At 27.1% G+C, this 144,179-nt stretch overlaps 4 protein-coding genes and 1 long non-coding RNA gene across 7 annotated transcripts; 3 read left to right on the top strand and 2 right to left on the bottom strand.

The window, feature by feature from the left end:
- Positions 1–5,876: 5,876 nt before the first annotated feature.
- On the top strand, positions 5,877–7,163 carry LOC145843141 (kelch-like protein 10). Its single transcript, XM_082950602.1, has one exon. It carries the CDS (start codon positions 5,877–5,879, stop codon positions 7,161–7,163), a length of 1,287 nt encoding a protein of 428 aa, XP_082806728.1.
- A 49,720-nt stretch (positions 7,164–56,883) lies between these two features.
- On the bottom strand, positions 56,884–61,539 carry LOC145842689 (uncharacterized). Its single transcript, XM_082950166.1, has 6 exons — positions 61,461–61,539; positions 58,581–58,716; positions 58,238–58,319; positions 57,943–58,044; positions 57,623–57,713; positions 56,884–57,408 (listed from the first exon to the last, which is right to left on the bottom strand). The coding sequence occupies exons 1-6, from the start codon at positions 61,528–61,530 to the stop codon at positions 57,323–57,325; spliced, it is 567 nt and encodes a 188-aa protein (XP_082806292.1). The 5' UTR covers positions 61,531–61,539; the 3' UTR covers positions 56,884–57,322.
- A 23,286-nt stretch (positions 61,540–84,825) lies between these two features.
- Positions 84,826–123,596, top strand: LOC145843140 (agrin-like). The gene is made up of 29 exons (XM_082950601.1): positions 84,826–85,161; positions 86,803–86,937; positions 87,825–87,945; positions 100,470–100,505; positions 100,920–101,129; positions 101,323–101,406; positions 102,687–102,836; positions 104,150–104,330; positions 105,659–105,723; positions 106,299–106,429; positions 108,616–108,704; positions 109,436–109,608; positions 110,015–110,251; positions 111,813–111,942; positions 112,166–112,239; positions 112,612–112,697; positions 113,284–113,422; positions 113,846–113,966; positions 114,676–114,803; positions 117,382–117,546; positions 117,840–117,998; positions 118,509–118,642; positions 118,880–119,006; positions 119,520–119,573; positions 119,880–119,953; positions 120,278–120,302; positions 120,553–120,680; positions 121,346–121,565; positions 123,556–123,596. Exons 1-29 carry the CDS (start codon positions 84,943–84,945, stop codon positions 123,594–123,596), a joined length of 3,636 nt encoding a protein of 1,211 aa, XP_082806727.1. The 5' UTR covers positions 84,826–84,942.
- Positions 123,033–128,085, bottom strand: LOC145843366 (uncharacterized). Of its 3 annotated transcripts, none has more exons than XR_014370233.1 (3): positions 127,332–128,085; positions 126,855–127,012; positions 123,033–124,552 (listed from the first exon to the last, which is right to left on the bottom strand). It is a non-coding gene; the product is annotated as an uncharacterized LOC145843366 (long non-coding RNA). The 3 variants fall into 3 exon arrangements; XR_014370234.1 differs by having other exon boundaries at positions 127,376–128,085; XR_014370232.1 differs by having other exon boundaries at positions 127,397–128,085.
- On the top strand, positions 126,178–134,523 carry LOC145843138 (uncharacterized). The gene is made up of 12 exons (XM_082950600.1): positions 126,178–126,248; positions 126,897–127,002; positions 127,417–127,523; positions 129,161–129,283; positions 131,417–131,580; positions 131,872–132,024; positions 132,320–132,415; positions 132,652–132,739; positions 133,317–133,425; positions 133,727–133,828; positions 134,184–134,244; positions 134,432–134,523. Exons 1-12 carry the CDS (start codon positions 126,178–126,180, stop codon positions 134,467–134,469), a joined length of 1,218 nt encoding a protein of 405 aa, XP_082806726.1. The 3' UTR covers positions 134,470–134,523.
- The last annotated feature ends 9,656 nt before the right edge of the window (positions 134,524–144,179 follow it).

Below are 144,179 nucleotides of genomic sequence, written 5' to 3'. Positions count from 1 at the left end.
TATTAGAACTAAATTTTAAAATACAAAATAATCTTAACTTACTAAACTAAAAAAAAATTATAAGTAAAATTTTAGTAGTACTTTAATTTAAATATCTAAAAGTTTACAAGTTGATACTAGTTAATTTAATCTGGTTAAGTAAAAATACTCAAATAAATAAAACATAATAGTCCTAAAATGTAAAATAGTTAAACTTACCTATGTGTTCTTATTTTAAAAACATATGGTTACTTTGCTTTATATTTTAAAATTAAATATTTCTTTACAAACTTAATGAAGTTGACCAGTTGAAAATAATATGGTTAACAGTTGAAAAAAACCTTTAAAACTGTAGTTCATTGTATAATCTAAATGGAAAGTACACCAAGTAATTTTTAACACAAAATCTCATTAAATATAAGTTAACAAAAATTTAAATGGTAAAACCAAGTTGTTTAGTTACTTTAAATTTTAAATGTACTGACTATCAGAGTTTGTTAAAGTTTGTGAAATTTAGATATTAAAAACTAGAAATATAGTTCAAACAGAAAAGCAGCATATTGGTGTTACCTTATGAGTTAGAATACTCTATCTGCATTTTATTTATTCTAAACATTAATAAACTACTTTACTGATACTGAGTTCCAAAAATAAAGTTACAAAAGTACCTGGAAGAAACTGTTACATGTTATTTCCATAGTCTTAATCTAGATTATTTTTTATGAAGATAGTTTTATTAGTTGTTTACAATAAGCTAATTTTTTTACTAAATACTTTTTTATTCAAATACTACTTAGTTTAGATTAGTTGCTAATCTAAACCAAGTAGTATTTGAATAAAAAAGATTACACATAAGTAAAAACTTAGTTCAAAATAAAGTGTTTATAAAAGTAAAAAAAACTAAAATGATCACTAATTTTGTAACTTTTAAGTTTTTGTTGAAAAATACTAAACACAAAAAAAAACAGCAAAAGTAACTAATAAACTATTTGAAAACTGTTTTCAATAGCCATATTGTGTTTTGAACCTGTTTGGAAACTTAAACTTTCAGCTAAACCCAACCTTGAACACATCTGATTTAAAAAACAGCTGACATAAATGAAATTTTTAATTCACCTTTGTTGTTGAACACAAGATATAAAAAATGCTTCACATTTTAACAAGTTTGTAAACTAATCAGTTAATAAGTCTTAGCTTTTGAGTAGCATTAGCCTCTTAACTAAGTTTTAACACATTTTACATTTCTCAATAACATTGCTCACTGCTTGGTAACTAAAACTTTTCTACTAAAGTTACTAATTATCAAATTACTTTGGCATCATATAAAACTACTTAGTTAATTTTGCGACTATTTTTCAAGTTTTAGTTGACAAAAAATAAATAATAGCACTAAAGGTTAAACAAAAAAGATGTGATGTCTTAGCATTTACTTAAAAAGATTTAAAAAGAACTAAAACTTCTTGCCAAATGTATTAACAAGAATAAACAACTATAAAAATCAATTAATGTTAATTAGATAATAACACAAACATTTATATAAGTGTTTAATTCAAACAACAATTACCTGCTGAGCATACGGTATTAAAATGTTATACGCTAGAATTAATTATTGTTAACAATAAACAAAACTTACTTAAGTGATGTTAATACATTTAATTTTGTTGTGCTTGCAATCAGAATCTGTTACAATAACTTTGATAAAGTTAACACTCCTGAAATAGTTTTATTTTTATCATACTATCACCTTTTTAATGGGACAATACTGATGATTTAAATATTATTCATGTTTTAATAGTCAGAAACTGTATTTAAGGTTTTTTTTATTAACTATTAAAAATGATCCTATCTAACTATTGATTTTTTTTGAAAATACTTGTAAAAAAGTTTATATGTTTGTTTTAGATCAAAAAAACTGAAAATTTATACCACATAAAGAGTTTCAAAAACTATTTAAAATTAGCTATTTACTATGAAATTTATAACTGTTTTATTATTTGTAAAAAAGAATACAAGCATGAAGGTATCAAACTGTTTATTTTAAACTGTAAATATCTTCAGTGAATTACCTTTTTAGTCAGTGTCTTTGTATTTCTATCTAAACTTGATATTTTGTGATTAATAGGCCATGCTTATTTTTTCAGTTTAATTCTTTAATTAGGGTCTTCTTTTTTCATCTTTTTTTTTTCAATATAATCGAAACTCACTAACTAATAAAGGTACTTTTCTTTAAACATTAAAAAAAAATGCTTATATTGTTGTTTATATTTAAATATTTTGCGCGAACTAAGAATCATTTATAAACCTTTTTTTGGTTTCTTAGTTCTCAAACCATATTTTTTGAAAATATTAAGATAAACGATTTTACTATACTTTCAAATGTTTAAAAAAACTTGTTTTTTAGTCCGTGAATTTAAATTTTCTCAACTTTATTTTCAACTTAGTAAAAAGACCCTAATTAAAGACCAAAACAAAAAAAGTAGAAACTATTTAAATCTCTAAAAAGTTAAGTTTAAACAAAAAAATTGAATGACTATTGAAAGTTAATTCACTGTAGAATATTAAAAAACGTAGTAAAATGAAATTCAGCTTTTGATATATGCTGCGAGGACTCAAAAAAGCCAAAATGTCCAGTTTTTTCCATGGGCTCTAGCACAGACCCAATAAACCTAACTAAAAAACACATAATTTTAATATGTGAAAAAATTCTTAAAGAACAAAGAAATTGTTGTGTTTTTAAAAAATTTTTGAAAATGACTCAAATTTCCCCTTTTTTAGGACGAGTGTCGTGATTTTGGCACTTATTTGGTCGAAACTAGGCTTATGAAAATCTGAGTACATAAGAACCCACTGCATTAAAAATAAGCTAAGTTTAAAAGATCTTAGTTTGTGGTAATTTGCAACAAATTATTTCAACCCTGGTGAAAAGTATTTACAAAGACGCTTTGATAGTTTAAAAAAATATCTGGTTAAAACCAATATTAAACCATTGTAAAAAAAGTTACAACTTAAGAAAGTTTGTTTTATGAGTTTATAATTTTAACCAACTGTTTATTTTTTGCTCAGACTTAAATAGTTTTGATTAGAAGTTTTGTTGAGTTTTTTTAAATTCCAAAAATTTAAAAACAGTTTTTATATTATGGATTTTGGCTTAAAGTAGTATTCTACTACTATAAGTTTGTATTATGGTAATTTTAAGTTATACCAAAGATTTTGAATAATTACAAACTTTTTTTTCATTAAATAAACACGTTTTCAGGTATAGTACTTTATATTTTACATGTAGTTTTAATTTTTTTGAAGCTAAAAAAATAAAAAGTTTATTGGTTAAATTACTATACTTAACTATTGTCTAACCATCTTTTACAGCATAAAAATAAGCATACTTTTAGAAAAAAAAATTTACACACTTACTTAATTAAAAAAAAACTGATTATATGATTTCTAATTTAAAATATAAAAAGAACACAAGTAGTAAGAAGTATAAAAAATAAACTTAAACTCTGTGTGTATAATTAAATTAAAAAACTTACTTTTGTATATATACTTTTATATAACACTTTTCACTAAACTATAGTGTACTACATAGCTAGTTTTAAAAAATGCACAAACCCTGTCTTTTTTTGTTTGTTTTTGTTTCAGCTAGTTTCTAGTTCAGTTTAAAAGAACCTATTCAAAACTAATTTGCTGTGATTCGAACTTTTTGTGAGAAGCAAAAAAATAATTATTTTAAAGTTGTATACTCAGCCTTATATCTAAGAACTGGATATTGACATCTCTTATTTAATTTTTATATTTTAGTACAAACTATTTTTTTCATTGAGAATTCACTGTACTCAGCTTTTAAATAACAAAAAAGTCTGTTTTAGCAATTTTTTTTATTTAATCATACTTCTTTGTTATAATTTTGGTAAACTACAAAATACACATTTTTCTTTAACTACTTGTTATCTGAATAGTATTAATAGACCAATAAGTTGTATATTGAAGTTAAATGTCATAAATAAAACATTCTTAATTTTCTTATTGACTTAAAAATAAAGTATAGAGTAACCTTATTAAAAAAAAGCGTCAAAAAATCTTTTTGATATACTGCATGACAAACATGCTCCACAATTGAAAACTAAAAAAAATCTCAATATTTTCAATGATTAAGAAAACTATAGTCTTGTTTAGATTTAGTAACTATGCTTCCATTTGCTCTTAGGTGTGGCACACTAGATTTTGAAGTATCTGAGTTTTTTAATGTACAAAGTTTTGTGAACTCAGAATTTTTTTAGATTTGAGCTATTTTTGATATATAAAGGAAAGGCAACTTGATAACAGTAAGAGAATATATTTTTTTTAAATTTTAATTGTTCCTGCAGCAGTTTACATTGTTTGCATAAAAGTTTACTAAAAATACTTAAAAGGTAATTCAAGCATACAGTATTGGTATTTTTATTAAGAACTACTAATTTTGCAGTTATAGCTGTGTAATTTTTATGATTAGTTTTCAAATTAAACATTTTATTTTGCTCCGACCCAAAATTGGTTTAGTTATATATGTTTGAAATTTTAACATGTCGGTAAGAACAAATACCCGAATCAGATAATTACAAAAACGTTTTCTTTTTTAATGCTTATTTAGATTTAATTTAGAATAGCATAATTAAAAAGAAAGGCATGTTTCAGGAACCCAGACTAAAATCAATTTTGAGTTTAACTTAGTAATAAAATAAACCAATTAAAATTAAAATATAACTGATAAAGGTTTTTAAAATATTTTTTATTTCAGCTGAAGATGTTAAACTTTTTTTAAACTTGTTGTTAAAATTAAAGAAACAGTTTTTTAGATAGTTTTTGATTAGTTTTTCAACGAAAAAATAGTTTTTCTGCATCACTTTGTATTTTCATTTTGTCAAACAATACGAAGTATAATAAAAAAGTTTGTTTCATGCAAGATAATATGGTTCAAAATTTTAAAAGGTATATATTTAAAATACTTTTGGCGCAATGAAAAATATGCAAAAAGAAAATGAAGTCTCGATATATAAAAATGCTTGCAAATACTTAAAAGAACAAAATTTTGTTGGGTTATGTAGGGACATCACTTGTAAAAGATTTAATGAAAAAAATTTGAAAACTAGTTGTCAATCAGGTATTGTTGTACATTTGCTATTAAAATATATACACTAAATTCATAAAAATAGCTGCGAAGTTTCTTTAAAAAAAATGTATAGATTTCTCATTTTACTTAAAAAAACATTGATAAATTCCTTTTAATTTTACTGTAATGTTTTGCATACACACATTTTTGTAAAAAAGTATTTTTGTACAGCTTTATTTAAACTTTTTTTCTATAGCTTTAGAAAAATAAACTTAAAAATTACGACACAATGTTCAAACTATTAAAACTAACTTACGGTTAATATTTTGTTCAATATTATGTTTAGAATATACTTAGTATATTGTTAACAGTAACATAAAATATTATAAAAATTAAGATTGTTAATCTAGGTAAAGTCTTGTTTAAGAATTATACTTTACTTGTTTTAAGTATTGTAGTTAAATGATAATGAATTACATAAACAAAAAGAAAAGTTACTCTTTTAAACTAATTTAGAGTGTATGAACACAATTAACGTTAAAAATATTTATTTTTAAACTATATCAACAATGAACATTTATACACTGTTTTGTAATTATTTTACAAATTTAAAGCACTGTATACTATCTTGATAGATTCAAAAATTTAGTTTTTTTAATAGTTTTTAATTGATAAGTTAAGTATTTATTGTTTTAAATCAGATGATAGGAGTGTCATTTGGAGGATAAAGAGAGGCAACATTTTACTGGATGAAAACGAGGTTATGGAGATCTGCAACATTTTAAAAGGGAAATTATTTTACTTTGCGACGATGTATTGTGAATTAGCTTCCTATTTCAATTTGCAAAGTATTCATCGAGTCTCTTTTTGCTACATTAAACGATTTTTTCCTTTAGTTGCTGAAACTGAAAACTTTCTGCAGCTAAGTTTTACTCTTCTCACGAAAATACTTTCTAGCTCTTCACTGCACATTACTTCTGAACTTGAAGTTTTCAATGCAGTTGACGACTGGCTGAGTCACAATTACAAAGAAAGAAGAGTTTTTGCAGATAGTCTTCTACTAAAAGTGCGTCTCAGTTTGTTATCGAAAAATAGTTTGAAGTGCCTGTTACGCGAAAGTTCTGCTTTAACAAGAGGCTATAAGTGTGTTAAAATAATAAAAAGCTTTTTAAACGGTAAAAGCACTAACCACCAAAGGAATCCTACCACTCGTTACAGGTACTGTGATCATAATAAGTTTAACATACTTGTTTGTGGAGGCCGCAGTGGAGGGTCTCATTTAAAAAGTGTGCACGAAGTTGACGGGAGAAACTTGAAACATGTGGAAACCGACCGCATGACCAAAAGTCGATCGAACTCGAAAGCGGTTTACTTGAGAGGGGAAGTTTTTGTTTTCTATGGTTATTGCGACTCAAGAACCGCCGTGAGATCAATTGACAAATACTCAATATTTATCAAGACTTGGCATCGCGTAGCGGACGAGGTTCTCTTTCGTGAAAATTTTTGCGCTTGCGGTCTGATCGACAAAATATACGTTTGCGGAGGCTTGACTCGCTGCAAAGGTAGCTTCCTCGGACGCACTGAGTTTGTGTTCGATGCAAAAAACTACACTTGGAAAATTTTTTCTCACATGAAACGTAGAAGACATTTTGCGGCTTGTTCCGCCTATCAAGGAAGAGTGGTCGTTTCTGGCGGAATTGACAGCGGTAGATATTTAAGTTTTGTCGAAGCATACGACCACACAATAGATGAATGGGTGGAAATGCCAAGAATGATAAACGCTAGATATGATCACAACCAGTTGGCTGTAAAAAACAAATTGTTTGTGATTGGAAAAGGAAGAGAGAGCTGTGAAATTTTTGATTCCCATTGTCAAAAGTTTGTAGTATTCAAAAAACCAATAGCAAGTAATGCAATGTCCAGAGTAAGAGACTTTGAAGCTACTTCCATTGGTAAAACGATTGTTTTGTTTAATTATTTTGTACAAAAGTGTTCGTGCTACGATATAGAAAAAGATGAATGGTCTGAAGAAGATTTTGAGTTGACAAAAGATATTGGTTTCTTCTCCTGTGTAAAAATACCGCAGTTAGATATATAAAACAGTTTGAAATTACGGAACTTGCTAATAATGTTACTCGACAACTTTTTAAAATACTTTTAAGGTTAATGAAATATAGTTTAATTAAATTATTAAACTATACCTATTTTTTTAGATTAAAAATATATTTGTACAACATAAGATTTTTTATCAATCTTCTTAAAACATTTATTAGATATTTACCGTTACCGTATATACTATAAACTGCAATAATAAAACATAGTTAATCCGAAAAATACAGTCTTACTCTATTAAGAGCTACAATTATGAGTGAATGTTTTTTTGTACACTAGGTCATAGACTAAATTTTTGAGCGTATTTTTGTCGTTCAAAAAAAAACTTATTTTTCTAAATTTTTTCAATGAACTTTAGTGAATTAACCATAGTGGTAAAAGTATATGTTTTTTATATAAATTATTTTTTTTGAGATAGAGGCTATTTTTGAACTTTGCAGTTTTGGTCTTTAATTATGGTTTTCTTGCTTAGTCAAAAAAATTAAGAAAATTTAATTTGCCGATTAATAAATATGTTTTTTTAAACATTAAAAAAAGCTTAATCTTTAAATTTTATTTAAAAAATATGGTGCGACAACTAAGAAAAAGCAAAAATAAGTAATTTTTAAATTTTGTTAACAAGTAGATTTTATTTTGCTGTTTTACCAATCTCGGTTTGATTTTCAATACTTCACCCTGAGGTAAGGCATAAACTAAGGTTGGGTTTCGAAAAGCGGGCGATATCAGCGGACAATAACTAAGGAGGAGGCGGAAAATCAAAAGGGTAGCTAACTAGTGAAGGGGAGCGATATCTCCTCAAAGATGTGATTTTTGATTGTAAGTTTTTTAAGCTTTAACTTCATTTAACCAAGGTTAAAAAGATTGAAATATAAATAATAGATTGTGGTAAATTACCATAACCAAGTTAAAAAATTAAAAGAGTAATTAAATAAATAAAGTTTTATACTAATTAGCTCTCGGGATTTTGCTTAATAATAACCAAGCTTTCTAATACTAATATTTCAAATTATACAAAATTATGTTTAATCATTTATCAGCAATGTTCTCTTCAGAGTGAACATATTAAGTACAGTTTTCCAGCGTAAAACTGATTGGTTATAGTTTAGCAGTCGCAACTTCAGAGTAGACATACTAAATATATAATTGTTTAATAAGCGACAAAATAAAAAGGCTCAAAATGTTCATACCTAGGATCTGATGCACGAAAAAACCTTTCAATTATCGAGTCATACACCACGGATACCTTTTAACGTCTTGTCCAGGACAAGATTAACTATGACACTCTACCTGGTTGTTATTCATAGTGGGTTTAACAATATACAGGATTTCTACTAAAATTAAAAAAAAAATGATGATGGCATTGTAAATATAAACTCAAGTGTCAAATTTTTGATATAAATTTAATAACTAGAATATCCATTTTTATAGTTCATAGGTTTTATTTAAACCTAGTTTTTCTTGAAGACTTCACTCTCTTTTTTATAAACATAATAAAGTTAACATTAAAAAGTAAAAAAAAAAAAAAAAAAATTTTATAAATACATTTGTTTTTATTAAATGTTTTACTGAGATGCACAAGTTTATAGAGTTAGAAAACAACTGAATTAAGCTAATACAATTTTTTGTTTTATTTAGTTTTAAATCTTGATAGAAGTTTAATATTGGCTATTATCTTGTTTTCTTTATCTTGGTTCTTAAGAAAAAAAAAGAAAGTTTGTTTAATAAAGTTATGTGAAAGTTTGAAACAGCTTATAGTATGTATGTAAAATTTTGTATCTAAAAAGTATAAAACCAAGTAAAGAAATAGTTATCTATTAAACCAATACTATATAATAAAATTTCATGAGCTTTTTCAATGCTGTTCAAAGGTTAAGTATTAGTATTAGTAACTTAAATTAAAAAGAAATATCATAAACACATAAAAGTATAATTAAATATTTGTACGGTACTAGGTAACAAAATAAAAATCATTACAGTTCAGTGTATTGTGTGATGTTTTGATTTTTATCTTAAAAAATTTAGTGTTTTTTTATTTGTTATTTTGCAATTACCATGTCTCAGTATATACTCAGCATAACTTAAGATATTTTGAAGTTGAAAAAATCTAAGGACAGCTCAGGGTAATTCATGATATTTTGAATTTTATTTTAAACACGACTGACTCAGGATAGATTTGTTATTTATGAAAAAACTTAGAATAGTTTTAGGCCTTTTTATTAGTCTTAGGACATATATTTATACAAATTGTGAATGAGTTTTAAATAAATTAATTTCAGTAACCAAACTTGTAAAAACTTTAATTTTATTAATTTTGAAAAATTAATAAACCTTAGATTTGAAAAAATTTAGGATGACTCATAGGTCACTCAAGACAGTTTTTTTTGACTCAGAGAGTGACTACCCTGTGAACTCATTTAATATACAATAACCAAAAGAGTATCAAACTATCATTTAACTTAATTATGTTTAAGTTTTAGTTTGATTTTTATGCTATAGATACTAGTTTTCATCAAGATTCCTATTTTCTAGTATATAGTTGGAGTTGTATATATTAGTGTAAAAAAAGTAGATATTTTAATTTTTATAATATAGAACCTTAAATTAATACTACTCTAAAATTCCCAACTCTATTTTGTTCTTTTTTCTATATAAACAACAATATCCTTTTTTCGGCGTTTTATTCTGTTCATATTTTCTACAAAACTAAACTATATTATAACTAAAGCCCAGATAGTAAATTGTAAAGTGATGATAGGGTATATGATTTTTAAAGCCAAAAGTAGTTATAAAAAGTAAAGAAATAGAAAACAAAAAATATGTTTAAGTCAAACTCGTTTATTGGAATCTAAACTACTTTATTTTTTAACTGATTCTTAGAACTACTTGAAGGATTAAGTTCACACTTAAGACAGCTTGATACACGTTTTAGATATTTTGATACATTCTGAAGTATACTTCATCGCAAAATGACTGTTCCAAATTATCATTTTCACTAATAAGGTAAATTTGTAAACTAAGACTGTTTTTTGTTATATCTATAATGCCTGTAGTTTTTCTGTTCCAAAGTTTTGTTGTTTAAGTTTTACAACGAAATACATAAAGAATTTAAACAGTATGTAAATAGTGTTTAGAAAACTAGATTTTTTTTAGTCTTAAAATAAGTTGTAAAAATTTTGCAACTGTATTTTGGTTTTATATATCTAAACTATTTGTTTTTTTTAACACGGGCCGAATTTGTTCGACGTAAAATTTTGTAGGCCACTTTACTTTTTTAAAACCAAATAACTTTATAACGTTGTTTGTTTAAAGAATAAGTTATACTGCTGTATGTTAAAAAAACCAGGTCACAGAAAAATGTTTAACTACTAGAATTTTCAGCTTGATTGCAATAAACCAAATATTAAAAGTTTTAATAAGGCACGTTCGGACGTTAAATATGGTTGTCTAAGTTAAAATGGTTAGTAAAAATAATGTTTTTCTTCGTAAAAAATAAAAGTTTGAAATTTAGAAAACGTATGTAAATTACAGCTCGATACGTTTTCTTAAAGAAATCCATTTTTTTAGATTTATCAGTAAACTTAGGTTACTACAATACATTAAATTTATTAAAACACTTGTTTAAGACTAAAGCTTTATTTTTTGTTTTAATTGTATAAAATAGACATGACGAATCCATTTGAAATCTGCTATTTTATAACCAGGATAAACAAAGCTGTAAATTTACAAAAGATGTATATAATTCTTTCTTAATTTTAAACAAGTTTTGTACAAATCATTCAATTCAAAACTAGTCAACACTAAGTATAATATACCACTTAATTGTTTGTATGAATAAAGAAAAAAGGAAACAACGCCTACAGCATTTCAGGAATTAATTAACTTTAGATAATAAAAACATTTAAATTTAACCGCCATAAGGTTACGCCAAGTAAAATTAAACATAGATAAGTTTAATGATCGAGAATTATATGTATTTAAGATTAAAGGTTTAGAAAAGCATAATATTTAAACTGAGAAGATATCGCCACTTGGAAAAAGTTTAAAATACGAACTCGTTTTATATAAAATAAAAAAAAAGTATTTGAACTGTTAAAAAACTTAAGTCTTTAATATCACCAAAAAGGTTTTTATCTAAATAACTCCGGCGATTTTATTGAACTATTCGTATAAAAGTATTTAGCTTTATGCATATAAAAGGCTTCCAATTCTTAGTTTTAATTTTATATTTTCAATGCACAGGTAAAGATACTGATAATTTTTATATAGATTTCATAAGATTTTAGTTTTCTTTTTTTTCAAGTTAAAACAGTAAATTTAAACCAGTGAAAAACAAATATCAGCATGAAAATAAAAAGTTTTGCTAATACATGTTACTTAACTAAATGAATAATATTCTTAAGTCCTAATAAGTAATATATTTTTTAAATAATTTTAAAATAAAAAAGTAAAGTTTTAGATAAGTTCATAGTTATTAGATCTTGTGATTTTTCTAGTTGTTTAGTTTTTTTACTACTACTTACACAATTTTAATAGAATTTATGTTTCACCTTTTTATATATAAGAAAAATACAAACTCAGTTAAAAACTTTAATGACAATGTTCCAACTTTTATTGAATGATAAGTCGACTTTTCTTACAGTCCGCTTTTTTGGAATATAATTTTTCAAACTGGAAATTAATGCCGCAAGTTAAAAATAACAAACATATCATTAACAATTAGATTTTTTATTAGTACATCTTAATTAGTTTCGTATAACTAAGGTAAACTTTAGTTACAATGGGTAAAAACTAATTTCTTTTCGTTTAACTGATTGTTTTATTAGTAAAGATTTAAGTATTTAAATGATAAAAAAACTATTAGCTCCTAAGAAATTTTATTAGCATGTGGTGTACGACTTGATAACCGAAAGGTTCTTTTGTATACAAGGTCTTTAGACCAAACTTTTTGAGCGCTTTTTTAATTGTTCAATAAGCAAAACATATATATTAATAATTTGTATTATATGAATTGGTTCGAATATCTTATATACTTAAACAATTTAATGACCTATCATATCTAAACTTTATTTGTAAATGCTTTAAGGTTTTCATTCTTTCAAAAAAAAAAACATTTCAAAAGAAAGAGCAAACAACTTTCAAACGAAAATAAATTAAACATGCATACCATGCAGTTGCGAAGTTCAGAAATAAATTTAACTGAATTTTCAGAATATTTAAGTTAAATGTATTTACTAAAACTTATAGAAAACTATGAAGAAATCGGCTCTTAAAAAAAAAAAGAAAATTTTATAGAAAGACTTTCCGGTAACCAATATAAGAAATGTTAATAAAATATTCATTTAGAAAGTTATCAACTTCTACATTTTAAATTATATTTAAAAAAATCATTGCTAACCAACTATAAATAATTAATTTTTACAAAACAATTACATTCAAGAAAACCAAGTTTGGGTGAAAAAATTGTTGTTAGTTGGTTTAAGCATTACATAAAATACTTTTTAGACTTGTACAATTACAATTTAATTTTTTTTTTAATTTCTACAAAATGCTTAGTTGAGGAACTTTACAACAAGAGAAATGAGTAAGATCTTTGGTCAGCTCAAAATCTTCTTCAGACCATCTATCTTTATCCACTTCGTAACACAAAAACTTTTGCACACCGCCATCGTACACAGCAATCTTTTTACACATGGAAACAGCTACAAAGCGGTGGCAAAATGAATAGTTTCCGGTTGGATTGTTGATCAACACAAAGTGCTGGCAACCAGAATCGAAAACTTCACAGCTCACGGATCGTTTTCCAATTATAAACAATTTATTTTCAATAGCTACTTGACTGTGAAAATTTCTTGCGTGTATCATGCTCGGCATCTCCGCCCACTCATCTGCCGTGTGGTCGTAAGCTTCGACCGCATTTGAATTTCTGCCATTAACACCATATCCACCTGAAACAACAACTTTTCCTTGATAGGCGGAGCAAGCTGAATTGCGTTTTCTATTTTTCATTCTAGCAATTTGTTTCCAACAGTTGTCACTCGTATCAAACGCTCTTTCAATGTTAGGCAGCAAAACGTTTTTAGACACTTCCAATCTTCTAGTGACTCCGCAAATATAAATTTTGTCTATCAAACCGCAAGCATTAACATTTTGATGTTGTACGCCCTCATCTGACACGCATCGCCAAGACTTGCTGATCGTTGAATATTTATCAACAGACGTAGAAGGTCTGCCGTAGCTATGGTAGCCGTAGAAAATATAAACTTCTCCTTTCAAATACACTGACTGAAAACCATATCGTTGCTGTTTCATGTGAAAACGTTTAGTTTTAATGTGCTTTAAACTTCTACCATCAATTTCTTGTACACTTCTGAGGTAACAGCCTCCTGCTGATTGTCCACCGCAAACAAGTATGTTGAACGTGTCTTGATTGCAGTATCTGTAACGAGTTGCAAGATTACTCTGACGATGTTTAGCACCCCCTTCTGACATGTTTTGAATTACTTTCACACATTCACTATCTTTACTTACAGCCGAACTTTCACGTAACAAGCACTTCAGACTATTTTTTGATAGCAAACATAGACGCACTTTTAGTAAAAGATTGCTCGCAAAGACTCTTCTTTCCTCAAATTTGTGGCTCAACCAATCATTAGCTGCATTGAAAACTTCAAGTTCAGATGTTAGATGCAGTGAAGAACTTGAAAGTATTTTTGCAATGACGGCAAAATTAAGGTGCAAAAAGTTTTCAGTATCAATAACTACAGTGAAGAACCGCTCTATGTAGCATAATAAAATACTTGAAAGATTATGCAAATTAAAATAAGAAATTATCTCATAAAATGTTGTAACATTTTTAAATGTAGTTTTTTCTTTGAAAACTTTGCTAATTTTATTGGTACCACTTTGAGTGAGAAAAATTTTGTTTGACTTTAGAGTTGAAACGAGCTCCATATTTTCTGTTGAAAAAAGTTGAATTTTATTTAAATATAAAATTTTCATTAGAATACTTTGTAATCACACAGAGATTAAGGGTTACTTAATTTATTGGTACTACTTATAATTAAATACTAACTTAGTTAGTTACTCGATAATAAATACTTACTTATTTAAATACTATATAATCAGTAATAAGTGCTATTTTAGTCAATTCTATTTAAATCTGACAGTACAGTTTTAAGAATGTATCTACTATATGAAAACAACCCTAAACACTTTTATATAAAATACCAAAATTTTTACCTACTCTTACAAATCAAATGAAAATAAATACTACACAATAATGATTCAAGTTTAAATGAAAAATGCTTAAAAACTATTTGAAATACAAGATATCTAAAGAATTCTTGAAGAAATAATTTTGTATTTACGCCATAAACAAAAAAATAACACCAATAAAATTCTACAAAATAGGTCTGTTTATGTCTACAAGCAAGATATCAGTATTATCTATGTATCATAGTAGTACTAGTTTTATCTCCTGTTATGTTTTTATTGATCTTACATTCTGTTTGGCTCATTTTTTGACAATCAATATACAATAATTAAACAACTAACATTCATAACTGATTAATATTTAAAGCTAACGTCAAGTTATTTTAAATTTTTAATAGACACTAAGTTAGATTAAAATTACGTGTATAAAACTGATTAAAGGTATATTTTTGCATCAATACGATTTTACTTAATTTTAATTCTTAAAACTTATAAAAATAGTCTTAAATATTAATGAACGATTGTACTTTAAGCAAGGTCTTATACGGATTCTGGGATGTAGGGCAGCGGTCGGCAGCCTTATATAAGTAGCGTGCCAACTCTTTTACAAAAATTTTCTCGCGGGCCGATTTTACAGAAAAAAGTTTTCGCGGGCCGCACTTTTTAGAAAATTATTGTAACAATCGATACAAAAATACTAGTTTAAACCAAAAAATTAGACTAAAAAAGCTATAAAAAAGCACCTGTAATGCGTAATTACTTAAATTTTTACCACAAAAACTTTTTTCTATACTTTTTAATGTATAATAATGAGCTGAAATGTACCTCGCGGGCCACATATTTTGTCTTCACCGTATTTGGCTCACCGGCCGCAGGTTTGCCAACCCCTGATGCAGGGCCAAGTATTTAAATGTAAAAATTGTTTTAAATGAGTATTTATAGTTCTAAAGATACAACTTTAAAATTTAAAAGCATCCATGTTTCACCAAATATGTAATTTTAAAAACAGCTTAACAACCCATTGTGATTTAAATGAATTATACATAATTCCCATCTGGTAGCAAATATTTAAAATATATTAACATACCTTTTTTAACAAACAAACAAGTTAATTTTTTTTTTATCATCGTATTTTTAAAAAATGTGTAAAATTTAAGAAACTCTTAGAATAAGTATTTAAACTAAGATGTTGCAAAATAAAACTCGTTTTTTTACATAATTAAATTAATAAAATATTTTTACTTAGTTTGAAAATACCGTTGTTTTAAAGGCATGTTAAAAAAACTAACTTTGCATTACTCAAATTTGTCTGAGAAAACTATTTACAATATTCTTTTATGTATATAAAGTATAACTGTACCTGTTTGGTTAGTAGGATTTAAAGACTTCTTATCATCTTTTATTTTAGAGATTTTGCATAATTCAACAAATTCCTGTCTTTTCAATTGCTTACTCTGTTTCACTTGTTCTAATAGCTTCATTTCCTTGCCATATTGAAATAACTCTTTATTATGGGTAGTTTCATTTGTTGAAACTTCATTGCATTTTGATATAATAATCATCATGAAAAAAATTAAAAAACACTCTGTAAAGAATAGTTTTTATATTTCCGAAAATAAATGAATTTATAATAGCATTAATGTTTAAAAAAAAAAAAACTTTTTTTTGTTTTACATTGAGAAAACTACAAAGTTAGTTAAGTGAATAACAATCTAAAACCTAATAAAACAGACAATTTAACACTAATTTACTCATATTTTACAACTTTTCGTATGTAGTATTGCTATAATCACCAGAAAAATCGTTTTGTACTGCACCAACTAAAATAATAGTGTTTGCTTAATGATCTAAATAACCAAAAAACACAGAAAGTTTAATAAAACAACATAATAACTATTAACACAAAACGTATTTTAAATAAATAACGTTATAGTATAATCAATTTTCTTTTAAAACTTTCGATTGTTTAAAAAGAATAAAATAGGTTAGAGTCTAATTAACTTATAGCTGCTTAAAGAATGTCTCAACACATGTAACTAATGAATTTCGAAACAACTACCACAACTAGGGTTGATCAAAAAGTGTTCTGCTTTATCTGATCTTTTTATGGTATTTCTGAAAATTAAGCACTTTTTTTATCATAGATTTTAGATTAAATATGTATTTTTGTTTAGTGATATGTGTTTTATGAATGACACATTTGAAACTTCAGAGTTTATTATTCAAGACAGTGTTTCATGCGTTCATTCGATGATCACAAACTAACAAACTTAATGATATTTATGTTTTTAGAAGGTTTCAGATTTCCAAACGAAGCAGTAAAACTGAAATTTCTAAACTAAAAAAAATGTTACTAGTAGAGTCATTGGATTATTATAGTGTCCAATACTACTTAAATTACAATGCAGTTAAATCAAAACGTGTAGAAAGAAATATAAAACACATAACAAGTAAAACATAGTTTGAAGTAAATCGTAATGTTTTGTTTAAATTTAAATAAGCATTATATTCAGAGTGAAAAGGTCCAATTTAGTTTTTTGAAAAACATTAAGCAATTTACAAATTTCTGTGCTTCTGTAAAAGTAGATATTTTGGGCAAAAAATCTGTTTTGTTTGTTATAATCAAAAATGTGGATCTTTTTTTTATAAAGAAAACAACTTGATTTTTATTTTTACAAAGAAAATTCATATTTGCTACTTATGTAGTTAAAACTTAAATACCAGTAAAAATAACAATAAAAATAGTATTTATCAAGATGTGCCACTAAATATATATTTTTTTAATGTTTTTATTTGTTGAGTGCTAAATTAAACCAGGGTTGCAAATTTTTTAAGCTAAAATGCTAGACTAAACGACCTATAGATAGCTTTAGTATTAGTTTGTCCAATTTGTTTTGAAAAATTATAAGAGTCTAAAACAGATAAAAATATTAATAATCTAGTTTAATATCTAAAATCACCAAAATAAAAATTAAATGACTTAATAAAAATATTTTTTTTTCAAGAAAACAATACAAATCCTGATATTAGCCTGATAATTTAGCATTATATTTAAACTTTCATACGTTTTGCAGAAACAAATCAGCCTAGCCTGAGTCAGTCTGAACTTACTGAAGCTAATCTGTTTTATCCATAAAGTGTGGCAACTTTGTTACATATTTACACAATTTTCAACTAATGATTTGGTTAAGTTATAATATAAAACTTTAGATTTATTAAACTAAAACGTTGTCTTACAAAAAGTGGTGTGCTAATAAATTTATTATACAGTACTTTGAATAGTTCCAAGCAAATAGAAAGTGTAAAACGTATATAAAAAGTTTTCCAGCAGTGTTTATTTTTAATTAGTGTTTGTATCTTGAAAAAAAATGCTTTGTATTTGTTTCTAAAATGAAGTCATAAAAAGAAGTTATTTCTCATAAAACTTTTAGATTTTTAAAATAAATAGTTTTCTTAAGCTCATAATATCATTAGATTAAATAGCATCAAGATTTTCTTAATTCTCAGCATAGTTACAATATATATGATAGTTATTTGTTTCTAAATTACTCTTTAAAACAGATTTTTAAGAACTATAGCTGACTTTACCAAAAAAGAAAAAAAAAATAAATGTATATGTGTTATTCTTTAAGAATTGAGAAACTATTTCATGAAAAACAAATATTTAAAACTTAACTGTGTTTTATTTTAAGCATATGTTATTTTTTTATATCACCTTATTACTTAGTTGCAAAATTAAAGCTAATTACAACTATTAAATAAAACTTTAGTGCTGAATTGTTTTAGATAAACAGTTTATTATACTTAAAAGTTATCAAATTTTTCAGTAAGTTATCTGATGTGTAGTAAGTTAAATTATCTGTGAACAAAATTACATTTCCAAAATAACACTATAAACATAAAATAACACTATAGACTTTTTTTTGTATTTTTTTTTGCTTAAATGAAAACAATAATTTAATTGAAAAATATATTAAATAAAATTATAATAGTCTTACTGTAGAAGTAGATAAACTAAATTTAACACACAAATTAAACAAGAGCACAATCAAAAAACTTATGAAATAAAATCTAGCAACCCTGCTTCAGAAGATTTCTCTTTAATACTTTTAAAACGTTCAGCATTCCATTAAATAATTTTATTTGTTATGAATGTTAGTTTTACTAAAATTTAAATAGGAGTCATTATAGGTTTTGTTTTATTCAACTTGCGTAAGATTCTCTGTGTTAGTTAAGCACTTTCAAACTTCTACCGAGTTATGAAACATTTAGTAATTCATATAATATAAAATAGTTACTAGGTGTTAGTCTATTGCCTTCCTAAGTACAAAACATAATTAAGACATACTAAATTAAAACTTATGATAATCATAATACTTATTACAAGATCTTGTAATTTTATAAATCTTGATGCTATTTACCAAGCATAGGTTTTATGTTTTAACAAGAAAGCTGATTCACTTAAACTTGAGCAAGATATTTTAAGCTAGAGTAAACAATTGTATGTTCGATATTCAGAACTATTTGGTTCTGAACTTTTAGAAACTATGCTACTGAGCACAGACAGACATAATTTTACGATCTGTTTTCTAAAACCCTTTAAAATTGTTTTTAGTTTAACAGAGGGTTAAAATTTTTTAATATGCAAGTTTAAGTGATGAAAAACATGTTTATTTGTTTATTTGATGTTGCCAAAAGAAAAATCAATTAAAACAGAAACAAAGGATTTAGACTATATGCTACAGAAAATTGAAAAGTTTGTTTCAATAAAATAATTAAAATATAAACTTGTTGAAATAAAAATATTAACTTTATATTTTTTATCTTAGATAGAAAGAAAATACAATCTAATTTACAACTTTTATCATAATCTCGAAAAAAACAATCATCAAAGATCTACAGTCTACACCAGGGTTTCCCAAAGTGGGCGATTTTAGTAAGTCGGGGGGCGATGACTAGTAAAGGAGCGAAAAGGAGGAAATTTCAAAGTTTTGTACTATCATAAAACTTTTACTTCCTTTCTTGCTATTTTATTAATTTTAGCCTGCTGTTAAATATTTGACTATGAGGTAAAACTTAAACAAAAAAAAGTCTATTTTGTTTACGTAAAAAAATAGAAAAAAATTAGGTGCTTATGACTCCTATTTTAAAGTAAATTGCATATTTTTACTCATACTTTTCTCATTTAACAACTACATAGGTCATAGACGATCGGAATCCATCTCACCATTTTATAACCTGACATATATGTTAATTGGCATAATAGATGGTTTTTAAAAATCTATATTATCTATGATTAACTTAAAACTCAAGATATTTCCAATTGTTTTTTGAAAATTCACTTGTTAGACTAAAAAATAAAACTATGCAGGGTTGCCACTTTACCTGGAAAAACCTGGAGTTTGATAATTTAGGCAAAAAAAAAACCTGTAAAACCTAGAATTAAAATTTTTTTAACATATTAATTAGTGAAATTTCGATTAGACACAAAAAATCTATCATATAGATGAAAATTTTTTGTCATCATCAAAAATTTTTTATATTAAAAAACACATTTAAAGTAGTTTTACAGTTTCTTTTCAATGTTTTAATACTAATTAACACAGTTTCTTACCTTAAACTAAACTTTAAAATAAAAACAGACCCAAAAATGTTTACTTTTAGAAATCTGGAGAAAATTTTGAAAACTGGAAAAATTTTCGAAAAAATGAGTCGCAACCCTGACTACATTAAAGTCAGTACAATAAAAAAGTTTTTGTCATTAATTAAGATATATTTTGTAAGTTTTGTTTTAAAATCAGTACTTTTGAGCTTGCACTACTAAATTAAAAAAAGTATCGTTTAAATATCATGTACTCACATATTTAATGCTTATATATTCTAGTTAAATCCTAATATTTAATTATTAGTTGTCTGTTAAAGAAACAGGGTTAAAATTTAACACACTCATGATACTCAGGATAACTTAGCTAATTTAAAAAAAAAGTTTAATCAGGCCAACCCAGGCTAGATTGAATTTAATACTCGATCACTCAGACTAGTTTTTATGCCAAAAAGAATGGCAACCCTATCAAACTGTAACATAATAGTTAAATCTTTACTATTTTTTTTCCATTTTCGGCGTTGGATCTAATTAATTATTCAACTAAAAATTAAAGAAGAGCAGTTATGACTCTTATTTGTGTTTTCATAGTTAAGCTAACAATATACAACGTCTTTTTCTACAACTAGAAACTTAGTTAGTTGTAAAAATTATTCCTGATTGATAATAGTAATGCTTGTATTATCAAATTCAAAATTGTTTAAATTAGTGTATTAGAAAGTAATAAAAAAGATATGCACTAATTTATTTTTGTATCAATATAAAAAACAGTCCTGTTTTGTTTTATTAACTTTTTGTATGTATGTTTACATAAAAAATAAGGTTATTATTTAAACTTGTCAACTTTCCACAGAGCCCACTAAAAGGGCTTTTAAATAATTTATTAGATATAAAGTTAACTGTAATTAGTAGAAAATAATTTCTATCTAGTAGGTAGATAGTTGTGCAAGTATAAATAACTTTAATGAAGTTTTATTTTTTTAATAGTTTAATTTTAAAATATATAAGTGTTTTTAATAACAGTATTTTCAGATTTATTTGGTTTATAAATTTATTTCAGTTACATTACTTAAAAAAGATCTTTTTATAGATAATTATAAAAATTTTAAATTTGAAAAGTATTTGAGAAAAAAAGAACTTGAGCTTCCCCTGATTAAAGTACTACGCTACGCCACTGCTTGGTAGCAAACTCGTAAATGGTAACTAACTCATACTTGGTTCCTAAATCCTACTTTGTGGCTAACTCAAACTTGGTAGCTAAATCATACTTATTAGTAAACTCATACTCTGAGCTAACTACTATTAGGTTGCTAATCCATTATCGGAGACTAATTCATACTTGGGAGCTAACTCCTATATGGTGGCTAGCACTTACTTGGTAGCTAGCACTTACTTGGTAGCTAACTCCTACTTGGTAGCTAATTCATACTTGGTCGCTAACTCCTACATGGTAGCTAACTCATACTTAATAGCTAATTCATACTTAATATTTAACTCATACTTAATAGTTTACTCATAGTTAGTAGCTAATCATACTAAGTAGGTGTTAGCTATCAAGTATGATTAGCTACTAACTATGAGTTAACTATTAAGTATGAGTTAACTATTAAGTATGAGTTAGCTATTAAGTATGAGTATTGTAGCTAAAACGACTTGGTAGCTAACTCCTACTCAATAGCTTAATTCAACTTGGTTGCTAACTAATACTTGGTAGCTAGCTTCTACTTAGTAACTAACTTCTAATTGGTAACTAACCCCTACTTAGTAGCTACCTCATACTTGGTAGCTGACTCCTACTTGGTTGCTAAATCCTACTTAGTAGAAAACTCGTACTTTTTAGTTCACTCCTACTTTGTAACTAACCTGAACTTGGTAGCTAACCTGAACTTGATAACTGACGCAAACTTGGTAGCTAAGTCCAACTAGGTATTTAACTTCTAATTAGTAGCTAACTCATACTTTGTAGATAACTCATACTTGGTAGCTAACTCATTGTTGGTAGCTAACTCATACTTGGTAGCTGTTTTATACTTAGCAGCTAACTCCTACTTGGTAGCTAACTCATACTGGAAAAATTATTTCCTACTAGGTAGCTAACACATATTTGGTAGCTAACCTCTACTTGGTAGTTATTTTATGTTTGATAATTAGCTTCTACTTAATAGGTAATTCATACTTGGTAATTAACTCATACTAAGTAACTAATTTCTGTTAACCTATACTTCGTAGCTAACTAATGCTTCTTAACTAACTCCTACTTGGTAACTAACACATACTTGGTAGCTCACTCATACTTGGTTGGTTACTTCTTCTTCGTAGCTAAATCCAACTTGGTAGCTAACTCATACTTGGTAGCTCATTCGTACTTGGTAGCTAACTCATACTTAGTAGCTATTTTAAACTTTGTAATTAGCTTTTACTTGATAGCTAACTCAAACCTGGTAATTATCTTGTACTTGGTAGCTAATTCATACTTTGTTGCTAACCCCTGCTAGCCCATACTTGGAAGCTAACTCCTACTGGATTACTAGCTTATACTTAGTAGTTAACTTTTATTTGTAGCTAACACATACTTAATAGCTAGCTCCTACTTGGTAGCTAATTCATACTTAATAATTAATTCCTAATTCGTAGCTAACCTAAACTTGGTAGCTAACTACTACTTTGTAGCTAATTCCTACTTAGTAACTAACTCAAATTTTGTAGCTGACTCATACTCGGTAACTAACTCTTATATGGTAGCTAATTCGAATTTGGTAGCTAACTTATACTTAGTAGCTAACTTCTATAGGTAGGTTACTCATACTTGGTAGCTAACATACTAAAAAGCTAACCCTATGTGGTAGCTAAAAATTGACAGTTTTTTAAATTTGTGCAAAGTTTAATAAAAGGCAAAATATTTTTCTTAGTACATGGCTTAACTCTTTGAGTACTATTTAGCTCACAAATGTTGGCTAATTAATAAAATTATTAATACAAGTTAAACTACAGTACAAATAAAACAAGTTTTAAAAAAGAGAAAACTTAGCTGAATAAAAAAACTCTATGAAAAATAAAGTTATGAAAATATTTGAAAAGTTGTATATTTGTTATATTTTCATTAGTAGTCACCAATCGATGGTCATAATTTTATATGTTACAATATACATATCATTGACTATTTATGTTCTAAATTATAATTTTCAGCAGCAATAAAACTATCACATCACAGTAGATTGCAATATTACAACTATCAACTCACAGTAGATGCCAACAGTAAAACTATCACATCACAGTAGATCGCAATGTTACAACTATCACATCACAGTAGATCGCAACAATACAACTATCACATCACAGTAGATCCCAACAATACAACTATCACATCACAGTAGAATCAAACAGTACAACTATCACATCACAGTAGATTCCAACAATACAACTATCACATCACAGTAGAATCAAACAATACAACTATCACATCACAGTAAATCCCAACAATACAACTATCACATCACAGTAGAATCAAACAATACAACTATCACATCACAGTAGATCCCAACAATACAACTATCACATCACAGTAGAATCAAACAATACAACTATCACACCAGAGTATACGGCAACGATAAAACTATCACGTCACATTAGATTGGAACAATAAAACAATTCCATCACAGTTTATTGCAATCATACTCAAAGTTTTATAAAGTTGATTAGGCTTTTATAGAGTTGCGTTAAAAATTATAATCTTAAACCTAATCAAATGAGAACAATTAGTTTTGTTGTTTTGTTAAAAGTTTACGTTATTTTACGTAAATAGTCCTTTTAATAATTGACAGTAGCCTGGATTTGACCTTGAGTGCGGCACCTTAAGAATAATCAAGACATTTATCTTCACATGCTGCTCAGAGTCTTAGCTTACCGAAAATACCTTAAAACAGTGCTTCTGAAATGGGGTTCCACGAAGCCTTTGGAAATTTTAAAAAGAACATTTATTTAATTAAACATTTTATGTAAAATTAAGATTAGGGGTTCCGCGGAAAAGTTAAACTTTGGAAAAGGGTTCCGCCACTAGAAAAAGGTTCAGAAGCACTGCCTTAAAACATTCAAAATCGACCTAATCTAAAAGATATAATCAACATTGCGAAAAAAACTAGAAATGCTGCACCTTGAGAATACTTAAAGAAATCGTATAAAAAATAAGTATACTAGTATAAATGTAAAATTTGAGATGCTGTATAACTGTTATTTCTTGTCACATAAAAATTAAATTTACAGTATATTTTTGCTGAGAGTCTTAGCTTACCGATATCATCTTAAAACATCCAAAATTGACCTAATCTCAGAGATATATGCAATACTGTGAAAAAAACTAAAAATGCTGCACCTTAAAGGTACTTTAGAAAACCTTATAAAAAATAAGAAACTAGTGTAAATGTAGACTTTTAGATGTTATATAATTGTTACTCAAATCTTACAATAATGAATTTTACTGTAACAAGAATAGTTTAACTGCTCAAATCTACTATGATGTTATAGTTGTATTGTTGCGGTATACTGTGTTGTTTTAGTTGTACTGTTACAATCCACTGTGATGTGATAGTTGTACTGTTGCGATCTAGTGTGATGTCATAGTTGTATAAGTTGGGATCTACTGTGATGTTATAGTTGTATTGTTGCGATATACTGTGATGTGATAGTTGTACTGTTACAATCTACTGTAATGATATGTATATGGTAACATATAAAATTATAAGCATCAATTGGTAACTATTAATAAAAACATAATAAGTATATAGCTTTTCTATTTATTTCTTAATTATTTCTCTCATTTTTTTAATACTTATTTTGTTTCTACCGTTGGTTAACTTGTATTGATAACTTTATTATTTAGCCAATATTTGTGAGTTTGGTAGTACTCTAAAAATAAGGCAATGTACTAAGCAGAAAAATTGGTTTTTATTAGACTTTGCTGAATATTAAAAATTGTCAAGTTTTAGCTACCAAGTAGGAGCTAGCTACCAAGTTCGAGTTAATTACCAAATAACAGCTAGCTACCAAGTATGTATTAGCTAACAATATGAGTTAGTTATAGAATAGGAGTTAGCTACATAGTAGTATTTAACTACCAAGTAGGAGGTAGCTACAAAGTAGAAACAGATTACAAAGTAGGAATTAATTACTAGTACGAATTAGTTACCAAGTAGGAGTGAGCTATTAAGAATGTGCAAGTTACCAAGTAATTGTTAGTTACTAAGTATGAGTAACTTACAAGTAGGAATTAGCTACTAAGTAAGAGTTAAAACCAAGCATGAGTTAGCTTCCAAGTAAGGGTTAGCAGGAGTTAGCTACAAAGTTTGAACAAGCTACAAAATACGAGATAATTACCAAGTATGAGTTAGCTATCAACTAAAAGCTAATAAAAAAGTTTGAAATAGCTATTAAGTATGAGTTAGCTACCAAGTACGAGCTAACTACCTATTATGATTTAGCTACTAAAAAAGGAATTAGCTTTAATATATAAGTTAGCTACAATTAGCTAGTAGAAGTTAGCTACCAAGTATGAATTAGGTACCAAGTAAGAGTTAGCTACCAAGTGTGAATTAGCTACCGAGTAGGAGTTAGCTACCAAGTTCAAGTTAGCTACCGGGTAGGAGTCAGCTACTAAGTAGGAGTAAGCTACCAAGTAGAAGTTATCATCTAAGTACTAGTTAGCTACCAAGTTGGATTAAGCTAGAGCAGGAGTAAGCTTTCAAGTTGGAGTTAGCTACCAAGTTTTATTTAGCTACCTAGTAGGGGTTTGCTCCAAGAATGAGTTACGTACCAAGTATGCGTTAGCTACTAATTAGGAGTTAGATACCAAGTAGAAGTTAGCTACTAAGCATGAGTTAGCGATCAAGTATGAGTTAACTACCAAGTACGAGTTAGCTACCAAGTACGAGTTAGCTACCAAGTAGGATTTAGGGACCAAATTACTAGTTAGCTACCAAGTGAGATACTTAATCTTTTTTTTAATATTTAAACTTAAGATTTCTATAATTACCTATAAAGTGGTATTTTTTAACTAATGTAATTGAAATAATTTCAAATGCAATAAATTCGAAGTTTCTTTTTAAAAACCATAAATATATTTTAAAATTAAAATTAAAAAAAAAAAATTCAGTAGAATTAATTATACTTACACTAGTATCAACTAACTAGACAGAAATTGTTTTTTTACTAATTGCAGTAACCTTTATATCTACCAAAATTACATTTTTTTTAATTATCTGTTTTACTAACTAAAAAATATCAATTTCCTTAATATGCATTTCAACAGTGATAATTCTATGTAGATTAAATTTTAATATAAAAAAATGTATTCTGTATTATAACAAAATTAAAGTAAGATGAACTTAGCTCACTGCATATTTTTAAATTTGGGTTAAAACTAAATAAAAGTTGTCAAAAAATAAAACCTATTCATTCATAGTTTAATTCATAATATTGATATTATCTCTGAGGTTATGTTGACTTTGGATGTTTTAAGATACCATCGGTAAGCTAAGACTCTCAGCAGCATGTGAAGATAAATGTCTTGATTATTCTTAAGGTGCAGCACTCAAAGTTAAATCCAGGCTTCTGTCAATAACTAAAAGGACTACTTACTTAGAATAATGTAAAACTTTCAAGAAAACAATAAAACTAATTGTTCTCATTTGATTAGGTATAAGAATATAAACTTTGTTGCAACTATATAAAAGACTATCCAACCTTATAAAACATTGAGAATGATTGCAATTAACTGTGATGGAACTGTTTTATTGTTCCAATCTACTGTGACGTGATAGTTGTATCGTTGCCGTTTACTGTGATGTAATAGTTGTAACAATGCGATCTACTGTGATGTGATAGTTGTAACATTGCGAACTACTGTGATGTGATAGTTGCAACAATGCGATCTACTGTGATGTGATAGTTGCATTGTTGGGATCTACTGTGATGTGATAGTTGTACTGTTGGCATCTACTGTGAGGTGATAGTTGTAACATTGCAATCTACTGTGATGTGATAGTTGTATTGTTGTTAAAATTTATAATTTAGAATATATCTAATTAATATTATGTAAACTGTAACATATAAAATTATAAGCATCAATTGTTTACTACTAATAAAAAGATGATAAATATATAACTTATCTGTTATTTTTATAACTTTATTTTTCATAAAGTTTATTTATTCAGCTAACTTCTCTCTTTTTTAATACTTGTTTAATACTTGTACCGTTGGATAACTTTTATTGGTGAATTTAGTATTTAGCCAACATTTCTGAGCCGAGTAGTACTCCAAGAATTTGGCCATGAGTTAGGCGAAATAGTTGGTCTTTTGTTAGACTTTGCAAAATTTAAAATTTTTTCAATTTTTAGCTACCAAGAATGATTTAGCTATCAACTAGGAATTAGTTACTAAGTATGAGTTAGATTCCAAGTAGGAGTTAGCTACCAAGTATAAGTTAGCTACCGAATTAGAGTTAGCTACCATGTATAAATAAGTTACTAAGTATATGTTAGCTACCAGTATAGTTTAGCTACCTTGTTCGAGTTAGCTACCTAGTAGGAGTTAGTTACCAAGTATAAATTAGCTACTAAGTATGAGTTAGCTACTAAGTAGGACTAGTCTTCCAGGTAGGAGTTAGTTACCAAGTAGAAATTAGCTACCAAGCAGGAGTTAGCTTCTAAGTATGAGTTAGCTACCAAGTAGAGTAAGCTAATAAGTAGAAGTAAGCTAATAAGTATGAGTTAGCTTCCACGCGAATTTTAAACAATAATGCTTGTAAAATAATATAAAATCTATAATCATATTTAAAAACATGTTAAAAAGAACTTTATTATTTACAGAGTTCTCTAAAAGCATTTCACTATTTTGCAATTAAGTTATATTTTAGCATAAGACTTACTTATTAATAATTTGTGTAGATAGTAGTTGTCTTAATAAAGTTAATTGGTTTGAAATATGTTTAAAGAAAATAAAAAACTGCTTATAGTTGTGTTGGAAACTATACAATTTTTCAATAAAGTATGACATATTTATTGTCATTTTAGGTAAAACTAAAACAATTTAGATTTCTTAATTATTATATTAGTTTATTAAAATTAAAGGTACAAACACTTTTACCAATTTGAAGAAAAGCAATATATTTTATATGTAAAATTAAAACAAACAAGATTTGCAGTTTATTAAAAGAAAAAAAAAATGTAATGACTTACAATGAGATAGCTGTCGTTTATAATTTGCAAAGTCTTTCAAAAGACATTTTGTGTTACATAGAACATTTCTTCACTGTAGTTGCTAAAACTGAAAAACTTTCGCAATTAAATTTTGTTCTTTTTTATAAAATACTTTCAAGTTCTTCACGAGAAATTACCACTGAACTTGAAATCATAATGAAGTGAATAATTGACTAGATCAGTAGTCGTCAAGCTAATCAAAATCTGTGTACACCAAGCTGCAAAGAATAAAATCGGTGCACCCCAAAATATAATTTTAATAAGAGCCGCTACTGGTGGGACTACGTAAACACTCAGTTTGTAATTTCTATGCAAACAAAATAATAACTGAAGCTGAAATTTTTTATTCGACGCTGTTTTTAATTGACCTCTTTACTTATTTTACTTTACTTTCGCAATGATATTTTAGTTATATGGTGTTGTCTTACATACTAAGTAATTGAATACTTCTCCGCAATTACTACAAAATCCCAAGTTCAGTATTCTTTAAATACTTTATTAAATGATAACTACATACTTAATCTAACTCAATGTATTTTTTGTGTAATCTCAAAATTTCGTGCACCTCTAAATGAGTTTCGTGTACCCAAAAAAATTCGTGCACCCCAAAAACAGTTTCGTGTACACTAGTGTGCACCAGTGTACACCTTGACGACCACTGGGCTAGATTACAATTTCAAAAATAGAAAAGTTTTTTCAAGCAAGCTTTTATTAAAAATACCTCTTTGTTTGATATCAAACAATAGTTTGAAGTTCATTTTACAAGAAAGTTCAGCTATAAGAATAGATGAAAAGTGTGTTACATTATTTAAAAACAGGTGGGAAGGTGACAGCAAACATCATCAAAGGAACATTACTAGTCGTTTTAGATATTGTGACTTGGACAAGTTTAAAATACTTGTTTGTGGAGGTCGCGCTGGCTTTTGTTACACTAGAAATGTACATGAGGTTGATGGTAGAAACTTAAAACAATTTACTTACTTTTAATTGACAGAAATTTGAGTGTTTTTGAAAACTTCTTGTTTAAGAGGGGAAGGTTTCGTTTTCCATGGTAGTGGTAAGTCCAGATTCGTTACACTTGTTGACGAGTGTTCAATAATTGATAAAAACCGGCAATGCGTATCAGATGAAGGTGTGCATCATAAAAATTTCTGTGTTTGTGGTTTAATAAATAAAATTTATTTTAGGAGGTGATGCGTACCACTTAGTTAAAGGTAAATGGCGGCTGACAGTCACAGACAGGTGTTTTGATACAAAAAAGTACACATGGAAACAAATTTCTAACATGAAGTACAGCAAATATGGCGCAGCTTTTTCAGCTTATCAAGGAAAAGTTGTTGTTACTGGTGGAAACTATAACCGTAGAGACCTAAACTTAGTCCAAGCAAAGGACCACACATTAGATGAATGAGTAGAAATGCCAAGAATGATAAACGCTAGAAGTCAACACTGTCAAGTAACCGTTGAAAAACTATTTATTATTGGAAAAGAAAGAGAGAGTTGTGAAGTTTATGACTCTGATTGCAAAAAGTTTATGTTGACCGATAAACCAATAAGAACTTGCAAAAGTCACTTTAGACCCTTTGAAGCTGTTTCCATTGGCAACAACATTATTGTTTATGACTATCGTTTAAAATACTTTTCGTTTCCCGACTGAGAAAAAGATGAATGGTCTGAAGAAGAGTTTGAGTTGACAAAAAATCTTTATTTTTTTCGCTTGTGTAAAAGTGCCTCAATTTTATATGTAGTACCATTATAGAATAATTAAACAATTTTTTTTTTAAATCTCCAATAAAAGTGTGTAGTTTTGTTTTGGTTATTAATACCTTCATAAGATAAAAGTTTATATTAAAATCTTTGTACTACTGTTCATTTTTTATACTAAAGTATATGAACAAACTTTCAGTAAAACGTAGCTTTGAACTTTCTTTTAAAATTTTAAATACTTATATTTTATGAAAATACTAAAAAAACTTTCTATGTAGAAGAATTTACTTAGATATAAAACAGTGTCAATTAAATTTTAGTGACAACATTTTAGCTTTAAAATTTGTTTTCAGTCTTATGCTAAGTAAGTAAGAATATTTAATATATAGTGTTGCGTAATTGCTTAATTTATGCTCGAGAAATTGTCACAATATAAACTTTTTATTTAAACTAAACGAATAAAAATCAGACTTGCCCTATAGGCCGACTATGAAATATTTGGCTGTCATGAATTTTTTAACTTTTACTCTTAGTTTTTAACTTGTTTTGCTTGCTATCCAATACTTTACTCGATGCATAGTTGCCAGGTTTTAATCAGCTGAATGTCACAATTTTTTAATATACATGTAGAATGTATAAATATGTGCGGATTTAGAAATTAAGAAATTTCTGCCCTGACGTAAGTTTATACAAAACAAATATATTCTGGTCATATATTAAAGATAAAAAAAACTTGAGTTCTTAGAACAGGGTTTTCGATACTGGGCGATTTCGCCACTTTTTAGAAAATTTTAACTATCAGTGGGAAATTAAAAATGAACTATCAAATGGTTAAAATGTAAATAAGAAATTAATAAGTATCGATATCTGACAAAAAAGCGATTCTTTTTTTCAATATTTGCCAACGGTTTGATTAAGAATAAAAAAATTGAAAACCTTTCTTTGAATACTTAAGATTCCTGTATTTAGATCGTCAGGAGTCTATTTTAAGTAAAGAGGCTAAGAACCTAACCGTTAGATTTAAGAATCTTTATATATAACTGCATTACTATTATATTAAATTTCATTTTGTTTTAAAGTTGGGATTAAAATTTCAACTATGTAAAGAATTTCTCTTAAAAATTCATTCAGCCAAAGTTTAGCTTAGAAAATATAACGAAGGTTAGTTTAACTCATATTACCTCTAACTGGTTTTCACAAGCACTTTATTGACAAAAATCTGAAAAAAAAGCGCTCCCATTTATTAGTTTCCGCTTTTCTACTAGTTAATTACCGATTTACTTTTTTGCTATCTTACTTATTAACGCCCTTGATAGCCAAAATTGCCTCTAATTAGGAATCATTGCTTTTTTAGAATAACCTAGGTTTGAAACAATCACATTTTTTTTGTGATATTAAGCTTATTCATTATAGATAAGTTTAAAAACATTATTTAATTTAAAAACGCATATTTTTTTATTCTACCTAGTACAGTTCTTTATAATATTACACGTAACAGTATCAGTATTCAGTACTTTGATGTGGTTACTAATTTTTGTAAATCTAACAGTTTTAAATGCTTCTTTGTTGGTACTTGGAGTTGTTGCAAAACAATTACTTTAGTTGGTGAACTGATACGATTGAAATCTTTAAACTACTCACATAATCATCATCTAAAAATTTTAAATCAAAAGTTAATTTTTAGCAAAAACAACTCAATTTGAAACTTTTAGTATTAAAGCTTGTCGACTTACTATTTAGCTTTAGTAGACCAATAATATTTTAAGCTAAATATTTTTTTATTTTATAACAAAAATCAAGATTGTATTGCGTTAGTTTTGTTATCTTCAATTAAAGTAGTTAAAAAAAAACTACAACTCAACAATTACCACTACTTTAATTCTTTTTTGTTTAAATATTTGTTTAAAAAACAGGAAACTATATTTTACTTAATAATTTATTCTTGAGATTTTTTACCTGCTTAGCTAATGCTCTTTAACTTTTTGAAAATCGTATACAAAAAATAATCAGTATGATTAGTATGTTTTTTCATATAACTAATGATGGCCGTTAAAGGCTCGTATTGCAAATTTGGTACACGAAATATTTTTAGACCGAAGTTAAGTTAGATAAATAAAACTAGATTTGAAAACTATAAATACCTTGAAATGTCGTCTTAACATTTTTTCAGTACTTAAAAGTCCACAATAAATCATTTTTCCATCGTAGTTTAGTTTTTAAGTATTCAAAAAGTTTTTTGTTTAAATTACGCAGTCTGCAAAATAATTTCCGATTAACCCCCGGCCCCGACTGCAAATAAAAACCTTTTGGTACTTTAAAACACTTTCAAACTAGTAAACACAGTATCTAACATAGTTTGAAGAACTTTATTATGCATATATGTAGTATTAAAGTTACTTAACTAACTTTATAAACATTTTCATATTTCTATTTACAAATTGGTTAAAACTTAAGCCTAGAGACTTATAAATATATGTATCTTTTCATGTTATTAAAAAAAATTGCAACTCAAAATAAACTTATATAAATTTTTTGATGCAATTGTTAATTTTTTATTTTAATACTTATAGGCATATGATATAGCACAGTCTAACATGGTGTAACTACAATTTTAAGGTTTTGGTTTTAAACATTAATGGTATTTTATAAAATAAGCTTTTAGTTGCATGCTAACTATACTAGCACATTTTAAATAGTTGTTTAAAAATAAAGAAATATTTTTTAATTAAATGTTTATCAACTTTATGCAGATTTATTTATCAGACTTATAAGGCTTTAATTTGCATATATTGTTATTAACAACTGGACACGTTCGCTTACTTCTAACAAATAGTAATTTCTTGTTCATTGTCACATTTTTATAATGGTTCTTTTTGTTTTCTATATTAGCATAAATATAAAACAAAATTCATTGTTTTAGCACGTAGTTGGTTAATACATAGTTTAAGTTTAATGGGATTTAGACTGTGCAATCAAAAAACCTTTACTAAGTTTTTACAGTAACCTCTCGCATTTTTACGCACTCGTGACGTTACGCACTCTCGTTTAGTTACGCATTTTAGAATTCTAAAAAATGCAAAAATTTTATTTTTTTAAATTTTGCACAATTTAGGTTTATTGTATATTTCTAAGTGACACTAGTATTTTTGCATTTTTAGTTTGTGCTTTCCATAAGGAGCCTACTCAAGTCTATTGCTTTGACTTTTATAGCTTAGGTGTCTTAACAATCTTCCTTTTATACCTTTACATAAAAAAAAAAATCAATTCCTTAAATTCTAATGGCATGAAATTTTATTCCTACTCTAAAAATCCAATAATATATCTTTGATACAATGCAAGACAAGTTTATTCTTATGTGGGCAAAGGACAATTTAAAAAAAGTTGTAGTAACATAAACAATTTTTCTTAAACATTTTTCTTATATTTTATAGATATTTGTTCAAACAAAGACATCTATTACAGCATCAAATACATAATTTTGTAAAAGGCTACAGAAACAAATTTTGATATAGACACCACACTACTTCTTAATTGTAAGGAAATGCTTAATTACAAATTGAAATTGCTAAGTAGAATAGAATATAAACGTTAAGTATCAAATAAGTCACATATAAATAAAGATAAAATTTACTTATTATTAGAATTAATAACTTTGATTAGTAAAATTATTTTATATAAATTTTAAATCCTTTTTTTAATATATATATTGTTTCATATTTAGTTTTCATATTTAAAAATAAAGTAAACAAATTGTTAAAAGTTGGAAAGTCCCAAGTCTGCTTTTAACTAGGAGCAATATAAAAAAACAGCCATTATAGTAAGTATATTTGGTACCTCTCGTATCTTTCCGATCTCTCGTATCTTTACGCACTTTTTCTGTGGACACAATGTGCGTAAATAAGCGAGAGGTTACTGTACTTATTATATTGTGAACATTTCTGTAGTAACTTAACTTTTTTTTGTAAAACTTTTTACCTTGTTACTATAAGCATAAAAATTTTATTTGTATGAAAATGTAAAAATACAAATTAAGTTTGCAGTGGTAAAGACAGTTTCCTAGCTTTTTTGTTAAAACAAAAAACTAATTAAGTTTTTCATTTGTTTGATCTTAATACATTAAACTTAATAAATCTAGATTAAATAAAAAAAAAGTTGTATACATGTATTTATTACATAAAGTTAGTTTGTTTAATATAAATAGTAATTTATTCACATTGAGCGTCAAATTATATGTCTGTAAAAATTTTGTAGTTTATTTTTGGGTTAGAGTTTTAAATTAATTTAAATAAACAAATACTTTTTAACTATGTACGTATAACTTTCAAAGTATTAAATAGTTATAACAACACTAAAAACTATGTACTTAAATGTAAAAGTAAACAACTTCAAAACGTAAATAGTAAAATAGTTATATGATAACAATGCATACTTCAAGTACTAAAGTTTAGCAGACTAAACTACTTGATAAACTAACACTTACTTAGCTTTTAAAAGTTTATTGTACACGAAAGAAAAACGACTCTAAAAAGTTTGGTAAAAAGGCCTAATGTGTAGAATATTCTTTCAGTCATCGATGTGAAAACATTAGTAAAATACTACTTAAGAACAGGGTTTCCCTAAGTGAGCTATTTTTGAATTTTAGAAGGCCGTAAGCTGCGAAGGAGCCATGTGGCCATAACTTTTAGTTTTAAACTGACACTAGTTATTCTCGCATTAGTTATAAAGAGAAAAAAAAAATTGTATTTAGGTGTAACTTATACTAGACACAATTGGAAAATTTTAGAATTTAAGGCAGCCATAAGCTGTTTAAAAGAAAAGGGGATGTACAAAAAAGCAATTTGAAACTTATACTAGATATTCTAGAGTTTATAATGCAGCGCAAAAAAAAGGATTTAATTTTGTTTACGAGTAGTTTTCTGAGAAATACTGTCAGAAGGGGCCATAGTTTTAGTTTGAAAAGAGCCTTATGAAAAAAATAGGGAAACTATGGTTTGAAGTATTATTTATTGGTACATTAAATTTTGTACTTTAAAATGCTTTTGTAGAAGCATATAAGAAAAGCCGTTTTATATTTATTAGATAAAAACAACATACAAAAAAAAAGAAAACCTTAGCAAAAATTCTAACAACACTTTCAGTTCATGTAAGCTAGATTTCATATTCATAAAAAACTACTTACTACTTTTCGTGCTTTCAATATAAATCAATTTTTCAATATAATTATTTTAAAGAAGGTTTAACTGAGGCACTTTAACACACGAGAAAGCATGTCTGTCAAAAGCAAAATCTTTTGTCAATTTAAACTCCTGTTCAGACCATGTATCTTTTTCTACGTCGTAATACGCAAACTTGTGTTCTTGATAGTCACACACAAATATTTTTTCACCAACGAAAGTGTAGTAAGCTACATGTTTTCTTCCAGGCTTGTTGATTACAGCAAACTGTTGGCTGTCAGAATCAAATACTTCGCAACACTCTCCCCCAATCACAAACAGCTTGTTTCTAACAGTCAATTGAGTGTGATCATATCTACCGCTTACCATGCTCGGTATTTCAACCCATTCGTCTACTGTGTGGTCGTAAGCTTCGACGATTTTTAAACAGCCATGAAAATCGTTATATCCTCCAGAAACCACCATTTGTCCTCGATAAGCCGAACAAGCTGCAGATTTTTTGTCATGCTTCATCTGGGAAATTTTTCTCCATTTGCAGTTTATTGTGTCAAACACCCTGTCGGTATTTTTCTGCCAAGTTCTAGCAAGACTCTTATATCTGATGCCTCCGCAAATATAAATTTTATCTATCAAACCACAAGCAGTAAATTGTTGATGATATACACCATTGTCCGATACACACTCCCAAGTTCTAGTAAGCGTTGAATATTTATCAACTGATGTTGTGAATCCGATTTTACGTGGTTTGCTAAGACCGTAAAAAAAGTAAATTTCACCTTTCAAGTAAACTGCTTTGAAATACGCCCGTTTTTTTGGCATCTGTAAAGCATTAGTTTTGGAATTACATAAGTTTTTACCATCAACTTGATGCACACTTCTTAGATGAAAACCACCATTGGAGAGACCTCCACAAATAAGTATATTAAACATATCTTGATCACAGTATCTGTAACGATTAGCAAAGTCACTTGGGCGGTAATTGTTTTCCTCATTTAAAACATTTTCAATTATTTCAGCACATTTATTATCTTTTTTTAAAGAAAAACATCTAATTAACACATATTCCAAACTGCTTTTTGGTATCAAACGTAAACGGACTTTTAGCAAAAGATCGTTCGCAAAAACTCTTCTTACTTCATTGTTATGACTCAACCAATAGTTAACTGCATGCAATACTTCTATTTCAGATGTAATATGCAGTGAAGAACTTGAAAGTATTTTCGCAATGACGGCAAAACTTAGCTGTAGAAAATTTTCAGTTTCGGAAACAACAGGAAAGAGGCGCTCTATGTAGCAAAAAAAAGCATCAGAAAGATTTGACAAGTTATAAAAACGAGCTATCTCATAAAATGTAGTCACATTTCGATAGGTTGTTTTGTTATCAAAAACCTTGCTAGCCTTATTTACTTCATTCTCATTCAGAAAAATTTTGCTCAATTTTAGAGTTGAAATGAGTTCCACACCTTCTGTTGAAAAGAATTAAATTTAAAATTGAAATTCTATTTTTGTTTTTTAGTTTTTTAAAATTTTACAAATTTCATTTTAAATATTTTTTTTTTATCTGCACATTTTAAAAGGCTTACTTTTAAACTAAAAAGAAAAATTTTAAGAGCACGGGTAAATTTAGCTGATTTAGGTCACACAAAGGGACAACAGCTAGACCAGAGATGGTAACAAGCGTCGCAAATTAAATATATCACTGTCAAAAAACCCCCCACAGTAGGATTTCAATCTTAAATGTAAATAAACTTTTAAAAATAGTAAATAGGTTAAATCTTTTTAGTTTCATCAATTAAACCTTTGATTTATTTTATAGCCAAAACTTAGTACTATATAGCTATTTCTTTAGAACAATTCAGCCTATAGTTTACAATTCTTATTTGTAGACAAAGCATGCACAAAACAAAACTTTATTTTGTATACGTAAATAAATTTGGTAAATAAGACAAAAAAGTATCTATCTAAAGATGTGGTTTCTAACTTTTATTGATTAATAAAGATATTAAAGCTTTTAAGTCTAAACAACCTTGAAGAACTAATGTATCTAACTTGACAAAAAATAAATACAAAAAAAAAACAATTAATAAATAATATTTATATACCATTTGCAACTTAATATCAATAGGTTCATTTTGTTTTTTATATTTTATTACACAAAGCTTTTCAAATCATACAACATTTCTTTGTCAAGTGATAAATTTTAAATGAAATTTGAAAAAATTTTTGTTGAGTCAATAGCTTAAAAATAACTTTAAATTATGACGTATGAATAAATTAAAATAAATACAAAAAATAGAGATTCAGTAATTAAAACTAAAGGCATGTTTATTAATAGATTGTTAATAATTTTGTTTTACCATTTAATGCTACTTGCGTATTTAAGTTAGGTCGCTCTTCTTCAATCAATATTGATTCCAGGCTTTAAAGTTCGCTTTTCTTACATCGTTTTAAAACTTTAAAATTTTGAACAATGTCAGAGTTTTGACAGGATGTGCAATTAAAAAGATGTTTAAATATTGCGCTGTTTTTATCTGTTCCGCAGTGGTCTGTAATTCGTCGGAATATTTGCCGTGATGTTTCTCCAATGTAAGAGATGCTCTAATCTGCAGAGCAGGTATGTTTATAAATAACATTTGCGTCAAATACTTCCGAGCATTTACTTTTGTTGCTGAAGTAGTCAGAAACCTTTTTGGTGGTGTAGGCCGGTTTAATACTAATGTTGTATTATATTGTATTATATTATTAATATTTATAAATATAATATTTATAAATATACCTGCTCTGCAGATCAGAGCATCTCTTACATTGGAGAAACATCACGGCAAATATTCCGACGAATTATAGACCACTGCGGAACAGATAAAAACAGCGCAATATTTGAACATCTTTTTAATTGCACATCCTGTCAAAACTCTGACATTGTTCAAAATCTTAAAGTTTTAAAACAATGTAAGAAAAGCGAACTTTACAGCCTGGAATCAATATTGATTGAAGAAGAGCGACCTAACTTAAATACGCAAGTAGCATTAAATGGTAAAACAAAATTATTAACAATCTATTAATAAACATGCCTTTAGTTTTAATTACTGAATCTCTATTTTTTGTATTTATTTTAATTTATTCATACGTCATAATTTAAAGTTATTTTTAAGCTATTGACTCAACAAAAATTTTTTCAAATTTCATTTAAAATTTATCACTTGACAAAGAAATCTTGTATGATTTTGAAAAGCTTTGTGTAATAAAATATAAAAAACAAAATGAACCTATTGATATTAAGTTGCAAATGGTATATAAATACGTTCAAAAACCTTCCTATAATAGTACTAATAAATAATAATGTTGAATAAAAGATCAAATTACAAAGAAAGATTATTACATGTTTAAAAGTTTTTCTATTCTTTTTTTAAAACTTTAAGCTAAAAACAATTTATGAAGAACTTCATTTTTTGTTATTGAAAAAAAAAGGTAATATGTAAAAATAATATTATAAACAGTTTTAGTTTTACAATCAAGGTGTTAAAATTGTTTAGTACATTGTAAATTTAAACTTATGAAATTTTATCCAATGTAAAATATGAGAAAAAAAATTAGCTATATTTTCTTACTTTAGCTAAATTATATTCTAGTTAACTACGTTGAAGTAATTTTGTGCACAACGGAAAACAGTTGCATTTTGTTCACAAAAAAGGTATTTATTAAATAACTCACTGAACCCAAGTACTTTTTTAAATACTCTAAATCTTAAGTAATCTATTTCAGAAATCACAAGTTGCTATTGTAAGAAGAAAGCTACTATGAAACTGAAATAAAAAGACTGCTTGAATGCTATCTGTCTTTTTCACATTTTAAGTTAATGCAGTAAAGTCTTTTAATTGTTTTAATAGACAAATGGGACTTAAACCACAATTAATATAATTCAATCAAACCATCAAAAAAAAATTGGCCAAAAATATAATTTTGCTTTGCGGGCAACATTTATATGATCGCGGGCTGAGAATGTTCCTTGGCTGGCTGCAATCTAACAAAACGTGCTCGCGGGCCGCAGATTTACCCTACGCGGGTCGCAGTAGACCCGCGAGCCCAGTTTGCCGACCCCTGATCTATACAATAATTTTTTATGTCAGTTCAAAATTTAACTATTTATAATGTACAAATGTTAAGATTTTTCCAGTTTTTTTTTTGTAATTTTTGTTCAAAATTCCAGTTTTTTTTTAATTTTTCATATTTAAAGTTTTTCTAGGAATTTTTTTGCAACCCGGTGTTTGACAATAGAATAAAGTAGTATGCTTTTACAACTTTCTTAGAAGTATTTTGTTTATACACCGCATCCAAGCATAAACAGTACATGACAAAAATTTTGATACTTAAAATAAACATTATAGATAACTTTTGTGGACAAGGTTCAGCTGTAACTTAAACACATAAAGTTAGTCATAATAGAAACTTTTATGAGTTTTGGCATTGCAGATAGTTTAAAAAGAAATGATCAAAAACACGAAATTAAATTATAGTCACTGAATTTTGAAAAAAAATTGATTGCTTAAATATTAAAATTTGCACAACTAAATTTAGTTTTTATACCTATAACTTAAAAAACGTTAACAGTTAATAATTGTTAAGTTCTATAAAGACCTTTCAGAGATAGTAGCATGTATGACCAAATAAATTTGAAGCTAAAATTATTTTAATTTTAGGTTAAGCACCGTAAAAATATAAATCAATAGCGTTTTGTGACTTTACATGATAATAAACATACAAAATATTCCAACCTAAATATAAATATACAAGTTATATTATTTAAACAGTTTAAATAAAAATAAAAAGTTTATGTTTAGTTTTCCATAAAATACACAAAAAAAGGTAACTTTGTAAAACAAAATTTATCTAGGATATTGTCGTAAAACAATTAATACTATCAAAGAAAAATAACATTTTTTTTTTGGGAGTTGAAATTTTTTCTAGCAAAAACTATAATAATGTAATTTTCAAAAACATAAAAAATTGCTTCTCTTATCTTTTGCAAGTTTTTACAATAAAATTATATATATTAGTGTTTTATTTTACCTGCTAAATTTAAATGAGTTTCCAAATCATTTTCTGTACCAGTTGTAGAAACATTGACTTTGCACATCTGAACAAAATTTTTTGTTTTCATATTGTTGCTACTGTGTTTTTCCTGTTTTAATAGCACATTATCACTTACTTAAAAAAAAATAGTTTGTTTTGAAAAGTATAATTTATCAAAACATATTTGCTTTTTGATGGGCAAATCACCACTATATTCTAATAATAAATCATGAAGGATGTTTTTTATTTGTAACAAAATAAAAAGTTTTTAAAAGATATTTTTTTTACAACTAGTATAGCTGCATTATTTTTCTTTTATCCTAATTCCACTACTTGTTAATTTAAATAAGCTAGTTATTCTTAGATAGTCGATTAAAATAAGAGTATTTTTACAAGTCAGTTATTTCATTAAGTTAAATATTAACTAACAAGTAACAGTTTTTATTAAATAAACTCAAACTTATGTAAATTAAAACTTCACAATTTTGGTTAGTTTTAGTGCAAATTTCAAATAAAGGGGTCATGAGCAACAAAGGGGCTTCAGGGGGCCATGAGGACTTAAATTGAAAATAACCTAGATATGGCGCTGTTAATGAAGAACAAAAAACAGTATTTAGCTTTTTTAGTAGGTTTTTGAGAAATGTTCTTGGCAGGGGCCATATATTTTTCAATTTCATTAAAGGGAGCCTTTTGAAAAAAAAAGTTTGGGGAACCCTGAACTACACTAACAAAAAAAAAAAAACAGTTTTTGGATAAATGTAGATTAGTGCATGTTTATTTTTCAATAAATACTTAATATCTATTTTTGATAAACTTATAATGTAGTGATAGACTGATAGAGTAATTAAGTGGCTACTTTCTAATAAAAATATTGCATAGTACTAGTATTTATTGTTTATAAAGAAATACATACTATACTAGGTAACACAAAAATTGAAATAAAATAAAAATTAAAGGCAACAACTCAAAAAGTTATATATATTTGAAAAAGTACAAAAGTGTATATACTATATAAGTTTAAAATATATCTACAAACACTTTTTTTGTTGAAAAACAAAAAAGTAATAAAATAAAGTAATTTATTACTAATAATTATCTTTTATTTAAAACTAATCGAGCTAAGTTTAGGCTCGTAGAAATCTCTACGTTTAAACTTAGTTTAAAAACATATCTGTAAACCAACTATATTTGTTGAAAACCACACATAGTGTACCAAGTTTGGTAGCGGGTCTGAATTGCACGAGGGGACTAAATTGCACGAAGACACAATTGCATGAAGCCAAATTTGCAAGAAGCCAAATTTGCAAGTAGCCAAATTTGCAGGAGGGCACAAAATTGCACGAGGGAACAAAACTGCACGATTTTCAACCGAGGGTCAATTTTGTAGTAGTTACATTTTTGCACGACAGTAAAATATACAGCAAAAAAATAAAAAAAAAAACAGAAGCAAAAAACTAAAAAATATGTGATAAACAAAAAAAAAAGTTACTCACCGAGGTCAAGGGTTAAAGTAGGGGTGGGCAACGTACGGCCCGCGGGCCGGATCCGGCCCGCAGAGTGATAATGACCGGCCCTGAACCGTTTTTTAAATTTTAATGGGATCCGGCCCGCGAGCGAAGTGATTTGTCTACAAATGGTCAATATTACAAAATAATTACAAAACTTTGTATCATATTTTTACAAAACAAAACTGTAAGAATTTGACTTTAAAAACATGCTAAAAAACTCTTTTATAAGTTAATGTGTACTTATAAATACACCATTGTGTCCAAATGTTTTGTGTTGTTCTAACCTAGTTGGAATATATTTTTGTCAAATTACCCCAGACAAAGTGCGATTTTAAGTGATATTTTACATACGTACCTTTGTTAGTTACAATGTCAATTCTATTTATAGACATTATTTAAGCATCTAATATGTCGTAATATAAATCTTAAGTTGTCAGATATGAGAAAGTTATGTGAATTTGAAAGGTTCTAAAAAGTTATATACTGTATCCATAAAATTAGACTCCGGCCGGATCCTGATCTCGACTTAAAATTAGTATTCATTCGGATTCGGATCTAAAAAGTCATTATTCGGCTGGCTCCGGATACTGGATCTGATAAATCACTAATTCGAAATGCTTCGGCCCGCAAGAGACTAATTTTTTCCGGATTCGGCCTGTTGATTGAAAAACGTTGCCCACCCCTAGGTTAGAGTAACAGTGATAGTAAAAAAAAAACTAATAAAACTTAAAAAAAAAAAAAAAACTTACCGACCGAAGGTAAGGGTTAAGGGTAACAGTTATAGTAAAAAAAAAAACAACTAAATAAATGAAAAAAATCAAACAAATTAAAATCAATACAGAAAAAAAAACCGTCAAAAATGTCTGTGTCTTCGTGTAAAAGTAACCCTTCGTGCAAAATTACTCGTACAATTTTGTCCCATCGTGCAACTTTGAACGCTCGTGCAAATTAGACAGCTACCCACTAAGTTTACAGTAGTAAATCAGAATAAACTCAAAAAATATTTTTCTCATATAAAGCTAACTGAAAAAATTCAAATATTTTGTAAACCATCTTCAAACTTGTTGATATAAAAATAAAATTACAGAGGTAATGAAAAACTTTCGAAAATTAGGGATGAAAACAAAAACTTTGAAAAAATCTTCATATGATAAAACATTATGAATAGAAAACAAATTTATTGGAAACAAATTATATTAATATATAAATTAAACAATTTTTATCAACAGCTCTACCCTCTGGCCAACACCAATGCCAGGAACTTTTAATTAAACTTTCCTTAAATAAAAACAAGCACTTACCAGAGAATAATAATAAGAAACTATAAGACAGTAATTTTTTCGTTTTAAATAAATTTTATTTCTTGTTTTCTGCTTAATAAAAAGTTGTAAAAATTTTCCTGAAAGTTTTCCTTTTCTGCTGGAAATTTTTCATTAACAAGGACTTTTCTATTATAAATACACCTAATGTATTCAACCTCGTATTTCTAATCCTAATTTTACCTGTTTTTTAATATTTTCATTCAAAAAAACTTCTTTTCAGCATTTGTAGTTGACATAGGGGTTGTAATAATAATCTTTCCAAAACTCACTATTTCACCAAAAGTACTATCTAAACCTTATTTTTGAAACATTATATATAAATATATATTATAAACCTTATTTTGAATAATTTTTCCACGCTTTTGTTACACAAGCTATTGCTTTAGAAATTAATTTTAAATTGTCGCCATAGTTTACAAATATTAGTTGAAGGCTAAAATTTCAGAAATATTACTTGAAGTTACCTATTGCAATTTCGAACAACTTATATAGATTTATGCAAATTTTATATTTTATTCGCGACTGGTTTCGGTGGCAAGAGATTGCGACCTTTTCAAGCAAAAATAAAATATGAAACTGCAAGTTAATAATAATTTAAATAAAGTTTAATAAAAATAAAAATAATAATAAAAATATGAAACTCTTTTTTAGTTAAGGCAAATAACTATAGAACAACTTATATAAAAAGATTTCTAGATATCTTTCTTCAAACAAACATCAATTTTACTAATAACCTCACTTGCTGTTTCCTGGACGTCAAAAGGAAAATAGCTAACTTTGATACCTTTTATATACTCTTTAAGTTCCCTGAAGCTATTCTTCACGGAACTTGCTGTAGATCTAAAACTTTATGACCTAAAACAAATAAATTTTACCTGAGAAAAATAGGTTACAAAAAATAATATCTTTAGTAAAATGAATCACAAACTTCTTAGCCTTAAAAACAGTTTTCTTATTTTACTCTCGGTAGATACTTCATGAAAACAAGCCTTGTATTCACTGAAATAGGAAACTAACTCTTTATAAGTTCCACCTAGTACTAGATCCTGTTTGTAAAATTCCGTCCAAAATGAGTTATCTTGAGTTTCAAGAATATTCAAACTAAGTTTAACTATTTTAATTATAAGTTTTGAAAATATTTTAAGTTTTTATTGCACATAGGAACTCAAGTGATAAATGAGCACAGTAAATACTATTTAATCATCCAGGTAATTATAAACTTTAAAAAGTTTTATATAAAACACATTTACTTATAATTTAAATATTCATTTTATAAAGCTATAAATTTGTTCAAAACTTTTTCAGTTCATTTTTCAAGTATTCCTTATTAGCATTCAAATTTTTATAGGACTTTAACATGAGTTTTTTATGATAAAAAGACTTCGTACATTTAAAGAACATAAAAGTTAGTTAAAACAGTAACTTTCAATTTATTTAATTGTATTGTGCAAAATATACACTATATAGATTGTATTTAGTGTGAGTAAAGGAATTGAAGCTTTAAATAATCATAGTCTATAAATGAAAAAAAATTCCTAAATTTTTTATAAAAAATAATAAAATTATTCAAATAGCTCTTTACATTTCAGTAAATTGAGTAATATTATTTAGTTGAGACAAATAACTATATGTAAAATTCGACTAAAACTTGTGCAAACACTGATTATGTTATTTTAAATAATGTTGTATATAAGTTATGTAAATCACAGAACAACTTTGTTAAAAGTTTTTCGACTTTTCAGTTGACTGTTAAAATTAATATCAGGGTTACGACTTGTTCAGACATGAAAAAATCATGAGTAGCCGGAAACTAGCCTGAGTGTATAAGAAAACACTAGCCTAAAATCATAAAAATAAATAATAATAATAAGCATAATTATCTGAAATTACCCAAACAGTAATAAATAAGCTAACATAACTTAATTAAATTTCAATAATTAAATAAAATTAAATTTTAAAGAGTTGTTTTTTAGTCACAAAAAACTAGCCTGAAATTTAGAAATAACCAAAAAGCTTTAGTTTTTTAGAAAAGTCAGCCTAGATTGAGCCAGTTTGTTTTGAAAACTATTTTGAGTTATTTTAAGTCTGTGGAAACCCTGTATAATGTTCAAAATACTACATTTATTAAATCTCATTCAAGTTAAATACAAACATTAGAAGTTTTAAGGTCAACTTTGTATCTACATGATATTGTATGCTAATTAAACAATGATAAGATTAACTGAATTCACAAAATTGAAATAATAATATGGTGATCAGAGCTTATAAAAGTTCAAAGAAAATAGTAAATGTAATACTTTTACAAACCGTTTTTGTTCTTAAGTGTGCTATAAATATTAAGCTAGACTAACCTTTATGCTTTGAAAACAAAATTTTTTTAATATTTTTTAAATTAGTTCAAAACATGTAGTTTGTCTATATAGAATTTTAAACTTGCTGAAATTAATATTTTTTAGCTAAAAGTGTTGCTAGTCTTGACAGAGTTAAGTAGTTTTTTTACAAATGAAGTGTCAATTTATTTGTTAGTTCTTCTTAAACTACTCTATCAATCAGTGTTAAATAAAACATCATTGGTTAAAAATACTTTGGCTAAGAAATTTTAACTATAAAAATTATTAAACATTTTTAAGTTTGTAATGCTGACTTATTTTTTAAATACAAATGGTTTACTTAAAAAACACTTCAATAGTACATCCTACCAGTAACACAAAATAATAACATAATAAAAAATTAATAGTTAAAACTAAAACTTAAGTAAAAATGTTTCATTTAAAACATGATTTTTCTTCTCTTATGAGAATTTAAAAAGTTTCAAAGTTCAAAAATAAATGTTTTAAACTAAAATTAAAGTATTAGCTATAGTTTACCAGGGCAAAATATAAAATTCTTCCTAGTTCTTTTTTAATTAAAAAAATTAAGTTAAAAAAACTTTTCTCGAATTATAATTTGAGAAATAATTTTTGTTTTACGAAAAATTTCTATTTTAATTAATTATAATATTTCTCTTTTAATTAAAAAAAATCATTATCTTCGTAACTTAAAGTCATTTAAAACAAAATGCCACAATATTGAATTAGTAAAAGTCACATATCAAAATACTTTAATTTTCTTTTAGTTTTACTTTTTTGTTTTTATTCTTATCAAAGTAAAACAATAACACATCAGCAGTTTTTTAATTTAATTCTTTTATTCAGATTTTTTCTCATATAGTTTTTTTCTTTAAAATGCAGTAGTTTTAGACTTACAAAACAACTAAACAATTTGTTTCTGTAAATGACACTTGAGGTAAACTTTATAAAAAAAACACATCTATAGTAACATTTAAATCAAAGTCTTACCCATTCAGAAGATCAATTTCTACCTTAATTATGTTCAAGTATTGTTATAATATATATTAGTTACAAAATGAATCAAAAGTTCGTACATAAACTATCACACATATATGAAAAAATATTTTTATTACATGTTTCATTATGCTTACTTACTTAGATATTAATTTCTTTCTTTCATATGTTAAATATTTTATGGTTATTTCAGCACTAAACTCACTTTACCTAGTTTCAGGTAAACTTTTGTAATCTAATTCCTGTAAATTTTAAATTTAGCGTTTATTACAATACCTTAATACTGTTTTATAAGTTAATGTTTTTGTAAGTTTCTTTAGTTATTTTACTTATGGTTTTAGTTAAGTATGTCTCTCTCTACGCTCTCGCTACTTACAGCAATTATCTTAAAATCTTAAAAATAATTCTACAATAAATTTAAACAACACAAGTTCACTTTTATTAAAATATTATCTCATTCTAAATTTGTCAAATGAATATGACTGCCAATCAACATAAATAAGTTATAAATTTATAGTAGTTTTATAAACTAATTTATCCCTGAAATTATTTTTACTTGCTCGTGTCATTATTACAATTGTAATTATTTAAAGTTCGTCTTGAGGTAAAGGTAAATATTAAGACTATTTTTCACAGATTTTTTTACCTAAAATAAAGTCAAACCTACAGAACTTATTTGACTTTAAAATAGTATTGTTACTTCAAACAGTTGCAAACTAACAATAAGTAAAAGTGAAGCAATTATTTGTATTCTAATTATCTATAGGGTTAAAGTTGTAGAATATAAACTTATGTGCAGCAAATATTTCTTTAATATTTTAGCATTTAAAAATTAGCTTATGTTAAAGCAGATTCCAGTAATTTTTTTGCATGATGTTATATTTATAATATATTACTTTCAAAAAGTCAAACGAACTGATCCTGACTACTTAATCTCAATCATTCAACCACAACATTACTTTACTTACAGTTCAAGTTATCTTGAAAAATTTTAGTTGTAGCAAAAATTTAAAACAGATTTTTTTTTTACACGTATTTAGATACGATACGTGTTATAAGCCTTGAAACTATAACATAATGCTTTAGTTTTTTTTTTCATTAAATCAACACTAAAATTGAAAACTATACAACTTATTCATTAAAGTTGTCTAAACTTAAAGGAGGTTTTCTAAAGTTTGATAGTGGTTTACTATAGCAATAACCACAAAATAAAGAACTAGTAGCTTAAGTATGATCAGTTTTAAGTTACTTATAAGAACAAAATGTTGGTTATAATTTGTAAAAAGCTGTCTTATGTATTCAATAAAATTTATAAATATAAATAAAATAACTAGAATAAAATATTTAATCACGCTTCGTAATTTAGATTTATGCTTATATCTTGACAAGCTCATAAAGTTGTAAAACAGTAAGTATAAAGCGTTTTAGTAACTTTTGATAAATTTTGTATAATTTATATAATCACATAAATTACACATAAACAAGTAAAGTCTGTGCTACCCCACCTAAAAAATTTACCTTGTGCCACCCCTGAAGTTTACTATAGCATTTACGGTGGGTCCGCAAGCAACTATTGACCATTTTAGTGACTTTTAATTAAATCAAGAGTACAATAAAACAAAATGAAATATTTGGTTTTATTCTGCTTTAAGTACGTTAAAAGTTGTGTGAACATAAATTTAGAAAATTATTGCAAATTTTAAGTTAAAAACTAAGTCTAAAATAAAAAATTTATATCATAGTTAAGATCTACGACAACCAAGAAGTCTTACATTTTAACATAAACAAATATACATTTAATTCTTTTAATAGGAATAAGCGTGAATATAGTTTTATTCAGGGATTTCTATTTGATAGTAGATTGCAAGTAAATCAAGATGTTAACCTGTTTTTTGATAAGTGAAATAGTATACTGTTAATAATAATTATAGTGCCATCAGTGTATATATGTGACATTATAAATATCTTTTAAAATAGACACGTTTTCACGGTTTTTTTTTTACGTGATACTGACACTAATGTACATAAAAAGTTAAAACAGTAATAGTAATAGTATTTAAATCTAGACTTTATACGGTGATATAGTTTAATTTAATTGTTAAAAAAGCAACTATATAATAAATTATATTGATAACACTTTATCATTCCAAACATTTTGTTTAGCATCAAACATAGTATTTTTAAGTCTGATTTGTAATTACAATGTTTGTATCCAGAAAATTTACTTACTAATAGTTTTTAAGCATGTGATCTAGTCTTTGTAGCTTTATACGTAAGAATATGCACTCATCTTTCGTGGTCATATTTTTTATTTCAGATATTTACGGAAAAAAATGAGGTTTCAAAAGTTGATTAGTTAATTCTGACCAGAACGCACAGCAAACATATTATTGCAGAAATATAGGTGGCTATACGACTCAATAAGTAAAATCTGGCATTGAAGTTAAAGAAATAATGATAAGTGATTAAAAAAAAACTTTTTATGTAAATAAAATATTTATTAAACTCCTAACAAGTTTAAAAACACTCTTTAAAGTTTTTTTTTTGTAACAGCTTAATACGTATTTTTAAACTTACAATCAAGTTAGTCCAAGAGTTATATTTCTCTAAAAGGAATTTTAAAAGTGCAATTGAAGAATACGATACCAGACCTAAACAAAAGTTGTGTAGTATACAAATTTAATGACTTCTTAAAAAGAAGCCATATCGGTCAAGCTTCGAGGCATTTCAAAACCAGGATAAAGGAAAGTTTGTCTGTTTGCGTGTTGAAATTAGTTAAAAAAGAACCTGAAATTAAGACAACAGCAACCAAAAACGCAGCTGAAAGATCTTTAGTTGCAGAAAATTTACTAAATAATAGAGATTGTGATAGGAAACTTGAGATATCTAGATTTAAGATAATTTATCATTTTAATATTGTTTTTATCTCGTTAAGTTTGAGGCTATCTCTGTATTTTCAAAGAAACCAGAATTGTGCAAACAAAAAGAATTTGATTACAAGGTGTCTTTATTTAATTTAATTATTCATTTTGTTTCCATTAATAATACTTTAGTCTAATTAATGATTACTTTATACTGATTATTTATTGCTGTAATTATTTTGTCAGATTTAAACTTTTTGTTTTTAGTGAAAACGCTATGCATAGTTTTATGTTCTGTTCTACTGTAGGTTTATGATAAAAAGTAGAGAAATACGTAGTAAACTGTAACAAATAAAACTTTAGAGATTGTTTTCATACTTGTTATGTATTTAATCAAACGCTAGTAAAATTTTAAGTTAAAAAAATAACTATCGTTTAACTAGAACAGTTATTAAAATTTTTATATTATATATACAAGTGTTATAGTAAATACTACAGAAGTTACCTAAACTATTTGTACAAGAAGACGTGTTCCATGCTTATGATTTGTTTGTACTAATTTGACAGTTTGACATTAAACATGAATTTATCACTTAACTTATGACTTTTATTAGATGTATCGACGAGCAAAACTACGAACAACTAATTGTAATAAAATAACAAGTTAAATACTTGATTTACTTATGTTTGTATAATTAGCACTAAAAGTTTATTGTTGTAAAGTTTACATCATTTCACATCGATATGCAATTATTAATTATACTCTTTTTTAGTTTTTATTCACTGTAAGTATAATTTTTTATAAACTTAAAACTAAAGAAATATGTTATTTCTACTTTTAAACGTATTACTTATGATAATGAAACAAATTTACACATTTAACAAATTTACAAGTTTAATATTACCCAATAGAATTATGTTGTAAAAAAAATGATAAAAACACTGTGAAAATTATAACTGAAAACAATAAATAAATTAAATACAAACTAAAAATTTAAAGTTTTCCATTGTATCACGTTTAACAATTGTTGCTAACTTAAAATACTAAAAGACAAAAAAAAATATTTACAAAGAAAAACTTTGATGCTTTCAATTGTACACTAATTTCATTGATTACGTGCTATTAAATGTTTTATCTGTGTAAATAATTGAATATTAATAAAATGTAGACAAATAACATTAACTTCATCTAAGCTAATAAAATATAAGGTTTTTTAAAACAGCTTAAGTTACAAAGAAAAAATCATAATTAATTTTGAAATATTTAATTTTATGTTAACAAAAATACTAAGTTACCAGACTTAGCATTTTTTATTCAATTACATAATGTAAATATTTTCAAAAAAATCAACATTTTTAAGTATTTATGAACAGCTTTTATTTTTTCTTATAAACAAATTAGTTATTACTAGATTTTATTTCACAAATAAAAAGTACTTGTTGGAACTATTTTTTATAACTACATTTTAAAAAAGAATTTTTAATTACCGAAATAGGTATATTTTTAAAAAGACTAAAAATTTAAGATTTAATATTTGAAAAAAAAAGCCAATTAGAAGATTTTCTATTGACTTTAGAATAATTTACAACTTTAGGTTTGGAAATAGAGCCCACTAATAATCTTGAAATATTTTAATTAGTTTAGTTATGTGGTATGTATGCTGTTTAATCTGTTCTTTAAGTTGATAGCTCGAAAATCTTAAGACTAGTGGTTTGTCTGTAATCCCGTTTTTCTTTGATATAGTGATTATAACAACTAATGAGTATTTTAGATGTTACTTTAAGGCATAACTAACCGCAAATTGAATTGTTAAAAAACATTGTAAAAAGTTTTGTTTCTACACATCTTAACTCGTCTCATTTTTCTTAGTAGCTGTAAATTCGTTATGTTGATTGTTATTCAATAATTTAGAAGTATTTAAAACCATCAAAAAATAGACAAAACTAGGTTTCACTCAATAGCTTAATAAAAATTGAATTCTGCTATTAAATTTAAGATTTTATTTTAAACAAAACTTTGGAAGTGATCAATCAAAGTTTGATGTGTGTTATGAAACAGAATATAGTTGAAATAGAAGATGAAAATGTATACAAACTCGTTTACATGTTTTAAATCGCAAATCCAAGTTTTAGTTTGAAAAAACTACATTTTCTATGCTACTTGATAGTTTTTTTTACGTATTTAAATAAAACTCTATACATAGAAAATACAAGTAGTCCTTTTAAATAAAGATACAACTCTATAATGTTTAGAAAACTTTTTTTTTAAGTAGACAAAATTTTTGTTCGACTTTTAAAAAATATTTGTTTTAACTAAAATACTTTTAAAACTTTTTATCAAAATAGTTCAACCATTTTTGTTTCACTTTAGTTTTGAGAGTATGGTTAGAAATAGATTTTTCGATTAGAAAATTTTTCGTGGTATGAAAATATTTTTACATATATTTATAAATACCTATATTTTCAATTTACTACAACCTACATTAAAATGCAAACTTTATTAGTTTAGCTTATTAAGCTGTGATAAATGTTAAACTTCTCTATTCACATTTTCTTATACACTCTTTTTATTTTGTATACCTTGTAATAAATCTTAACTATTAGGATTAAGGGTTTAAAGGTGGTTTTTACGTCACACGTTTTTACATAGGGTTTGTTTTATTGCGTTTTTTAGATGATAATCAGTTAATTCAAATATTGAAAACTATGCCTAACAAAGGTAAAACATAAAAAAATAAATAAAAAAGTATAAAGAACTAGCTTTTCAGTTGATACTTTTAATCAAAAAAACATAACAGTTTACGAAACACATTACCATATACTTACAAAAAAATAATTAAAAAGTAATTAAATAAAAACTGAAGCTGCTATTAGAAAATTTATTTTGATAATATTTCTGACTAGTTTTTAAACAGGGTTGTGGTTTTGCTTACAAGTTTAAAGTTCATTAATTTGTTTTTAAGTTTTTAACAGTTTTTCTAAACTTGTAAAACTACTTGTTAGCATACTAGGTACAATATTTAAGTGATTAGAAATATATAAGTTATATTTGATCATCAGCTAACTAGTTCTAAATTAATAGATTTTTTAAATATTTGTTGTAAAATTAAGTTAGAAATTAATTGTTTTTGAATTATTTTTTGTCAAACGTTTTACTTTTAAACAATTTAGATCGAGCTTTAGTTTGATATTTTTGTTTTAAAAATTTCAATAGCTTACACAATTTCACTTAAAGATTTTTTTGAAAGAACGAAAAATATAATCTTAACAAATATATTTCAACTCAATCGCTTCTAAGCTATTTCTATCATTTGTTAACAACTATACTGATAGAAAAAAAAAAATTACTACAAAGAAAGACAAGTTTAAAATATAAACTAAATTTTTATTTCTTTTCTACAACAACTTTTAGTTAACAAAATATACTAAGAGTTAAGACAATTCAAAAAAAATACAATGCTATTTATAATTCAGCTTAAATATGACAATTCAAGTTTTTATTTGAACTAAATGTTTCAAACTTATTTATTTCTTAAACGATTGAAAAATTTAATGAAAGTATGTTTTTAGCTTAAACTTAAAAATAAACTTTATTCAAAATAGTGCTCTACTAACCAAGCTTTAAAAAACAAAAAGAGTTGAACATTAACGAAAGAACTTAGTATTAAACTTTGAAGTGTATATATATATATATATTTATAATAGTTAAACTAACTTCTCTATGGTTTTTGAACTAAAAGTCGAAAATATTATTTTTTTTTACTGCAAGTAAAAAACCAAGTTATTAGCAATGTAAAGGTTAACACAAGATTAAGATTTCTTTTAAAATTAAATTTTTAAGGTAGTATACTCAGGCATAAAAAAATTTATAACCGACTATCACTTAATTACAAAAGCCGTCTTGTTGTGCTAATGTTGATTAGTAATTAATTATAATCAACTAAACATAGGCTTCTTAATGAGGTGGTTTACAGCTACTCAAACCTTTGAAGCGTACATTTTGTTTGTATTAGTTGCTGATTAAGCAAGTTTAAAGTGTACAAATAAAAATTTAAACAAAAATAAATCTTTCTTCAAAAAGTTTATTAAGTATGTTAGTAATTATTATTTTTTTAAAGTTTTGTTATACTATAGCTTATTTTTATTAAACGTTTGGTAAAAAATTGTATTTGAAATTTAAGCTTTAATTTATAGTGTATGTTAGATTAAAAAAAAAAAAAAAAAATTTGTTAAGTTAAGTTTGGGTAAAACTAAAAAGTTCCGTTTTAAGTTAGAATTATTATATAACAAGCTTGATAAATCTAATAAATTAATATTAAGAATAACAAAACTTACAAATGAAACCAGTTTTATTAGTAAATGTTTTAAAAACTAAGTTACTATGAAAATGTAAACATTACTTTTTTGATACTAATACTATTTTTTTTATGTAGTCTTTTAAATAGGTAGTTTTAGTTTTTTGTCTTATCAATTTAAAAAAGGTTAGTCTTTATAAAAGCAATAGATAATATAATTTTCTTAAATTATTATACTTAATTAGTTATACTAAAGTTTCTAAAAGTTTTTATGAAAAACCGTTGGTAGTTATGGCTTAAAGGAAAAGAATAACGCATTGTAAAACCTTTTTGTTAACGTAAGTGCTAAACTTGTTTCAAACTTCAATCTTTATAAATATCACAAACAGACCTTTGTAATTTCTACAAAAAACTAGAACTTTTGAAAAATTTACCGGTATTTTTTCTCGTTTTATTTTAAATAAAGCTTCTTTGTAACGCGATAAAATGTAATGATTGGATTTATTGTGTAATCTTTACAAAAGCACATTATTTCAAGTCATTGACAAAAAATTTTACAAAGTGTAACTTATATAAAAATTGACAGCATTATTGGCTTTTTAGTCTTGTTATTATTTTTATTATTGAGAGATGGTAAAAAAAGCTTAAATATCGGAATAAAAGACTGTTTGAACAAAAATAATTCATTTTTCATATTGGTCCGCATACTAATCAACAAAATAAAAACTTTAAGAGGATACGAATTTACATAAAAGATAAAATAACAGAGTAATGGTACTTTTTGATATTTATAAAACCTAGAAATTATTCCTTTACCATAATCGTCAATAAAAATACACTTGTTGGATAAGAAAATAAAAGCTTCAAACATACCTTCGGCATTTTAGGCGCCGACTGAAATTTTAATTAATTTAATTTCGCTGTTTATCAGTATTTAAATCTCAAAAAAAAAAACTAGTTTTTCTAGTTAGATTTTTTAAAAAGCTACGTCATAACTTTAATAATACCTAAAGTATGCGTAAAACCGTAAGTATTTAAACTAACGATAATGTCAATCTACTGGTTTGAAAAGTATTAAAGTTAGTAGTATTCGGTTCTCAATGCTTTATAGGATTTTATACTTTTAACTTGTTACGTAAATTTAATTGGATTTGTTATCAAAAAACAAAGATTCATAAAATATATTTCAGTAGTTTGAGAGAATTGATTAAAGTTGGTCTAAATAAAACAAAATAATTTTTTCATAATTATTATGCCAAAAACTTTTAGTTTGCTTTTACTAGAACCTAAAAAGTAAGATTTGTAGGTTTCTCAAGAATTTTACTTAAATGTGAAAGTAAGAAAATGCAGTAAAACTTCAACTTGTAGCTGTAAATTTTTCAAAACTTGCATAACTAATAATTTTAGACTGCAGTATTGCGGTTACCAGCTTATTAAATAACTTGTGTGTAATTTAATGTAATTCATTAACTTGAACACCTGCGTTTTCGTAATGTTAATGCTATCAAATATTTCAAACATTTAAAAGTCATTTAAAAGCTATTTCAGTTTAAAATTTATACTTAATATTAGAATGTTTTCAGACTTTTTAACAAAAACACTCGACAAAAAATATTTAATTTTTTTATATTACAACCTAATTAAACTCAAGTTATTCAATTTCTTTCAAAAGTAAAGTTTTAGAAATATCTGTTCACAGTATTAATATCTTTTTGTTAATTGAAATATCTGAAGTTTGAACCCTAAACGTTTATTAGAAGCTTAGGCTGTAACTTATGACCAGAAACATTATAAGTATGTGAATAGTATAAGTATGCAGAAATTTTTTGGCCTTTAAATAAACACAAGTTATTTAAACCTACCTCTTGTATAACACCTCTGTGTGACATTTCTCTATAGTGTGAAAACACTGTAAAAAGATAACTTTGTTAAAAAATATTTTGTCTCATTCTCTTATAAGAAAGGAATTTGTTTATTTGCTTGTTTATCAAAACCATATACGATTTTCTTCAATTGCTCAAAATGTTTTAAAGAAATAGTCTATGTTTTTATTTAAACTTCCATTTTTAAACTAAGCAAGAAAAGTACATCTGCCTTATTGTTTTGTAATATTTAATTGTTTTATGTTTCGACTTTTGCAAAAAGTTCGACTTCCTTTTGCTTTTGTTAAAATGAATAGACTTAACAAGTGTGTAAAAACTTTATACCTACTATTTTAAGTCGCATGTAATATTTCTATTCAACGACTTTATTTTCTATTGTCACCTGTTATGAAGTACTTTAACAAACGGATGTTTAATATTCGCAAGCCATGCATGAATTTGTGAACTTTTAGATATTTGAAGGATTTGAAAAAAAGGCATGTTTAACGAAAAGTTTCTACTTAAAAATGTCCTTAAATTAGAACAGTATTAGCAATTGTAAAGATAAACAAGTTTGTTAATCTATAGTCTAGTTGATAAATGAAAAAGTTATAATTTAATTATAAATATTTAATGTCTTCTTAACTAGAAGTTTGAATTAAATATAAAAGACAAAATGTCATTATATTTTGTTCTAAGAAGCTTACGTTCTATTGAGTGTAAAACACCTAACAAAGGCATTAAAGTATTAATACGATTTCCAGTATTTATGAAAAGTACTTAGAATTATACGCTGTCTTAAGTTAACCACAAGCCCAATTAAATACTGAAAGCTTTACTGCTTAAGGGAATTAAACAAAAAAATGAATAATTATTACTTTTCGTTATAACTTGAAATTGTTAAGGTTTCAAAAAATGTCTCACTATAAAAAACAATTAAAAGAGGTATTTTTATACCAAAAATACATTTTGATAAACTTAAAAAAGCATTATAAAATTTCCGTGACAATTTTGAAGTATAGTTAAAAGCATTAAGAAAAGAAAAAAAATGTAATTAATATAAAAATTATTATGTTCTAGTTAATAAAACGAGCTAGATTTCAACAATTAATGAAAATTTCAGAAATAAAACAAATTAATAATAGAAGTAAACTTAGATTGAAAATTTTTAAGTGTTAAAATATCAAATAACTTGACAGTTGTATATTATTTGTGCTTAGTAATCAAACAAATTTTGACGTATGGTGGAAGAAAATACAGATAGTAAAAACCTTTTGCAACTAATATTAAAAAAAAAAAATTAGCCTTGTCTAATAAAAAACAAGTTGTACGATCAATTCAAAAAGTAATTAGGACTTTTGAATCTGTTTCATGAAAGTGTTTAAGAAAAATTTTCTACAATGAATACACGTTTTGCTTCTAGAAGTAACTTTTTTAAAACTTTATTTAAAAAAAAATTACTTTCTAAAAACACTGTAGTTTATTGGTAGTTAATAAAAACTTGAAAAACTACTTTTACTAGTCGTAACTGACTTAAAATTTGTTTTCAAACAACTGTTAGTAAAAATTTAACACAAAACTTCGAAAGCAACATATAACTAAATGTTTACACAAACTAAGTTAAAAGTGTTTTGTTCTCAGCAAATAAAAATGTTAATTTAATAAACTAACACAAGTAAAAACTTTTATAATTTTTTTTTTTAATAATGTTGTTATGAATGTCAAAAGTGTTTTGAAACAAACTCTATCACTAAAACTTTAAAAAGGTGTATGTAGCTTGTTAAAACACCAGATGTTTTGTTACAGCAATATTTGATTTATGTATAAAGATTTTTGTTTCACAATCAATAAAACATACAAACTACTATGCTGGGTAATTTTCCTAAAAACGCCTTTCTTAAATTTTTTTGAATTTTTTCCGAATACTTTAAGATAAACTTTATGAAGGAGAGGTTTGCAAAGATTTGAGGTACTGTTCACACTTGCGTCGAAAATATCTGATAGATATGCATTCCAGATTGCAATCTGTTGGGATAGAAAGTTATAATAAATAATACGTACAAGTCAGTACACTTATTATAATTTTAGCTTAAAGAAAGCTATTTAATCATACTAAGCTTGTTAGGCAAATAAGAGTGTTATAATTTTATATATTTTAGCTTAACAAATTTTTTATAAAGATTCTAGCTTCAAAGTTTAATAAAAACCTAAGTTTTTTGTACTAGTAGTAAATTTTTACCTTTTATTTGTGTACATGAGTATTTGTATATTTCTTTGCCAGTTTCTAAAGTGTGTCTTGCGCAAATATTGATACGTTTGCATCGCAGAGGCTGCAAAATGAAGTTAAGTAAACAATTTTCTTTAAAAAAAGTATTTTACTGTTTGTGCTTTATTTGATGCAAAAACTTCAAAAAAAATTATTAAAAAAAAATTGAAGATCTAGAGTTAACATTTACTAGTAAATACTTTTTTATCGATATCCTATAAGTCATAAAAAATAAAGCAGTGGAAGATTAACAAAAAACTCACAAGTAGTATTTTTAATCACAAAACACTGACCTTATCAACTGATGCTGTGAAATTATGCTTTCTGACATTATCGTCCATCCACGTGACTTCCTTTTCCAATTTCATCACATCTTCATCGGTTTTGTATGGACACTATGACAAAAAGTTTGTATAACTTATAGTAGGATATAAGTGTTCAATTTTACAATAAGCAAAAGTATAACATCTTTGAAAAAAAAAAATTAACACAAATACATATTTGATATGTTTTTTTCTAAAAAAAATCAAAAGTTTTTTAAAGAAAATAAACAATATCTTTTTATTTACTAGTAAATAAAAAAACTACCGTTTTAGGATTTCTGCAAACTCTTCTTAATTTTCTTCTTCCGATGCACATCTTCTTCGACTTTTCCTTCCACCAAGGGTCGCTGTTTAATTGAAATAAATTTAATGACTTTTGTCATCAAAAATAATTTATTTGAAAACTATTGTGTGTGAAAATTTTCGAAAATAGCCTTGTGCTTGTCTTTATCACATAAGGAAAATTTACTTTAAATTTATAATAAAACGCAAAAAATTATAAATATTTTTTAATATTTTTAAAAATGTGCTTGCGATTTACAATTTAATGAATACCATTGACCATTGCTTTGCCAAATTTCAAAAAAAAAAAAAACAAGAAAACTGACATGCAGGTGATTCGTTGCAGGCGCGGGTTGGCCGGCAAGTAGTTTGTGACGTCACAGTGGACCGCGCAGTGGCACCCGTTACACTTCACTGATTTCCGCTTGGTGCTTGAGTAAGGCTGACACCTGAACTTCGAACCTGAGTTCATTCGACAGTTGTTGAAAAAGTTTTCAAGGTTGATACTTGTACAGTAAGTTTTTGTGTTTTTACAGAAACAAAGTTTGTTAGAAAAGCGTTTTTGAAAATAAAATTCAAACTATAATTTTTCAACAAGTAAGACTTTAAAAAAATATAGTTAGTTGTTTTGAACCAGCAAGATTAAGACGAAGTAGTTCCAAACAGTAGCTACTTTTTTCCATTGTTAGTTAAAGGGATTAAATCATAATTTTAGAAAAACTTAACTAATACCTATGTATAAATTTTGTAAATTGTTCTATAAAATAATAAACATACTTCCGAAATACTAATAACTATTTGGTCTTAAACAACAGTTATAGAATCCAGAAAAACATACTCAGTTTAAACGTAAATAAACGAAAGTTAATTTTTCAAGTTAAGCAGTGCATAAAAAAATAAAATCATTTTTTTACGGAACTTTCTAGTTTGTTTAAGATTCATATATTTCTCAATGAACAAATCTAAACTTAAAGTTTTTTTCAAATTAAATACTTGAAACTAAATACTAAAAGATTTGTGCAGGAAAACCCTTAATTTTTGTATACCTTAATATCTGTTCTGAGAAAAAATAGAAATGTAAGCAAAACTAAGTAGAGTTTTAAAATTTTAAAACAAAACTTCAAACCAAACAAAGTTACTACAATTAGTTTTGAAACATTCGTTGAAGCGTTACTGTGTTAGTTTCAACTTCCGACATACTTTAATTGTTTTGATTAAATGATGGTTTTTTAAAGTTTTCAAAACATAACAGATAATCAAAGATTAAATCTTAAGTTACTTTCAATCAATTTTGTCACTTTTTGACACACTTTAGCAAAAGTAAAAAAAAATTAAAGGCATTTATGTTGGTAAGCAAACAAATTTGTATTTGTTTAAAAAGCTTTATCAAAATATATCTTTTTTGATTAGTTTTGATTCGTATTTCACTGACGTATGAAAAATATAGAATAACGTATGAGTCACAAAAAACAAAAACTTAAATTCACAAGTTTAGGCAATTATATTGATTTTATTTTACTTTAATGCTATTTTTTTAGTATTTTTTACTTAACAAAACATCTATCACCTTGAATTAGTCAGAGTTTCAAAATAAACAAAAATTTAAATTTATCTTATTTTAAATGCTTACTTCAGTATTTTTATACTTTTTAAAGTTTTTAATACTGTCTACTTATTAATCAAGTATATGAGTTAAAATAGTTGCAATGTGTACTTAAAGCTTTATGTTACTACTGCTGTTTACTTTTTAAAATAACCTTTTACATAAATTTAAAAAATTACATATTAGATTTGCATATGTTTTTAGATACAAAACTTCATAGAGCAATAAATTAAATTTAGACCTACAATCAAGAGCAACGCAAAACTCACACACTTAGTCACAAGTATTTTTGAAAACTTGTTTTATGAACTTTCTTAGAAAACAGTTATAAAATATTAAATGTTTTAAAACAGTACGTTTTTGAATAAAAAATTAGAAATTTGATAGCAAAAGTTAGAATTAAAATATAATTTAATGAAAAAAGTTCTTTTTTTTCAAATGACATTAAAAACATAAAACAACCTTAAAAAAATATTATTACTTTTTAAACGTTTTTAAAAAAGCTTAAAACGTTTTTTAATGTGGTTAATGATACAATTATGCACAGAAATTTTACAAAAAAAAAATTATTAGATGAAAAGAGCATTGTCAAAAACTAGTTTTGATTAAAAGTAAGTTGCAGACAAAATTATTACAGTATTCATAAAAAGACTACGTTGTCAACCCAGTATAAGTGGTAATTGTAAACAAAGATTACCTAATTGGGTCAGAAGCCTTTGAAGTGTGTCAGCTACTTAGCTGAAAACTGCAAGTTATGTAAATTACTCTAAATATTTAAAATGTGCAGAGTTTAAAACAATGACTAAAATAAGAAAGCAAGTTTACATGCTTCAATTTAAAATTCTCAAGGCTTACTAACAAAGGTGCGCTAGCTTACCATTATTTTTATACGAAACAAGATAACTAAGTTAAATTTTTGGGTAATGTTTATTTTTTATGCAAACACAATATCAACAATGGTCAGTGGACATAAAAGTTTTGCTATCGAACAACGAATGCATGGAACGAGCTGCAAAATGAACTAGCCTCATGGGAAATTGTAAAAAAGGTATATTTTTTAGTCAAATCTAATTCTGTTATAAAACTGTAAAAGAGTAGTTCAATTATACCAAAATATAGTATTACAAATGTAAGTTAGTGTTTATTTCCCAACAGTTAATCTTTATTTTACATGCAACGCCTATCCACTTGAAACAATTGGTCTTTTCAAGATTAATAAGTCTACTTATAGAGTTATTCAAGTACTATTAACATGTATTTGTTCTGATATGTGAATAGGGCTTTAAAGTATAAAAATTTTACAGCCAGCTTTGATTTTTAAACTTATGCAATTGAGTTGTCACAACTTTAAGCATTTGTTGTTGTAAAGCTTAACTGATATTCTTTAGCTTTATTGTTTACTAAACTAGTGTTTATTAATTTTTTACAAATTTTAAGATTTTTAAGTTGCTAAGTAAAACTTTAGGTTTACAAGTTTTTTTTTGTTAATTTATTTTGTTTACAAGGTTAGTATCTAATTCTATAAACACAGACTTAGATTACTAGTAAAAATTTTAATTAAAAAATGGTATGATAACATTAATGTTCAATATTTTAAACTTACTTTTCCTTGGACGAACTTCAGAAATTAATGATGTAATCCAGATAAAACTAATAAAAAGTACAAACTTCATGTTATTTAAAAATCTATAAAATGAATTTTGATAGCTTTGTATTATAAAAAAAATTGAAATTTAACGTTTTAAGATCGTAATAAACCTAACTATTCTAAAATTTCTAAAGCACTTACAGCTTTATTGAAGCAAAATAAAAAGTGACGACATATTTTAAAAAATCTTGATAAGTATAAAACATAATTCAATAATTTAATCATAAACCTTTCATGATTTTGGCTAGAAATCAAAGAAATAGCCTATCCTAGTTAAAAAGTGTAACATATTTTAATTAATAAGCATTTAATCTATTGTAAAAGTCTTAAGCAGCTGCTACTAAGACACTCAGGTAAACCTTTGCAAATGCAATAGTAAAGCATAATTGTGTTTATGGAATCACAAATTTACCAATTAACCTTTAGAAACCATAATTTATAAAGAGATTTTGTTGGTTTAACAGAGCTTTGATATGTAGTTAAATGATAAAATAAACTTATGTAACTTTGGTTTATTTTATCATTAAAGTACTAAAAAGTTGTATTGCTCTACAGTTCAACAAACATTAGAAACATTAGAAAATACTTTTTTTTTGAAGTTTTATCAAATGTTTTGATAAATTTGGTTTTAATTCGAAAAATAGTTGAACAAACATGTTTAAACTTGATTGCGTGTTTAATTTCATAAATGTAATAACAAGATTTATATACACCTGATCAGCTGCAATTAATTATGTAGTAAGCTATATAAGCTGAGAAACAAAATCTGTTTCTTAGAAGTTAAACAACTAATCATTATTATCTAAAAAAGTTTGATTATCAACCAAGTAAACTGAAACGTTATCGTCAAAACTTAACTGTCTTGTATAAACTTACAATTTTTTTAGAAAAAATCATAAGAGCTTGTATCATACTAAAAAATCAAAAAATAACACAAAAGTCCGCACAATTATAAAACTCAATACCCAACCGAGTTGAGAAGAAAATTTATTATTTTGATAAGTTAGCTGCGTTGCTGCTTCGTAGGAATGTTTGTTTGCTAAGAGGCACAACCAAGTCAAACAAACTGTGAGAAAGAGAAAAAAATCCAAGGAAATTTCACTGGCGATACTTGTGTTTCAGTTGTTTTGTAATGAATTTAATTTCGTTTTGTTTTTGTTTTAACTGTATGTTGAATTTATTTGCTACTTTTAAACTAATTTTTTTATGAAAAAATATTTCAACCTATGTTGAAGTACAACGATACTAAAAACTATGTGTCGACTACATCTCAATATAAAAACAAATAAAAGTTAAAAAAGTTTAGTAACACAGCATAACTTTTACTTCTCATGATTTGTAACAACATCAATGCAGATTCTGACAGCTAACTTAAAAAAAAGCGTTTATCAATAACAACCTCAAAGCAAACAAAAACAAAACCAAACTCGTACTTTATTGCTACCTCGTTTCTTTTATTAACCAACCGCTGAACAACTTTCGAGGTAATAAACTCAACGTTACCAACGAAATGCGAGTAAACATTCGACTGAGAAACTGGTGGACGAGCGAAGGCCTTATCACGAGCGCGATGGAAACTTTTTCGCTCGAAAAAGAGCGGCGCTTCACTTTTCGCTGAAATTTTTCGCTGAAGTATTCGAGGCATTAACCAGATTTGCGGTTGAAATTTTAGACGCCGTGCAATTTTAAGTTTTCCGTGTAAATAAGGGTTTAATGCGTTAACGCTTTTGTTAATGCTTCAAAAGTTGTTTGCCTTCCATGAAGGGCTTAAAATTTTATATTTTCTATCTTGCAAATAGTAAAGTATTAATTTTTATTGTAAATGATATTATTAATATTTAAATTGTATCTAGCAAAGAAATAAGTTATAGTTTTGCAAGCAGTACCGCACAACTTCCACTAAAACAACTCCTTCTAAGCTGTAAAACAGTTTAAGTTGTGATACAGCACTTTGTTCTAACGCAGCTTGACTAGAGCGAAACTTGCACAACTTGGTGCAGAATGTTCAAGCTCGAATACTTTTATCAACTTTAGAAATTCCACAGGCTTTGTGACCAAAGCTAGCATGACAGTTTAGCTCCAAACACACGTCAGCTAAACACCATGCCACCTATGACAAAAGAAAGCTTTATCGAACATTTTCAAAATCGATGCTACAATAAAAGTATCAATTGTTGTTCGCAGCACCATCAATTAATAAAGGGTGACGCTATCAGACCTGCTAATAAATAGTTTGTATGTGAGTTTAACAATGCAATTTTACGCAAAGTTGCCATAAATAGAAGTTAAAACGCAAAACTATTCTAAAATGGTTTTGAAAAGGGGTGTTTAAATTAATGTTGTACTTATTCTAAGTGATATAAGTCTTTATAAAGAAAAAACAAACGAAAATTTCTCGTAAAAGCTGACTAAAGTAAAATTTTACAATAAAGTAACAAACTTTTATCAGACTTTTGTTTATCTATATCTATTTAATATTATCGTTATTTTAGCGTTTAAACGTAACTATGTTACACCATAAACGAATAAAGTTTTTTGACTAAAATACTAGCTACGAAGACAACTGTTTACAAGTGAAAATCAGTAAACCCTGAATAAAGATTTGACAGCCTTTTCCGAGTATAGTGTAAACAGTCAGGTGTTAGATAAGAGATGAAAAGTTCGATTAAATCTTTATCTTTTGCCGGCATCCACTATTTGAGTTTGGTTGAACAAAGTTGATGCTTATTGGATGTATGATTTAGGGTTGTTTGTCAGATTTAAATTGATAAACCACTGTTTCTCAATAGTAATTTGTTTTAATATGATAACTACTTCCACAAATATATTATCAGTAAATTTATTTGACAACTTTTGTTACAGTTTTTTGTCATATTTTTAAGAAAAAAGTAGTTGTAAACTAACTTTACAAAACTAAATATTATTCTAATATTAGTAAAAAAACCTAATTAGTTGAACTATTTATTATTTAAAGGTTATTTTTATTTATTCTATAATTACTTTTACCTTAACAAACATTTTAATACTAAATGTTAAAAATAAGTTTATTACGAAGCACAAAAACGTTTATAAAAGTATTTATGATTTATTATTTGTTTTCTTATAAATCATCAAAGTTAACTTTAATGTAGAAAACACATATGCATTTAAAACTTTTTAAAAATATTGTTTTAAATACAGATTCTGAAAACAAATCATATAAAAAATCTTGCTTTCACATACAGTTTTTTTTAATCTTTAAGTAAACTCACTGACACATTACAACTTTGATTTATATCAACGACTTAACGGCTGATTTAGAAATATAGAAAAAAATATTACGCATTAGTTTGCAGTTACTATAAAGTATGAGAGTTTGAGGTTATGATAAATACGAAACCATGAACGTACAATAATTTGTCATTGTTGACAAAAAATTTGCTTAATCAAAATAAATCGCTTCATCTAGTTATACCCAGTGTGAAAATGTTTTAAACAAACTCTTAATTTAAGAAAATAAAAATATTGATTTCAAATATTTGTTTTAGTGTTTTCCTTATTGAATATTACAACTTATTAGTTTACTTAGAATATATTAAAAAAAAAATCTAATACAGGAAAACCAAGAATATTTAAATTTTTTCTATCATTGGGCTGCACCTAAACTTTGCGTTTACTATACGATAAAAAAGAAATTTTGGACAGACTTTATTTTCTAAACAAATGTTTTAATTTTATTCAATAATAAATTATTCAAGCAATTATGCTGGTCATGAAAACTAAATTATTATTTTAGAAGATTTTAAAAATGGCGTTTTTGAAACTATATATTTTTTTTAACCTAAATAAATATTTCTTAAAGATAGTATGTCGTCTATAAAACAAAAACTCAAACAAAATATATATTTAGTATATATAAGAAAAAACAGAAAATGCTTCAGTAAAAATATAAGTGGCAACATTTTTACTAATAGGCGTATTTAATTAAAGTTCTTATTTTAGTACGCACTTACATTTTTATGGTTATTTATGGTACTAAAATGAAAAAGTAAACGTTGTAAACCTAGCTACCACACACATTTCTTTATTTAAACACTAATAAATCTATATATGAATTAAAGATAGATAAATTGCAGAAATTAAGTCGTACAACATACTTTTAAATAATTTAAAATTTTCTTCACTTTTTTTGAGCAATTTAAAATAGTTATCTTATCACTCAGTACACATTAGAATGAAAACAAAGATTAAGATCGATTATGCATGGTTTCAAAGTACATAAAACAGACGTTCTTTGTCTAGTAAACAATGTATAAAATCTTCAAAAAAGCAGCAACAATCTATTACACTAAACTGACAAAGTGTTAACATCCAGTTTCCTCTACAACTATTGTGTAGTTGAAAAAATTATAAAAAAGTTTAGGAGTTAAGATTTTCTTTGTTCTGGGTTCTACGCTAAGACAAAAGTTGCAAAATTTGATTTAGGTTGTTTAAAATATTAAAAAGATTGAGAACTCTTTTGGATTTAACATAAACATCAGAACATATTAATAAACGATTCTTCTTTTACATTATTCCGTAATTTTTTGATTTATAAAACTTTGACCTTTTATTTACGCAAAACTTTACAAAAATTAAACTTTACGATCAACAATAACAAACAAAGATAAAAAACAGGATTAAATTTAAATGTTTTAATGTTTGCTATTTGATGTTTTATTTTATTCAAAACTAGTTTCTTTTCTTAAAGCTGATGCATTAAATAAAAAAAATTTGACTTCGGTAAATCATGAAATTTGTTTTGAAAATATAGTTAAAATGTTTTTGTTTGGTAGTTTAAAAAAGAGTAAATAAATTATTTATTGTACACTAAGTTGTTGTTTAAGAGGAAAAAATAAAGTTTTTAGAAATGTTGACATACTATTAACAAAATATTTTAGTAAAATAGTTTAAGTGTATAAGTTTATTTTTAACGTTTTAACTAAGATAGTTTAAATTAAAAAAACACCAATCGGGAATTTCTAATGTTTAGAAAACCAACCAAGAGTTGATTAAGATGATTTTTTGGCGCCAAAAATAACCAAAGTATTTTATTCCGACACATGAATATCCGTGACAATTATCTTAATTAAAAACTGTGGTTGACCATAAAAATTACAAAATAAATATCTCACGCTACGTTTTTAAAAAACATATTTTCTGAAATATTTTTAGTTTCTTTTAAATGTCAATATTTATAATTAGGTGCTAGACAAATACCGTTGCGTATAAGATCATAATTAAAAGCTTTGTCATTTAAGTTCTTAGTCTTAAAAAATCAAATACCCTCAAAGTTTAAATATAAATTTTAATTAGATAATATTTCTATTATAGTACTAATGGATTAATTTACTAAAAATTCAGTCACATAAAACCACGTACTTCAGAAATAATTACTATAATTACTACAGATTGCATACATTAATCTTATCAAAGTACAATTTAGCCTTTGAATTTTATATTTTAGTAAGAAATAGTTGATTTTTTTATCTTTGTAAATATTTTCAGTTTTAAGTGGAAACATAGCTTTTCACATATCTACTCAACGTTGAAAATTTAGATTACAGTTTAATTATGGTTAAACTTGAGCATAGGTGAAATTTTTTTATTAAATAAATAAAGTTGTTCTAATGGACACTTTTTTTTTGTAAAACGTGCACAAACTTTAAAACAAAAAATAAATAGAAATAACTACCTTTCTACAAATTTTATCTTTGTCTAAATTTTGTTTTGTTTTTCGTATAATTTTGTTTACCCTACAGTCGATTTGCAAGCTTAACTCAGTTAAGTACTTGTTTTCGGTTTTAATGCAAACAGATATTGTCATTAAAAGTGTTGTTTAAATAAACAAAACATAAAGTAATGCTTAAAAATTGTCAACTTAGCTTTTGCTTTCAAAAATCTTTTTACAATTTTTTAGGCAGAGTTTAGAAATTTTACAATAACCAGTACGTGTATAACGTTAATATCTAAACTTAACAATAAAGCTTGAGCTAAAATAAATTTCTAAATTAGATACAACTATAGCTTAGAATAAACATTAATTATAGACAAAATTATTACTTTGACCGAAAAACTGATAAAAAATCGGTAAAACAAAAACTAAAAAAGAACCATTGAACTAGTTAATACTGTTACAAAAAAAGACTATTTTTGTCATGAAAGCTTAGATAAACCTACTGATGATTTTTTTTTGAAAGCTGTAAACAACAATAAAGTTTACAACTAAACGAATATGCTTTTAATACGCCAGTGAATGTTCATCTAAAACAAACAAATTAACTTTAAGCGCTTCGTATCAAAAATACAGAAACCACAGTAAAAACCATAATCCGACTGAATGATAAAAATATTCAATCAAGGGTAGTAAAGCAAGTTGATTATGAATAAGCTGCTTAATACCGTTTGAACTTGCTCGAATGTTTAGTCAAAGTGATGTTTTTCATTGTCAAGTTGTTTTACCAGTTTAGAGGATACAAAATTCAGCACACTTTTTACAAAACTTTTTTTGCTATTAATAACAATACTTACTACATAAGATTATGCTATTTTCCAAGAATATTTTAATAATTTGAAATAAAAGTCAACATTAAACTGTTTACACAACAATTGAGAGATTTTTAGGAAAATATTATGTCTGTATACTTGTTACATAAAAATTATTATCAATTAGCTAATTAAAATCTAAAACAATTTGCGGTATAAGAAATTTATTTCAACTTTTAATACTTAATCAAAACTTCAATCATTCTTATAGACAAAATAAAATTTTTTTGCTAATTAAATCCAACAAATTTATCCGGTTATCTTTGATATTTTAGTCTAATGAGTTTTTAATTTGAAAATTACTGAGTAAAAATAAAGTTAGTTTATCAAAAGATAAATTTTAAATTATTTCAGCAGTTTAATTTACATTCTAAGCTGATTGTCACTTTAAATTTTTGTGTTTTTAGTAATTCAAACAACTTATGGCTCCTGCAAAGTCAATCACAAATAAACCAAGCAAGTAAATACTTGTAAAATAACCACAACGCAAGTATAATAGCTAGTTTTAAAAACCTCATGTGTAAATATTTGAGCTGTAGGGATGTTTTGAAGTAAAATTACCACTAAATAACATTCAATAAACTTTTCAAATTTTAAACATTCTTTTTATTCTTTTGATAAAGGGTTAGCAAGAACCAGTTTTAGTAAATACTGATTTCGTAATATGTACAGCATTTCGGATGTATTATAAATTGATTAATATACTACTAACAGTAAAAAGCTTGCAAAAAATATTTATACTTTGTAATGAATTTGTGTAAAAGCATTTTGTTACTTAATAAAAGAATACAGCGTTGCAGTAAAATTACTACAACAACCGTTAGAAATGTTTGGAATAAACATTTGAACTGGGAAACAGTTTTTAAAAAACTAGTTTTTGTCAACTTTTTGTTTACATAAGTTAAGTTATTAAAAATCTTCTTCGCATTTAGTTGTTCAACGTATCAGGGATGTTCGATATGTAATCAAGATGTAAACATCTGCTAAAAATTTAGTTTCTTAATTAATGATTTAAGCCTTCATCACTACAGGGGATGGGTCAAATATAAACGAAGACACTTTTGCACGAAGGGTCACATTTGTACGGAGGATTAATTTTTCACAAGAGTAAAATAAAATTAAACATTAAAAAAAATAAAGTGAACTAATAAAAAAACACTATCGACCAAGGGTAAGGCTAAGGGATCACAGTGATAGTATAAAATTGGTTACAATAACCGTTAAGTAAATAATATTAAGGAATAAAATTTGCTGACCAAGGTTACGGGTTAAGAGTAACAGTTAAAAAAAAAAGATAAATTATAAAAAGTTTTAACTTGTGCTAAAATTTCAATTTGTGGAAAAATGACCCTTCGTGAAGAAGTGTCTTTGAGCAAAAGTGACCTTTCGTGCATATTTGACACCTAGCCATCAATACAAGTATCTAAAATAGCTAAAAACTTGAAGCATAAAATTGTTCTAGAGCTCGATGGGCGTAAGGTTTTTTGATCAAGTTTGAAAGCTATGAATATTTTGAAAAAAAAAAAAAAAGGTTTTTATACACAAAAAAGTTTAAAAAATAGTAAATTTTGTAATATCATATGTTTTTTTGTTATAGTATGCTGTAAAAACAATGTTAAAATATACTACTAAGTAAACGAAATTACAAAGATTAACTTGTATTAAAATATTTAGTAGTATTATAGTTCACTACTAGCCAAACAGCTCAGCATAGCTTGAACCCTAATTGCAATAAAATGTATGTGGCTTTAGAACATGTTTATAGTATGTAATTTTTTTTTAACCGGTTTCAGAGTAAAAAATAAGTTCAGGAAAGTTAAAGGCAAAGTGAAAATCAAAAAACGATATAAATTCTTTTTATTATTTTTGGTTACAAACTGTAAAATTACAGCTGATGTTTATGAATTAAAAACATCAACCATAAAGATATGGCTTAAAAAGTACATAGTCTAAAAAAATTGTACAATAATTTTTACAAGTTGTTTTGAATATACAAATTTTATAATTACTAATAAACTGAAATTTAAATTTATAACTAAGTTAGTTTGTTGATGATCATTCGTAAAATTATTTTGAAACTTAATTTTAAATGTAAAGTAACAAAGATTAACTATCAAACAGTTGAATTATCTCATTGTAAAAGTGCTCACTTAACTTTATAGCAATGTTCAATTATCTGATTAATTTATTTTACTTTACTAGAATTTTGAGTCTTAAAACTCTATTACCGACTTTCGATAAATTACACAAAGCTTATAATTGTGTTAGCAAAAACCTTTGTTTTTAGAAATATTATATTTAGAAAAGTTTAATATTACTCTTTTATATAATGTTTTCAACTCTAGTAAAGCAATCTATATATTTTTAACTTATATAATAGAAGTTGTATAAAAACAAATAGTTAACTTTTAAAACTATATTTAATGAACACACAAGTATACAATTTTAAGTGTAAATGAGACAAACCTAAAAAATTACAACAGTGTAATAACATTTATTTTCAAAGTTTTTTGTATAAGTTTAAATAGCAACAAATAGTGTAAAAATTAAATATTTTAGCACTAAAAGATTACTTCACTAGTTAAAGTTTATTACGTCATAGAAGTCAGTCAATGTCGCAATATTTACAAAACATTCTTTTTTTGTTTGTTGTTTTCTTTTATTATTAAGTAAGCTTATAAATTTTTCCGGAAATTTATAAAAAGTATGTAGCTGTATAAACTTTATTTAAAGTGAATTTGTTAAGCACAGAATGAACATAACAAAATTAGTAAATATTTATTTATAGGGATGGTAATTACTTTTGTTTTAAAAATGTTTTTCTACACGTAGGTAAATATATATAAAGATTGGTAATTTTATTAATTACGCTATTTATAAACATGCGGTTAAAATTCTAGGACAATAGAACTTAAAATTATTAGATTTCAAGCTTTTTTCTTGCATACTATAAAATATGGGAACATGTACTTAAATATGCTTGTTTCTATAGATATGAAATTTTAAAAAACTTTGTGAGCAAAACTTTAAATAATTTACAAAAGTAAAATTGTTCAGGTATTACTAAACATTTTAAAAGTTTTATAGTTAACTACCAGCCAAACAGTTCAACATAGATGTTTATACACTTTTGATTTGTATTTAAGTTTAAGTTTTGTTTTTAGTTTATTTGTAACTATTTAATTTTTAAAGTTGTAAGTGAATCAGTTATACCCTATAAAAAAGAAACAAAAAACTGTTTTTGAGCTAAAACATATAAAACGTTATCAATAGAAAAAAAACTTAACTTAAAACGTGCTTTTAAACTACAAACATATTTTATTAATTTGAACAAAACTATCAGCAAGTGCTTTTAAAGATGTAAAAACAGTTAGGAGTAAACATTATTTGTTTTATTACTATAAGTTTAAAATTTATATAAACTTAACTTTAGCGCTGCTTAGCGGTTGTAGTTATAACATTTTTAAGCCTTAGATTATAAGAAATCAGAAATGAGAATTTATATATTTAGATAAAACTATGTTGAATATTGTTAAAATGAATTAGAAACACTAAACTTTTTTCTATTCGCTCAGCTGGTCTCCCAGTGTTGGTTAACATTGTTGTAAATAATTAAACCAGAATCAGTAACTTATTCAATCCTCGATTTTTCTATTAATGTTTGGAAAAATAACGATGATGCTATTTGCTTGTGACTCGTAGAAACAGTTAAGAATTTGTAACTATATTGTTTTCAAATTCAATGAAACTACTGTTGATTTAAATTTAGATCAAAGTGTACTCAACAAAAAACTTACATGTGAGTAAAACACGCTCTTAAAAATGACCGCTTAAAAGAAAACTAAAAACAACAAAAAATAGTTTTAATATCTCTCAAACTAAAACTTTAGACTAATTGCGAGAAACATTGTATTTGTTTCATTTACGTAAACTATAAAACAATTCTTGAAACATAATAGTTTATTACTTTAGTTCACAATTTTTTATATTTTAACTTATGCAAAACTAATTTTACGTACCAGTTAAAATATAAAACTGTGGAGATGGTACCTTATTTTTCAATGTAATTAATATTGTTTATATTGTTATTGTTTAGATTCAAATTAAAACACTTAAAACAAAAACTTGTAAAGTATGCAAAAAACAACAAACTGTGAAAAGTGAAACCCTGTTCAGTTAGGAACTTTTTAAATTGTTTGTCATAGCAAGCAAGTTGACCAAGCATTTTCTTTACAACTAAAGCAACAATCTTTTTTGGGCAAACTAGTGTTATCTTCTTAAACATGAATTTGCCACAAAAGTCCGTACATAATGATTTTATGTGATCCAGTTGTACACGTTGTAAAAATAACAATGAGAACACAAAAGTCTAAAATAGATGCATTTCTTGTGTGACAAAGTTAGTTTTTTTTTAAACAACTAAAAACTTACTGTATTAAACACATTAGCCGTTGCTATAAATCAAGTAAAGTGTGTGCAATAATAGTATAAATTATTTTTTAATTTAGTTTGAAGCAGTTTGTTATCAAGTTATTTTTATATTGTACAACAATAAGCATTTTGACAGTCTCACAAGGTTTAATGTTTACTTTAATAAGTTGTCTTTATTAACTTAATTTTAAAAATATGAAAATTTTATTTTTAGAAAGTTTTTCAGAACTTTTATAAACTATCTAAAGACCAAATATAAGAAAAATAAAAGAATTAAAAATAAACTAAAATAGTTAACTTTAATTCATTTAATAACTTAAGCAAAAGAGCTGTACAAAATTAAAGTTATTAGAGTCGTATATACTAGTTCAACAGTGCAATAATAATATAATATATAATAAAAGATGCAAAATACAAAAATATAATCTATATAATGTAGTAAATATGATTCAATACAATATACATATAACAACGTGGTATCTATTAAATTATTTTTGCGCTGTTTTTTTAAAATAAATTATTTTCATAAAATAACAGATGCTTGTGTTCGTTTTAGCTGGAGGCCCAGCTAAGCCTTTTGTTTAAAACCTCTATCTAGTTTGTAACGTCGTTTCGACTTTGTGACAAAAACTCTGAACTTGTTTGAGCACTAAATCAATCAATTTAAAGACTTTCTGATTTTTGTACGCCAGATTATTGTTTCAAGTAACTACGGCATACTTGCTAGTAGCTGATTTTTAAGATGGAATCTAGCATTTATCTTATAACAAAACTTCTAATAAGCAGTTAGTATCAGTCAACGTTTTTATTTGTGCAAGAAAACAATGTATATGTGATATCTGACAAACTAAAAAAACACAAGTTTATAAACACTATGGTTTTTTTTTGATAACCAATTTTCAAAAAAATGAAAAGTTGAGTGTTTAAAACACTGTTTATTGTTGTATTTTCTTGAATCTGAGTGAAAAAGAAACATCTAAAAGAACATCTACAATATTATGTTCAACAAAAAACAATCGTAGAAAAAAATATACAAAATACTTTTAGTATTCATAGTGATTTTAAATTACAAGTTAGTTAATATATACTGTGTAATTTAGTTGATTTTTTAAAGTTTGTATCAAAGTTAAGTTATGGTAGTAAAAAATTAGCTAACAAAAAAGTTGTGTTGAAACCATGAACAATTATTGCATTAGTTTCTCTAGAATTTTTGTTATTTTCTAGAGTCTCATAATTACTGTTTGTTATGCTTTGCTTAATAAAAATACTTTATCGTATATTAGACCTGAAAAAAAAGCTTTAAAGATTATAATTACATTGAAATATGTAAGTGCATGGGAAGTTTCAAATTATGACATAACAATCTATTTTAAATAGAGGGCATAAGTAATAGCTTGCTAATCTTAGTGACATGACAAGTGCTTTAAAATTATATATTTAATTAAGCACATATTGAACAAAGTACAACATGTACTTATTTAAGGAGAAATAACTTTGTGGTAAAAATGTCATTAGAATATATGTTTTAAATTACATGTGGTTTAAAGGCCATTAAAAATGATTTTATTTGTTTATTTACACTTAAATGATACGTAAAAACGGTTTTTCATGACAAAATAAGATAATGATAACATTTAGTCGTGTAAACTTGCATTGGTAAACATGAACAATATAAGTAAATACGATTTTGTATTTACAGTTTTGTTTTTATTTTATTTTATGATGTTTATACACAGTATAGCTGTATACGTGTAAGGTTTATACATAATGTATAAAAAAACACATCTCTTTATTTTCTTTTGAGCCTTGGTGTAACCTACGAAGAAAAGTGCTAAGACATCAACAATAACAAATTTAATCCTCCTTTAATAAAGTCAACATAAACATCGGCGAAATAATTCTGCAGGGCAGAAGCCTGGACTTTCGTATGTCGTGAGACAAGCTCAAGTTAAACTAAAGGGTTGTTCATACTAATTTGATCATCAGACTACAGGCTTTCGGTAGACTGAGACCGGTTTCATCCTGATTAGGACTTATCAGTCAGTCACAACCGAAAAACTTGCAGTCTTCAATCTAAAACGGTTTAGACATGCAAGCATGAAGCAACCGATTGCTGGCATTGTTCAGTGACATCAGCATTGTCTTTTGCCGTGCAACCATCACTACATTGTCCACAAGGCAAGACAGCTGGTACGCTCGTATTTAATACAATCAACATAAACATCACCACAAGTCTGCAGAACAGGTTTATTTATGCTTGCATGTATAAACCGTTTGTAGATTGAAGACTGCAAGTTTTTCGGTTGTGACTGACTGATGAGTCCTTATCAGGACGAAACCGGTCTCAGTCTACCGAAAGCTTGTGGTCCAATGATCGAGTTGGTATTATAAACCCTTTTCTTTAACAACTTCGATAAAACTAAATTGAAACTCGACTGGTTCAGCTGCTTTTTAAACTGCTGTTTTTTTTTCCCAAAATTACATGTTTACCTTGCATTTATGAAGTAACCTAATTGTTTCCTTGACTAGAAAAAAGTTTGCAGTAACTAAATAAAATTTAGTTTCAGTAAAGTCTTTAAATGAGTATTTTGATCTAAAGATAGTGTTCTATTAACATAACAAAAAGTTTGATTTTATTTAAACTTAAAATTAAACATATGATTATAAAAAAACATCTTTGCTTTAATAAGGAGAATTTTTTATTTATTTTAAACAAAACAAAAAACAGCTGAACGTAAAAATTTTGTTAAATGTTTGTTAAAGGAAAAGAAACATTAAGTTTGAAGTTTACTACTTGCAAATTTTAAACTGTCGACTGAATAAAGCAATTTAAAATTGTCTTACAAGGTTTGATGTCTACTTTAGAACAAACATACAAGGTTATAAAAAATAGTCTTGTGTACTTGTGTATAGAATATAATCAACATTTAATTAAAATTAGTTTTAAATAAAATTTATTAAAATACAGTTTTTATAGTACTAAATTGAAATGATAACTTTCAAATAATTTTTACTACATCAAAAATGCTATAAGTTTAAAACATTTAAAGGTAAAGAGTTGTACAAAGTCATTATAATTTACAAACTATATGTTATAAAAAAATTAAACAAAGTCATAGTTAAATTGAATGGTAATTAAAATTTAAAATAAAAATACTGATATTTTACGCTAACTGTTAGTAAAATTACGAATCATTAAAAACAAACTAAAAACCAATTGCTTGACAGGACCTCAATTGCGTACGAAAAACGTTTTTGTTACGTGATAAACAATCGTTTAACCAAAATTACTTATACTAAACAAGGGGCGACAGTATTTTATAAGCAAAAATCCAATTTTTCTATAAAAAGCGCGCAATATAAAAAAAAATTCCTTCGATCGCAGTTGTTGAAAAAAAGTATAAAAGTAGTTTTTAAAAAACACAGTAAACTAAAAATGTAATCAAATTAACAAACATAAGCATTAGTAATTATTTTTTGTCCTAATTTTTATTTTTTATCACAATTATTTTTTTTTCAAGCATGTATTTAGCTGAAAAGTACATCGCGGGCCGCAGTCTGCTGACCCTTCTTTTAAAGCTACTAACCTAAATAATTACAGGACATATTTTAGACATTTTTGCTGGATAAAGATAAAAAATTTATCATTAAAGCTTTTAATTAAACATTATGTTGCTAAATTTTTGAAGTTTAAGCTTTTTATAATAAACTAAACTTTTCATTAGCTTTAACTTAAGTTTGTATAAGCTTGTTAGGTTAAAGCAGTTTTAGAAGTCAAACTTTAGTTTCTTCTACATTTTTTAAGGTTCGCAGTTTAACTTCAAAACTTGTAGGATACTTGGTTATTTAATATATTAAATTTTGGTGCTTCAGCTTTATTTAGCGTTAAAGTATTAAAAAGGAAAATAAACTTTTATATTTTGATTTCTGTATAGGTTTTAGCATAACTTTTTCCACTCTTTTAAATTCAAAACAGAAAATATACTTTCTTGTTTTAACAACTTAGCAATATATATACTTACCACTCCTGCCACTAGAAAATTCAACAATAATAAAAGTTAATTAAAAAATTTTAAGAATTTCAACTCTTAAGTTCTCAATGCTTGCTAGATTATGACCAGTACTATCCATAATTTACAGCTTTTAAACATTTACATTTGTAGCTTTAAATTTTTTTTGCAAAATTTTATTTAGAAATATCACGTTTATGCTCAACTTAGTATGAATTTTGATAATTTTTGTGTTTAAATTTGGTGTTTTCAAAAATCTTGTGAAAGATATTCGTGGTGTGCGACTCGTTAACTGAAAGGTTCTACCTACACCAGGTCGTAGGATCAAATACTTTGAGCGATTTTTTTTTCTCTCAATAAACTTTAAAACTTTAATCATGTTACTTTAAACATCGTTTTTTGATTTATACACTTTTATCCCTATACAAACTTATCCAAAAATAAAACAAATAAGTCGAAAAAATTTTTAAAAACATGATAACTTAACATCTAAACCATGTTAATTGTGTTGTTTTTAATTTATTTTCCTTAATTTTAATCAATTGTTCCTTTACCCTTAATCCACCTTAACAAAATATATAACAAATTGAAAAAAACTAAAGCTAAAAGTAACATGATTAACATCTTGTTGTTGTTAGTCCTGTTTTGGTATATGCAAATTAGTGGCACAGTTTAACCCACCTAACTCTTTATAAAGTCACAAAGGAGGTTTATTGAACAAAAACAAATTTCTCAAAAATTTTTTTGATTCAAGGACCTGGATACACAAAAAGACATCTCGGTCATCGAGTTGCATACCCCACAAAGTTTACTTTTGTATTTACTAAGCATTATTAATATTTTTTTTTACTAAAATTGTTGAGCTCTTGTTTTAACTAAAACTATAATTTTTCTAGTTTCGTGCATTTTGAAAATACTTATGTGCTTTTAAAACGGATGCATCTGTTTGTTTTTCATACGTAAGTATAGTTTGTTAGACACAAAACAACAATTTAGTTTAAAAATTTCATATCTATATATACTGAAAATAAGTATGGCCATATACCCTTTGTAAACACAGAACTTTTTTTTCTGTGAAAAATAAATGGTTAGTTGAAAACTTTATACGAAATTTTATAACTAAGAACTTTAATCAAGTTTTTTTTTTCTTTGATAATATATCTATATCTATACATATTGTCTTTGTTTTATTTAAATTCTTGAACCATAGGAGTACTTTAATAAATCATTAATACTAAAGTTAATTAAAAATTGGTGTTCAAAAAGTTTTGTAATGCATAAAAGCTAAAATTGTTTTAAAATATACAGTACAATAAACCATGAAAAACTTTAATAACTAAAATGATATCTAATATTTCAGTAAGATATAAAATAATCTTGTAAACGAAATATAGTACTAAATATTGTATAAGACTAAAACCGAAACTAAAAGCTTCCGAAATAACAGAAGCGTTTAAACAGCTTTATAAGATTTTATAAATTTCACGAAGACAAAGTTTAACAAACACAACTTTTAACTTTCTTGGAATTCTATAAAGTTTAATGACTAATAAAGTTATAAAACCTTTTATAATTCAAGTTGTGTATCATTTCAGTTTTAAAACATAATTCAAAAAGGTGTTTACATTTCAAAACATTAGTTTTCCACAACAACAGCAACTTAAGACATTTCTTAAGTGTATCTAACAATAAGTCAACTCAAACTTTTTTAGTTGAGTGTTTATGAATATCACATAAACCATTTTGATTTATATTTGACTAATCTCTAAAAATAAAATTGATAATTTATTAATATAAATGTGTAACATACTAAACTATCACACTTAAACTAGGTATTCAAAACTTCCCAAAAAAAAAGCTTAATCTAGTTAAGAAAACAAAATTACAGGCATTTTTATTATGGATAACTTATAAACTATATCAACGGTATATAGTTTAAAAATATTCTGACAAAAACCCTAACTTGTAAATAAGCTGTTTGACCAGCAGAATATAGTGGGATAATTTGCGTTTGTACCGTATTGGGAAAACTGGATTCTAGGATACTTAGCAGAGAACTTATTGGCAGAAAATATTTTATAGAAAGCTGTTATAAATGAAACTTCTTTAAGTACAGCGTTTGAAAAAACTTAATATTATTGCATAATGTTAATTTCATAACGTAATTTGTCGAGACCTGACGATTAAAAAGTATAAATCTATATCTTTCCAAATATTTAGATTTTGAAAATTAAAAGCGTAGCAACTATGTTACAAACTTAAATAATCAGTGAGTGTTAAAAAACTAAAAGGTATTTTAAAACTAATAAGATAAAAAGTAGTACGTAATATGAAAACACTCTGCTAGCTTATGACTTTTGTCTACAGAGTTTTAAGCGTTACTTTATGTTTTAATAAAGTCTGTAAATTAAGAAGTGTGTTAGTACTTTGTAACTGCATTACTACTTAGTAAAGTATACTTTTCAAACGTTATATTCAAACTCTCGTACAAGGTACAGTTACTTGTGTTTAAGAAACGCGTAAGTGCAAAATAATGATCTTTTTTTAACAAAATGGCCAATTATTTTATGTTGTAAAGCTAACAATGTTATGAAAATGTAAATTATTTCGAAAAACATAAGATAAACATTTATATGAAACATCGGGTCTATCAAAGGTATTCAGTTGCTTAACTGTTAAACAATTATCAACAACAAAAAAGTGCTTACTAAGTCTAAAAGCAAGCTACTAATTTAGACTTTTTTTTAAAGTTTCTTTTTTAAAGTAAGTTACAGTTTGTCATTAAAGTCTATTTTTTTTTAATATTGCCATCTTTGGAAAATTTTATTTCAATTGTATAACATACTAATGTGTACACTATAGATCTTTTCATGTGTAAATTCTATCATAGCTTTTTATATTTTTTTAATTTATATTCAGTTATGAGATTTAGATGTAAACTGCATCGTGCTATTTTTTCGTTAAGTAAGTTGTGATTTACTACATCTTTATTTGTATTTTTGAATATATTATATTTGTTTTTTGTTTAACTTAATTGATAAGATTATAGCATTATAAAAACGTATGAAAAACTAGAAATATATATAATAAAGGAAATAGTTGGTGTAAACAACAAAAAGTTTTAATAATAAAATTAATATAGTTTTTATTATTCTGGTAATAGTATAAATAAAGTTAGAAAAATTCTTTTTATGTAATCTGTAAATAGTTTTTAGTTTTTTAAAATTAAGGTTTATTATTTTAGAAACACATGTTGGATAAAATAATAAAACAGTTTGTGTTCTAAGACTCAAATCGAATTTTAGTTTATTAAATAGCCATTTAAACGTTTATCGCTACAAAAAAGCTTTACAAAATTAAAGATTCCGAATTAATAGTTTCGATATTGAATGATGTATAAAAATCTCCAGACAACATTTTTTAAAAATGCACAGAAAATAAAACTTTTGAGTGAATAACTATCCGCTAAAAGACACTGTTGAGTACTGATACTGTTTTTTTTCCGCATATAAATAATTCAGTTGTTTAAAACGTTTATGTCTTGTTGTTGGTGTATCTCACTAAGCTGCATAGTAAACCGTACATAATTTAGTTTCAAAGTTTAAAAAGCTGTAAAGTTATTTTTCAGAGACATGTTATTTTAAAAATAGTCCTATTGATACAAAATTTGTTCCTGATAGTTTTTGAAAACTATTTGAATTAAAGAAGTCAAGACTCAAGAGTATAATTGAATTGCAACTAAAGAAGATTTTTTATAGAAAATTTTGTAACCATGTAACCATTTGTGTTTAAATTTTCGTTAGTTAAACATCATTAATTAATGTTAATTTTATTATCGACTCAAAGATTTTTAAAACTTTGTAAACTATTAACTGAAACTATTGTTACCAAATTAATTTTTGTATTGGTTATCAGATGGTAGATCTATTTTTTTCTTGATATTTACTATTAAATTTCTTTTATAGAATAAAGGTTGCTGAATTTTGTAAGTCATTTATCAGCTTTGGGCAGACTTTAATAAGGGCTGAAAAAAGTCTTCAAACGGAAAAAAATTCTTGCGGGCCAACTGTTTATATTTCTAATTTAAAACTATTTTTTCAAATGATTTAAACAATACAAATAAAAATAAAGAAAAAGACTAATAAAAACAAACACAAAGAGTTGAAATCAAATAAAAATTAATTATCGTGAACGATTTAGTGCACTATCTAGTTTTAAGGTATACAACCGCTCCAGCAAAATCTTCTTTTTACGCAAAAAAAAAAGCATAAGCTATTTTCAATAAGTTTGCAAACATTACTTCGATCGTTCTGAATGAAGTTTAATATTTGAGGTACTTTCAGACGAGCAATTTTGTTCTCTTCTTTTGTAACTTCTTGATCACTTGGCTTTATGAACACTATAAACAGATACTGCTTGGAGTTCTTCCTCAGCACAACAACTCTGTTGCCCGTTAAAACAGTTTCCGGTTTTAGCACAAAAAATTAAATTTCATAGAACGAGGTTGCTGTTTTACAAACACAAACTTCTAAGAACTTGTGTCTTAAACTTCGCAACTCTTGAAATAAGCCCACTCATCACAAATATCTTGTTGTTTGTTGAAACCAAGCTGTGACTGCATCCACGCTCGACAATGTTGGCCGTAATCGACCGTTTCTTAGAACGTCTTTCCAACATTGTTCCACTCATCGAAAGAGTTACAACCACCACAAACAACAATGGTTCCTCGAAAAGTTTGTTTTGTTGATTTTAGCCGCTTTTCTACTTAAACCATACCTATCCCCGTACAACATGAAATCAAACAACTCATCGTCATGACACCTGCGTATTTTATACAAATTAGACTTGTCCCCGTTCAACTGTTCTCGATTTTTATTAGATTAAGGTTTACATCTTTTAAAAAATAAAGTTAAATCACGCAACAGTTCGATTTAAAAAATTATTTTTTTCTTAGCTTTTTCAGACATGAACGGTATGCGTGCTTTTAAATAAACTTTCTTAGCAAGTTGTCTTCTTGTTTCCATATTAATATGTTACCCAGTTATTTGCAGTATGATGAACTTCTAGTTCAGCTGAGAACTGGTGAGAATTTTCAGCACTTTGATGTATAGTGGCGGTGAGTTTATTTAAAAAACTGAGCAAAAAAAAAAAACAGAACAAGAGTTAAACTGTTTACCGCGGTGCAACTAAAATAAGTTAGCAAAATACTTTTTAACTATTTAGTATGGAAAATGGAATTTTTGGAAGAATAACTAATTAGATAATTGTGCTTTAAACTAAAAATCATCTTCTAATGATAAAACAGTATGCTTTAAATTTTACCTCTATCAGTGCTGTAGTATTTTTGTTTCAAAAAAAAAGAGAACTTTATAAAAATGTTCGTGTAATAAACTCATAGTCTAAATTGTATAGATTAATTACTTTTTGAAACTAAATATGCACTGATTTGCCTTGCATAAACGTGATAGTTACTTAACATTATATGAAATTGTAAAGTTTATACATTGAGTTTAACAAATAAAAACTTTAATTACTATTAATCAATCTTAAACCCCTAAAACTTAATCAATAAATGCAAATTGTTCATTGCACGACAAAAAAGTAAGCGCTCAAAAAGTTTGGTCAAAGAACTTGGTGTACAAAAAACTGTCAGTTATCGAATCACACAAAACAAATACAATTTAATGTCTTGTCCAGGACATAATGTTCACTTTACGAAACATTTTAAAGTGCTTATTTTATAACTTTTCTTAGATTCAAATTTTCTTTGCTTTATTTATATATTTTAAGTAAGTTTTTAAAGAGGATAGTGTTTTATTTTACAGCATGTTATAAGAAGTCAATGTACTTAGTAATATTTACATGAGTATGAGAATGTGGACCAAATTCGGTATCGTATGATCAAAAATAATATAATTAAGTTACAAGTAGCCCATATTTTAATTTGGTGTACAGTAGACAGTAATTCTAACTAGTATTTAACATTTGTATATTTCATCACGTTTAGTCTCAAATTTTATTTTATACTTTTTACTGATGTTATTTTGAATAACTGCGGCAAGCGAAAAACTTTTTCTATACAATGCGGCAAGCAAGCAACTTATTCTGATAAAATTGACTAGTTAGTTTTAAAAGGCTGCCAATAGGCCATTCCGTTCTAAAGAGTAAATAAAAAACTTTATAATTAGTTATCGTTTAACACCTAAGCAAAATCGTGTTTTGGTTGTTGACCAACACTTTAACAGTGAAACATACTCTAATATAAAATGTTTTAAGATTTAAAATAGATAATTTCTTTTTAAACTCGTTTACAAACTAGAAACAGGTATGGTAAACAAATATCAAAAAATTAAATAATTTCGAATAGAAAAATAATGTACCAGTGTTTGTTGTTAGGCTTCTGCTTTTGCAATTTTCTAAAACTGATACAGACTTCTTGGGACTTTTGATGAAAACGAGATTAAAAGAGAAAAAAAAAACAAAATAAACTTAAAACTCACGTTCGAACTCAAAACTCAACTTTAGTTGATCTTTGTGTAAATATTATTTATTTCAGTACCCATTCTTACAGTTTTCAATTTTTTTTTTGAGCTTTCGAGTTTTTTTTACCGCAGTTTCAAACTATACCAAGTTGACTTTAAAAGAAAAAATTAAAGCTTGTAAGTTCAGTTTAATACAAATAAATTTCCGTGAACAGTAGTTAGTATACTCGATATTTTATCAATTAATTCTTTGCAATTTTTGTTTCTATACAAATATATTATATTACGTTCAAATGTCAAGCCGAAAAAATGTTTAGATGCCGAAGAAACTAGATTTTGCACAATCTTTAATTCATATGAGGTAGAATTAATGTGAATATATATTTAAAGCTACAATTGAAAAAAAAAAAAAGTTATAAAAAAAATTTGATTTTTCAAATTTTATCATACTTTTTTCAGCTTGAAAAAAAAAAAAATAAAAAAAAGAAGTTGTGATGATACGACTGTATTACAACATTTTAATGATTATATTAAAAGTAGTGATAAACTATACTACTTATATTTATAATAATGGTAGAATCATTCTGATATAACTAATTTAATCAGTAATAAATGATGTAAGTCGATGTTATTGATAATTTAGTTACTTAAGCTGATTTACAAAACTTTGGTTATTTTACTTTTAGAACGAAAAAGTATTGCTCAAGCATAAGTAGCTTTTTGCTTTAAAACGTGCACCAATTTTGTTTAAAACCGGTAGGCACGTTTCTTTGACCGGCTGTTTTATTTTTCTTACAATTTTTCTTTCGAAATCGCGCGCGATTGTTTACAAAGCGAGCGGAAAGTTCAAAGCGGCGCCGAAAAACGAGAGAAAGGAAACGAGAGAAGGCGGAAAAACGCTCGTCTGCCGGCGGGTGTCGCCGGAGAGAAAACGAGAGACACCACCGGCGAATTACTCTCAGGTGAAGCGAGCCGCCTTGAGTTTTCAATCCTCGGCACTTTGCAATGGTAGGTCGTGCTCATAGTTGTGATACTCAACATGTGAGAAAAATCTTTGAAACTGATTTAATGTGTGTTTGAAATATGAAAAAGTTACGGTTGCACTTTTGAGAGCATTATTTTTTTTTCGGGCAGCTAATTTTAAACAGTTTTTGTTTCTAGCGGTTTTTTTTTTGTTTAGAAGTTTGAGAATGGCATTGTTTAACAAGTTTTAAATTTTAAGCTGTAATGAACAGGCTCTACTTTATCTGGTAAAAATAGAGATTAGAGAAAGTCTAAGAAGTATTGCCGTGTTGAGAGAATAAAAAAGCTTTTACAGACTGGTCTTATGAATTATAGATAAACTCTGTTTTACTGCGCAGTAAAAAGCTATGAAACAGAAAAAAAAAAATTCAATACAATGATACGTATGCATATGTATATTTGTTCATTTATTATGAAAATAAGTTTAGTTTGATATATACTGTTATATTAGATAATCATAAAAGCTCTTCACTATTCTATATCAAGCTTCTAAAAACTTTTAGTAAACACTAAAAGGAAATAGTAACAAAATTAAAGTTTTGTAACTTAAAAAAACAAAGTATATTTTCCAAGTATATAAAACTTTCTGTTTTAACTGTAGAAATTTAGCTGTACCATAATAAATAGAAGTAATTTAGGAATGTAATGTGTTTTTCAAACAACTGTTGCATCAAAAACTTCTTAAAAAAAATTAATTGTTTATAAATACAGCAAATAAGCTTAATTTAGACAAGTCTCAAACTTTAGTTTCAAGTTCAGCAAGACATGATATGTTGCAGATCTTAAATTTTTATAACAATTTCAGCTATAAATAGTTCACAAGAACACTGCTCGAAAACGAAAAGCATATAAATTTTAAATTCACGAGACATGAAGAAATTCAACTGAAGTCTGAAAACAACAACAAGAAGAACAAACAAGTTAAAAATGAAGAGCTCAATCGCAACCACGTCCCTTCTCCTCTTCGTCTTCCTCTCAGCTTCGGGAAAGTCCCACGTGAAACGCGCGGTGATGACGAGTTTGGGAGCGGAGAGGTGCCGCGACGAGGGTTTGAACCGGAAAGTGGGGGACAGCCACGTGGTGGCGACGGGGACGGTGGAGAAATGTCAGGGTATCAGGGCGGGGAGTTACCCCTGCACCGTAAAGGTTGGTTGCCATGGTTACATTTATTTTTGTTTGCTAGTCTTATATTATGATTAAAAACTTTTTTTTTGTGTTTTATAAGACGTTTTATTTTGTCTGACCGTATTTTTTACATCTTTATATAATTTATTCAATTTTTTTTTTGTTTAAAGAGATAATTTTGAGTTTTTACTTATTTAATGTAATTTGTTTGTGATAGATTATTAGTTGTTGTTTTGTATATTTATTGAACTACAAATATTGTAGATATTTTTCAGAAAAACTTAGATTTTTAAAGTAATAGAAAATAGCAAATTGATTATGCAAGTTTAATTTTTTTCCTATCAGTAAAAACTAAAAGCAAGTGGAAATCCTTTAATTATTAACTAGTTTTTGTTGAAATTAAGTCAAAAAAAAAATGTAAACCTGTTCTTTGAAGTATAAAGTTAAGAAAAATTTCGGTTTTATTAAGGAAGCACAATTAGGTTTCCTTAATCGCCATGACTGATTTTCTTTTTATTACATCAGTTGCTTTACCACTTAATTGTTTTACTGCTCCCAAAATAGCATGGTAATAGCCAGCAACCCTGTAAAACTTTATTGTTTTCAACTTTATGGGCTTTAGAAAGCTTTTGATAATGTTTTGTGCATTTTGCAAAGTTTTACATTCTGACAACAGCTTATCAAGATTTTAATGTAGTTGAAAGGATACCAATTTTCATGATTTTAAACTTATGAGCTTTGCGAAATTCATTAATGCCTTATCTATTGTTGTAATTTAATGTAAACATTTCATTAACAGAAAACGTTACAGGCCAGTTACAAGCTCGGTCAGATGAAGGGCTTGTAAGATTAAATGTTTATTTATTTGTTTATGTTTAAAATTTGTATGAAATTGGTTACTTTACCAGTCTAAAGATGGTACAGAGATAATTGTAAGCGACTTAACCCAGATTTTAAATATTCAATACGACTTTTTGGTTCTCGATGTAAGTATAAAGTTCTTTCTTTACTTACAACTTATATATATTGAAATAAATTTTTTCATACCTTTAATGGTGTTAGGCTTCTGCTTCTACATTTGTAAACTTAAACTTTTAAATAAATTAACAGATACTAATTATCTACAACCTTATGATAATAAGTTTTGATAAATTTCATAGAAATAGCTTCATTATTAGAAGATATGTTGTGATTAAAAAATTTAGAAAATATTTTTTTGTTGGAGTTTTGTTCTGTCAGCAGAATTAAAAATAATAACCATAACTAAAAATTTTTTATTCTTAAATGTTAAATAGCTGTTTTTAGTTATGGTAGAACTGTTAGTGATAGAAAACTGAAAAATAAATTCAAACTAATACCTAAAGCAGAACAATATTTATTTTGCACTCTCTGTAAATACTTAACTAACGTGGTGCTATTTATTTTCTTTTTAGGAGAAATGAAACGAACAAACAAAATATTTACAGTAGGAAGAAAACACCAGTAAAAAGAAGCTTGTTGTTTGTAAATTCAAGTTTCTCTGAAGTTTTTTATTTTAAAAACCTTGTTTGTTACAACCTCTACATGAAACGCTCACAAAAATATATTTCTAAACTAATTTGTTTATAAAAAGATACAAACAGTGTGTCCTGGGTTCGCATTATTTTTTATAATTTTTTGAAGGTGTGGAGGGTGCTGAAGGGAAGTGAGGAGCTGGAAAACATGACCTCGATAAACTTGGACGATATTTTCAGTTTCATGTCGGCTTCCTTCATTGAAGTAGCCGGGTTCGGTAACAAGAAACTTTGTAAATCAAACGTGAGTTTGTTCTTTCACTTGTTGTTAAATTTTGAAGTCAGATAAGTTATTTTAAACTTTAAGTTATGTATGTTTTTTTTATAAATTTTCGAACATATCTTTAAGTTTTAAAAGTCATGTTTTTAGCTTTTAGTAGATTAAAAACCTTTAAGTTTTGTCGTATTAATAAAAGCAGAACTGTTTACAAAAACAGCACAAAAGCTTTTTTTGAATCGAATTTTTTAAGTTTTACCATGCAGGAATGCAAGATATTTTAACAAAGTTTCTTTCTGTTAAAACAAGCCTTAACTGACTTCTTTTTTTACTGTTGGACCAACAATAATTTTTACTTATAAGTCTCGCGAAGTAATCTCATAATGGCCAGTAAAATATTTTAACGTAAGCCCGCGTTTAACTCTAAAACGATTTACTTGCATCTTGCAGAGGCATTTAGGTAATTTGTTTTTAACAGTGCAACAAGATATTTTCAGTTAGTAATGTAAGGTTCGCGTTTATTTTTGTCACACTGAAAAGATCACTTTACCTATTAAATTCGGTTTTACACGAAAAAGTAGAATTTCTGTTTGCAAATGTCTCGTGTTATTATGACATATCAGTTTTCAAAAAAACTATGATTTAGTATGAAAAAAACATTGATGTTGAAAATTCATAAAAAACAACTCGTACTTTAAGGAACTGTGAACTGTTTGATATTTTTTAAAAATCAGTAGAAAACTTTACTTTTAGAAATACTGTTTTAAATTACCTGTCAAAAGCAGTACAAGTTATAATACTTATTTAAACTACAGCTATGAAGTAATTTTACTTAAAAACTTGAATAACTTAATTTTTAGCCAAAATTTTTTCTTTATGTATTTGTTTTGTTTGATATCTAATAAACACTTCAGGTCGAAGTGGGCGACACGAAAATTTTCTTTTTGAGGAAGTTCAACGACAAGCTGATTATGACATCATCGTTCAGCCACGTGACGTTGGAAAACCTGGAAGACGTTGACGACATCGTCGCAGGTTCGTTACTGTGACGTAACAAAAACTTTTTATTTGTTAACTTAGTTTGGAAATCGTAAACTTCACACAGGGCTGGAAAATTTTACAAGCTAAACTTTTGTCAATTGAAGTAAAAACAAAGTTTTTTAATGTTAATAAAATGTTTTGAAATTTCCTTTGGGCTGTACAGTACAGGTTTTTTTAAGTATTGAAATTTCTTTTAGGTTCTAAATTTGTAGTTTTCTGGGAAATATTTAGGGTCCTTTTCCATAATTGTCTATGATACTTTCAAATAAATAAAACAGAAGTAAACATTTTGCCATTAAATTCACTCTGAAAAAGTGAAACTATCAACACAGTCATTCTTATTTACGAGATTGTTGAAACTTTTTTTTGTTATTAAAAAGGGGGTTGCCATTTGAATTGAAAGTTTCTTTTGCAAAGCAAACCGTCGTAGAAGTTATTTAGTCACCTGCGCAACTCTGGCGCGCTTTTTGTTGTTTTAAAAAGTTTTTGTGGAAAAACTGGTCGAATGGCCGGCTGCCAGATAAAAATAAAATCAACTTTTTGCTAATTGATTTTCAAACCCGCCTGGGAACTGCTCGCATTTTCGCCGCAATCAGCGCTGAGATAACATTTAGTTTGTGCGAGTGTGCATGTTTACAAACTGCAGTGTATAATTGCTTGTAACTTTAAATTTCAGATACTGTGTCCAAGCTAAAATAATTTACTTCCTGTTGAACTGTGGTAACTTTGAATTTGATTGATAAAGTTTTTGATGCAAACTTAAAGAGGCACACTGTTGAACTAACAATTTGTTTATAAGGCAGTTAAAAAACATTTTTACAAATATAACTGCACCAAGTAAACAAGGATACTAAAACTGGTGCGCAAGAGAACAGTTTATTTTTGACATTTCAAAAGAATTCCTTTCAAGCGACATTTGATGTGTTTCTGCGAGCGGCACGCCTTCTTACTACTGGCATTGTGACGCAATAATGGCAAGAAAAGTGTTTTCGTTGTGATATAACAACCACCTTCGACTTGTGCGCAATTTTATGGCTTAAGAACTTTTGTACGGGGTTTTGTAGCTGTTTGAAATGTGGATGATTCAAAAAATGGAGTGAAAAACTCCCACTAAAAATATATATTTTAATATTTTATTCTATTTCAAAAGTTATTCTTTTTGGTTTTACAAACTTAAGTTAACATGAACAGACAAGTTGCATAAAATAACTTTAAATCATAGAAACGAGTCTTTATTACAAGGAAAAAGAAACTTTTTTTAATTAGATATCAAATTCTATCCACCAGAAAAGAAGTTTAAATGTTTTTGCAATTTTTTTAAGGACTTACAAAAACCTTGTAATTGATATTACAAAATACTTGGAAGTAATGTTCTAGACATAAACAAAAATTTAGTTAATGAAGAATATAAATTCAAAAATTTTCCTGTCCATTTGTCTCTTGTTACCAATTTGAGGTTTCTTGTACGGGGGGAAGAACCTTTCAACTTCAAAGCTAATTTGCCGCCGCTACAAAACAAAATCTAATCTCCTTGCAAATTTCGTGTTCAATTTTCAATACATTTCCTACTAAGTTTTCTTTGAAAATTTTTGGCCCGCTAAAATGGATATCTATCTACTTTCTTGCTGCATCTTTTAAGCAGAAATATTGCAAAACACATTGTGAAAATTTAGTGAAATTACCACTAATTTTTATTTACCAACTGTTATTTTTTTCTTCAGTTTAACATTGCTAGTAACAACTGATAGTTTTTCTTACAAACGAAACAGTTTTAAGAAGATTATGCTCGCTTTTAACATGCTTATGACATTTATTTGCAACTTACGTTCTTTTTAAAATACCAAATTTTAATATTATTTATCCTTCGTGGCAAATAGCAAACAATTGCAAGTGGAGTGCTTGTTTAATACTCGAGTGCGCTTTGTTCAGAATGTCACATTAGTGATGTGTAAATACCACTTTGCTGCAATGTTTCATACGAAAAGACAACCTGCTTCCTACGCACCCTTTGATAAAGGTTTTGTAATTAATCGTGTAAAAGTTAGGCTAATTAAATATTTTTAGAAAACTTTATGGTTAGAATACCGTGTTTAGATAACATTAAGCTGTTTTGATGCAACGTTTTAGTTTTCTTTAAATCAGTTTACCTTTTTTAAATACTTTGCTTTAAATAAAACTAGATACAGACTATGAAAGTGTAACTTTTAAACGTTTTGAAAATAAAGTTTCTTTTTTAAGTGTTTGGTTTCTGCTAAAAACTACAAAGAGCTTTAAAATATTCAAAAGTGCGTACTTTGAAACTACAACTGGTGTTTATCTAAAAGCCATATGAAAATGTAATCTCTAAATTGAAAACTCTAGTCTTTCATTAAGTTCCAAATTGTAAATTATTCAATTAATTATTTCCGAGGTATAATGAATAACCTGATTTATTTTCAGTTAACTCTAATATTATTACAACTGGTTGCAAAACAAAAAAAATCTTCAAAAACTTTTGTTTTAATCTTTAAAAACTTTTTAACTATGTATTGTAATTAGTTAATACTTAAAAAGTAAACCTTAAAGAATATTAATTTTTGTTTACTTAGTAGATGTTTTTTCGTAATCATTTTACAAGCTATAAAACTGTATGAACTTTCTCAAATTGTGTTTGTCTTGAGATAAAATGAACTGATAAATATAATTCTGACAAACTAAACCTTTTTGTGTCGTATAATTATAAAAAAATACAAGTATAAAAATCTTAAAATTTTCCTACGATTACATTTTTTTACCAGTGCACAAAACAGTAGCGAAATATTTTCTTAACTGTCTAATCTAAATTGACAATTAACCTCAGAGCTGCCGCTAATCGTTATATAATTACCTTTCCAAGTCCAAATCCAAAACAACACTAATTTTTTGGCTCAATTCGCCGAAAGTAATTAGCCTGTTTGTCAGCAGTTTTTTCTTTAGAAAAAATAATAAAGCTGTTTTTGTAAGTCACGTGGTATGATATACTGAGCATTTTCAAAGAAAAGTTTACAAAAAGCTGTTCAGTGCACAATACTAAATGTTTTTTGTGTTCACGATGACACTCGTGGGCTCGCAAAAAAAAAACACCTGTTCGGCACAACTTTTTGTCTGAGCTTCAGTTTGAAATAAACAAAGTCGTCTTCAGACGCTGCCGTGTCGAGGCGTGTTCGTAATAACATTACACGCGAAATTAAATTAATTTCCTAATAAAAGGTCAAACAGGATCCAATATTTTGTTTGCATCTTTTCGTCGGCAGTTGTCTTATTTCAGTTTTGAAAACACTTCAAACAAAAAAATTACTTTTTGTTGAAAACCTATAAAGTTTAGGCACCGTACGTAGTTTATTTGAAGCATTATATTGTAAAACTATAAGTACATATTTAGAAAAAATTATTAAAAAAGGCAAAAAATACTTATTGCTACATGTTGGTAATAACTTTTGATGAAAAAAAAAAACCATTAAAAAACTAAACAAAAACTCAAAATGCTTTTTACTACTTTTTTTCACCTTTCGAGCGATCACTTGAAACTTTCCTTTTTAATTTGCACTCTTCAACCTTTCATTAAACTTTTGCCGACTCCACCCAAACAAAAGCGTTTCTTTTCTTCCGCTTTGTGAAAGCAGTCTGTGAAGTGTTCTGTTGTGAAAACTCGAGTTCAAAATATGCACTGAAGGCGCGTTTGAAGCGAGAGTTGGAAAAAAATACTGTCAAATGTAGCAACTAGATACCTAAAAAAGTTTTGACAGTAGTAGATAAAAAAAAACAACGTAAAGAGCACTAATAGGTAGATTTAATGTTTAAAAAAACATTACTTTTTGTGAACAAAAAATAACAAATTTCATGTTAAAACGTTGTACTTCAGCAAACGTAAGCAAGACAAATTGACTCCAATCAAAACAAGCATGAATGAAACAAAGCAAATTAATTACCGTCTGAGTCGCCCGCTTTGATCACGATTCTGTTGGAAGGCGACCAAGACACGGTCAGAGTATCGAATAATTACAAAGGCCTAACAAAAGTTTGAGCCACTTTTCTGACTTTTTAATTGGTTGGGACGGGAGTGTTTTGTTAATTAGCAGTTTTTTAGTTTCTGAAGATTCTTTCAGCGTGAAAATAATTAGGTCAGAAATATTTGTTTTTGTGCTTTTTAGGCGTGTTGTGCTAATTATCATTGGCGTGAAATTTCTTTTTTGTTAAAAAAGTTGTTTTTTCTGCTGCATTAAATTTAATAATCGATTTCTTGTTTTGCTTTGCATTAGTGAACAAAACAAATCGTTTTACGCCTGTTTTGCAAAATCTGTGCATCTTTTTCAGTAGGTATAAGAAGGTGTGCTGTTTTAATTGCGTAAATTTATGAGACACATGAAAATTACATTAAAAATCTCACCTTAGTTGAATGAGCTTGTCGTTTTACTTGTAAATTTTATTAACGAAACTCGTTTTAGACAAGCAATAAATTTAACAACTGTTGCAGTAAATTATAATTAACAAGTAACAAAAATAACGGTTGACTTCGATGTTATTGATCGCTTTGTAAATGAGATAATTTTCGTTTTTATAGTTGTTTCAAACCGCTAATAAAACAAAAAAAATGCGTTCAGCCATTAAAACAATTGAAAACAACATAGATCAATAAAACTAATTAAAGTAACAGTTTAAAACAATGTCTGTGTAAGTCTGTTTTTAGGCAAAAACCAATAAAAAAAAACGTCTGTTTCCAGTCTCAAAATCAAGTTCGTGAAAGTATTCAGACAACATGAAAAAGCGCAATTCAGAAGTCGTTAAAAACTTTCAACTCTAATGGTGTAAAATAAATGACAGCAAATTAGAAAAAAACTTTACGCGGAATCTCATACCAGGTGCGACTTTAAAACAGCTCAACCTTTTTAACTTTTATAAAAATTACCCAATCAGACTGTTTTTTTAATCTGTTAAAACAAACGGTGTGGTCTTTTTTCAAGGCGATGGATTACCAACAAAATTTTGTCACACTTTCGCGTTTCTGTTTATTTTCAACTTTGTTATGTCGCACCGTCAACTTAATTATGATTAATCTTCAATTTGTTTCATCTGGGTTTGATTTTCAGGCTGCTCGAAAGCTGCAGTGCACCAAAATGAACTTTTTAATAAAAACAAATGCTTGTATGACCCTTGTAAGCTTTGTTTAATGTAAACTGTTTATCTGTGTTTTAATCATGAATACAGTTCACTAATTAGTGGTTGTTTTTCAAAACAAAAACAAACAGTGAATATTAAGACATAACATACGCAGAAACGTTTAATGAAAAACTCTGAAAACATGAGATACCGATCTAGAATCACTATCGCTGAAAGTTTTCGCGTAAGTAATTGAAAAACGAGCTTTTTGTTCTTGTTCACACCTTTTTGCTTGCAAACTGTCAGAAACGATTTGCATTAAAAGATCACGGTGACGCTAAACTTTTTATTAAAATCGAAATCGCACGATTCTCGCCGCTTTATTGGAAAATTGTGGCAATTTGCAGTGTAAATTGCAGCGTGTTCCCACAACACGCGTTAATATTTCACAAGGCGCTCAGGCTGAATGTGTCCTTTGAAGTTTGGTGTTTTAATTAAGAAAACTCATTGAAAACGCTTTTGTGTGATGGAAGACAAAAACAAAATTTGAGTTCAAACAAAAAGAGTATGATTGTAAAACATTGTATCTTTGTCTTTTAAGTTTGTGTTACACTAAGGTGCAATAAACTCTCCCAAGCGTGTTTGTTGTTTTTTCTCAACTGTTTTTTTAAGTTAAAGACTACACACCTTGGACTAATCGCTCTAATTTAATTTAGGAGTAAATGTATAAAGCAACACAACTTTATTAATAGCGCATTTCACATGCATTTGAATTCATTTTATGGCATGACCTTTATGAGAGAAATTTTACGGTGAATTAATTTCTCTTATTCTAACGTGGGAAAGCTTAATGCTTGATTAAGAATTGTCGCTACTGAATTCGAAATAAATCCTGAAAATTTTAAATGACAAACAAGTGGATTAGCTTTGATTGCTGTGTGTTGAAAGCGCTTTGATGAGTGGCTTAAATTAAATTCAAAAATTATATAGTCTTTTAAAGACTATAATAGATATAACAACATAACTTTAGTAGTTTAAAATAGGTTAAGACAATAAAGAGAGAATATACCAGCTGTATTTAAACAAGAACAAAATTTGCAAACTTTTATTATAACTTCTATCTTGTCATACCTTTTAGTTTTCAAAGTAAATGTTTGTTCTTACTTGTCATTTTTGTTTGTTAAAAGTTTAACTTGAGTTTTACAAGAAAAAATATACGTTTTATCTTTATCTTCATATGAGCAAATAAGCCTTGTGTTTTACAAACTTTCTTATGTATTGAATAGTAATATTTTTTTATGTTTTATAAATGTTTATGTTAGCTTTAGGCTTTATGTTTTAAAGTATAAAATAACATATATACTTGAAAACTTTTTAAGTTTTTACCATTACAAAAAATGCAATATATACATTTTTTTCTCATTTAGCTAAACAAAATGTTTTAAATACTAATAAAAAACTATTAAAGTGAAATTTAATTATTTTGATGTTTTTCAGAAAACTTCTAGAAATATAAAAAGTTAGAAAAATGTGTTTTTTAAATGTTCAAGGTTGCAAGATTTAGTATATAATTGATTTGAGACCACCTACTGTGCTCAGAGATAAAAATTAATAACTGCAATTTATTATAAGTCGTAAAAAAATTCGTTGTTGAAAAATGATTTGTTACTTTTTATAACCAGTTAACCTTTTCGAGTTTTGTTTCTCACTGGTTTTTTATGAGACGAGACAGAAATTAAAGTTGTATGTAAATCATCTTTTACTTATTAAAAGCAAATAATAACCTTAATTTTAATATTTCGTGTATCATTTCCATAGTTTATGATGCACATTTGAGTAAAATTTAACAAAAAGTGATAAAAATAACCTTACAGTTTACATTAATGTCTGCAACGACACTCAGCCTTTTATGACGTCACATCTCAAAGTTATCATTACGTCACACTCGAGGTCTTTCCAAAACGTTTGCGCCGTCAACAGAAAACTCGAGACTTATTTTTTATTATGACGTCACCAAGCCTTCTTTTGTTTTCCGCTGCACTTTTCCCAGACGAAGTTACAATGGGTGTCAAAATGCGCAGTTGCCGTGACAACGCCGTTTCCGCTTCCATGCGAAACGGAAGTCAAAGTTGGGTGTTCCCACTTTCGCATCGTGGAGAAAGGCTTAAATTCACGATGAAATGTGTCATTTTGTCTGCAGACTTCAAAGTGTCTCTGTGAACTGAAAGTTAAAATGTTTTAAAAAGTCTTGCTGCGATGGCGGTAGTAGGTGTTGGTGCTTAATTGTTTGTGTAGAAAAACATCAGACAAGTTAATAGAAAACATGCATGTATACATGTTGATAGTGAAGATAAAGTACTCCAAGTATCATAAGATGCTGGTTTAAATTTAAAAAATAAAAACTGACTTTTTTGGATAAATAAAACATAAGATAATTTTAAAGGCCATGTATTTAAGTTTTCTAGAAATTTTCAGTTTCTAAATTTATAAATGCAAGAAAAAAAAATGAACAAAAATACTTACAAAACAAAAATAGGAAATTTCTGTTTGTATTGAATATTTTGTATTCATAACGCAATTTTGTTTAAATCAACTGTCATTATTGTTTTTGTTTGTATTCAAACAACTTATCTTAATATCACAATCATTTGTTTTGCTAATCAATCTGTCAAGAGAAAAGGTCATCTACAAAATTCTTATTTGTAACTTGTCAAAGTTTATCTATTTATTTTGTCTGTATCAACATATTTCTTTTGTTTTTTAAACTTATTTTATTTCTAAACAAGAGAAATTTAATAACTTCACTACCAGCTTACTATAAACATTAAAAAATCACATAATTAAAAAAATAGAAATTTCATAAAATCTTACATAAACAACAGTAGGCGAAAATGTTAAACAAACATCGAGCGAATGTTTAATACACGGTTTTATTCTTCTTTCTAACAAGGTTGCTTGTTGAAATTTCGCACGTAAACCACACCTATTTGGGTAAACACATTACCATTTGCTGCGACATTCGCCGAATCATTTTAAATTGGGTTGAACAGAAAACAGTTGCGTAACGGTTTGCTTGATAAGTTTTTACAGATTTATTACTGCACAGGCAAAGAAGTCAGTATGCAGGTAGTAAGAACTTGGGTGTAAACATCAAAAAATACTAACATATGTACTACAGCAGTTACTTTATTTAAAAAATGAATAAAAATTAGGTATCAGTTATTAGGATATATTTCAAACTTAGATAAAATAGCTTTACATCTGAGCTATACAGCAATGCAGTATGCAAATGTTCGGACTTTACCATTAAGTACATTAATTAAAAGTGTAAACTCAACACAAAAAAAAAGTTTCATCAAGCGCTCAATCACAGTTAGAAAAAAACCCTTGCAAAAATTAACTACAACACGACATACAACGATGTATGCTGAAGTACTTGGAGCTTCGCAATCGCTTTTGAATGTCAGCGCGCTCAAGTTGCTTCCGATTAAAAGTCGCTGACCTCTGCGACCTCTCACGTGTTTCAAACAGCCTTTCTCGCGCATGCAAATCGAACATCAAATCAAATAGATTTGCGAATTTTTCTTCTCATTTCTCGGAACGGAAACTCGATTTCAAAGACGTCAAGTTTCTTCCGATTTCGAACTTCTTAATCTTTTGATTTGTCTGCATAAACAATTTTGTGCCGTTTGCAAACTTGGTGATTTTTTTGCTTAAGTTATGATTAAAACAGAGTTTAGGTTTAACGTTACTTTTTTTCTTCTCTTTATTTTATAAAAACTATTTACTAGGCTTATTAGAAGTTGGTCATTAGCTTAATTGTAATAGTTTAATCTACTTACTTTAGCTTGTGTATGTTGTTGATAAGATGTTATAAGTAAAAACTTGATGAATTTAGTTTCAAATAAACAAATTTATTAAAAAAAAATAATGTTACATTGCTAATCATAAGTTAGATATGTATTTTTTCAATTAGCTACTAGGTTTATTTAAGTAACTCACTTTACTTACCTATACAATATTAAAAAACAAATGAAACACATTTTGAGTAGATAGAATTAAAAGTAATTTGTCTTTCTTAGTATCTACTTTCACAAAAGATATACGTTTTTTTTGAACAAACGCTAAAAATGTTTAGTTTATTTAACTTTTTATTAAAACCACTTGTCTTGCATGGTTGTCCTTTTATTTGTACTAGCTGAACTTTTTTTTTATCTTAGATCCAAATATTTGTTTGTCGTTTCAAACGGTTTGTTCAAACTTGTTTTCTGCCAAATAAAATGCGTTGATGTAGAACCTTGTTTATTTACACTGTTTATTTGAGCAAGTACACTTGTTGTTAAAGTAGGTTTTTTTGCATGATTTCAAAAACATCTAGTTCACTTAATTTCTAAAATCAAGTTAAATATTTTTTGATGTTTTTACGTTTTTTTCTTTTAAATTTTAGAGATTTATGAATAAAATTTAAAAATATATATATTAAATTTAGTAAATATATCAGTATTTCGTTTTTAAATAAAATACAGCAAGTAAAAAATATTCTTTTAAAACTAAACTTAACTTTCATGCTGTTAACTTAAGCACAGAAATTCATGAAACATACTTTAAGTGAATTGCTTAAAATTAGATGTTTTCCCAGACTCTTGTCTCGCCTTATAATCCGATTAAATTTTAATCCCTAATTTCAGTATTAACTTTTTTAAGTAGTTTTTCTTGTAAAAAAAGCAAATAACAGTTGGTAAGTTAATACACAAGTGTATGCATTACATTGTAGTTGACTTTTTTAAGTGCATTGTAGTACTGTCTAAATGTACTTATAATATTTCAAAAAGAAAAAAAAAACAGCGTTTATTTAATCATTAGTAATATCAGAAAAATTTCCATAAAATAAGTTGAGTTGATTATTAAACTTAATTATGAATAATTTTGTTTATTTCAAAAAGCTGTACATAAAACACAACCAAAACAACTCATGATCAAACTGTTTTTTTTGTGTAACAACAAGACGAAATTCATGTTTTAAAGATAAAATTTCTACGCTTTTGTTTGATCTTACAAGTTCGAACAAGTGTTGCGATTGCACAACGTTAATTCGTTACCTCTTCTGAGCACAGTTGGGTGAATGTTGTTGGTAAAAACATAATTACACATTGAAGCTAGTGTTTGTTGTAAGCATGTTGATTTATTGCGTTTTGAAGGGTAAATTGATTTTAAAATTTAAACAAATAAAGAATTTTAATTTGAACAAGTTAATTGATAATTGGTTTCAATAAAGGTTTAAGAAGTAGCACTCTTGTAAAAGTTGTCAAATGCAACTGATGGTGTGAAATGAAGCTTTTGAATTTTTCATAAACGTCTATCTTGTTATTATCCCAAGTAGAGCTGAAACATTCACACAGCATAAAACTTATTTCCCTTATGTAAATAACAACTGTTTGCCAAATGAAAAACATTTTTTTGTTTGGCTTCAGCCTAGAAGTTCAAAAAGAGTTTTTTTTTCAAAACATTATAAACAGTGTTTTTGTGAATATTCGAATATATAAATTTGAGTAAGTCGATGTAAACTTTAAGCAAAAAAAAAAATTTTTTTATTTTTTCTCTTATATTTATCTCAATTTTTTTAACCAGTTTACAGTCACGAGCAAATAGTAATAAATCATACTATTAAAAAAGTCTTATTAATGTATTTTCTTTTTATATTTTCTGCTAAAAACATATAACTTAAGTTTTTTTCAACAACACTACTAACTGAGTTTTCTCAATTTAAAGAAACTTTTCAAGCGCCAGACAAAAACAATCTTCAGAAAATTGACAATCGAAACGTTTTTGTCATTTCTTCTGAGTCAACACGCCAAACTGTTGGGCTGGTTTTTTATTTCTCTCCTTTTCATTTCACCCCCTGCCCTTTTGTCGCGTCTGCACTCTTCGATTGTTATCAAACAAAGCAGATTTCGACTTTTTTTTGTTGAGAAAGTTTAATTTCGAAAACGGAAGTCTAACTTTTTTTTTCGCGAAGTGTGATTAGATAAAGGTTTGAAAGTTCTGTTTTGGATTCATCATAATTGGCTGTTGATGTTCGAATGAAACACAAAAACTTGTTATCAATTGTAAAAAAATAATTTTTTGAAAAGAAAAGTTTTATCACGCAACATAATGGGTGTTTTATAAGGAATCAATTTTGTATTACTACTAAGATTTATCTAGATAGTTTAGAAAAAATTTACGCTTTTTAACTTGCTCTTCAAATTTATGACTTAATATTAAACTCAAAAGTTGATAAAAAAAGCCGCATTTATAAATAACTATACAATTTTGTTATTCTTTAGTTAGAAGTTGTAATATTTAAAACTTTCTAAGGTTCTTTATAATTGTCCTATACTATAGTTTGATCAAGTGAACGAAATAAAACAAATTAAAGCTTTTGTTTGTTTGTAAATTTGTTAAGTTAAATACAACTACAAACATTTTAAAAGTATTAGAAAAAAGAAACAAATTAGCATATTGTCGATTTATTTATTTTTTGATTGATTAAGTTTTAGTAAACAAATTTTAATTAGAATTTTTCAAAACTTTAGTTGGAACACTTAAAGCAAACAACTTTACGTAGTAAGAATTTCAGAAGGTACGTGAACAAAAACTAATATCGCTTAAAGTAGTTTTCATTGACATTTTATCTTTTTTATGAGCCCGCTAATGGCTTTTATTGATTACAAAACTTTTTATCAATAGCAATTTTATACTTTAATTGAATTGCAACGTATCATAAGTTGATTATGATTTATTAGTTAACATACTAGTAAAAGTTGTTGGGAAAATAAGGCTTATAACTGCATCAGTCATTTTACATGAAAAACAGAGACTTGTTTTTTCTTTGATTTTTGAAAGTTAAAAAGTCGGAAGCACGACCCTATTATGACATATCAAAAGACATCAGACACACTGTGTCCATTTTAGTTTCAAACAAAAAATTACTTTAAAACTTGGTGCGCCTCCAAAACTGCTTAGGCAGTTTTTCAAGTCATTTTCGTATTTCTGTTATTTACCGACCCTTTGGGTGAGATTAACTTATTTGTATCGAAATAGTTTCGAAGCCAGCTGGGCGGATGTTAGAAATTCGCCGGTTCATGTTTACATGCAAGCGTCTTACGGCGGAAACTTCAGCCAATGAAAACCTTTCTGAATGCTATAAAATGTTTACGTTCAAGCTCCGCCGTTTTCCGTGTGACGCACTTTTTAAATGGTAATCCGAGTTTTCACGGATTAAGAGACGGCATTAGTTTTATTCTGGCTTGTTTGGTGTTAACGGGTTAAGCGAAGGTAAATCCGATCCGACAAGCGTTTGTATAAGTTGATAATTGATTGGGTTGAAAACAATTTTTCTAATTTAATTTTATTTTTTACAGGAAAAGTTGTTCCGGATCGTCCTGCCAAGCCATATGGTGAGTTTAAGTGAATATTACGGTATAATACTAAAAGTATAATTTTATTTATGCTAACAATTTTTTTTGTTGTGTTAAAACATAAGCATTTGTTTTATAAAATATTGTTAATAGAACTTATTTTCAGGAAAAATTTGTATATTAAGTTTAAAAAAAACTCAAACAGACTTCATATATACTATAGTAATGTATTTAATTTATATAGCACAAATATAGAACTCTAGCCTTTGATTTTGCAGTTTACTATATTATAAATCTACTATCTTTTACTAAAGATTATAATTATGACTGAAGTATATGTATTAAAAAACAAACAACTTGCACTTTGCTGCCATTCATTTTTTAACATTAATACATCATATTCAGAAGTATTCACAAACCAGACTTAAAACATTCATTTTTATAATTCTCCAGACCCCTGTTTGGATGTACTGTGCGGCTACGGGGCTCGTTGCCAGGTAACCGGTGGAATTCCCGACTGCTTATGCCCCCTCGCAACCGACTGCGTTGTGACGTCACAGTTGTGCGGCAGCGACGGTGTGACGTATGAATCGGAATGCCATCTGAAAGCGGCGCAGTGCGAAATGCAGAAGAAAATTAAAATTGTCGACGAAAAATTTTGCAGTTGGTTTTTTTGATTATATTTTTTATACTTTTTAATTAGCTAAAAAACTAAAAAACATAAATATTGAGATTCATGATTTTATACAACTTGTCCTGCAATACTTAAAGCTACTAATAATGTGCAAGTAGATAATACACGTTAATTTTTATAAATGTTTATATATTAATTTTCTCAACTTACGTTCACTTTTAGGAGAATCGTCCACTTACCCGCTTTTGTCCACCATTATTACGTCATCGAGGATCTCGACTACAACAGCAGCCACAACGACCACAAGTTTGTTTACAAATTAAAAAAAAAGAAACAAAAATTTATGTAAAGTGATGACTATTAGCTGCTAAATAAGACGATTTGAAATGTTATGGTTTGGTTTCATAACACAATAAGTTTATTTAAATAAAATGATAGAATTCCACATTTATGTATATGCTAAATCAGCTATTTTGGTAAAAAAATATTATATTATAGTTGAATTATCTATCGTCCAATATTCTAGTTGTAAATATATCTTTAGTTATGTTCCAGTTAATATAAACTAAGTAACAAATTCTTTACAAAAAATAAATGCTACATGTAAAAGCATTGCGCAAGTTCAAGCAACTATGATGAGATTCGCTTCAAATAAAAACTACCTGCTGCACATAGCTATGACGTCACAATCAGCGTGCGGTGACAGATTAAAACTGGATTTTAATTAATTAGGGGAAGCTTTATAGCTTGTCTTAACCTTTCGTACGCATTAAGTTTCGAATTAACCACTGAGGTTGCTTTCAAATCAAACTGCTGCTTTAATTAGGCTAATTAGCTATTAATATCTCACTTTTTACTGGTAAATACTACAGCTTTAAATATCTGGAAAAAATATTTTACAGGGTAGGTTTCTAACTTTTTTAGAAATATAAATTGGTGAATACTAAAATATCTAAAAAAAAAATTTTATAGGGAACTTTTTTATTTCGTAATATAAGATAAAAGGATGTTAATGTTAAGTTCTGAAACGAATAAATGTAGTTTTGAAAAATTTAAATTGACAAAAATATAGTGTAGCTTTTTTCTAAGAATGCAGGGTTTGTTCGAATATTAACTTTAACATCAATTTTTTAGGACTAATTTTCTTATTAATTTTTTTGTCGACAAGTTCTAGTTTTTTTTACTTATTAGAATTTATTCCATATTAATTTGTAAGCCTTTTCAGTGTACAGTTTATTGTACAAACTTAAATCACTTTGTGTATAAATTATTTTTACAAAACGCTATCAAAAGTAAATTCTAAAAAGAAAAAGTAATTAACACAAAAGTTTTATTACATTAAACAGTTGATACATTAGTATAATCAAAATTATTGTTTTTATACACGAAATTAAATAAAAATACCTCAAAATATAGTTTTTGGTTAACTAGTCGTTTTACAAAGTAAGCAGACTTTACAAAATTACTACATCTAAACTTTAACCGTACACATAAACCTTTCATTTCTTTAAAGATAATAGTTAACATAAAACCCCTAGTGTTGTACAGTTTTAATACAAAAAACTAATTCAAATTGTACCGCTTAGGTTCTGCACCGTCATCATGTGGAAGCTGCGGGGATCACACGGCCGTGGTCTGCGGTTCGGACGGAACCAGCTACAGGAACAAGTGCGAACTGGAGAAACGTTCCTGCGAAAGTGGAAAGAAAATCAAACTAGTCAGATACTCCGCTTGCGGTTTGTTGCATCACACAGTCACTACATTATGACGTAATAGTTACTATTTCCCTGCTCTGTGATGTAATAATCACTATTGTTCGGCGTTTGCGTTTCCAATAAACATTGTTAGGAGTAAGAGTAGCTGAACTAGTAAAAATATACTAGATATCGAGTTGGCAAAAGTCAGTCAGCCACTTTTAAGTTACTTTTTAGCACGCTCACGTGTTTTTTGAACTTATTGTTCTGACTACTTTCAGTGCGTTTAAAAATAAAGCATTACGCAGGTCGAAACAGCCTAGCATTCACAAATGTGCTTTTGATGCCTTTCTTCTGTAGCTTTGATTGATTGCTTGATGTTCAAGGTGTGTAGAAAATTTTAGTAACTTAAATGAAAACTTTTAGTAACCAATTACACTAGACATAATGTTTTTTAGAAACAAAATAAATTTTTTTGAGAGGTAGTGTTTTGTTCAACTTTCTCAAAAAACTTAATTTTTTTAATTCAATTAAATTTAAAAAAAACAAGAAAGTTGACAAACTAGTTGTATGATTTCTATCAAAAAACTTAATAAAGTTAATTTATTTCTAGTAGTCTATTAATATATCAAAAACGACTTTAAGTGATTGTTTACAAAAAAAAGTTCTTTAAAAACTACGTTTTGTTCAAACCTTAACTACAAGCACAAAAGAGTCTTTAACTAATGAAAAGCTAATTGAAGTATTTAAATAAAAAAGTATGACTGTTAAAATTTACTCCTTTAGCTGTTTTCTACACAAAAAGGTTTATACAAACTCCTGTGGCTAGTTAAATTTTGTATCAAAAAACTCATTAACAACATCATGAAAAAATTAGATTAAGAACGAATTTTTGACATGTACAACTTGATTAGCTTAATTTCCAATTAAGAAAACTACACGCTGCTGATTAACTGCGACCGGCTTACTTTTCTAAGCTGCCACATCTAAAGCAACATGCATAAAATTTCTGAGAATTACCAAATTTTAACCCGTTTATGCTCGGCAAACAGGACAAATAAAAACCTCTTGAGGTAACAAACAACTGTTTGTTCCTGGAAGTTAAGCAGTATATATACGGATGTTGCAGCTGTTATACAGCAAAATATTTAATTTTTCTAATATTTATTTATCAATAAAAATTTGTAGCAGTATTAGGCGGTTAAACCGAAAACCTTTGTTAAATAAAAGTATACAGAAGTTACAATTAACACACATTATTAGTTTCATAAACTTAGAGTTTGAAAGCTTGTACATTATAAAAAATCCGTTAACTTACAGTTGCTAATTTTAGTGAATTATTTAATTTTTTTCAGACCCATGCACTTCCTACAACTCGTCTCTCAATCGATTCGTGCCGACCTGCCCCGGAGCCTGCAGTTTCGACGCGAGGGGTTCTCCAACTTGCTGCAGCGACATCGTTTGCGACTATGATGTCACTAAGACGGTTTGCGGCAACGACGGAAGGAGCTACCAGTCAGAATGCGCAATGCGAAAGTTTGTTTTGAACATTTTTTAAAAAATTTTTTTAATTCAACTAGAGCTGAATCAACTTTAGAGGTAGAGTTAAATTGATTACTCTTTTTTATGTTTATTTAGCTATTTTAAGGATTATATTAATAAAACAACTTTAAGTAATTTGTAGTCCTTTATGTATTGTTAAGTTTATTGATTTCCATGTTAATACCTCGCTTCTAAATGAGTATTTTTTGTATTTATAAAGTTGTTTTTTTTATTTTTAACCAGTTAGAAATTGTTTTAAAAAGCTTAGAAATTATTTTAAAGTTACACCATACATTCCTTAAGTTTTTAAAAGTTTACAAAAAAGGTGAGTTTAAATATAAACGATGAATGCTAATTGTATTGAGTACAAAAGGTTTAAAAACCAACAAAAGAACTGACAACAAGTTAAAATAACAGAAAAGGGATTAAACTGAAAGTGCATTCCTAAAAATAGCCATTGTCAATTGTTTGCACTAAATACTATAAAAACTTGTACAGTTATTTCGCAAGTTAATTTATATTTTCAACAAAAGAAAATAACTCATTGAACTGTTTTTTAATATTGGTAGAGGCTCAAATAAAACTGTAAAATTTAATCAAAATAAAATAAATGTTTCTAATTTTTGCAATATTACTTTTTAAATACAATAATTGATTTGGACAAGGACATTTAGTAAATATAAATTAAAACCTTGCGTTATAAAACCTAAAGATAAAAAATTTGACTAATATCAAACAAACTAATTTGTAAAAAAGAATAAATTAAATTCAATATGTAAAAGAAGTTTTAAGTCTTATTTTAATAACTTAATTTTCTGTATTATACGCCTACGCTACAAAGCAGCCTTAATCAAGCACAGCTGGGCAACTTTGAAAGTAAAAGATCAAAACTTATTTCTAAATCTATAAAAAAATTTAAGTTTTAACCTAGGGTGAGGAGTTTACGGGATAAAGATCAAAGCCGCGGAATAAACTACTTTAAGCTTCATAAGCAAAAATCAATTTTGCTGCCCTTAAAATAATCCGCTAAGACTTTTTCCAAGTCTATCGGCTATACTGGTAGCTTTAATTAATTCAAGTTTTTTAAGCCAAAAATTTATGTGTGCCAATGTAAGCATTTTTTGTTCAACCTGCGTTTGGTTAATCTTAACGCAAAGTTTTGTATTTACAGATAGTTTTATCTGTCTGCTAGAACTTTTAAGTTTTAGTATACTTTTATATTCATTTACACTTCTAAGCATTTAGATTGTTTTTAAAGTTCAGAACACCTTTTCAAATACCTTATAACTTACTTGTTATTTATTTTTGTGTTATATTCTCAGGTATGCTTGCCAAACTGGTCAGGAGCTCAAAGCGGTGTCCAAAGAAGCCTGCAAAAGCGATTTTGGTAAGTTTCATTGTATTTAGTTTTTTTAATTTTGTTGCTATAAAATTTTATTTTATAAAAAATGTTTTAATTATGTATTCATTTGCACATATTAACTGTTTTTTTTATATACTGATTAATACGGTTGTTAAGTACTAAAAGCTAGAGTTTATTTATAGATTGAATAAAAAAACTACATAATCTTTTTTTTTATAACCGAATACACGTAACCTTGTAAAAAATATCTTCAACGTGTTTCAGGAAAAGTTAAGTAATCATTATTTTTTTTCAGATATAGACTTTTGTTTTTTATTGATTATTTACGTGCTGTATTGTTTTACGTTTTTAAATGGTTTTTCATACAGGTGCTTGTTTAGTTTAAAAAGGTAACAAAAGATAATAGCTTTTTCTTAGTGAAAATTTTCTATAAAACCTTTATATGAGACTTAAACAATACCAAATTTCTACAGATTAATAACTTAAAAATCTCAAACATGAAATTTGAACAAATTTCGTATTTATTTTAAACTATATTGTGTTCAACTGAGCTTTAAAAGTTTATACTTTTTCAAAAAAAAAAAAAATATTAAATACAGATACAACTTTGATACACGGAACTTTCAGTGTCGATGCCGATAAGGCGTGCAAAAATACAGCGGGCAACTGTAATTTGGATTCTAAAGAGTTCAAAAGAACTCTGAAAAGAATCGAAAAGTTCATCAACTTGGTTAGTTTGCATATAATTGAGTAAAAAAAGCTTTGATCAGATATAAGATTAGTTTTCAAATACTGTTGCAAAAAAAGTAAGCGGAACTTGAAAAGAACATAAACACTGCCAAAACGTTCTAAATGTCATTTCCACCCCAAATAAAACAAACATTTGTTTGTAAACAAAACAAGTTGTTGATGCTCAAGACTTTCTGACTGCGAAGGTAAACAGTTTTGAAGGTAATGCCCCGCTAAGCTCATTAATTTTGGCAAAAGTTTAGTGAAGGCTGTGTTGAGGGCATGGTTGCGCGGCAGACGCACACAAATAAGAAGAGTATCAAGCCTTTGAATTTTGTTAATCTTTAAACAAACATTTGAGCTTCAAATATTTTTGCAGACACTAAACGTTTAGTGTGTCAATGTAAGTTAATAAAAACTTTAAAAGTTTGTTTAGTTAAGTAAGTTAACGTCAATTAAACCAAGTATCCTAACAGTTATACTTTTCAAAATTGTTTAATGCAAACTCAATATATATAGCTTTATAAAAATTTTAGAAAACTATTTTTCAAATCAAAGTATAATACTCGCTGAAAGTGTAAACACTTTAACCACCAATATTCACCAAAGCTAATATGTAAACAAAAAGTTTTTAGTTGATTAAATAAACTTTACTTTTAACGTCAAAATTAAATTAAAAAGTGCGCACTTTGTGTTGTTAACACTGAAACAAACAATTATTAAATTTTACTGCAACGCAGCACAAACCTACGAAAAAATAAACACCACCGAAGTTTGTGTAATTAAAACTCACGCCAAACACCACTAATGAGATCGGAATTTATTGCTTAAACAAATTTTTATTTCAACAAAACTGTCTTATTGAAAATACTTGTGGTCTTTCGCGATTTGCAGCCGACTACCTTAATGCACTTGGTGGTTTTTGTTAACCTTGGTGTATTTCAAACAAAAGCTCAGAAATTTCTTCATCACAATCAATCTTTTATCCTCTGTTTAATTTGAGCTTTGCAGAGGCTAAATATAGATTATCGTGTTTTATAGTCGATTAATTGAATACTCATGTTGTTGGGTTACACAGTAGTTTTATCTTTGCTTAAAAATCTTGTTATGCTGAACGTTATCAGTTAAACTTTTACGCTAAAAACTAATTATTTTTAATTTTTTAAAACAAATTAAAATATTGAACTTCCCCCATTATAACGGATTTACAGTTCTACAAAGTTTTTAAGATGATTTATTTGATTAAAGCATATAATACACTAGTTCTACTAGCGAAAATGACATTAGTTTTATTAAACACGGATTAATGTAGATTAATTACTCAGCTAAAATAACTTTAGTTGTCATTTTAAAATATGTTTGTATAAATTCATACCATATAGTTGTGTGATAAGATTAAATGTTGAATGCTTATCTTTTCTTCTCATGAAAAAATCCCAGTTTAACAAAGATTAAATGTTATTAAAAGCACATCGGCGAACTTTTTCAGGATTTAAGTTATATTTATTACAACTGATTAAAATCTGCATCGACGTTATTTAAAAAGATAATCCTATTTTCTTAAAATTGTTTGTTGAACTTTGAATGTCAGAACAAACTGCATCAAAACGTCAGAACAGTGTATGTAAACTAATCCTGTAAGAAACGTGAGTTTATATTTCACCAGCAATTACTCCACAAGTCAGTGGATATTTGTTGCACAAGCAGCAAAAGCTCATCAAACTGGCCCTTTTCGCGTTTTTCTTATCGTCGAAGGCGTCACTTTCACCAGATTACTCCCGTTGCTTAGCTGCAAAGTAACAAGATAAGCGTTCAAAAGCGACTTATCGGCTACGTTGACAACTCGACTGAAATCCGCGTTTCATATCGCAGCTCGCTGTTCTACAGAGACCAACAAATTTGTTGCTTTCCGATTAATTTCAACTCAATGGAGACCTTTTCGTGTTTTCTAAACATAATTTCGAGATCGATAACTGGTTAATCTTTTACATTTTGTCTGACGTATTTTTATTCACAAGTTTCGATAGATCACGTTCAAGCCTCAGATTAACTTTCGACTTCATTAACTCTATTAACAGTTTATTTCGATTAAAAAATGTTAAAAGTTTAAGTCGTGTTTATTTAGAGGTTATGAATACAGCGGATGTTTCTTTAAATAAAAAGTTTAAAGAAAATAATATTTTACAGAAACTTGCAGAGAAAAACACTAAACACAACCAAATAATCAAATTTGAAATAGAAAAAGTTCAGAAAGGAAGCTTGGTTATTTTTTACAAGTTTGTTTTATTTCAATGTAGTTTACTAGTGTTTTTTTAATTACAAAAAATAATGAGATGTTTAACGTAATGGTTTTTAGAAACTTTTTTAGTTGATTACGAAATAGTTACAAAAACAATATTTTAGTTTGTATAAAGTAAAGTATGGTTTTTTGTTAATAATTGTATAATTTAAAATGATCAATTAAAGGTATAAGTTGAAAAAGTTCTTTTTACATCATATTTGTTTATTACTTCCCATAATAAATCATGCAATGTTAAAACTTCAAAGGAAATAATTTTTTACTCATAAATTAAACACTAAACACAAACTAATTTTTTTTACGTAATCATAGTAAGCTCTACAACGCTAATGATTAAAATTAATGACTGTGAAAACCACAAATTTCACTGAGTTTGTACAAAGTTAAAGTTTAAGTAGGCTTCTGATAAATTATTGGTTTTATTCTACATATATTTGTTAAAAGCGAAACTAAAATATCAGTATTGTACATAATGTCACAAAACATAAAACCAAAGTTGTATCGTCTGTTTTTGGATTCATGTATGAAATATATATTTTAAGTTATAGACCAAATATTAGACTAAAGAAAATTCAAAAATTAACTTTATAACAATATTAATTACTCTCCAGCTTTAAATAAAAAATATGAAAAAGTAATATTTGGAATAAACAAGCATTTAAAAAATCTAAAAAAGAAGTTATACAAAATTTGTTTATGACGTCACAGAGCGGAAGTTTCAGCTTCAAACGAGCCGACAAACTGGTTGCCAGGTGACGAGTACAAGTGGGCCTACCGACGACTGTTCCACCCTGACAACGGAGCGGTGACGATGGTTGCTAGGCAAGTTGGCGTCAATCTGGTTGACATGGAAACCAACTTGTACAACTTCTTTGCTGATGGTATAATGATTGAAATTGTAAAATTTAAAAAACAAAATTGCAGTTTTAGACTTGTTTAGACTTATTTATATACTTATACTTGTAGTTTAGTTAGCTATTTTGTCTTAAATAAATAACTAGCTTTTAAAATACAACTTAAATTTGAAACCAGATCTACTGACTGTTTCAATAAAAAATAGTAATAAGAAAATTTTAAAAGGTACATATATATTTAGATATTTTTGCTATACTTTTTTCACTAAAAATAAAATCAAAAAGTTATTTCAGAAAAAAGACAGAGTTCATTCAAATATTTAGCTTCTAAGCTATTCGAAATGCACAAAATGTAAATTAAAAAATATCAACTTTATCATAAACTAATACAAAAAGCTCGTTCAAGAAAAATTAACCAAAATCCCCTAAACAGATATATGTTTGGACATTCGGTGCGAAAAGGGGGCAAAGTGCAAGATATTCGTCACGGACTTGGGCGAGCTGATACCCACGTGCACCTGCGACGCAATCCCCAACCCGGATCACGTCCGGTACTCCCCCCTGTGTTCCAAACGCGAAAACGCCACTTTCGCCAACAAGCTGGCGCTGAGGAGGGAAGTTTGCTGGTCGGAGGAGTTCGTGTTTGCGACAAAGTGCCAGAATTTCCAAGGTTTTTTTCACAATTATTTTCTTATTATACAAAAAGTTGAGCCTTTTAATACATACTTATTAGGTTTTCGTTTGAAACATTATTTTTGAATTTTGTTTTTGCACTGAAATTGTTTTAAATAATCGACAAAGTGTAGTATAGTTTCTTTTATAATATAAATTGAAGTAATATGCAGTGAAATTATTTAATATTGAAATCATTAAATATATATACAGCTTTATATATTTTTAGATATTACATCAATTTTAAAGAACTCTTTTTTTTTTCATTTGAAATCAAAAAATCGTACAAAAAAAAACGACTTACAGAAGAAGCAAAAATATTTCCACGAAATGATCTCGTACGTAATCCGAAAATCATGTACAGAGCAGATAAAGTTTGTCGCTTATCCGAGGCACTAGTGTATTTCGAGATTAGGCCGGATAAAGCATGAAAGTATTACGATATCTGCTATTTGCTAAACAAGCCGGCCTATTATTGCGTTTCAAAGCCAAATTGCCGCCAATTTGAGTTAATTTCAAGTTATTAGAGCGTTAGGTTCGCAGATAACGCACCTTATGTTTGTACAAACTGATACGTAAAATGCATAAACAGTAGTTTTTTTTTTGTTTTGACAAAACTTGACAAAAACGTTTCTGTTTTAATTAATACAAGCTTGTAAAGGTTATATTAGTTCTATAATAACTTAAAATGTTTATCGTCAAGAATACTTAAGTCTTGTTGTTAAAATATTTCCTTTTCACAAAAATTTAAAACTCTGACCAAGTAATCCAAATCGAAAAAATTAAAAGTTAGTAACTCAGGTTGTATGCAATTATAAAGATTTAAGACTCTTTTGCCTTCAAAATTATAAACTTTTCTCGTGATCATGCGTTTTTGTGACGTATTTACGCGATTTACTCACAAAGATAAACGTAAACTATGACGCAATAATTAGGATTAGAAGCTGCGAAAAGAAAAGATCAGCTGTTAAGGTTTAAAAAAAAGTTCTTAATTCCATAAAAAAGTTTAAACAGAAATTTATCACTATCCAAACAACTCTTCAGAATTAGGAAAAAAATTCCTATTATAGTATAAAAGAACTCTTATACAGTTGTTCGTATGCTGAGATTAAAGCTCATAAAAAGGAGACAAAATTCCTCAATATTAATGCTCAATTAGCACAGCACACCTTTTAATTTCAATAGGTTTGGAAAACTAAACGCATGGTAGGAGATGATAAAAATAGTACTTTTTGTTGAAGCAACTTTGCATTTATGCTTTAATAGTTTTTTCTGTATATCACTAAATTTCTTATATGTTTAAACTTAAATTAGCTGTGTGCTACTTGTTATAGAAAAACGGTATAACAAACTAATCCAACACGAGTTTTTTTTACCATAATTTTATCAGTCAAAATTAGACTTTCTCGTCAGGTACTAAAGTAAAACCTAAAGAGGTACTAACTTTGAAAACCTATGCAAAAGCAATGCTTACCTCCTAACTGTTAAACACATGTTACTGCGATAGGGAGTGAAAACCTGTAAAAAAGTAACACTATTGAATATTTTCATTCACACAGGTACCTGCGATGGAATGTGCAGCAAACCAGGTGAGGGATGCGTTGTGAAGGACGGAAAAGCAAGCTGTGTTTGTGTTTCTTGCCAGGACGAATACGCACCGGTGTGCGGCAGCGATGGAAACACTTACAAGTTCGTTTATTGGTGTTTCAGTGTAAACTTCTTTTGATATAAAGTGGTAAACAGTCCGTTTACGTGTGTACCATTAACTCTAAAAAATTAAGAGTTAAAAAACAATTTTGGTTTTCGACTTGAAATTTTTAAATCTACTACAACTTTTTTTTTTAAATAGTAATTTATTTAATAGTATAATTTAAATGCTGCACTAAGGTTTAAACAGTGTTTTTACTCACAGGAGCAACTGCAAACTTGAGCAATACAACTGTGAAAACAAGAAAAATGTAAAAGTTTCATCGGCTGGAACATGCAGTTAGTGTTTTAAACAAACTTAAAAGTAAAAAAAAATCAAGATAAGTTTTAGTATTTGTTAGCTTCTTAAAACTTAAGATCTAATACGAAGATTATTCGGTTTCGAGTATGTATTTAGAGATTAGCTTTAATAACACTATGTTTAATCATTGGTTTTACCAGACTATTTCAAGTGTCTGACAAACTAAAATAACACTGTAGAAACCGCTGAGTGTCTTTAAAACTATGGTATTTGTCAGTTTTTTTATATTTAAACTAAAAACTTATTGGTCGCGTGTGGTCGAAGAAAACATTCTTTGTAATCACAACAGCTTTTGCGTGAATGTGGGATTTTTTTTCAAGTAAGGAATTTTACTGTTGTTTTAATTGCAGAAAATCCGTGCGAAGGGATGAAGTGCCCGATTTACGGAACATGTCGCAACTCCGAGTTCGACGGAAGAGAATGCAGATGTCCTGAGGTAAAATATAAAAATTAATGTTAAAGTCAGGCAGACTGTTACAGAAATATATAATAAAGTTATATTAAGTTAAGAGTTAAGTTTTTTAATACTTTTACTTAGACAATTATCCGCCAATGAAACTATTTATCAAAGTGATAATTCTTGTATGTAACAATTTTTATTATTAACTTTATTAGTATTCAAGTCGTTTTTCGAATAGAATTTGTCACAAACTTAACTTTAAAAACTAAATAGTCGAAAATTATTATACAATACAATACGAGTTTTTTTTTTGTTCCTAGTTTTTTTTTACAAAATCACAAAAACAAATTATTTTTTTTTTAAAGTATCTTTCTTCTGTGTTACTACTTTAAGCTTTTACCTACACAAGTAGTAATACAACATTTCTACCACACCAAACTTTTGCTGCCTTTAAAATATTTATGAGGTTGCTTCTCACTGCAGAAGTATGTTTAAAATGAAATTTTATCTTTTCTTTCCACTTAATAAACCGAAAATGGTAAAAATATGCTGCCTTCAGCTAAAACTAATAAAGTTAACCATTCGAAGAAAAAAAGTATGTTACTGATACAATACTTTTCAGTGTCCGGAAACATCGGACGATGCTGAAGTGTGTGGTACCGACGACAGGACGTACAAGAACGAGTGTCAACTGAAGAAGGTCGCCTGCGAGGACAACACCGAAGTCATTGTCAATTACGAGGGACCTTGCACCACCGAAGGTCGGTTGAAAGTTTTTGTAGTGAAGCTTATCGCAACTAGTTTGAATTTTTAAACAGTATTCATGCTTTGTTTCAACACAGCCACAATAAACGATAAGTTAAAGTCCAGAAGATGAACTTTGGTACATTTTTTAAGTTTCAGTTATTACCTGATTTTAATATTATTTTTATCAAACATTTACTTTTCTTAGTTTAACATATATACAATCCTATTTATAATTTAACTCTAGCTTTATTATATACTATCGTGGTTTAAATTTCAATCAACAGTTTATTACTACTTATCAGAATCGAGCTGTAAGTGTTTCCTAAACATCAATATTTGTATCAATACCAAGATAGCATGTTTATTCTTGGTAAAAAAATTATTAACAAAATAAAATTTATTAATGATTATAAGTTAGTTAACAAATTGTTTATCAGAATCGGGTTCGGGCAGCGGGGAACTGGACTGCTACGATAACGAGGACCTGTGTTTGAACGGGGAGTGCGAGTTTGTGGACAACGAGTATCGGTGCGTGTGCGATTTCGAGTGCGAACTGGAGTAAGTTGAATAACTGCAGCTGTTTAACAATTTTATAATATGCTTTAATTACTACTTATTTATATACTTAAAATTCAATGACTAATGTTGGTGTGGCTATGTTTACGATAAAATAGTTTTTCATAGTTTTTGAGTTGAAATGTATTTGTAGGTCGTTTTTTTTGATTTTATACGTTTGAATATAAACCGTCACTAAGGACAAACAAAGGTATTTTATAAGTATAAATCAATACTTTAAATGTTTAAAAAATGCTTAAAATTTGTAATTAAAACACTGTATGAAAAAAATTCAGAATAATTTGTTTCTAATGAAGTCATTTGTCTAGCTAGATCTTCAAGTAATTTCAATTTGTAAAACATGTTTAATTATTTTTAAAATATCATAGTATTATTTTAAATTAAAATGTTTCAAAGGTTATTTCAAACATTTCTTAAGTTTTAAGTTTTCTAGCAATAATTTATTACCTTCAGTTTAAAAAGCTTAGTTTTTATATTACAATAACTTTCACCTTTTATGTGATATTTCTTAGAAATTATATTTTTATATTTTGTTTAAGTTTTTAAAAAACTTCGTACTAAATTTACTAATTTCTTATGATTAAAGCATAATTACTAAAATGAATCGTTACATTTTAAACAACACGTATAAATTAAATATTAGAAAACAAGACAAATTCATACTGTTAGGAAAATTATACTACTTTAACAGAGAGAAGAAAGAGTTATGTGGCAGTGATGGAGTCACTTACAAATCAATCTGTGAGTTAAACAAAAGTTCCTGCAAAAATAACATGATCATCACATTGAAGCATGAAGGATCATGTTCCACTGATAAAAGTTAGTTTCAATGTTTCTTTTCGTTTAAATAAGAACTTTTGTTTTAAAAGTTCGTATACAAAAGCTTGCGAAAATGATTAATGAACTGAACTAAACAGTCACTTCCACAACGATTGATGTTCTTCTTTTAAAAAATAATCATAAACTATACTTTGCAATCAGCTCCTAATTGAATTTACATACTACTCTTATTTTAAATTATTATCGAAAATACTGAAAACTTTTAACCCAAACAGGTAGTTACTATATAAAACGTCGGGTAAAAATCAAACAAAATTAAGCTTTTTCTTGTGACAAAACAAGCAAACGGTAGGAAACTTGCGTGTTTGCTTTGCGCCAATGATACTCGTTTTACTTGCGCCAATGAGTCAAAAAATCTTCAAGCAATAAATCAAGCGGACCACCCGAGCTCAATTAAGCTGCGACTTTTTATTAATTTTCACGGAGAACATTAGCAGTTTTCAATCAAACTATTACGTCACAACGGCAGTGACGTCAGAACGCCTGTTTGTTGTTGTATTATGTTCCAGTTTTTTTGTTGGTAATTGATGTATCTTAAACTAGACGCGAAGATGCCTTTAAGTTTCAAGCAGCTTGTTAAAAAATTAAAGAAAGCTTTATCATGGATACAGTTTGGCGAACAGATTGAAAGCGATTGTTATATAATATTTTTATGGGTCATCTAAAATTAAGTGAGTATCAATCAAGTTGTGACGTAACAACGATCTCAGATTTATTATAGCGTCCGATTAATTTAGATTTTTAAATTGACTATATTTGTTTACTATCAAAATTGTTATTAGCTTTTTATTTCCTGTCTAATTAGTCAAAATCAAATATTATTTGCTATCAAGTTATAGATAAAAAGAGTTCAGAAATGACTGAAGTAGTTTATAAAACTTTAAATCTCGGTAAGTAATTTATTTTAAACACTGGAATTAAAATAATAAACTTAAATTTAATTTACTACTTAAACTTAAATTACTTCCGATAATTAAGCTCCACATATAAATCAATAATGCGCTTCAAAAATATCAGACTATCGAATTTACCATAACTTCAAAAGCTTTCAAATTTAAGCGTGGTCGGTAATTGCCAAGAAAAAATTGAAATCAAATCAATCTGATGTTTTTGCTGCTTAAAATTACCCAAGTTCCGCTAAGTTGAGTTCCGCCGTATAAATAGCATCCTCAAGGCACTCGTGTTAAACAAACTTTTATTTAGAGAACAATTTTAAATAAACTGTGAAATTCATAAGTGCACTCAGGATATCGAGTTTTCGTCGAAACGCTCTCAATAAAAAGTAAAATGTTTCGTTTTAATAGGAAATTGTTTTGTGAAAGAGAGCAATTTTGAAAGGGGGTTATTTTAGTTTGGCGATATGCATCTGGTAAATAAACACGCTTTTTTTGTCAAAACTTTTTAAGAAATAAATAAATTATTTGCGTCAAGTAGAACGCATTTACCTTCTAAATCTCTTTTTAGTATAAATTTAGTTTTGTACGTAATTAAGAAGGTTTTCACTTTTTGTATATTTATTTCAATTTAATTAAAATGAATTACTTATCTTGAAAAACTATTAAAAATAAATAATATAAAAACTGTGTGTGATACATTCAATTTTTTTACCTATGATGTTTTTATATGCATAAAATGTTTACCTTAATAAAAACTTTTTGAAAATACTTAAAAAAAGTGTGGTAAAGACAAACAATAAAATTAACTATAGTAACAAAATTTTCAATGAGATCAATTGCTGAAAAATCAATAGTTTGCAACGAAATTTACTTTTTTGCTAAAAATATGTATGCTATAGGAATATAAAAACACTTGAAAAGCATTTTTTCTGTTTGATCAAAAGCATTCACTAACTCAGCCAGTTTTAAAACATCTTAAAATAAAGCGTTTTTGTTGCAACCATTTCAAATTATTCTTACTCTGAATATCAGTATAATTAGATAACTATTCATTTTGGAGCTAAAAATAGCATAATTCTTTTCTGATGAAAGTTTTAATAAATACCACTATTGTTATAATTTATTTGTAAACTTTAAAAGTAAATCAAATCTTTCAGCACTTCATCAATGAAATGTTACTTTTTTCGTAAACATTATGTTTTTCTGCCAAAACTAAACAATTGACTGATCCTTATTCAAAAAGGTTAACAAAATCATCTTAGCACACTTTAAATTCAATCGTTTTAATTATGATTAACTAATCTTTTGTCTCGATTATTTTTTAAACATCATAGCATGGAATGCATTATTTGGTATCGAAAAACTTTTTTTGACTCGAATTAACTAATTTAAAAGAAAAAAAGTTGTTTTACAGAAAATAAAAAAATATTTTTTCAAACAAATAAAAATTAAGTTTTTTTTCAATAACGTTAGTTAAGGAAAATAAAAAATTGAATTTTTCTTTTCATTATCTATATGTACCTTAAATTCATAAACAACTTCAGAAAAAAAACGGTAAGTTACATGTAACTTTTCATAAGTAATAAAAAAACAAATATTTTGGCACTAAAAGAAAGTTTGAACACTTAAATTTTATTTTTAAAATTAATTATTCTTTTCAGCTTGCGATTGTTTCTGGAAAGGGACGGTCCCTAACAAGGAGTGCAACCCGGTCACCAAGCAGTGTCCCTGTCTGCCGTTCGTGGGCGGGCTCCGGTGCGACAGGTGCGTCCCCGGTTACTGGGACCTCAGGTCCGTGGGCAACAACGTTACCAGGGAGTGCAGGAGTTAGTTGCTATTGGTTACCTTGTTCAGATTTTTTTCTCCTTTTTCGTTACCAAACTTGCAGTAGAATTTATATAAGAGTTGTCGGAAAGTGCTGGGTACTTGGTTGCAAACAAAAAAAAAATATTTATATTTAACAAACTTGTTCGAAACAAAAAAAAAGGTCAGATTTCTTATCATCAACTAAATTGTCGAAATTTTACAAAACTGCACAAGTTTACTTAAAATCAAATGTGTCTTAATTGAAAATTCTCCTTTATTTTTGTTTAAAAAATAAAATATGTTTTTAATTTAGAATGCGAGTGTAACGTATATGGATCGAAGCGTCAGGATTGCAACCAGACTGACGGCAAATGCAGCTGCATACCGGGGGTGAAAGGGGACAAGTGCGACACGTGCCCGGATGGCAGCGAAATATCCCGGGATCTTTGTCGCCAAGACAACAAACAAGATGGTTCGTTGCTACGCGAAAAATGTTTACTAAAACCTTCGATATATATATTTTGACAATATTTGAGGGTTAGATATGCATATATATCAACTAAATTTTTGTAATCATAACTTTGTCAACAACTCGTTTTCTCACCGCTAGTAGGTTCTAGTGAGCGCTTGAATTTCACAATGATTTTATGAATGACTTTATACGTCTCGTTTTTTGTTGAAATTGGTTTGTTTGTTTAACTCTTTAGTGCCATTGTGTGGTTGAAATTGTTTTGAAAGTGATACGATTTTTTTATATAGGCTTTAGCTGTTGTAAAAATGTTTGTCTTTAATACGCAACTACATCCTTTTATTTTTGTATATAAAAAGATTAAAAGTTTAATACTAAATAAAAAAAAGTGTAAAAAGAAAACATTGAACCTAAGTAAATATCTGTTTTTTAGCAATACCAACTATATAGAAGCAATTTCGTTTAATACAAGTTTAATGTGTGAACGTTACAACAATTTTTGAACTTTCTTAGATAACGGACTGTGCAAGGGAGTTACTTGTGAGAGGGCTGACCACAAATGCAGAGTTGTTGGCGACCAATTTGACCAGAGAGCCGTCTGTTCTTGCATAACATTGGCTGATTGCAACGACCAACCGGAAGACTTGGTAAGTTTTATTGGATATTTTTAAGTTTTTTTTTCCTAGCTTTTACGTGAACGTTATTATTAGTCTAGAATATATTTCGTAATGAAGCTCGAAAAGGTTAAATGCTAAAAAATAATGTTACCTTGAAATGATTAAAATATGGTACAAATGTTCAAACTTCTTACCTTTGCCTTAAATTTTTCAAGGCGAAATATAAATGATACAAATAATCTTGCTAATTTTTTGTTACTTTTTAAGGTATGCGGTTCAGACGGGAACAACTACCACAGCGAATGCGCGATGCACGCGATGACGTGTAGTGACGTCATTGGAAATTATGACGTAGTAACCGTTTACAAGCGTGGGAAGTGCGGTTTCTACGAGGGTCAGTCTTAAATTTTCTAGTTTTGTTGAACTTTGTAAAGTTTTATTTTAAGTAATTATAACTATCTGTAAACATTTAGTTTCACAAAAATTATATTGTTATTCTAAAATATTTAATACATATAATTTCAAGTCATGTTAAAAGTTTTATTGGCTAAGTTTTTACTACAAAGTTTTTGTTAGAAAAATATTTAAACTAAATTTACAGAAATACTTATATGTTACAAAATTTAGTTCATATACTTCACGCATACTCAAACGACAATAAATACTATGCGTAAAACTAATCATATTTGTGTGAACAAATGTGAATAAATGTGAAGTTTTTGCATCTTAAAAATTTATAACATTGGTTTATTTCAATACAGCAATAGTGTCATAACTAAACAGTATTAAAATTACAAAAACATTTCATACGTATGAAAGTTAGCACAAAATTTCATAAAGAATATTTTAAATTACCATTTTTACTTCATACTAGTTATAATATATTTATTTTATAATTAATAAACAGAACCCTCGGAAGAAATTCCACCGTCTGAAAGTGACGATGAAGACGAATTGTCAGGTTTAATTTTATTAAATTCAATGAAAATTTTGTCATTTAAAGCTGTTCTTAAAAAACTAGACTACTTTTGCAGTTCCATCAAGCTGGAAGCATTTTACTGTTTAGAATTTTTTAAAGATAAAATAAGCTTGCAACTTTTAGCATTTTTTCGTAGCTCATGTTTTTTTTACATTCACATATTAGACAAGTGTCTTTTTAAAATACAGCAAATGTCTGTCTTATATAAAAGTACAGGTAGTGTAAAATATCTTTAATAAAAGTTGTGTATATTATATTTTACTAAAAATAAACGATATGACGTCACAGAAGGCAGCGGAAGCGGTTCGATGCCACCTGATGACGATGAAGGTGACGATGATGAGGAAGGCTCGGGATACCCGGTATGACGTCATAAAACTTATTTAAAAATATATTGTAATGTTTCCAAAAACTTTATTTGATTTTTTATATCTTATAAATTAGTTGCTTTGCAGAAACTTCTAATAAGTTTTTTATACAAAATATTACTTTAAATATGCTCTTAATACTTTAAACTGCAAAGTAAATTTAGACATGAATTGCAAACGTTATATTATCAGAGTAACACAGTTGTTTGTACTATTAGATAATAGAATTTTACAAATTTAACTTTAAAACTAAAAAATATGAGCTTCGTTTAGTACACTACTTGCTTTTAAAACCATTTATCTATTTTTTATTTACAGGGTTCAAAACCACCTTCAGAAATAAGTGAGTTTTTTTAATAAATTTTTTGCCAAGTCTTTTCTAAAAATGTTTTAACTGTTGTTTAAAAAACCGTGTTACCATATGACAATTTACGGTGTGAAAAGGTTTAACTGTACATTTTAAGTCGAAAAAAAAAATTTATAATGCAGACGTGGCAACAATTTTTTGATTTTGTTCAAAAATACCATTCTATATAAGTCATAGCTCTACTGACAGTTTCATTTTTATCGAAATTCTTTCTAACATTTACCAGACGCTGCAATTTACCGGGTCGACGGAAGCGCGATCATGTCGTTGGACAAGCACGAAGCTTACAAAACGAAACTGAAAATAAAAGGCTCCAAGGAGCACGAAAAATACAAGAAGAAGTTTGAGGATGAGGTGAGTTCATCTTGACATTTTAGAATGACACGAAATTTAATTATGAGCTGCCCGGTACTTTTTTCGTTGGAAAATTTTAATTATACTTTTAGCATCGCATGTGACAAAAACATAGCTTTTGACAGATATTTGTTTTTGTATACACTTTAAAAAAACACTTTTTGCAACTCAAAAGATAAGGCTAAGGTCACGCAATGGATGCAAAAATATACAATAGAAAAATATGAAACTGGTTTGCCTTTTCAAACAACTTTAAGCTAAAAATAGTCTTTGGTTTGAGTTTTTAGCGAAAACATAATTTACAATTACACTTCTTTTACTGTAATTACAACAGAATTTACAAACTCAACTCAACTTTTATTTTAAATATGTAATCTATAGCTAAATTACGCAAAAAACCTTTACTTGCAAACACTAAAACTTATTTAACTAATAACAACTTTAGCTACTTTATACACATAGGTAAACTAATTTTGGCTTTTTGTTCAAAAAATAGATAAGCTTATCAAATGTGGTTTTCATCTGTAACAATGTGTGTGGACGGTTAAAAAACAAAGACACTTATTTAATTGCAAACATTTTCTTTTAGAAATCAGTAAAAATTGTGTAAAAAAATATTATTATTTTTTTTAATTATCTGAAATCATAACAAATTAAATTTCCAGATATACAACCAGCTCACCGAAGTGGCCGAGCTCAGCGGCAAGATACGATCCGTGCGAGTCACCCAGTTCAGCAGGGCGCCGTCGAGCGGCAGAAAAGTTTCAGTGGATTTCTCCTTGAGTTTGAATGATGACGTGAGCAGTTCCGAAGTGGGGGAATACCTGACCAACCACTTCCTGCAGAGGGGCGGGCCCGCGGAAAAGTACCGGTTCCGAACACCAGGTAGCGCCACACTTCACTAGCTCTCTCATTTTCATTGTCTCAATTTTATTCTCTCGTTTTTGTTCTCTCATTTTGCTCTATCACTTTTTTATTTTTTGTCCATTTACCATCACTGACACTTTTCTTTTTCCTTATTTTTAAAAAACAAATTAAAAGATTATTAGATATAAAACACAAACTTACAGGATAATCTTTAAATAAATTTGATTTAATTTAATTAAATAGTTATTTTAAATTCTCGAACTTTTTAAACTTTTCAAACTTTGAACTTTTAAAGCATTGATATATTTATTTATTTAGAAAAAGAAGCGAGTCTGCGACCAAACGGTATCTTTCACTTATAAATTTAATTTATAATTTTGTTTTTGTACTTGCAGTCATACTTTTTGTTTCGTGTCGTCATGAAATTTAACATTTTTCTGATTTTAGTGCATTAAAAACTTAAACGTTCAAAAAAAAGTTATAATTCCGATCAAGTTTTTGCTCCATTCCAAATCTAAAATTTTTCTATAAGCAAGTAATAATATAAAAATTTAAAATAACATATTTAGGTTTAAAGCTGCTTATAAGAAATTCATTGTCTTAGATATTTCAAAGCAAAATTAAAAATAGTTCTAAACTACTTCATTAATTTCCAACTTTTCAAGTTCTACGAAGTTTGGATATTTTATTTTTTTACTAGTATTAAAGAATATCGGTATAAAATGTTTTATATGTTTTTTTAAGTTTTTCTTTTTACTTTTTTTAAATGTTGTTAACTTAACATTAAAATGTTTTTAACTATTTCAACCAAAAAAAAAATTCTAAGTTTAAACCTCAGCATTTCTTAATAAGTTCAATAAGTCATGGCTGCCTTACTATTTACTAATTAAATTTTAATTATTAATGATGTAGCATTGAAATTTTTACTCAAATTCAACCTTTTATTTAATTAAAACATATTAGTTTATAGTAATTTTCATAATGAAGTCTTAAAATACACATTTTTTTGCTGAAAAAGTTTTTGTCTAGTACTTTTTACTCTTTTAAAAACTTAGTTTATTTACTCAAAGCTTTAGTATGTTTTTGAAATTTCTTTTACTGAATTAGAAACTTTTACTAAATCTTTAACTATCTTTAAACAAAAATGCTTAAATTAAAATAGTTTTTTTATTCATTCAGTTCGTTTTGCATGATTTATTTTTATTTCTGGTGTGAATATGGCATGTTTTATTTTTAGTTAAAACCTCATTTCTAAACTAACGTTTTCAAGTTCAAATTTTTTTACAATTCTTTTTGTTTTAAATCAATTAAACATGAAATATTTTTTGAATAATCCTAAGTAGAAAATTTAGCTAGAAAATATCTTTTTTTTTCTTTACTACCAAAGTAATTTTTATTTGCCGGTTAAAAAAAAAATTATAAACATTCATTGTGTTTTTTATTTTAATTTGCTTTTAATAAACAATAGAAAACAAAGCAGTTTTTATTTTATAGAACTATTAGCAAAATTAACAACTGTATAAAGTAGTTGTAAAAAACTAAAATATACCAAAAACTAATAAAACTTATCAGTACTAAAATGATTAAAAGAATTTTTTTTTAGTTATAGATGTACTTTTATCTAAACTGAAATCTTGACAAAAAGTAAAACATTTCAGACAGTTTTTATTAAAGTACAAACTGAATCAGTTCAAAATGGTTTAAAAAACTCTACTGAAAAGGTACATAATTTTTTTATATAAAAAAAACTAAATCCAAATGCTAAGTTCATCACCAAGGTGCAGTTTTATTTAACATTATTGCGCCTGGACATTTGCTGCATTATCTTTCTGGTGCCAACTTGTAAAAAGAGCCGTTTTCGTCGCTACTAACTCGCATGCAGGGCAGGTTGCTTGTTTTTACATTAACCGCATGTTTTAGTCAACTCATTCTATATTGAATAATTTTATTAATATACAAACGAAAATGCATTTATTTCTTATTTAAATAGATCTGTTCATTTTTACAGGTCTGGAACCACCCTATGAAGAAGGTGAGATTTTTATTTAATTTTTATTATTATTAGTTTAAAAAAACCTTTTGCAACTAAAATTTTGTGCTTTTTTTATTACATCTAATTAGTTATTAGTTGAAATATCTCCTACGAAATAAGAAAAATACATTATAAAATTTTTTAAACGTTTTTTGTAATGCTTTTAAATTTGTTGTTTTTATAATTAACTTCTGAATAACATTTTTTATAACATGCTTATTGTCTCGTAGGGTTACACACTTCAACTAACACACAAAGTATTATTTATAATAAAAAGTACAAGTGATCCTTTTTTGAAGTATTCGTACTTGTAAACATTTTTAGCTTTAGAATTTAAGGATCACTTTGACTTGTTTTAAGTTTTTTTTTTTTAATTTTTAACTATTATTTCTTAATAGATTGCGTTTATAAGTATTATTTCTTACCTACCACAATTTTTTAACTGTTAAAAGTTTGTGAACAATGATTGCAACTTAAAAGATAAAATTGAAATTGTAAATATAACAAGATTTCTTTTTAAAACGAACTTCAGTTAATTTCAGTATTTAAAACAGGTATATATAAGTTTTTTTTATAAACTAAATTTTTTTACGTCCTTTGTTACAAAAATATTTTTGTACAAAGTCTTTAAAGTTTTGTCAAATGTCTTTAACGCATTTAAAAATATTAAACGCTAAAATGCATAAAAAAATTTACGATTAAATTAAAATCGCTTAAAAAATCATTATTTTTTTGTCTTTTCACACACAAAATCGTACTGCGAGCAACAAAAATCAAACGAAAACGCAGGTTCCGTCAGGGTGACAAGCCCGCAGTTCGGGGGCAGCTCGTACATCTTGTACGACGGCGTGCCGAACATGAGACAGATCAAAGTGAAGTTCGCCTTCAAGACTTTCGACCTCCACGGCCTTCTCTTCCACCTCACCGACGGGGAGTCCTCCATAACGATATCCGTGGAGGAGGGAAGAGTCGTCTACAGGTAAAATTGTTTTTTTTGTATGTTGGTATACTAATTTTATGTTTTAAAACTTTTATTGTCTGCATGTAGTCTAAAATACTTTTAACCAGTTTTAGATTTTAGAAAGCTGTCTATAGATAAAATTGATTGTATTTTTTTATTGTTTGTTGGTAAACTGTTAAATTTCAATTACATTTTATTATTTTAAGTCTTAATTTTATTTTTCATATGCATGTAAAATAGACAAGTTTAATCAGTTTTAGATTTCAAGTTGTCTGCAGGTAAAATATTGCTTGTGATTTATGATCTTGTAAAATCTAAATTACATATAAATTGATATGAAAATACTTTTGAGTTAAAAAAAGAAAATTTACTTAGTTAAGTAGTTATGATAATTATAAAAACAAACTTTTTTACTTAAGAATCTTGTTTTTATATTCAAGTAAGTCAATTTATATTTTACATTAAATGTGTATATAACAATTTTATTTTTATTCTTGAAAAATTTTTATTAATTAATTGAGTATTTTTTTGCTTATCAATTAATTGAAAAAGCTTGTATTTGAACATTAAATGTTATTTTTTTGTTGTTTTAGTAGATACCAAAATATAGGTAAACTATTATTGACAACGCAAAGTTTAAAATAAAACAGGCTTGAAAAAACTATCTAAAAAGTATATATTAAAACAAATGTTTGTACTCAGTAAAAAGATTTATATGTATATACATTTTAAAAATAAAGTTAAATTAAAAGTTCTGTCTCAAATTAGAAATTATAAATTAGAAATTCTGTGTCAATTTAGATTTTTGTTAAATTTTGTTAAGCTTTAACACTATAACTTTTGTTTAAATATAAAAACAAATACAAACAAACAAATACATATAAAAAAAAAGATTTTTTAACTTAATTTAATATATCTTTATTTCGAAAATGGTATTTACTTATTTAATTAAGTTTAAAACCGATGATAAACCATTTTTACTCAAAACACCCATTTAATAAAATACTTTAGTTCAAAATTGTAATGAAATCTTACAAAACAAAAAGACAGCTTGATAAACAAAAATAGTCAATAAACAAGAAAATGCAAAACTTTACTCTTAATTATTTTTCTAATAATTATTACATAAACAATTTACATTTTTTCTATTCATACTAATTCGCTGAAACTTTATCCAATAGGATAGAAATTTCTCACCACAAATACTGAAAAAATGGGAAAATAAACCCACCTTATACAAAGTAAACACAAAAAATATCATTCAATGGAGCTACTATAAAAAAAAAGCAAAATACATTCCATCATTGACAAAACCGTTCCTTATTTAGACGCAGCTTAAAAGACTTATTGTCTCTCCACACTTTGAGTTTTAAACAAAACTGCTCTTGTTCGACCATATAGACCTGCACGCAGTTTTCATCAAAAACAGATTACTTTTCTGTGAGCCCACTCGCACAATGGCTTTAATATTAATCCTCGAGCGCGAAACAACATAACTTTTGTTTTGAACTGCAACAAAGGCGTCGTTTATTAAAAACAAGAAACATTACGTCATAATGGCTAGCCGTTGCTGGTGTGCGAAATTTTGCAGCTTTGATTAAGGCCTTGCCGCAAAGTTGATTTTTTTTTAACGAACAATGCATCGAGTTTTGAGAAAGCCGATCGGGTTGTCTGAAAAGTTGTGTTTTCAGACTAACATGACTGCGCAGTAGTTTTTTTGAACTAATAGCATAGAACCAGTTTTTTTTTTCAGGCACGTAAAATGTAAGATAAGTAAGAAAGTTTATATGTTGAAAAATCAATCACTGTTAATGCTGGCTTCTGCCTTTTTCTATAGTCGAGTGCTTAAAAAATGAGATCAAGCATTTTCACAGTTGTTTTATTTTTAAATACTTTAAAGTATTTTTTTTTCTAGCTAAACATATGCTTACGTAAAAAGATAAATTCTAAGCCTTTATTCATCAGACTTTTTTTTTAATTTTTAACTTACCGTGAAGTAAACTGAGTAAACATTTATTTTAAAAAAATTCTTCTTTTAGATTTCACGACATATTTTAAACTAACAACTCTATTATTTATGACTTTGTTCTTTAAAACTTAAACAATAAAACAATGAAATGTTAACGACATCTCAAACTTACATCAAAACTTTTTTGTCAGTCTGTTTTATATTTTAAACCGGATTATATACAATTTTAATTCATGACTGTTAATGCGACCTTTTCAAAACAATTATGACAACCAAGTTGTCAAAAGATCAAGACTCAAACATTTAAAAACTTCTTGATATTTCAACATCAAACTAAAAACTCACGTCTGCATAGTTACGTCACGAAAAACTTCTGTTACGTCACAGGTACATTGTCGACAAGCCTGTTCCTCTGTTCAGCGATGTGGAGGTATCGGACGGAAACTGGCACGTCGTTACATCCAGCGTCAACAGGAACGACTTTATGTTGAAGGTATGATTAGCTGAAAATAAAAAGGATAGTCAAGTTAAGCACAATTTGTTTTACTAGTACATGCTGAATTTTCATATGTTTCCATATGTTTAACTTTCACTCTTGATCAAATCGAAGTTTTCAAATGTTTAGTTTACCATAGTATTTTCAAGTAAAATTTAACATCTTAATAAAAAACAAGCGATATTTTAATTATTTTGTCACCAGTCGTAAGTGATATAATATGCACAATGCACATGTTGTATACACAAAAGTTATTGTTATTAAAATAAAACTACCAAAACCAAAAACTAAATTAATACATTTAAATGCTGTTAAACAAAACATACAGGTGTAAAAAACTTTATCACGTCAAAACAAATCGTATATGAACCGCTAATTTGTTTTTTCAAACTTTTTAATGACGTCACACAGGTTGACGAGGGGAGGAAGATTACGTCACAATCGGGGGGCAGGGGACTGAACAGCTGGGGAGAGAGCAAGCTTTACTTGGGAGGAGTGGAAAGAAGAATGGAGGAAAGGTGAGTACAGCTTGATTTTTATTTCAAAAAAAAACATTTTACTTCACAGAACCCATGATAAATCTTATAATTCTTGCGCTAAATGTATTGCTTCCTGTTTTAAAAAAAGCTTTTAAACTTTTATTTTGAATGAAAATATTCTAACTTTGTTTCTTTCAATTCACTACGAGCATAAATAAGAAAAATCATTTGACTTAAGAGAGAAAACTATTATAAGTTTCGAAAGTTCTAATACAAAATTTTATATTATTTTTCATTTAGGAACAAAATAAAAACTGCATAGGTTAACAAACTTCAGCTAGATTTTTTATACGTTAGATGCTAATTTTTTTAATACTATACAAACTTATATCCAGCCTGACTTAAACTTTTTTATAAATAAAACAAATTTAATGGTTATCTTAAAAGTATTCTTAAATTTTTAGCTATCGTTACTTGGCTCTGAATTTAAACAAAATATAAACATATTTTTTAAAAATCTCAACAAAAACACAACAAAAGTATCTAAAAAAACTTGTTGCGCTTTCAAAGCACTTCAAACAAAGTGTGTGTGTAGCGAGCGCAAGAGCTGACAACAAAAACTCTGTTCAAACAACTTCTAGCTGAGAACGACCGAGCAGCAAGAAAAAAAGCAAGTTTCTCACGAAAAAGTCTTTTGTGACGTCATACTGCTATTTTCGTTCGCTCTTTTGTCAGCTTTCGGGCTGGTGGTTAGTCATCGCACAAACTATCTGCAAATTTTTATTAATTGCCCGTCGAACGGACTGCAATGGAGTGATACGGCCATTACTAATTTGACCTTTTTTGCAAGGAGTAAAGTCTGCTTTTTATTATAAATTTTGGCTTCGGTATCTTTGAAATACAGCCGCAGTTAATGGTTTTTTATGTTTTTACAACTTTCTGTAAATCATCGCTACGACTGAACTTTCCATTCGTTCATAAATATCCTTTGATGAAAACTTTGTACTTTAAGATGAGCACTTTAATATTTTATTACAAAATTTACTGCATTAATTTATAATTTTATATATCATTATAAAATAATTATTTGAATAATGAAAAAGCAAAACATTTATAAAAAGTAAGAAAATGAAATAATTTAATAAAAATAAAATTTTAAAATAAGTTAAAGAAGATATTCAACTTTTGAAATAAGTTTTTTGATATTTTTGTTTTTGTAGTTGTAAAAGTATTCGGTGTAAACGCTTTTAATTATTATCAAAATTTAAGTACTAAGCTTTTTAAGTTTTTTACATAACTATAGAACTGTAAAAAATAGCAGACAATACAAATTTATTATCATACTTTTTAAATGACAAACTAGGTTAGAAAATTTACGTTGTACTGGTTTTTACAACTAAAGGCTCTTAATGTATAATAAGTTTAAAATACTTTTACTTTAGTTTCACTCACGAAACAATTATAGCTAAAAACTATACAAACAACTTGCCTTCAGCAAAATTTCCAAGCTAAATACCAACGCAGTTTGTGAGTCACCGAATTCAAGCAATGTATAAGGTTACACGAGTGCTGCTTTAATTAACCGCAACTCAAAACAAAACAATTAACTTTTTAAAATAAAAAATTCAAACAAACTGTTTACTTAATTTTCATGTGTGACGTCACAATTGTTACAGGTTGCTGCGGACGACGGGCGAAAAGCTGGGCAAGGGGCTGACCGGATGCATCGATGACGTCACAATAAGGAGGGGCGTCCACCGGATGAACACGACGATGGCCAACGCTAAAGTCTTGCACAGGTTGTTACGTCATAGTTGAAAGTTTTAGTGACGTAGCTGATAAACTGACTTGTTATCAGGATTATTGAGATTAAAAATATTATGTATAGTTTGAACTGAACATATATTAATATAAACTAAAAAAAAATCTAATTGTGTTGTAACTTTAAACAGTGCAAATCATACATTTAAAACAAAATAAATAAATATTATTTTACACAATAAATTAATTACAACAGAATTTTTTTAAGTTTATTTTATTGTTAAGTAATTAGTTGTAATGAGAGTTGTGAGGTTGATTAAATTACTTACATCACAAGGGCATTGTAGTCAAAAAATAATTAAAACTGTTTAAACCATTCATGGCTGTCAATAACTTAACAAACATTAACTTAATTCCGAAAAGTCGAACTTTAAGTTTGCTTGTTTATATTGCCAAAGTAATATAAATATGTAATACAGGCCAAAGTCTTGCACAGGTTGTTACGTCATCTTTGAAAGTTTTAGTGACGTAAGCTGATAACCTGATTAGTTAACAGAGTTGTTAATTAGAAAAAAACTTTTAAAATTCAACTATAACTTAATGTAAAGTAAAAAAAAAGCTAATTACGCTAAACTTTAAATAATGTTATTTATACAATTTAACATCTTTTTTTAAACTTTTTTGTTCAACTAATTATTTAGAACAGTACTTTTTCAACGTCTTTTTTTTCATAAAGTAATTATTTCGAATTAGAGTCGTAAGGTTGATTTCATTACTAACATCACAAAAGGATATTGTAATCAGAAAAATAATTAAAAACTGTCAAAACAATTATTAGCTGTCAATAACTTAACAAGCAATAACTTATTTCCGAAAACTCGAACTTCAAGTTTGCTTGTTTATATTGGCAAAGTGCTCTTTTCTCCTCAAGTGCCACATAAGAGGCTATTATGACGTAATATAAGCAGTTTCTTCCTTTTGTGTTGACGTAGAACCCGAGTTTTGTTGGTGTAAACTTTTAAGTTTTTTTGAAAAGTGAGTTTTACATAAACAAAATTATTTTGGTCCTCACACTTAAGCTTTTAAGTGTCTTTTTAGTTGGTTTTGTAAAATTTGTCAACTTAAAAGACAAAGCAAAGGTTATAATATCTTAGCACAATTGTTCCGTAGATTAGCGAATTGGATAGAAATAAAAGTCTTATTTTTTAAAAGAATATTATTTGTTAGACATTTTTACACTAATATCATACGAACCAAAGCTGTTATGTCATGTAAGTATATGCTAAGTTTTAAAACACAACAGTTTATCATGTCTGATATGTTTAGATAATATCTCTAACAAGAAAAACGACATTAGAACTGTAACTTACGAGAAAAGATGACATTTGATAAAAGTGGAAAACAAATAACGGCAATCTGATTGTAATTTAACAAGAAAATTACGCTCTAAACATGAATGTTCAATCACGGTTTTGAAATTTGATTGCAACTACACGAAATTAAACATGATGCGTTGGCTTAGAAGACAAAGTAAAACTTCGAAACCAGATTGATATGGTCTTATCGGTTACATTTATGCAGACATTAGGTACTTCAAAATGTGTTTGGGAAGCTAAAATGATAAATTACAGTTGTACTGTTTTGTTTGATTGTTAAACCAATTTTCGTAGATACACATACAGTATTTCATACAAACCAAAAATAGCTTAAATGTTAAAAAATGGAAAACAAGTGTTTTAATTCGAAGGGTGTATTGCTATAAGTTTTAGTACTCTAGGATGGTTACCATTGGTAACTTCCCAATTTATTTATTTGCAAAATCAATTATAAATTTTATAGTACCACATTTTACTTTAGAATAACTTATAAGACAACTTTAATAAAAGTTTTTTTTTTGCTTAATTTTGTAAAGATTGTAATTATTATTTAAAAATAAGTAAAAATTAAACTGTACATTTTCATAAATTTTTTTTTTGTTTTACAAGCTTTTTTAATTCAACAAGATTACTTCTATAAATGTATGAAACTTAAAAAAATGCTCAAAATTTTTTGTTATATTAACTAAAAGTTTAACAAAGAATTGTACAAGATTTGTTTTCGTTAGATTCTTTTTTTTTTGTAAATACTCTTCATTTACAACCTTACTAACTTGATAAAACTGAACCTGACAGAATAAGCGATTGTTCTTCAAAGCACCCGTGCGACCCGAACCCATGCCTTCACAGCGCCGATTGCTTGGTGGCAAATGTTGAAACGGACACTTTGTCCGCTGAAGTTGTCGGAAACGCGAATGACAAGTTCACGAGCTTCTGTCAGTGCGGCGTTTTACATACGGGTTTGTTTAACTATTGATAAACATACAGTGGGCATATATTTGCATTAATCTTAGGTTTATTTTATATGCAGAAACACCTGATTAAAATGCTGATAGTTAAAAGTAAAAGTAAGGTTCGTTTAAGTATTGAAACCAGAGAGGCTTTTTGAAGTCATAGTTATAGCTTTACCATTTTTGATGGAAAAAGTATTTTTATATAGTGTCATACAAAAACATAAAAAGCTCAAACAATTTAATGAACTTTTGAGAATTTGTTTAAACAAGTTTAAAAAGAACATAATTGTTCTTCAGGTAAGTTCTGCGAAGTTCCGACAAACCTCACCGATCCCTGCCTGTTCGATCCCTGTAAGGAGGGCGAAGCGTGCAGGGCGAAAAGTGATTTCGCAACATTCGAGTGCTTGTGTCCGGATGAGCGAGGGAGACTTGTTAACTGCTCACATACAGGTGTGACGTCGTTTGTGGTATTTTTATATCATTTATCTGAACGAAATTTTAGGTGTATACTCTATTTTAAAAAAAGTACCAGTGTGTTTACAAAGGAAACAGCTAAATTTATTTTAAATTAGGTGGTAGTTAGATATTTAAGAATAAAAATTTTGAAAACATGAATATTTCCTCTAGTTTATTTTTGCTAAAGACTTAGATTTTGTTCTTTTACCAGTAGAGTGAATATAAAAATAATATTTCAGTTACCGCGTTTTTCTTTTAACTAAATTATTAAAATTATTTTTTTTAACAGTTGTCGAATTGAACACCACAAGTATAGACTTATCAAACATTCCGCCGAGCAACGAAACTGTGATTATTTTTGTTTTCAAAGCACACAGAAAAAACGGTAAGTGTTAGGTTGTTATTAGCATCAAGTTTTATTTATTTTTCCTTAAATATATGAAAAAAATTATTGCTTTGTAATATAAATTTCAATAAACTAGCTTAATTTATTTCAAAACTTTGATGACTAATAATACAACAAAATACTGTGTTTAAAATTTTTAATCAAAAACTTTTATTTTTTGCGTTTTATAACAAATCATTTTTTTCGAGTTATTTACCAAAATTAATAACTTCTAGGTTTATTGTTTTTGAACTCTAACTCAACTGAATTTATGTTGGAGGAAGGAGATATAAAAATGAAAATTTCAGACGCCATGCAGTACACGTTAGAAAAATTTACTTCATTGTTATCTTATATAGCTTACTTGTAACAGTTAAGGCAGTTTGCAATTTTTTTTTTATTTTAGAAAATTGTATTAGTACTATTGGTTTCGTTTATCGGAAAGCTGCAAGTAAATATTTTCTTATTCAATAAATTTGTCGCGTTTCTTACAACAAACTGCATTTTAATCCTAAAACTTGAAATTTACTGATTAATTGGTTTTTTGTTTCAAAGCTTAGTTGGCAAAATAAGTTTGACAAGTTTTGTAATAAAAATTATAAAAATAAAATTGTACTCTTTGTAGCAACAAATTATTTGTTTATATAATTCTAGACTAGAAAAGTATTTTTGAATTGATTAAAACTGTGTGCAAAACTACAAAAAAAAATTTTAACTTATATTTCATAAAAATTAGTAAAATTTTCAAACTTAAACAAAAACTCATGTGATTAAATGCTTTAAAAATTCTTAACGAAAACAGCAAAATATTTTATTAGGAAACTACATGAAACCTAACTGTTAACAGAGAGGTATTTAAATTTTTGTTTGCTTAAGTTATTAAAAAAAAAACTTACAACAGAATACTTGAAAACATAACTCTCGAAGAATGGACAGAAATTAAAATAACAAGCAGCAATAGTCAAATAAATTTACTAGTAAATGGCAAACCGCTTGAAGTATACAATTCGGTAATTTTTTGTTTATTTTAAGGATTTGTTTTATTGATTTTGTAAAAAAATACGTTGTTTATAAAACTTTTGTACGACAATTAAAATTTAAGTGTAATAAAATTTTAATTTTGGTAACTGGTTACTTAATTTTAAACTAGGTAATTTAAAACGGTAAAGTTTATTAAAACAGCTTACATAAAAAAAATAAAAACAATAAAAGTTAACAAAAACCTTTAAAAAATAACAGTGTTTCATTAAATACTTCCAAACTAAAATCTGTGTTTTTGTATATCAATTTAACCACGAGACTTTTGTTCAGATAACTTTGGATAAAAATCAACCTCTTATAATGAGCAGCTTGTCTACTAACTCAAAAAACGAAACAAACATTATCGGAACAACTTCTGGCACATTTAAAACGGTAAGTTTGAAATAAAAAACAAATTTAAATAGTAAAACAAATATGTAAACCTCTTTTTAAATTTACAAAATATCTATTTGTAAACTGCTAGTTGGTTCTATACCTAAAACATTTGAACTTGTTTTAAAACTTATTGAATAGTTGTTAAGAAAAGTTTAAGTTTATTAAATGAGACTAAAATTTTATTGTAGAAGCTGAATCTTTGCTCAAATAAAAAGAAAATTAATATTTTTTATCAGTAGGTACATTAAAGTTCTCCAAAAAGTAATTTTAGCTAATGTTTATAATTTTTTAGCAAGTTTTTTTTAGAGGATACAAGTACTCTTGTAATAAAAGTTAAACTATTTTTCTTTAGTTTTTCATCAATGGGGTAGATATGATCAAACTTAAAACAGACGAGGAAATTTCATTAGAAGGTAATTAGTTTAAGTTTATATGCTATATTCAAAAAGTTTATATTTATTTTAAACACAACTGTTCTTTTAGATGCAATTTTTTTAACGGCAACATATCAAAACTAACTTAAACGCTGTCTTTTGAACTTAAATCTATTTTTAAAGTAATTTAGTGTTCATAGTTTTAAAATAACTAATCAATTTTCAGAAACTCGAAGAAAAGAAAGTTTATTAGACGTAAACTAGATCAATTAAAGTTAATTTAAAGATAACCTAACAAAAATAATTTACAAACAGAACCGTTAATTAGTTTTGCATTTATTTTACTTTATTCTTATTTAATGTGTTTAAAGAAGTTTTAGCGAAATAAAAAATATATATTCTAGTTGTACTTAAACATTAAACTTTTTTAGTCATTTTGAAAAATATAAAATAAAAAGTATTTTTCTACATTTTTATACGTATATTTTAAAAAATTTAAATATTTTTGTTTTAAATTTTTACCTGTTGTTTTAGTTTTTTGTCATGATTCTAATGTTTAAAAATGACGTATTTATTGCTGAAGGCTTTAAATAATTAAGTTTATTTTTTGGCTAATTAAAAAACTGCCATTTGAGTTTTATTTAAACTTGCGCTTGTCTCTTTTTTTAAACCGTACTTTAACCTAATTCTTAAAAAAATTAAATTCAAAAGTTTTAATTATGCAAAATCTTGCACTTTTTTGTTATAAAAGTTTTTGTCTAGCAACAGCAAACCTCAGCTTACAAAAAAATATTTTTAAAATTTTTATAGAACTTTTTTTGATGTCAACAAAAAACCACTGTTTTTCATGTATTTCAGCATTTTATTTTTCATTCAAAATTAAACCCAGCAGTTTGCCTAACGTAGTTTCTACCTTGTCGTTTGTATTTCATCTTTTGCTTTTTCTTATTATGTTTTGTTGCCTCCCTTCGTTTTTTAATAAACTTGCGATAAAGTAACTTTGAAATGCTTACTTGATATTGACACTTTTCAAGTACCGTATAACTTCATACTAGAGATGAAGTCTAATAGATTTTTATTGTAAAAAGTTTTTGAAATAGTTGAAAAGTTTTAAATGAGATCTACAAAAATTGAGTAATTTATTAGTTAGATTTTCTGTAAAACCTTTTTGACAACAGGTTCTTTTTAGAAAAAAACTAAGTTTTGTTCACAGAGCTGTTAGTGCTTAAAATAAAAAATTAAATGAATTGTTAACTAAAAACTAGTGAGTTATGGAATAAAAACACGGCTAGAAAAAATACAAACAAACCAAAATATTTTCTTAAGTAAAAACTAATTAATTAACTCAGTAGTTCATAATTTATAAAAATCTGTAAGTTTGGACCTATAAAAACTATATATATAGTGTATCATCGTTTAACATACACATCTACGATTAATTTTTTTTTATTTGTCTGTTTGAAGAGCAGGATTTTCGTAAGTAAAAGTTTAAGTAAAACCTAAACAAATGTACATGTTACTTTGAAAATTGAATTCTATTTTAAATTATAATTTAATTGTAAACTCCTAAAAAAAACAATTAAACCTATTGTTCTATTTCAATTTTTTCAACATGCATCATACTAATAGTACAAAATAATTTAAGTTTTGAATTGTTCTTGTGTGTTGATGGTTCTGGTTGCTTCTCTCACAGGGCGATGTTCTTTGCATCTGACTGCTAACAAGAGTCAAGTAAGCAAATTGACTAAATACTAGACATTGTTGATATGGACAGAAATAGACTCGACGATAAAGTTTTCTATCGGCATTCAAAAAAAACAAATGTTCTTCATACGCTTCGTAATATCCTGTCGTTGTGTGCATTCTCCCCGCGTCTCGCGTCCCCCAACTCGCGTCTGCAAGCCAATATTTAAACTCTTTCTCTCACATTTACTTCACATTTCTTTTTCTCATTTTCTATTCTCAATACGAACTGTAACATTAGGTAAAATATTGAAATTCATCAACTTTGACTCTTTTGAAATAATTTAATAAAGCGAAATAGTAAGTGTAATGAAAGATTTGTTACAGATTTATTAGCTTTTATAACTTTAGATATCATTAAACATTTGTTTGACACTTTAATAATTTATTTTTAATAATATACACAAGACTCAAATTTCATAACAATATATATTTCGTGCCTAAGTCATCAGTTGTTTACTAAGCAATAAAAACAAAGTTTCAAACTTAGTAGCTTATCTAGTGAAAATGTAATTAACGTAAAAGTAACAAAAATAAAGCAAAGAGTAACTAACAATACATAAGTACTTCTAATTACAATGTAACTAAAAAATAAATAAAACATACGAAACAACTTATAAAACAATTTTGAAGACTACGAAACAGTATATTCAACGTTTTTATGTTTACACAATTTAGGTTTTCTTACTTAATTACATATAGCCTCAAGTTTGATAAAATCAAAAGTGTTAAAACAATATTTAATAACTTTAAATATTTTCAAGTTTTAACTACTTGCACAATCAAGGTTATCAACTAGGTTTTACTTTTCTCTATAATTCTTGAGTTCTTATTGACATAAGGTAGTACTAAAGTGGTCAAACATTTCTCCGGCCCTTCTGGCATTATCTTGTTTAAACTTTAAAGGTGTAAATTAATAATTTAATTTACAAGCTCTAGTTGATAGCTATTTTTATTTAGTATCAGTTTTAACTGATTTATTTCACCAGCAAACAATCCTCTTGAACAGATTTTATGTGCTCGATGGCAGAGTGTTCTTATCAATTTTTTCTTTCTTTTCATGCTACAAAATGTATAAAAGTTTAAATAATTTCCAATTAGATGACAAAAATCGGTTTTTGTGTCGTTTAACTAAAACGTTAAACTAAACTAAAAGAAAAGCCAACTCATCGTTATTTTATTTTTCTTATGTAAATGCTATTGATAAATGTGTTTCTTATCACTAATTAATGATCAATACTTCATCAAGTTTGATAAGAACGCTCTGTCATCTAGCACATAAAATCTGTTCAAGAGAATTATTTGCTGATGTAATAAATCAGATAAAACTGAATATAAATAAAAATGGCTATCCACAAGAGCTTGTAAATGAAATTGTAAATTTACACCTTAAATGTTTAAACAAAATAAAGCCAGCAGGGTCGGATATGTGTTTGATTACTTTAGTACTACCTTATGTCAAAAAAACTCAAAAATTATAGAGATAAATGTCAACCAATTAATAAGTAAAACTTATCACTTAGCAAAAACTGAGAGTTATTTTCATAGACCTGGGGGCAAATATCCGATATCAGAATATAAAAAATGTATGGTAGTTTACCAGTTTAACTGTTTCCATGAAGATAGTTATGTCGGAATGACTTCAAGGCAATTTTAGGAGCATATTCCAAAAAGTATTGATGAATTTTATAAAACGAGTAACAAGGAAAATAAATCTATCAGAGTAATAAATGCTTTGAAATGATCTGCTATTGCAGAACACCTAGTTAATAACCTTGATTGTAGAAGTAACTATAACTTGAAATAGTTTAAAATAATTAAAAATTGTTTAAATCAAGGCAATATTAATTAAAATTGATACTATATGTATTTTAGTAACAAAACCTAAATTATGTAAACATAAAGACTTTGATTATATTGTTTTGTTGTTTTCATAAAACGTTTTATAAGTTTTTATGTATGTTTTATTTATATTTTAGTTGCATTAGAATTAGATGTACTTATTTATGTATTGTTAATTACCTTTTGCTTAATTATTATTACTTTTACGTTGATTAAAATTTCACTATGTAAGCTACTAAGTTTGAAACTTTGATTTTATTGCTTAGTAAATAACTGATGGCTTAACCATGAAATATATATTGTTATAAAATTTGAGTCTTATGTACATTTTTTGAAATAGATATCATTAACCAATAAAGTTATTATAGCTTAAAATTTTAGTATAATTTTTAGCTTTAAACTTAAATGTTACTATGACATAATTTAATTATGTAAGTAATATTAAAGTTTTTTAATTATAAGACAACTTTTATTAGATGGCAAGTTTAAACAGATTGTCACTTAATAGATTTCATGATCAAGTAATTCAATTAACATGGTTGGTTTTCAATGAGCTACATAAATCAAAATTAAAAATAAATGCTAAAAATGCTCGAAATCTATTTAAACATAAAAACTTTACAAAATGTATAGTTTTAAAATAAAAAAAGTATGTTATTCATATTTTTTTACCATCAAAAAACAATATTTAGTTCCCACTAACATAGTATTGAATTTTTATGTAAAATGGTAGTTTCTAATATAAAATAAAAGCGTCATCTTAATTTATGTACTTGAACGTATACTACATTTTTCAATAAAAAATACATATAATTATTACATAGTTTTATTCTTAGAATTCTTAGAATTAAAAAAAATATGACATCAAAAGAAATTTATAGATTGAAACTAGTAACTGCTGTTTTTATTTGTTTTTATATCAGATTTGCCACTCTTTTAATATATCACATCTAATTTGATAAAGTAACATGCTGTTGTTCAATACTCAGAGTAAAATTCTAATCTGCACGAAGGGTCAAATTTGCATGTAGACACTTTTGCACGGGTTTGAAATTTATTTGTTAATTAACTTTTTGTTATTTTTATTTACTATCACCATTACTCTAACCCTTACCCTCGGTCGGTATTTTTATTTTGGTTTTTATAACTTATTTCTATTATTTTATTTATTGTTTTTTGTTTTAGTAAATAGTTTTTATTAAGTTTTTTTTTTAGTTTTTTTTTTTATTACTGTTACCCTTAATCCTTACCCTCGGTCGTTAACTGTTTTATTTTTTTCTTTAATTTTTTTTAAGTATTTTTTTTTTCTTTAATTTTACTAGTTTTTTTTTATTTTTTTTTCTATATTTGTACTATCACTGTTACTCCTAACCCTTAGCCTCGGTCGGTGATTTTTATTTTATTTATTAATTTATCTTTTTAATTTTTATTTACTTGTTTTTTTTCTTTACTTTTTATCTTTTATTTTATTTCATTTACTCTCGTGCAAAAGTGATCCTTCGTGCAAAAAAGTTTTTGTGAAAAAATTTCCTGTAGTGCAAAAAAGTTTTTGTGCAAAAGTGTACCTTCGTGCATATCTGACCCGTTCCAATTTTTATTTCATTGGTTTAAATTTACAGTTTTAATTTAAAAAACTCAATGAAAATAAAATAACCTTATTAAGTTGTAGTGTTCACGAAATAAAAACTAGAAATATGTTAGTCTGTGTAATAAAACACAAAAATTAAGAATTGAAAGCCCTAAAATTTCTAGCACCTCTGTTATTACCGTAAGTTATTATTTAAGTATAAATAATTAAAACACATTGTAAAAAAAATCATTGAAAATTAACACTTTTCTTTTTGAAGTCCAGGTTAGTTTTAAAACTTTAGTAAACCAGTTTCGGATTTTAAATATTTTTTCCTATTCTGGCAATATCCCCTCATCCATTGCGGCCGCAGAAGAATTAAAAACTTGAAGTTTAGCCCGCGAACACCGACTGCCTGCCGACCAGGCTTGATAAAAAGCATTGTGTTTAGTGTTAAAAATCCTTGTAATATAATTTAAACTATTAAGTTAATATATTTAAATCCTACTGCCGGTGATTTTTTAACACTAAGCACAGTGCTTTATACCAAGTCTGGTGCCGACCCCTGCCGTACAATGTGCTTGTTCCAAAAAAACCAAAAATTCAATCGGTGAGTTTGTTTTTTATAAGGACGCTAATCTTTGAAATATTATCATTCGTATTTAATACAAGGTGCGTGTCTAAAGTTTTAATTTGAGTTTTTAAAAATTTTACAACAGTAAAAAGTTGTTTTTTTGCCATCGGGAGGTTTGTACGCAACTGCGATGATATTTATACAAGGTAATACGAAAGTGATAGCATACACATCTTTGAAAACTTTATCAATTATAAATCGTATTCTAATATGTTTTAGTCTGTATGTAAAACTGTATACTGCTTTAAATATTTTTAGTATTGCTTAAATAACTTTGTCGAGATTTTTGTTTAATAAGAATCTTTGTTTTATTCAAAAGTTTATTTATAAAAAGCTATTAAAACTTTTTCATTTTTAAATTTAAATCTTTTACGATTACCATTTATACAAGTCTAGCTTTAAAAAATACTTTTAAGTTTGTCGATTATAAACAACTATCTAAGCTCAAAATTAAACTTAAATTTTCAAGGTGTTTAAATGGGCGAAAAGCTACTAATTACTTATAATATTATCCTACATTGATCAAAACTAACGAGTTTTTTATTCAGCAGCTCGAAGAGACGAGTAAACAAGTTCATTTTCGCAGACTGTTTGAAATTTATTCGAAAATAAATAATTCATAAACAAAAAGAGCTGGTAAATACTCGCTCGCATTTTTCAGCTCAGTTTTTAGAGAAGCGGAGTTTTTAAGCTTGTGCTTTTCACATAATTGTCGTTTTACATTATTTTCAGAAACACCTTTTGTTTTTATTTTGTATATTTTAAGGAGTAACTTCTTTATTTTGGTAAAGCTTTATCGAAGTCATAGTTATGATAGTTTTAACATTCACTTAAAAATATTACTATATATGGTTAATAAAATAAGTGTTTGAAAACAGTTAATGTCTTGTTTAAAGTAGCACGTATTAATTTTAACTTAATTTTACCACAATTTTATATCAGCTCTACTTTATTTAAACTTGATTTCAAAAAAAACTTCTCAAATTTACTGTTACTCACTAACCCATTGAAACGTTTAAGTAATCCCGTAGTTTAGTTATTTTTGTTAAAAGTATACCCTTTACAATTATAACTCGATTAATAGTTTACTGTGCACAGATTTTGAAAAGTTTGAAAACTACTAATTTAATTTTTTTTTGCCATTTATAAAACCTTTGTTGATAAGTTAGTTGAGTAAGTGCTTACTTTAAAGATTTTTTTCATAGTAATATTTTTTGTTTCATAACCAGAAATTACTAATTAAAAATACACTGATGTTTAAATGAACAAGTTAGTTATTCTACTTGTCCTATGGACTTTCGATGAAACTTCACAGTACAAATTCGGTTAGCTTATAAACTTATGTTTCGTGCTTACAATTATTATTTACACTTTCACACTTTGATAGTATACAGCTATATATTTTATTTTAGCTTTATCCAAGAATTAATTTGAAAACTATTACACAGCTTTGCATGTAGTTAAAAATAATACAAAAATCAGACTACTACAAATGAAAATTTAAAAATGTTCTATAAGAAGCACGCATAGATCTTTTTTATATCTTTGGTTGTTTTATTTTCATAAAATTTATAAGACAAGCCTCAAAGGTGTTAAAACTTTAGATCAAAAATTATAAATTATAATAAACAGTTTTAAAACAGCTTAAAAACGAAATCAAAACTGACCTAAATCTAACTTTTTTCGTCAGATTATTCCGGATCCGGCTTGAAACCTTTCTTGTTCTCGGGCAGCGGCGAACTTCCCGAAAATGAAACAAAAAATTCCCTTACACCGAAAACGTTCGTCCACGAAATTTCCGCCAATGACGTCACAACTTTCCTGCCGCCGACGACTTTTCCCGCCGAAACCGAAGAATTCGATTACTACGACTTCCTGTCCACTGTGGAGCCTTCGACCGCGGCTGAAGATGACGTCACCGCGAGATTGACGAGTAAAAATGACGTCACTTCAGATTATGACGTCACTGCAAGGCTCGGACTGACGAGTGAGAGCGACGACACGAGCTTTTATGACGTCACAACGGACGGTAGCGTCGCTTCGGGCCGCAACGCCACGAACCGGCGGCCCGAGACGGCTCATGATGTCACAAGCGTCAAATCAGATCAATACTATGACGTCACTCCGGGTTTGACGGTGAAACCGGAAGATGCAACAACATTTATAGAAAACTTCACCGAAGTGACTAGTTTGAATGAAACGGGCCTAATAACGTGCGAAAGAAGTTTTGAACCTGATAAAAACATTTACCTAGTTGAGCTGGGTGAGTTGCCTTTGTTAAGTGCTACTAAGTCTATAAAGAAGTATACATTGCTTACGATTTTCTTGTCAGCAACAAAACTTAAGAGTTATTTGTTAGAGTATTTAAAACCACACATATACTCTATCTCATGAAAGCAGTAATTAAACTCCTGATGTTTGTAAAAATTTAATTTTACACATTAAGTCATTTTTTATGACTTTTTAAATAATTAACCATTTTTGATAACTATCTTTAAAGTCATATACTACAAAATGACCTGTTAAACATTTAATAAAACAGCTTAGACATTAACAACTTTTAAAAATCACATTCAGAAATAACCAACAAAAACGAATTGAAATTAAATTCATTGATTACGAACATCAGAAATTCTTTAGAAAATCTTTTAAAGGTCGATGATGGAATAAGTGTCGAGGTTTGTTATCTATTAAAAAATAAAATTATTTATAAATTCAAGTAAATGTTTTTTTTGTTATTAGGTTAAAAAGTTATTAGAAATTTGCGTTTTTATTTTGTATTACCTTTTTATTTAAAACAGCTGCAAAAGATGACCCTGGTTTTTATCATATTAATCTCACGAGTTACTGAAAGTAGATCATTTATAATAAACAAACATTAGTTTTTTTAGAATGTGAAAATTAGACTCATTATTTATATAATGTTTACAAACAGATAACAAAACCAAGTAAAATAAGAAATGTGGACTTATTTAAAAGTTCAAATAAAAAAGTGCTTAAAACATTTGTTAAATAACACAGCACGCAAAAACTAAGCAAAAGTATAAAACTTTTTAACAAATAAGCATTATTTTTATCCTTAACAGTGAGTGCGTTTTGTAATCATTTTACAGCTTAAAGGTTGCGTCAAACTTGAAAACTCGACAAATTTGTACATGAACGTTCAACTTATGAAGTATAAGCTGCCTGTTTCGTATGTTTGTGAAAACATACCCATCTTGTTAAATAATGAAAAAGTATTAACATGTTCCAGTACAATTGACTGCCCAGACGACTACGTTTTAGTTGGTTTGTTTGTTAAATAAAATTTTAATAGTTTTTTTATTAGTGTAGTTAATTAGAAACTAACTTTGTTGTTCTTTAAAACTATGTTGGATTAATGCTCGGACAATTACGTTCTTGTTTGTTTGTCTAACTTTCAAGTAAAAACTTTTCAATTGATTTAAATATTTTGTATTAAATTTTATTAAATCGTTTTATTTTAGGAAAAGTTAGTTTAATTTTTTATTTATTCTAGAATTAAAAACGGATGAAATGGATTTAACAAAAAGTTTGATTTTTGACTTACCGATTATTTTCGAGTCTATTCAAAACCATTTCGAAAAATTGATGGATCACGAAAATAAAACAAGTTTTCAGGTAGGTTTTACTTTTTACCTGTAAATTGTTTTCAAAAATAATAAGAAAAGACTTGAAGCAATAACAAACGACCTCATTAAAATTGCATGGAATTATTTTACGTAACAAACCTTGAACTTTGAGGCGTTTGAATTAAAACGATCGTGACTACCCTTTCAACAAATTTGATATGCAATAAAAACATCATAAATTTGAATTATTGGCAAATTTTAGATGTGTTTAAAACATAAAAGGTAAACGTTTATAAACATAAAGTTCACGTAATTGAATTAAACACAAACACATTAACTTTTGTCTACTTTTAACTCTGATGGCTGCTTATATAAATACTTTTTGTTTCGTTATTTGCATTGTTTGTATAAAAACAGGTCTGCAAAGTAGAAACTTTTAATAAATCACTTTCAATTCAACTCCACGGAATCAGTTCAATCCAGCTTTTTTCAAAAAAGCTCTCTGTGATGACGGCAAAAGACCAAGTTGAGCTGTTGCAAAGGTTGGCCATATCAACGAAGAGAGTCGTCAGAAAAATTGAAGTTAAAAAAAACTTGG

This window comes from Thalia democratica, chromosome 8 (genome assembly GCF_965202585.1).
Source record: "Thalia democratica chromosome 8, ktThaDemo2.hap1.1, whole genome shotgun sequence".
In the NCBI taxonomy this organism is placed as follows: Eukaryota; Metazoa; Chordata; class Thaliacea; order Salpida; family Salpidae; genus Thalia; species Thalia democratica.
Note: the sequence above shows the minus strand (reverse complement) of the source record. Positions and strands in the feature narration are given on the sequence as shown.

Excerpts from the sequence above, each read along its gene's own strand:
- LOC145843141 (XM_082950602.1), top strand. The coding sequence starts at position 5,877 with ATGTATTGTGAATTAGCTTCCTATTTCAATTTGCAAAGTATTCATCGA.
- LOC145842689 (XM_082950166.1), bottom strand. The coding sequence starts at position 61,530 with ATGAAGTTTGTACTTTTTATTAGTTTTATCTGGATTACATCATTAATT. Across the intron at positions 58,320-58,580 it reads CTGCAACGAATCACCTGCAT|CGACCCTTGGTGGAAGGAAA; the intron begins GTCAGTTTTCTT and ends TCAATTAAACAG. Across the intron at positions 57,714-57,942 it reads TCACAGCATCAGTTGATAAG|CCTCTGCGATGCAAACGTAT; the intron begins GTCAGTGTTTTG and ends TTCATTTTGCAG.
- LOC145843140 (XM_082950601.1), top strand. The coding sequence starts at position 84,943 with ATGAAGAGCTCAATCGCAACCACGTCCCTTCTCCTCTTCGTCTTCCTC. Across the intron at positions 102,837-104,149 it reads AGTCAGATACTCCGCTTGCG|ACCCATGCACTTCCTACAAC; the intron begins GTTTGTTGCATC and ends AATTTTTTTCAG. Across the intron at positions 117,999-118,508 it reads CCAAGACAACAAACAAGATG|ATAACGGACTGTGCAAGGGA; the intron begins GTTCGTTGCTAC and ends GAACTTTCTTAG.
- LOC145843138 (XM_082950600.1), top strand. The coding sequence starts at position 126,178 with ATGCATCGAGTTTTGAGAAAGCCGATCGGGTTGTCTGAAAAGTTGTGT. Across the intron at positions 131,581-131,871 it reads GTGCGGCGTTTTACATACGG|GTAAGTTCTGCGAAGTTCCG; the intron begins GTTTGTTTAACT and ends ATTGTTCTTCAG. Across the intron at positions 133,829-134,183 it reads CTTCTGGCACATTTAAAACG|TTTTTCATCAATGGGGTAGA; the intron begins GTAAGTTTGAAA and ends ATTTTTCTTTAG.